This window comes from Telmatherina bonti, assembly GCF_933228915.1.
Source record: "Telmatherina bonti genome assembly, chromosome: 24".
Classification (NCBI taxonomy): Eukaryota; Metazoa; Chordata; class Actinopteri; order Atheriniformes; family Telmatherinidae; genus Telmatherina; species Telmatherina bonti.
Window position 1 is genome coordinate 21269440 of NC_136633.1, and position 139387 is coordinate 21408826.

Here is a 139387-nt window from a genome sequence, read left to right on the forward strand (position 1 = left end):
CTATTGACTATTTTTATCAATAAATTTAATTTTGAATTTTAATTTTTTAAAGAAAATTCCTGATTTCATTGATTTTTTTACTGAATTTATTTTGTTTTTCTAGAATTGTAAGTGAATCATCACCATTAAAAGGTTAAAATGATATTTCCTGTTATTTCACCAGCCTTTATGCTACATTTATGAACTGGGATGTATAATGGTTGGCACACACATAACCAGTCTTACAAGTGAATGGATCTAAAAATGGTTTTGTGCTGTCAATAAAAGACTTGGGGAAAAAAAAAAAAAAAACAGTATCTATGCTATTGTTGGGCCAAAAATGAACAACAACAAAAAGAAACCTCTTAGCCGGTAAAAAGCGAGGTCACTGCCACCACAATATCTTATTCAATGTTGCTGCGTGAGGTTTTCGATCAATAAAATCTCCTTCAGGCAGGTTTGCAGTCATAAATGGCATTCTAAAAGCTCACAGTGTGCGTGCAGCGATGTCTGGAATATCAGTCGTGTGCAGGAGGAAAAACGAAAAAAGGGTCGAGCGTTCCGAGAATCTACAGCCGCAGAAGTGAAACACTTCCTGTGGGCGAAGAAGCGAACGACATTCTGGTTCCTGTTGCTGCTTCCACTGCCTGCCCTGCTGTGGTCATCACGTTGCAAATCCAAGAGTTAGCCTGCCTTCAGCAAAAAACCTGCTCCAGGTGAGGTTTCATCCCTCAGTCCTGATCTGCTGCCACATCACACACTGACCACCTGCTCCACTGAGCTTGTACTGAGCTTTTATGCATTTGATACAGCACACCCTCCTCTCCCTGTGCTTCCCTTCACTGACCTGTCAAATTGCCTGTTGGAGAAAAAAAAGATGGCGGCGCCTGAATCGCAGACAAAAAAAAAGAAAGTGCCCACAGGTTGTCTGCCCATGTCTAAGTGACAGGTGTCCAGTGCTGAGTGGGTGAGAAAGAGTGTGTGTGCCTCGTCCGGTCAGACGACAGATCCTGCTAATCCTGTCCGTCCCAGCGGACAGGCAGTGTGACTGGGTAATTGGCCACTGACTGAGCAAGTCCACTCTGGAGGCACTGCTTATTGAACCACTGTCACAGAGAGAGGAGGTGGAGGCATAACAAGGCTGGAGAGAGGAAAGGAGGAGAAGACGGAAAGACAAAGTGGAGACAAAATCAAGAGAAGCAGGAAAAGGGGGGGGGGGGGGGGGGGGAGGAGCTGGAGCTATGCAGAAAGAAAAAGGGAAAGAAATGACTGCGTCAGGTGGAAGGAAAAATAGATTGACTGGCAGAAGTGAAACTGAAGAATTTTAGTGACCCTGAAGCCACCGTTTCTTCTTCTCTCAGCTGAAATGTGACACTTTCATGATTACACTGGACCTTCTTTTTTAAGGGGCTGGCGGCTTAATCTTAAAAGGATGAGCGGGTGGAGGAGAAAAGGTAAGGAGGTGTGGAGGGAGCGGGGGTCAGAGTAATGGAAGTCTAGGTTAATACTTCCCTCCTCCAGCTGGCCACCTAACAAATTGCCTTGTAAAAGCAGAAGCGATGGATAAATAAAGAATAAAATAAATTTTTTTTAAAAAAAGTATGTCCTCCAGCAAATTGGCTGTCATTGGATTATCCCCTATAAAGCAGGATTTGTGTGTGCATGGGAAGACTTTGGGGTTGGTGTGTGACCACCGTCCTGCATCACATAGATGTGGGTGTATGTGTGCAGAGATGGTTGTATCAGGCGCAGGCAGGAAGGGTAGAGGGAGAGAAAGGATTGGATGAGCGATCATTGCTTCATCAGCTCCATTAAACACACCAGTGGCCTGTAAATCAGGCTGCCACAGCGACACACATCCTACACACACACACTCATACAAGGCCCAGTGACAGGTAATATTATGATATGAGTGGACTAATAAATGTCTCTTACATTTTATAATTATACATCATGCATAGAGAGAAAATCCAACCATAAATTGAGCTTAAGGGGTTTCGAAGCAACAAGAATGCTCTTAAGGTAGAAAATGATATCCAGTAATGAATTACATAAAGCCTGTGTGCTATATAAGATTAAAAACTATAAAGTAAGGCTACCTTATTTAAAAAATTGCTTATATTATCTCTTTCTCATTGCTGCCCTCTGCATAAAGCCATCTTTCTTCCAAATGCAAAGCCTTTTGAAGCCTTTTCTCTTCCATAAGCATCTCAACGATTGCTTGCTGTTATAGAAGCTCTGAAAATACAATAACTCCTCAGGTATCAGCTCCACCCTCCCTCCTTCCCAATACAATCCAGCTTTATTTATAGAGCACTTTTAAGCAGCTGGACCAAACAGAAAATTGAAATAAAGGCAGTCACAAGAGGAGACTCGCGACAAGAAATGACAGTATTGTCAGTAAAATCATAAAATGTTAATAAAACAACTGTATTTCACCAACATATAATCAACTGAAACATCTAAAACTGATTAAAAAAAAAAAAAAGTATAATTGCATAATGTTCAAAACCAAATGGAAAAGATGGTTTCTAGAAATGAAGAAGCCTGTCTACGATGGAGGAGATCGTTCCATAATGCCACAACAGAGGAAACAGAGAGGATCTTTATTTTTTGGTGCGATAGATTCAACAAGGTGTTGGAAACACATTGACATGAAGCATCACACAAGTTGCTGCATATCCACGATGAGAATCTCCCATTCCACCACATCCCAAAGCTGCTCTGTTGGACTGGGATCTGGTGACTGTGGAGGCTGTTGGAGTTTGGCCAACTCATTGAGATGTACAAAAAAGCAGTTCAAGAATGTTTTAAGTTACGTGACTTGTGCATCATCCTAAAGCTTCCATCAGAAAATGCCACACTGTGCTCATAAAGGGATAGACATGGTCAGCAGCGATACTCATGTAGGCTGTAGGTTAAATCCATCATTGTTGCTCCATTAAATCACCAGCAGCCTGAATCACTGATGCAAGACAGGCTGGATCAATGGTTTCATGTTGCTCCCACTAACCTGACTTTATCATCTGAACAATGCCGCTACAATGGAGACACTAGCTGACTTTCCATTAAACCTGAATATCGCAATAAAAAAACCCTACATTTTGACAAAGTCTCAAATATCGCTAAAAAGTTTTTATGATCTCAAGAGGTGGTTTTTCAGACTTTTGATCTAGAAATATATCGCAAAGTGGAATGGAAACACTTTTTTTCACATATACCTGTCCCCAGACGTGGCGTGGGGGGGTCATGACCAGTTTATTGCTGGTAAAGTTGGCGCGTCGTGGAACAAACAAAAGCGAATTTCAGAGTTTTGGAAAATAAAATGAGAGCTTCGAAAAGCTGTCGCAAATTCTCAACATCAAGTAGAAAACCACAAAATAATGCTATTCAGCTATTCTCATCAAATATCATCAGCCAGATGAGATTTTACGAGAACTGAGGCGTTAAACACTGTTTAATGCAAATCGCAATTGTTGTTCGTCAAAACTTAGAAATGTTGCTTTTATTTCGCAAAAAAAAAAGAAAGAAGTAATGGAAACGCAGCTAATGTTTGTCCGTCTTCTACTGTTGTATTTGTGTGAACTGCAGCCTCCCTTTCCTGTTCTAACATGCAAGAAGTGACACCCAGGAGTGGTCTTCTGCTGCTGTAGCCCATCTAGTTTAGGAAAATGTGCATTCGGGGATCATTTCAAAGCTTGATTGTAACCAGTAGTTATTTGACTTCCTGCAGCCTTTCCATCTTCTCCAACCAGTCTGCCCACTCTCCTCTGACCTCAGACATAAACAAGGCATTTCCATCCAAACAACAGACCCCCAGACTCCAACATATGGTGGGAATGCACCAGCAAGCCTAAAGAATAGCTCCTCACATTTCTTTAGCGATTAGAGTTAAAAGTGAGTCCAATGGAATAGTTGGTGTCACGTTTACTTCATTGGTACTGGGAGGAGACCAGCTGCCCTCCAGCTGATCTGAGATTAAGCATGTTGCTGATGCCAAGGGCTGAATCAGCACTTTTATTTCTTCTCTGATATCTCCTCAGTCGAGTCCTCAGAGAGAGCAGCGCACCAAATATCAAAGCCCTGCCATGTTTCAGAGAAAAGGTAAAGTTGAAACCGAGCGAGAGGGAAAAAAAATGGAAAGGGTCAATTAAACCATAAAAGATAAGAAAAAGATGTGCAAGGTTGTCGAGCGGGCAGAGGAGGAGCTGCTTGTCCAAGCCCAAAAGAATCAATAAGTGCTTGAGAGTCAACAGTGCGTGGGTGGGTAATGGCATGATTCAAGCTCATTAGCACAACTTTTGACTTCAGGGTTTGACCTGATACCCGAGCATCCTACACTCACAGTTTGCTGTGTGGAAGAACTTTTGACAGATAATGAACCATGCAGATATTTAGTTGGGCAAAGTCACCTGTTAATTAAGGCAGATTGGAAACCTTCAGCTGCAGCAGAGCAAATCAGACCCGACGAGACTTGAAAGAAAACAGGAAAACAAGCCCTATAGCCATTACGTTACAGTTATTGAACCAAAATTGAACCTCACTCATTACTTGGATTTATTCCGTGTAGCTTTAGGGGGAAATTTCACATTGTCTTTCTGTGGCTCCTTTCCAATATTCTTGTGTGGAAAAAATAAGGAAAGAAATACTCTGCCAAAGTGAGAAATGTCCCATCAGATCTACATCCTTCCTTACAGTCATTTAAAATTAAATTAAAATGACTGATAACACCAAATCAATGGTTGTAATTTCAGCAAATTAGTGCTGCACTGTTGCAAACTGTAGTATAAGTATTGATTTAGCTGCAGCCTGCAGTAAGTCATTTATCTTCCATTAAAAACAATCTCTTCTAATTGCCATAAACTGGTTTTTAGTATCGTGGAAGCAGAAATTATCCAGAGCTACTGGGTGCAACAAATTACATGTCATTAAAATAAAACATATTAATGTATGCACTCATCATGAGTTCCTGGAGGTTTTGAATAAAGTGCAGTAATGTATGCGCACATTTTGAATTCCCTGAGGTTGCTCTTGATCATGACAATCATAAAGATGAGCTCTTACAGTTGGACTGCAGTGTTTCCTTATTCACGCCTAGCACTTACACCAAAATGCATTACTACTCTTGAGAAAAAAAAAGAAAAAAAACCTGAAAAATTTACTCTTTATTTTAGCTCCAGAAGATCCGACTTTGTGCCTGTATTTTCTGCTCCAAAAGATTTATATTCCGGCCTATGGGTTGGAAAATATAAAAAAAATCTCCCTGTTTTGCAAGCTTGTGCATTCACCTACTTATCTGTAAACAAACTTTTATGAAGCAAAACTAAAAAAAAACTCATAAGGTAAGTAGCTCTAAATGTGACAGTATGGTTTGTCTGCATTTACAGACTGATATATCTTGGCAAGTTTTGGATTTACTGTCAGAAAATGTGGGAACAAATTGAAGCACTTCTTTCAAAACACAGTTTTCAGCTTATTGGTAAAAACTTTCAGCTTTGAAGAAATACAGAAACTGACCATTAATACTCCTTGTGGTTATATAACCAGGAAATGCAATAATGCAATAATGTTAATACTGGCATGGCTATCATTAGCAATTTTTCTCTTTTAACCATCAGTTTGCTTCATCAGTAACTCCCAAACCTAATAACATGAGTAGGAATGGTAATTTGGGGAAGGGGGGCTTTACAGTTTCATTGCCTATACCAACTCTTAATGGTAGCTCATTAAGCTTACCAGTATGGAAACCAATCTTATCTTTTTTTTTTTTTTATTTGCAATTTGATTTTATATTATCAGTTTTTAATCTTTATGTTTTAATGGTTTTACTCTCTTTAGCATTTGGGTTGCACTTATGCAGATGATAAAATGCTTTATAAATGAAGTTGAGTTGTCATGAATTCATTTCACTTTGCTGAATTAATATCAAAAGTTTTAAGCAAGTTAAAGATGTATTTGCTTAACAGAGCCAAAGTTATATGATTGGCTAGCTTGTGTGGGAAATATGCACAAACCAGGTGTGGGATGGTGAAGATTGAGGGTTTGGTTGGTAACTGAAGCCCTACTTCAGACGGTAGATTCCAGCATCGACAGGAACTGCTGCACTTGTATTGCTTTATAGTTCACCATCCTTTATGTTTTATTTTGCAAAGTAGTATTTAAAGCCTTTCTTTTCTCTGCAGGATAAAACTACTTTATGTCTGTCATACCAATTAGGTCCTTTTCAAAGTTCATTAATAAAAACCTTTATATAAATGAAGGTTTTTTTTCTTCTTTTTTTCTTTTTACAAATAAACAAGCTCAAGTTTGTTATTCAATGGTGAAGCATCCCTGTATTTCACACACTGACTCTAAGTTAGTTGGTTAACGATTTAGGTGGGAATTAGTGAAACCTATTTGTGAGTTTATTGGTAAGGGTATGAATTAACACATTGTTGGCTTAACTTTCTGTTCTTGATTATGTTAGCTAAATGCTGTTGTAGTGACAGAACAGTCTTTATCGTGAAGTTGCTCTTTGGTGTTTTCACATCTCTTATAGGCTTAGTCTATATATTCCAGCAGTATTGTCATGACTTTGTAATGGACTCATATTAAATGTTTTGTTTTGAGTCAGCCCGTCCCTGTTAAAACTAATGTTTACTCAACTAGCATTCAATGTCAGCTAAACATTCAGAGGTTTCTTAAGAACTAAATTTAAAAATACCCTCTATAAGATAACACATTTTTTCTTAAGGGAGAGAGCCACTAAACACCAATCAACTTTAGTTTCAGAGCTCCGGTCTTCTGACACAAAAGTAAAATCCAGGCAATGCTAGCTGCAAAGTGGACACTGTATTAACTTAGTAATGTTAGCTTGAGATTAGCTAGCATGTTGTTTTAAGCTAACATATAAAAACTTCTTTTTAATAATCAGGGAATAAATTTAGGATGATCGTTTGTCTCAGAGTTCATATTACAAGATCTGATTTGCTAAATGAAAACTATTAAAAGTTTTATGACAAATGGAAACCTGTGAATATGTGTGTTTTTGTTTTGTTTCATATTTGTGTTCTCTTGTTAAGCGTGAAATCCTAATTCTTTGTTCTTCCTTTTTAAAAACTTTGTTCTCTTTTATTTTGTTAAAAAAATAAACTTAATTAGCTAAACTAAATATAACTATTTGTTGATGTAACCTGTCTCATTGTTGAAAGCAAAAATCCAGCTTGTAAATAAAGAAATTCATGTGTTTGGTTCCATCTTTCATCTAACTGTTTGCAAACTTAATATTTGAATGTAATCAGGATTGCAGAGAAATTGTCATTTCTAGCTGTCAAACTCAACACTTTATAACTCATTTAGCTCGTTTAACTTTTTAAAGTCACAATATTCTTTTAGTTTGCTTTAAAGGACACTGAAATTCGTAATCAATGTGCGTACCGAGCTCTGAAGCCAAAGCAAGCACACATGGGGGATAATTGCACAACAAGTGTCATTATATCAATATGATGAGCTTATATAAGTAGGCTACAGAACTTTTTTTCCACGTCAGTAATGAGTTCTGTCTTGTTAAAAAAATCACATGACCTTTAGATGGATTAACCTGTGCAGATAAGAGCTATTACCATTTTCTCAAAGGCTTTAGTTCGTTGTTCCTGTCTCGCGGCAACAATGCCACCACTGTTGCATCCCAGTATCGACTGGATATCATCAGCTTTATGTCACTTACGCTTAAGGGTGGATTTTTGCTTTGATGCAGAAATCACAGACACCAAGAAGGCCACCAACAATGCCCTTAGCTATGTGAGGTAGCTGGTGACATTTATTTATTTATTTTTTTATATTATTTTGACAAGGTTAACAGATGATCAGTAAAGAGTGGCTCTCCCACAGCTCAGCTTCTTGCTTCCTTCCCCCTCGGTATCAATCAATACTGGTTAACAAAAGCTCTGCAGGGCTCCTCTCCACTCGCTGCGCTCTTATTCATATTTCAGGATGTTATTAGAGTGCACAGCTAAATGTCAAGATCTTTACAAGGTAAATATCTCTCCGAATGTCACAGGGAGAGTCGAGGGGGTGAAACTACTTTTCCTCTCAGCTCTGTTTTTCACTGTCAGTACAGTGAGCCGCCGACATTAGTGCAAGAGTGATTTCTCTGCCAGCGGCTATTTCACAAAGTCGTTTGTTACTGCCGTGTTTTCAATGATCATATTGACGTGGGTGTTTGCATTTTAATGGCTGGCTGCAGAAGGAGAGCTGCTATTCCTTTTAAAAAGCCAAAGGAACCTTTAAGATATATGCAACAAATATCAGAGCAGTACTGGTTTCCATCAGGGGGGAAAGAACTGTGGCTGAGATGCTTTTGTATGTATCTATAACTGCCTGAAGCAACAGCAACACAAATGTGCAAACAATAAGACAAAGCAATAAGGATGCATCTTTCTTCAGGTTTCACTTCCCTGTGGAGGATAAACCTGATGGATGACAGTCATATCTGGAAAGCTATATATCTGATCAAAGGATTGTGATAAACATGGACAGGATGCACTCGGAAAGAGTTCACAGCAGTTTTGAGCTCATTTTTTAAGTCATGTGAGGTGTAATCAGCTACACCACGAGCAGAGAAGAACAAGTATACCAAGGGATCATGTCTATTTCTGAGTTACTTGTTTTTCCTCTCCAACATCTGTACGATGCCTGTGAACGACAGTGTCTCCTGTCTGATCAGACAAGGACAAGGAGGATTTCATTCATGGTCATCTTCGGGGATTGTTGGCGATGGGGCTCTCACAGGAAAAGCAGGCGCCTCCGTTGCAGAGTCGCAAAGAACCAGAACAACAATTAAAGATTCATTTGAGAGGAAGCAAAGAAACAAAAGAAGTGCGTGTGTTGCTTATCTAAAATGTCTCTTCTTCCTGTCTTCTTAGTGACAACATGAGTGACAACAGCTCCTGGGTGACCTCATTCACTGCTGTCTCTGCAAGGAAAGATGTCTCCTGTCTGCATCCGACAATCTCTTGTTTTTGCTGCTTCTCGCTTTTTGGCCATCTGGATAATTAAGAAGTACATCTGACAAAGCTCCCCTTTCTCTCATTATTTACTCCTCAGCTTGTTGACAGCGCAGACAAGGTCTGTATGTGAACCTGCAGAACAATCCTAAGCTTTTATCACGTACCCTTCACAGATGATTTTCTCTTATTTTCATGCATAATCACTCTCCATAATGTAGCGGCTCACATTTCAATTCAAGCACCTGCAGAGCCAAAGGATGCAATTGTCAATGGTAATTGTTAGAACCTCTTGAGAAGTTGTCAGACTGACTGATCTTTTTTGGCATCTGCACAGCCTTCATTTGCAAGGCTGATGTTTATAATAAACCTTCTCACTCAGGATGACGAGCTCTGAGCTTGGATAAGAAGGAGCTAAACTTTAAAAGTCTGTACAACACTTTGCTTGCTTACCATCTTGAGGCTTGTTTCCTCCCCAAGCTGCTGCAGGCTCAAACAGGTGCTGCATAATGAACTTTTGGTCCCACAGTGCCACCTATTGATGAAAACATATTCAACAAATTACAGTAATATGTGCATTGTGCATAGATGTGGTCATTTTAATCCACCATTGTCCTTTTCAAGCTTGTGATGGCCAAATTTGTGAGGCTTCTCTTTAATACGAAGCAAATTTTTGCACAATTTCCTGTTCAGGAAAAAGCATTAAAGCACAAAACAATAATAAAAATAAAAGAAAAACAAGAAAGCCAGTGAATCTGTCTTAATACCCTAGAAAATGATAGAATTAAGTTATTTTACACAGAAAATCAGTCGATTTTTCTGTGGTAAAATTGTTCAAATGCTGGTCAGGGCACCTGAGGGGGGACTTAAACCGGAGAAAAGGGAGCAAAACAGAACAATACTATTAAATCTTTCACAATTTCCAGTTCCTTTATAACCTTGTTGCACTGGCAGAACTGAGGTCTAGACACTATGCAAAAGCAACAGTCATCCATCATGTCTAATAATACTGTTTAGATGTAATTGCAAAGCCTTAAGGATTGCTTTTCCATCCTTATCCCTGCTCAAATAGACACACAAGCTAAAATGGACATGCGCACAGATCACACAAAGAGCACACAAACACACACCTGCAGGGAGGAAAAGAAAGGGTAGAATATCATGGTTGGATCTGCAGACGGAGAGACAGGGAGCAGGCAGCACCTCCATACACATTTCAGAGACAATCAAATTAGAGTTGGCGTTCGATACATCACTGACAAATTGTTTATTAAACAAAAAGCTTGAATTACAGCATAACAGAGAAAGATTCATGAGGGAAAAAGAGAACTGGGGGCTCAGAGAATTTTATTTGCTTGTGACTTCATGCACATTATATACCCATGTAAGGAAGGCAGCTTTTATGAGACTTCTGTTCCTGCAAACTAACCTTTTATGTCCATTTCTACAAAAGAAGATCAGGACAGGACAATCTCTGGAGACATTCTGTAGGGGTATAAAAAAAAAACACTGGAATAAAAGAATGTCAATGAGGTCATGTGTGAAGCTCACTCCTTACACTATTAACACTGTTAGTGTTTGATTCCCAGTGGGGCCACCCACGGTCTTGTGGCACTTTGCTTAAAAGCGTCCGCCATATGTTATGTTAATGCGTAGGTATCATTTGTTTCCTGTCATCTTGTGTATTTAAAAGTCAGAAACCAGCAGCGCACGTGTTGGCATTATTCATATATGTTATTTTAAAGCAGGATCAAGATGCTTTACGGCATTAATGCAGTTTCTGTACCATTTCTGACAAGACTTTACTGCGAGGTAGGCGTCAAACTGCATGAATGCATATTTAATACGGATTCTAGCAGGTATTTTTAGTGCAGCTTTAGAGCTGCAAGGAAGAATAGCTAAGTTACAACCACCTCTCACTGCAGTGGTCTCCTGTTACACACAGGATCATCAGCAGAACTCAACACATCTGCAGAAATGAATGCAAATTACCCGATTCTGCATATATTTTGGCAAAAGGTTCATATTATTAAATGCTTTATTTTGCTAAAAGGTAAAAAATATATGCAAAATAAGGAACATAACAGTAAAACATTGTGGAAGTTGTATCATGCTAAGGTTCTGGTTTGCTAGCTTTGCTACTTGATGCACTGAATCTTGGGTCGTTGTTGACTAACTAGAACCTAAAATGAGCATCCAACAGGACAAAATATATTTTAAAATGTAAATGTAAAAGTAAATAAGAATCAAATCATTTGTTTTCAAATGTCTTCCAAATAAAAGACCAAATTTCTCTGAACATATCTTTTATTTCACTATATTACTTCTGAGTTTATACTTTACTCACTTACATTTACTTATGAGGATAATGTAAATACTTCACAGGATCTGGTAACACTGAATGGGCCTGGGACTGTGAAGCTCTACTCAAAGAGGTGATTCATTGGTGAAACAGTGACAACTTGGCAGCGATGTGTGAGTGGTTTGGAAGTTACAGTGGATATGTTTTGATATGTTTTGACACTTGTATTTCCCATGACTCTGCATCTGCCGATCCGCATGCTTAGAGAAGACATGCTGCTTGAAACTGCAAGCTGCGAGTAATCAATCTGATTTAAAAGTCCCCCAAAATAATAAATGACCCACTTCTCTTGGAAGTTTCTGTTGTTGGCTGTGGTAAATCACAACGCTGGTGGTCTGTAAAATGTTTACTGTATTCTGACAAGTGCAGTCACGCACACAAGAAATATTAAGGAACAGTGCAACAAACATCCATCAGTGGATGAACATTCAACTGTCTTCTAGTGTCAAACTTTGCACATAATTACAAGCTGTGAAGGACTGATAAGGGGAAAAAATGTAAGCAGTATTCCACTTGAGTGTTTATAATTCTATAAAAAGTACTCAGTATTCTGTACTGTGAGATAAATTCCCAAATTCACATAGATAGATAGATAGATAGATAGATAGATAGTGCTGTCTATCTATTTATCTAGCTATCTATCTAGCTAGCTAGCTAGCTAATAGTTATTAGCCATTAACTAGGAAAACTACTAGCTAATAGCTAATAGTTTTCCAGCTAAGCTAGCCAAATCAACATTAGCTCAATTAGCATACAGGCTACTTTTAACAACAGATATAACTTATTTTCTGAAAGATTTTGAAGAATGTTAAAATATTTAAACATTATTTGAGGCACTTAACCTCTTTAAAAAATCCAAAGAGTTGTATCACTACTGAAAATGAATATTTTGAAAACAGTATTTAGCAAGCTCTTGTTTACTTTAGTAGCATTTAGTAGCAGGAAATGCTAATGCTACTCAACTGAATGTGATAATGAACAGCCTGTGTATATTTCAGATTTCCCTTTAAAATGAATGTTTCTGCTCTCTAGAGTTCAGAAAACTTTACTTAATATGGCTAAATACTCTGTGTCGTCCACAGGGAAATACTGGAAGACAGGCATGTTTAATTTAAGAGGGACTTTTAGGTATGCAACTTTTGTACTACTGCATCCATGCTATAAACTTGTTGAAGACTAAAACAAATCTAAATACCAGAATATTTTTTTTCTTTTTTAAATACATTTGTCATAGGATTCCTTTGGATGCCAAAGCCATAGTTTTAAACCACAGCTGTTTGTAATGTGAGTGATTACATTATTAACAGTGGTCCTGAAATGAGTAAAGCTTTGGCTGAACACAAACATCAAAATGCCATCAGATTGGATCTTTTAAAGCACAGAAAAGATGAAAAATGAAGTGCCTCCCCTGAGACTAACTTTTGAATCCACGGTGTAGGTGCACAGAGGAGGCTAAAAGGTCAGCTCTTCATTCTCCTGCTGCTGCATTGTCCCTCAGCATGGGGTGATGACATCTGTCAATCAACCTGTACTGAGGACCTTTTTAGTGTGACAAAGGCCATTCAAAGGCTATTTCCCATGACATCAATCTCTTCATAAGAAATGTCATGGATGTTGTGATAAAAAAAATATATATATATATAGGTCAGTCTGGTGTGAAGTATGGGCAGCATAAAACCTTTTTTTTTGTCTGACATTGGAGTTAGCTCTGTCTGTGTCTGCAGCCTCTTGCTAAATGACATTCAGCTAATGGTGTAGTGCTGGGAAATCATTATTTCACCTGTGTATATGTGATGTGCAGATGTGCATGTGGCTTTGTGTGTGGTCAGTAGGTGATGAGATGTGATGCGTATCTTTAGTAACAGTCCATTAGCTCCCTGCTTGTGTTTCGTCTGTATTTCTATATTTGAATGGTGTCATTGAGAGAGGGGGGGGGGGGGGGGGGGGGGGCATCAGCGCAACTTTCCAGGCTTGTGAAAACAATATGTTGGAGATGGCCACCAATGGTCCGCAAATCAAAGCCCAGCATGCTGTTATTTCATGTCGCTCCCATCAGGATGGGCCAAACACCTCTGTCTGTTATTCCTCACCACTAGGTTCACTGACCCCAACCATATTTTTCTTCTTTTCTTTCCTTTCCCCCCCCCCCCCCCCTTTTCACTTCTTGCTCCCTTCCCCCACATACTGTGACTTCACTTTCTCCTCTTCCTCTCACACTTATCTCCATTTCATCAGTAGATGCCACCTTCTTGATGGATCTATGCCTCTTGAAAATTGACAATATAACACGTTACTTTTAAGCAGTGCTGCCCTTACTTGTGTCGGTGTCTAAAAACACATGTCAGTACATGTTGGAGAGCAAAAGTTTCCTTTGAACTATCTCCCTACCCCACACAAATCTATTCGCCGCCACAAGCGCTGACAAAATGCATGGAAATCCACCAATATTGGACGCCACTTGCCCACCACGACAGCAGGCTATAACTAATCCATCTCCCACTACATGTTTTTAATGAGCCTCTATAACCATAATCCGTATGGTGCAGCGCAGCTTGGGCCCACTCGAGCTGCTTCCATGACTCTGTGCTGTCAGCAAAATGTGACCGTGTGTGTGTTACTGTCACTGAGCATCTGTGTTGTCAGTGTGCCATCACGGCTGACGATTTCCCATCTGGTAGAACTGGGAAATGTGCGCTTTAGAATGTGTGTGTTTATTGTATAAACACAACTTTGGCCTATTTACCTGCATCAGCCTAAAAATGCATGAGGATTATTGGGCGTAGAAGCTGATGGGACTGGTGGCTGCGTGTGTATGTGTGTTCATGTGTGTGTTGAGAGGTAGAGACTGCCAGGCCCTTTTTCAGGAAGCCCCAAGGGGAACCACATTAGGGCCCTCTGGGGGCCAAATTAGAGACAGCTAATCAAGTTAGAGGGGGCTCTGACTGGCAGGAGTGGACTGATTTTACTCCAGCCCCCTGAACTACCATTAGTACACACATACACACACCTTTCTTTGTTTTGCCGCTGATCAGCAGAAGATAAAAGCCAGTTCCTGACAATAGCAGCCTCTCTGTTGTGGAGTCTACAGGGAGATCCTGACAGAGAGCACAGGCTCTAATGTATTCCTGTTGGTCGGACTGGATTAGTGCGTCTGCATCAAGGAGAGGAGATTTAAACTCATTTAGCCCTTAAAATAGAAGTTCATTTCCATGAAATCTTATTATGATTTTTGGCAATACATAACAGTCTTACAGGAAAGGTTCCTTAAATGAGGCTATAAAAAGAATTAAATGTATCTATAAGGAGAAATGCTCCAACTCTGTTTTATTTCATGTATATTTAAAAAAAAATAAATAAATAAATAAAAAAAAAAAAGAGTTTAAGCATTCATTTTCATGTATAACATTCAGAACTCAGTCAACTTTGTCAGGCCTTAGAGGTGCTATAAGACAAATGAACCATCTTCTGTTTCCATACCTGTAGTTGTGATGTTGTGGTGGTCCTCGGTGTCAAATATCTGCCTGTAAAATGATTTTCTCATGCTCTAGCATGGCAGATTTTGAGGCCGTTGCTCTAGGCAGGTCTTTACTGAACGGTAATTTCAGGAGTTTACAGATCATTGTAAAAAATAACATTAATATAACCAACATTTATCAAACAACTTTTTTGGGGGCTATCAAAATTAGCATGTCTTTGCAATATCAATGTATGGGCCTCTTGGCGAAAAACGATGCTGCACTTTATATGACTTCATATAAAGAAAAGGTGCTTAAAGGTTCAGCATGTAACAAAACCAAAGGGTGACAGAAACAGAAAGTTTTTACACTGTTATTATGAGACATTTATGTCAACTTGCTGTGGGCCTACGAACATAGATGCCATATTTGTTCCACAGTTTTGTTTTTTTTTCCTATGGTGTCCCTGAATGGACAAAAAAACTCTTAATTATTGTTTTTTATCTACTTTGTTCAAATAGGTTCACGGGGGGAGCTGGAGCCCATCCCAGCAATCTGGGCAAGCAAATGTGTGTAAAAATGAAAATATTGTGTCCTTTAAACTGACTTTGTTTTATAGATGCTAGAGCAGCGTTTGGGACACAATAGTTTCCTGAACTGAAGTCATTGCTGCACATGAGGCCACTGGATCCACTCACAGATAAAAAAAAAAAAAAAAAACTTTAAGTTTGCAGGAATTTTGGCCTCTGACAGTTGTGCTTATCATTTAAAGTAATTTATTCACCTTGTTTTATTGTAATTATTACACATGGTACCTTTAACCTGATGGGATTGAGAAAAACTGGCCAGTGCAGTAAGATAATGACACTTGGTGGGATTTTTTTTTACATAAAAGAAAACATTTTTAGGCTGTAGACAAGTAAGAAATATCTTAAGAAGTACTGAAACACTTATCAAATCCTTAACTAAGTAAAGAAATTGTCTAAAGCAGCCTGTAAGGTTTTTTTTTTATTATTAAAAGTGAGACAAAGCATGTAAACTCAACTAGTAATGGATGAATTTCTCCCTGAGGATGAATAAAGTATCTATCTATCAATTAGATTTATATGGAATTAGTTTTTCACAACTTATTTTAAGATATTTCTCACTTGATTAAAGCCTTGAGTATTTTGTCTTATTTCAGGAAGTCCTACTAAGTGTAATAATCTTATTTTACTTGATCATAGTTGGAATTTAGTCAAGTTCAGTGTTGTTTTTCTCTTATATTAAGCTATTGCAGCTGTTGAAACATGTTTTTATAGCTAAAATTGTGTCTGAGAGATGCTTTGTGCTCTCAAACAAAGCCAGGATTATTTGGTTTACCCATATATGTGTGTAGAATATCAAATGTAAGGATTTAGTAACTCATGAAGGTTTAATTTCTTAAAAACTAGATCAGAAAGACAATTTGGCTGGATTTAAGACTGCTGGACTTGGTTAAATAGCTCATTTTTGCCATTCGATCACCTGGAGAGCAGAAAGACTGATATCGCCAGCTGCAGTTTGGTGGTGGGATGAAAGATTCTTTGGAGAAACAGCTGACGGACATCCGTGACCGCTACATGGGTGGGCTAACTGGTTAGCGGCTTCTGAACTATAAACAAGCACCTTTATTTGACTTACAAAGGCTTGCAGAGAAGGTCAAAAAGCAACACAGTCCTACAGACCTTAATTTTATCTAGTAGTTTCCTGATTTCTTTCACAAACATAAGAAGAAAAACAACGGAATCCACTCCAGTAATTCCTGCAGAGACGTAACATTTAGCACCTAAATGCTCCAGCACTTCAACCTTTCAAGCACTTAAAGGCAAACTAATTTATGCAGAGCAGGAAGGCTTTAAAAAGATATCAGAAGGTTTTCGGCTTGCAGTTTTAACTGTGGTTAAGCAGCATTATTGAAGTCAAAACTAGTTCTAAAACACCCCATAATCTGCGCTGCACTTTCTGTTAAAGCTTCAGTATAAACAAAGCCTTCATGACAGCAAAGGAGCTGCAGGTTCAGTGGATACAAGAGGTGACGGTTTCAGGGTGCGATGCTGGAGTACAAACAAGGTTTTAGTGGAAAATCTCACCTGCAAACTCATCAGAAAAGTCTTCGCCGTGTTAAACAACATCTGGCTCCGCTAGATGTTGTGTTTGAGCTGTGAACAAATGTAATTCTCTGGCTACAGGACAAAAAAAGAGATTTTATCTTAAAAGAACATGGTGTGGAAATGTTTAGCTTAGGAGCTGCAAGTTGGGCGATAAGGAAACACTTCACATGTCTATAAATCAGTAATGTTTAGCATATTTTAGTACTTCTATTTCTTTTTTTCTGTCATGTTTTTCTATATTATAATGGATGATGAATGCATATATATTAGATAAATCCCAAATATAAGAACCTTTGGATAATTATTCATAAGATTACACCCACATTTATAGATTAGGCTGATTCAGGTGATGAAGAGATTTAATTAACTGACATTTATATACTCGGTCTATGAGATTTAAATGGTTTTAGTGGGATTTTTGGTCTCAAAGGTTTGAAAAACAACAAAAACCTGCAGCTGAAGTGAGCACATATCGAAGTTGTTTGCAACTTTAAGCTCCACAGGCTGCAGAAGGGAAATACAAAATGCACAGATGGGGTTGGATATAAAAGGAAAGGAAACATTTTGAGTCATTCATTTTCTATAGTGGCTTCATCCTGCTCAGCACCGAAGGGAGCTGGAGCCAATCCCAGCTGTCAGAGGGCGACTGGCAGAGTATGACTGGAAAGATCAGTGGCCCGTCGCAGGGCTAAACACAGAGACAAATAAACTTACATTCACAGTCAATTTGGAAGCTCCAATTAAGCGAACATGCTTTTGAGACTGTGGGAGGGAGCAGGAGTTCATGGAGAAAATCCACACAGGCACAAGGAGATCAAGCATACTTCACACAAGGAAAAACTGCAGCTGCCATTTAAAGTGGTGCTATTATGGTATTTGGAGTTTTCTGAGCTTTCTACAGTGTTACAGTGTTGAATCCTCATCAGACATGTGAACGGCACTGTTTTTTATCACCTAAACGCATGTTTGAGTTTGAGTTCCAGCACTCTCTGCGTTCGGTTTCCATGGCGACGAAAAACGCGTCGTTTTAGAGAGTTTTTTCTACTTCGAAATCCTTGTGACGTCCCGGGGGATAAGGTTCGGTGATTAGTTACCTTCTACTGGTTAACAAGGGCATGTACAAATACATCAGGCGGGTGGAAAACGTTGGATAAAGTTATTTCCAACGATGGCTGGTGAGTTTACCAAAGAGAGACATCCTGCTGCATTCGTTGCTGTGGGTTGCTGTTTTCCACTTCGTTTTCAGGGTCTGATTCAGGTTCCAACATGTAGGGCTGTATACTATGTGTTGACATGGTATTTTGTTTTTTTATTGAGTTCATATTAGCCTAATCCTTCTGTTTATGAGATGTTACAATGACGGCGAAAGCAGATGCGGTGCGCGCTCCCGATGTAGTGCAGTGGCGGGAGGCGGGGCTTAATGCGGAAGAGTCTCAGTCCACTCGTTTTGCCCGCAGGCTGATCTGACAGCCTACGGAGAGGGTCGGTCTGAAGTAAATAAAGCGATTTGTGACAATAACTCCATCAATCCCAGCCCTTCTGATCTCAGAAATAAAATTAAATTAGCCCGAAATGCACATAATAGTTCCACTTTAAACTCCAGCATGAGGGGGCAGTGGCTTGTAGATCTGAAGCTTGGTGGTTCAAGTCCTGTCCTGTTCTGGTCTAATAAGTACAACCATGTGAACGGGGCTTCTGTACTGGCTTAGTAGTTGGAAACCAGTTATTTATTGTGGTGACACCTTTAGAAAAGAAAACAACAACTTAGTTTTGATCAAACTAAAGAAAATTTATGTTTTATCCATTGTGTGTGTGATTTTTTGTCTTTTTTTTTCCTTATCTTTAATTGGTTTTGTATTATACATCGTTGAGCCTGATTGGACGCAGTGTCTGTATAACATCTGCCTTCAACTGGACTTGCAGCAGTCTGACCAGCACCTTGTTTGGTTTCTTGCTTGTGTTGTTCTCACTCTCGGATGAAAGTCACTTTGGATAAAAGCATCTCCTAAATGCCTGTAGAATAGAATAGAATAGAATAGAATAGAATAGAATAGAATAGAATAGAATGATCAGACTTTTGTAGGGTGAAGAAAACAGCTAAACACAGTCAGCATTGTTGGTATTTTGGCACATTTTTTGAGGGTTTTAGCATTAAACAGACTCACATTCGGTGCAAGTTTCACCTCGTTGTGAAGGTGACTGATGAGACTTTCCAGCTATGTGTAAAACCACACCAAAGGCTATAAGTAAAGCAGAGAAATAGTCAACTGAAGGGACATTTTTATTACTTTTTGTGCTGAATTTATTACCTTATTTGTAATCACATAAAGCTTTCATTGTTAATTCCCTGATTCCAGAAATAGAAAGTAAAATATCTCACAACATTTGTTAGAACTAAACTTGCTAAATTAATAAACTGAAAGAAAAAAAATGTAAATCTAACTCTATCTTTGTAAAAACTGATAAATAATTGCAGCCTAATGACTCCATTTCCTATTTCTATATTAGATTTAGCTTTCACAAGAGAAAAGGGTTAAATTAACATGCAATGGACCAGCATTCCTGTTGTTGCTTATTTTTAATGTCTGAATGTCTAAAATGTACATATATATAAGTATAGATCAGTAAAAACAAATACTGAGTTGATGTTATTTCCTTCAGATTTACTAAAAACAATGAAAAATCTGCGCTACACAGCTTTAAACGAGAGTTTATGTCATGTTCATCTCCAGACCGTTTGCTAGTTAGAAGGTTGGAAGAGCTTATATAAATATTGCTTCATTCAAATGAGAGCAGGCTTAAAATATCACCATGGCAACATGGTACAGGGATGTTAAAAACAAAGAAACTTCGACAGACTCCAAATGATGCATTTTGAAATATTTTCCTGTCACATGATTGATAACAGGCAGAAAAGAAAACAGGATACAATAACTCTGTATGTGTGTGTGATTGACGCGTCAGCTGGCACAGGTTCAACACACGTCCTCTGCTTCCTGCTACATGGCACGCACACACCGCCGACCACCGCACACACACACATATATACACGTGGTGGTGGTGACATTTGCGAAGTCTCACAGAGGATGATCATAAATCTGCTTTATGAGCGACTCCTGCTGAACCCAGCAGACTGCTGACCGCATCGCCTTGACATTCAACACTTCACAACCCGGGGTTCAAAATCCCCGAGAGCTCTGATTGATTCGGCTCGTGAGGGCAGTGAAAGCCGCTCTCTGCTGAGGGTCAGGCTTGTTTCTGTTTATGCACGTCTTTGCTCATTACCATCATGGCAAGAAGAGATTAGGCAGATTTCAGTGTTTGTACAAATAACACTTTCCCCTTTTCCACACCAGAAAACACTTCATCACAGTGAGGTTTAAGGCTGAGCAAACATGCAAGCAGCTAAACAGCCATTAATGAATGTGGAAATGTGTTTAGTGGAAAGGAAACTGAAGACAGGAAAGCTTCAGACTTTGAGTCGTCAAGGCTGGAATTCAATCAAGTCATTAGAAGTAGGAGGAGCCAGGGTAAGGTTCTCATATCTAACTTTTGGTTGTGAGACGAAGGCAACAGTGCTCTCTGAAAACACCAAAAAACTCAGGGTTTTGGGTGAAAAGGTGTAATGGGGTTCAGAGTGGCTGTTTTCTTCGGGTTTGTGCTTCTCCTCTCAGGTGGAAATCTTTGCTCTGCAGCTGAAAAAAACTCGGCCTCCAGCGCCAATGAGGTCCTCTACCAGTTTCCCCAAAACCAGGTGACGGCAAGCTCAGAGCACACAGCAGGTCCTCAGTCAAATCACACGGCGCAGAAGTACCGAGTCCAGGCTCCTGTAACCTTCCGGCTCAGGTCCCACCAGCTCAAGAAACCAGCCGGCAAACAGGAAATACCCCAACCTGTTGAGGAGCAACCTCTACAAAACATGCCAAGAGCGCAGAAGCCGCTGGAGCAAACCGAGGCCGCCAAGTCGCCGGCCCAAGATCCAGATCTGAACCTGCCTGTCAAGAAGGAATCCAAGGTAGCTTGTGCTTCCTTTTTTCATCTTTTTGTGACCCTCTGATCCACACAGCACATGTTCTGAGTAAATCAATTTAATGTTCTAGGGACTGGTGAGGTTTGAGCAGCAGATGCCTGTGCCGGCTGCGAGCGTGTCGGCACGCTGCGGGGAGAGAAAGGTCACCATAGCAGTCAAACAGAACTTCTTTGGTAATGTCTGCCTGTTTTTTTTTTTTTTTTTTTAGGTGCTTGAATTGATCCATTGCATGCAGCACTCTTCGTCACAGATTCATTTACAACACCTTCTACTCTGGCTGGAGAACACAGGGTGGGGTTAAGGCTTAAATTGGAAAATTGAATGGGCGAGTGATGGGACACAGTGCCGATTACTGCAAATGGGACAAAATGTGGACATGGCGATCAATAACATGTTTCCTCTTATTCCTTCACTCTGAGAAGGTGCATTCAGCTTGGATGCTCGAATGCTGACTTAAGGGAAACCTTTATTTGTCCCGCAGCTTGCTCTGAGTGCTATTGACTGAGGGAGAAATGGCTTCAGGTAATGGTCTTCTCTTTTGATTTGCCTTTTTCCTCTTTGTTCTTCTTAGGAAATGGCCAGTTGATCTGCCCAAACGATCTGACTTTAGGAGGGTGCGCGGCAGTGGACGCAGTTGACCATATTCTGCTGTTCCAGACAGAGTTGCACAACTGCGGCAGCACAGTTACGGTGAGTGGTGCTCTGGCTCGCGTGTTAACCATCTGCAGTCGTACTAACTATTCTGTTGTCTTCAGATGACCGAGGAAGCCCTCATCTACGCATTTCCTCTGACGTATGCACCAACGCCCATTGGTGACACTTCCATTGTAAAGACAAACCCTGCTGAAGTGACAGTCCAGTGTCAGTATCAGAGGTAAATCCGTGTGCTAAATGGCAGGTATCTGTTGGTTTTTCTAATGTCTTAGCCCTTATTCCCACCAAACCTGAGGTCTTCTATAACTGTGCAGCAGATGACTGCAAGGTTTCTAAGTTTTAGTTTGGTTTTTTTTTTTTGTTTGGTTTTTTTAAGTGCTACAATTGTCGTCAAATTGTTTCAATAAAAATCGCCTTTGTAGGAACGTTCCTGAATGAGATGATCGCTAAGTACCTGAGTAAAGTAGCCATGAAAGGAGCTTCAGTTCTGCTTTTTAGCATGGGGAGACACTGAAGTATGCTTTATGGCTAAAAAGAAAAAAATCTGTTCTTGCTGAAAAGTGATATTTTACAATTCATGTAGACAAATAGGAAGACGCTGGGGTGGATGTGGATTGCCTGTTTACTTATTATGCACCTTTTTCTTTAAATTTTCTATCTTATCTTAACATGTAGTTAAATTTATATAGGTCACAAGATCGATGTGACCCAATCTTTATTCAGTCATTTAAAGCTGCTGTAAGTTAATTTTTTTGGAGGCTGTTGGTGCAATGACTTGTCCTGCCATTGTGTTCTACCTCCTTATCAGGTGATTCTTCCTGGCCTTATAATTAGGTTTAACATGGTATTAAGGAGCAGATTCACTGTTATCCATTGTTCTGTTTTTGTTTTTTCTTGGCTTTCCAGCAGTTATCAGTGAGATCTTTGGTTTGCCAGTCCGCTATCAACTCCATCAGGTCAAACAACAATGTTTTACCTTCATAGATCAAAATCTAAAAGATCTGAAATCCAGTACTTGGTCTCCATGCAATTTGATGAGATTGTATTAGATCAGGGATCCTCAGTCCTGGTCCTTGAGGGTCAGTGTCCTGCAGGCTTTGGAGCTTCAAGTTGGGCAAATCAATGTGTATTTAACAGACGTGCAGAGCTTGTCTGAGTCAGGCATGTTGCAGCAGGGACACTTGGAAAAACTCAGGACACCGGCCCTCAAGAACCTGGATTGAGGATCCCTGTTTTAGATCATGCATCTAAAGCACTTTTTGTAGAATATTTCTTGATTATATTGCAGTTTCAGTTCTGCAGACCCTCTGATTTTCTCTACCTTTTCTTAAACCCATTATGTTTTCAGATGGAAAAATAGGGGAGGGGGGATTCAAGATGGCTGCTATATTTAAGGTGGAGAAAATGATCTGAAAGGAAGTATAAATATTTGAATTTTCCAAAACCATATCAGACATCTTGGTTCTGCACAAAACACGCAAAATGTAAAACGCTTTAAACAAGCTAACTCCCTTAGTGGCTAAAGTTTTAGCTACATCCTGCTGAAAAGTTAAAGGTGAGTCAAACTGTGGACGTTGATGCAGATGTAAAACTTCAGAGAAGAAACGTGCTGTTTAGCTATCTGGATAAACCTACCAGGCAGACTGCAGTTGGAGTTGATCTGTATAATGGTTGCCAGAAATCCCACTAGCTAACTTGATTTGGACAAATGTGATCTTGCATGAGTATCTGGCTGTGCAAGTATATGGATGTTTTCGTGTTTTAAACATCAAAACTGTTCTCTACAACTGAGAATTGCTGCGCTTTAGCTCCTCTTAGGTAATATTATTCTTCCTGGATGAACCTCTATCCATAAATTCTTCTTCTTTTCTCTAATTTGTCCCTGCAGAAGGCAACATGTGAGCAGCAATGCCCTGATGCCTACCTGGAAGACATTCGCCTCCGAAATGCAAGCAGAGCAGAAGTTGCTCTTCTCCCTGCATCTCATGACAGGTGGGAAAATGACAAACTCACGCCTGATGTTGTGGTTTGAGTGGGCTGTCGTAACAATGTTTGATTTGCACGCAGCCGTCTCGCTTATTTCCCCAATGACAACATGCATGATTGCAATCATGAAGTCTTGCTTGCAGAGTTTGCTGTGATTGTTAAAAATGAAACTTTTGATACATGTCGGAGGCTGCAGCTGACCATACAGCTACTTATGCAACAATCAGTGATCTAAAACTGCATGTATTTTTTTAAGAGCATCATAAAAGTTTTTAAACTGCATTTTGCAAGCACAGCCCCTCATAAAGGTTTCTTATCCAGGTTAATGATGCTGTTTCATTTGTAATTCATTTATTGCCTTATTCTCTCAATGTTACAGTATCTATCTCCCATGTTCTGCTGCAGCCCTGCGCGGCTACCTCCCTTGGGCATCATTTAAGTTTGATCTAATAAGACTGATGACCCCAGCATTATTATTCCACTTGCATCTTTTTCTTGTGTATTTGATTAGAGGACTGGCAGTCACAGAGGCCTTCCAATGTCTACTTCCTGAGTGACGTGATGCACATCGAGGCGTCTGTTCTCCAGGGTCACCACGTTCCTCTGAGGGTCTTTGTGGACAGCTGCGTGGCTACTGTGAACCCAGATCCCAGTTCTCAACCCAGATACCCCTTCATCAGCAACTATGGGTGAGAAACTATGATTTGGATAAAGAAATATTTAGGTTCAAAGGATATTTTAGTATAATGGAAAGCCTTTATTGTTACTTTTAAGGTGTTTAACGGATGCGAAGATGACTGGAGCCAAGTCGTACTTCATGCAGAGGAACCAGGAGAACAAACTCCACCTGCAGTTGAAAGCGTTTAGGTTCTACCAAGACGACAGGAATTCAGTAAGTGGTGACATACATAGTCGGAGAAACTCAACATATTGTTTGTTTTTTTTTATTTCAGTAACTTTATTTTTTTGTAATATGATCAAATAGACGATGAAGCGTTTCTAATTTTTTTGGGCCAAAAAGTTGTAAACTTAAAGATTATTGGCTAGAAGGCAACTGAGGTTTTAATGCTGTATTAATGCATTGTTTATCCAGATATTTAAGGCTAATAAAGTAAATCCCTTTCAGACTGTTGTTTCAACACGTTCTCCTTTGTGTTATAGCAACGTTTCCTTATATTCTTGCTTTTAGCTCTGAATGGAAAAGGTAAAACTGCATGAACGTTATTTTCATTTTAAAGTATCAACGTCAATATGTTTGACCTTTTTTAATGGCAGCATATACATTCCTGGAACCGTCGTTGCTCTGCAGAGTCCCGTGGAAAATTTACACCCAGAGCAAAAAGTAGTGCTGCTTTCAGACGATGCTTTTGAATTAGGCAGATTCCTGCACTTTGGCGCCTCTATCAATGGTTAATTCAGCATCCATATTGCTTCAAGTCTCTTCTGAGTTCTCTCCAGCTGTTAGGTCAGCTCTTGTTTCATCTCTTGCTCTGTTCCCTTTCACCTTTTCCTCTCTTCCTCCGATAATGTCCCCTCGGGATTTCATTGCTGAATCAGCCACAGTGCACATCAAAAATAGCCAGTATGTATGTTTCTTTTTTTCTTGCCATAAAGCAAATTGCAGGTGTCGCATAATGCTCCAGGCTGCAACACAAAGATATGAAGTTCAAATTCTCAGCTTTGGAACGCTGCAGGGCGACATCTCACCCTGAAATGTGTATGATGAATAATGTCAGGTGCCATCAAAATGAGTTGAGGTTGAAAAGTGTTCCTTTTTAAAGAAGGAAAAACATTATGGTGGGCATGGAAACAACAATCTGATAAAGACTAATCCTACACAGGTTGGTTATTCCTGAAGACCAAACCATATTAACTACAAGTCGACTGCACTGAGACTACTTTATTTCTTCACGCAAATTAATGAAAATTTGTACATTTAATGCACAGGCTCACTATAAATGTTTTAATTTAATCTCCTCTATAGATTTACATCACGTGCCACCTGAAAGCAACAAAAGTCAATGTTCCTATCGACTCGCAACACAAAGCCTGTTCATTTCTGATGGAAGCCAAAAGGTTGGTGCACATGCAGCTTGTTCTGTTTACACGCACCTGTTTTTGTCTAGCTTCATGTTGTTACAGGGAAAATGTCAGAAAAAGCGCTACTCTACATGTTTAACAAGGCACATTTTCATCTCTGGACAGATGGGTGGCATCAGGTGGAGACAATAAGGTTTGTGACTGCTGTGAGACCAGCTGCAGTGGACAGAGGCAGAGAAGAAGCTCTGCAGCAAATGCTGGTACAGTTTACAGAAGCGATGCTACACGACACTGGGATGGCTCCTGAGCATGTGACACATCCATGGGGTGGATGCTGATATTCAGACTCGTGCCATTATGAGAATCGTCCACAATATTTGTAATTGCCCAAATGAAATGCCAAGAGGAATATTTGGTTTGCTTGGCATCTCTATGGTAGGGTGTTGCATGGCTATTCTAAACTCTGGCTACACCTGAGTGTTTTTGGCAAACATTCTGTTTTTATATGGAAGAGTTGAACCTTTTTTAATAGTCTAAACACTCAGCTAAGAGTTTTTCTCCTCCCCTGTACGACATATTGGACTTGTGCATCTTCCTGCAGAGCTGCAGTGGGAGGGGATGGCCGCTCTGGGCCCCATCCTGCTGGAAGACGACATTCTGCATGAAGAGCTAACTGAGGTGTCTGAGCTTCTGCCAGAACCAGCTCCTCAGCAACAGACACAAGAAGAGAACCATGCTGGTAAAATGCATTCATATTCACCTCTGCCAGACTTGGCTTTCTGCTTGTGCTATAATTAATGTTCCAGTAATGTTTCTTTTTCTTTTCACCCCCTCTCTCTCTCTCAGCCTCGCATTTCACAGCCATGCTGTGTGGCGCAGGTGCAGCACTGGCTGTGGTGGTGGTTTTCATGAGCGCTGTAATTTGCGAAAGACTTCGCAAACCCATTGGGTATTCTGTTTGTACCTGATACCAGATAATAAAACATTTATAACAAAGCTTTTTTTTCTTTTTTTTTTTGATCATCAGTAGAGAACTAAAGCTTTGCTTCCCTCAAGGTGATTACACTGAAATCTAACAGCAACAAATCGCAGGAAACAATTCTAAATGCAGATGCAGTTAATCTCCCTAGGGTCAAAAGGAGGTAAAACTAATACAATAGGGATGTTGCATATGTTGGCATTAAGAATCATTATTTTTCTCTAACAAAATGCATAAATGCAGATTTGTTTTGCACATTTAATGCATCACTTGTGTTTAATTCACTTGCTGAAACTTAAAACAAATATTTGCAATTCTGGAAAATTGTCATTTAGCAGCCATAATCATGTAATGAAAGCTGGGTATTGTGACTGTCCTTGCAACCAAAGAGGCCCGAGATTGCATTCAGTAAAGTCCCTCCATGCAATTGCTTGCAAAACCCACCTGGAAAAGGGAGAAATGTGGTCTCTAAGGCCATTTGTTTGCAGTATTGCACACATTTTGATTATTTTGTGGTGGTGTAGACTTGGAGCAGCAACATGGAGATGCAGTGTTGGCAGAACTAAATGTGTAGTGTCTATTAACTGGCATCAGTAAAAAGGGTGAGGCTGGAAGTGTGATCATGGTGGCACTTGCCACCTATTGAAGTCTTCAGATCACTGCCTCGGGTGATCTGACAGGTTATTGGAGGTGGGCAGATGTCCTTCCAGATGCTAAACTAGTTTGAAACTAAATTTTTAAAGCAGTTTCCTAATTATAACTTAAGAGTTTACATTTAGCAGCACATTTCTGAAAGCAGTTACCATGCAAGAACATTTATGTGGCTATTAAGCTGATAGCATGAAACTATGTATAGCAGTTGTGCAAGTTGTATGGTGGCAATTCATTAGTTTTAAAGTATTGTGGGGAAACAGTGATATTTCATTTACAATGAGTGTCGTAAGAGACAAAAGAAACTTAATGTTTTCACATTGGAGCTGAAAATAAAGAAAATACTTTGAGTAACTCGGCATCCCAAGTTTCTTATCACGAACTAAGCTAGCGTTAATCAGTTCCATTTAAACAGGAAACTAGCAAGGCTGCTAGTTTTTGCTAGCGCTACATCAAGCACGAGGCTAGCAAGGCTGCTAATTTTGTATTAGCAGCCATGAAAACTGGTAAATGTAGCCTCTAATTAGTCTTTTTTTTTTTTCATATCAGAAAATATATTAGAGAGGGCTGCACGGTGGCGCAGTGGTTAGCACTGTGGCCTCACAGCAAGAAGGTCACTGGTTCAATCCTTGGCTGGTTTGGTCAGTGGCCTTTCTGTGTGGAGTTTGCATGTTCTCCCCGTGTATGCGTGGGTTCTCTCCGGGTACTCCGGCTTCCTCCCACCATCCAAACACATGCATGATAGGTTAATTGGTCACTCTAAATTGCCCCTAGGAATGAGTGTGAGTGTGCGTGGTTGTTCGTCTCTGTGTGGCCCTGCGATGGACTGGCGAGCTGTCCAGGGTGTACCCTGCCTGTCGCCCAAAGCCAGCTGGGATAGGCTCCAGCTTCCCCGCAACCCTGAATTGGAATAAGCGGTTTGGAAAATGAATGAATGAATAATATTGGAGAGACATTTCTGTTGCTAAATTAGACTGTTACTAAATTGAAGAATTCACTGTACGGAGCTTTGCCCTTTTACTTTGGGAGCTTACTAATAGTTTAAATATACTTATATTTGGTTTATCAGTAGTTCAAATCCTGCTAAAGGTTTCTTTTGATGATTACAGTAAGACGTAAAACAAATTTAGTAGTTTCCATTTTCCAGTCATATAAACTAACATGTCTCAAGTTTCTCCTTGATTTTGTTTTACCACCTTGTTTCTGTTATGATTTATTAGCTATTTAGGAATAATTTTACAAAACGACATCCTCTGATAATTTTTTCCGTCAAAGTTTATTGTGTTTTCACCAAAACCTTTTTGGTCGCCATACTGACCTTATATTTGCAACGTTCGCCATAGTTTCGATACATAATATAGCCATAAAATTTATTCGCCATAGTTTCGATACATAATATAGTCATAAAAATACAGATTTTTGTTATGTTGATTGATAATGAAGGTTTTAATTTTGGTAGTGCCATGCAACTTCTCCCAGGTTACTGCTTTACTGTGTTTAGCCCATTAAAGCCTAACCTTTTTTTTTTTTTTTTTTTTTTTAATGGTAAAAGTGCAATTATTTGAATATGAAGTGGGTTTTTTTGTGTGTAAAATTTATCACATTGTGACATGTCAGCAAACTGAGATGCCTTTAGCATAAATTCTGGAAACTCAAATACTTCAATTTAATTGTGCTTGGTCACCCAAACAAACAGTAAAAGCAACTTATTAGTCTGCTAAAATAAGGGTTTTGTTTCTGGATTTCTTTTTAAGGAGCAGGTTCAGGGGCAAAAGCTACATTACCCAGACTAAATAGCTCAGATCCAAACACAGCAGCATCCATCAAGCCGATGACTACATTTTTTTCCTTTAAGTTTGATTTTAAAGCAAAACATCTAATAAAATAGCTTATCAAAATACATTTATGACTCATACTTATCTGTTTCTCATTTTTGTCTTCCATTGTTAAAACTGATGTGTTCTTATGATGAAAATGATGGGAAAAAGTGTGACAGTTATTGAGTGATGTATTGTTGAGTGCAGATTGGCTACATTTGGGAGCATTGCTGTTAATCCATCATCCTTTAATACTAGGCATGGTTTCATAATGTTTTTGAAGCTGGCGGACAAGAAATTAATGCTAAACTGTACGTAAGATCTTCATAATGTGCATGGATGTGTGTAGGACATCTTTAATGATGGGTCACATTTGTAAATGCATAATTTCCCCACACAAATGTGAGCAGTAAAGTGCTCCTGTTATGAAATGACCTGAAGTACCAGGCTTTATGGGGAATACACGCATGGATGATTTGTACAGTTAATCTTTTTTGGGAACCTGCAGCAGTCCTTTCCACTGCTCTGATGGCTGGGAGATAATTCAATACACATCATTACCACTGTGCTGTCGTGCAGTTCGCTTGAGCCACATGAGATTTTTCCATCTTTAGAATATAAAACAAAGACAGCCCTCAGAAACTGAAATGAAAAAGCAAGACCTCTGGCTCCACACTGTGAGATACACCATAAAGTACCACCGTTGTAACAATGTTCATATTTCAGATTCAGGCCATTTTCAGCATCTCCCTCTAATTCACCCCCTCCAGCTTTCTGCCTGTAGAGGAGTATTCATGAAATGGGGCTCATCATGAACTGTTGCTCACAAGCCCGGGAAGACGAATAGACATAATTAAAAAGCCCATAAAGGAGAGAGCAGGGGCTTTTATTACTGTAATATGTGAAGGCCCTGGTTTAATGGGGTGTTTGTTCCTGTGTGCAGGGCTGATGGCTGCATTGTTTTACTGCCAGAGAGATGCTGACCCCCTCCTATCCCTGCCACACCAGAGGCTAATAAAAAGCCATATCTAATGATGGACCAGCATGCCTCGTGTGGCAGTGACAGGCATGCAGAGATGGACACAAATCAACCAGCCTCCAAAAAAGAAGGGTATGGGGAAGAGATGTGGTTTCCAGATAAAGAAGAATGGTAGGATGCTGTCATCTCTTTAACTGTTGTTTTGTGAAGGCCCTTGCCTTCTCTTTGTTCATTCATAGGTGAACATCAGTGGATGGTTTTGGTCATTTGAGGGCAGTGAAACAAGTGTCAATTCACACACATGGATCATCATCATTGAAATTAAAATTACCTTTAGCATTAGACGGGGCAAATGTCTCACTTGGACTATACCAGCTATGGAATTTTATGCCATTAGCTCCCTTGTATTATGTGATGTGAAATAACGATGGTCACAAAACTGTTTAATTCCAGAAATGTTGAGATTAGGGAATAAATTCTAACAGTAAAAACTTTAGCTTAAATGTTAAAATAGTCAAAAGACAGTTTAGTGTTTTCAGACAGATTGAATACAAGCTAACTTAAATCCCAGTATCATGTGTGAAGGGTTCTTTTGGGAATTTTTTGGAAATCTACCAAAATTATTTTTTTCACTTTAATAGTTAATATGGTTTGCATGTTAAGAAACCTCTATCTATCTAGCTAGCTAGCTAGCATGGATAGAGAAATTAGCCTTCATTTTAATTCTGCTTTTGACTCTGTTTTAGTCTCCTCCAAGTTATTGAAAACCATTAGCATCTATATTTGTGTAGTTGGTTGTCAGCTGCTTGGAATATTTAAAGGATTTTTTACAATTATCCATGTCTATTTGTATTTTTCTAATAGTTTAGTTTAAAAAAAAAAAAAGGCTAACTGTAACTGCTAATGTGCTAGCAGTTTTCAGCTACAGTTGCTGCAGTGCTACCAGATAGCAGCTAATTGTGTAGGTGATTTCTCGTACAGGTGCTCGCAAGTTTTAACTCTTATCTCCTACAGTGCTAGCGGTTGCTAACTGCTACAGTGCTTGCGGTAGCATTATTGGTAAACTGATAAGGTGCTAACAGCTGGAGTTTTTTACTTGCTATCTGCTACATGCTAGCAGATAGTTGCAGGAGAGTGTTCATTTCAGGACAAAAGCTTTTTCCTACAGAAATGCAATTTCCCTGGTTTTTTTATGGTTTTAATGGAGAAAGGGGTGTTTGGAGGAGTTAGTCTGCTGATTGCTATGCTAAGTAGATAAATTTGAGACATCACTTACTTAGTCCCCCCTACTGTCCTTTTACTGTTTAATTTTTATTTAAGGTTCCTTTACTTTTCCAGTTTGCTCAAGTTTATGATAAGACAGGGGAAATACATTGTTTGACTTATTCTTCATCTTCTTCCCATCATCTAGCAAGGACACTGCCAAACTTAAACCAGAATATGGTCTGTAGAACTGATGGATCTGTGGTAATTGTAACCCCTCTGACCATTTTACAGTTATCTGACCCATTGTTTTGATTAAAAAAATATTGATTGTTGCAGCCCTAAAGCACAGATGCTAATACCAAGAAGAGAAACAGCAGGGAATTCTGTCAGTAGGATATAAAGTGGAGCAATAAACATGAATCTGCAGCTATTTCAATAATGTACACAGAAGATAATGCTTTATTTCCTTTTGGGAAATGCTTCATATCTTCTTATTTTGCAGCCATAAATTGATTTTTTTTTCCATAGGACCATCAAGAAGAATGTTTATTTTCCATTATTTAAAAAAAAAGTAAAAAGAGAACAAAGCCTGCAGCATTAAGAGAAATCAGCAGAGTGTAAATGGTGTTAATGTCGTGTTCTAGCCGCAGAGGATCATCATCATGATCATTCTGGAGATAGTCGCCTGGCTACAGATGTCCAACAGTTATGGCAGCATGAGCCCAAGTTGACAAGCGAGTCCTGAATCAGCCATTTTCACAGCCAGGATGGGTGACCCCCGAGGGTACGAGCAAACACACATGCAAGCACTGACTGTACACGCACTTTCATTCTCGTGTACACGCTTAGACCATCAAAAGTAATGGTGTGTGTCCAGCAGAAAGTGGAGGGAGTACTCTCGTGTCTGGCAGATATCATGGTGAGGAATATTGTTCCGCACCATTTGTATTCTGCAGACATTATTGTTGCACTGCACACTGGTGGTGATGACAGAATAGTATTAACGCCAGACCTGTTGGCTGATGCTTTTGACAAGAAAGTACAGCATGCGGATTACTTCTTGAGACAAGAAAACTGCTGTCATTTTCAGCTGAAGTGGTTTTCTGTGGATTTTTTTTTTGTTGTTGTTGCTGTTGTTTTTATTTCTAACAAAGACAGACATAGGGGGCCATTATCAAAGAGAGTTTTCTGAGTTATTACCCAGAGTTTTTATGTGTCAAGACAGACAGCTGCATTTACCAGAAAGGTAACTTAAAATAGTCCTTTTTCTTTCACTGTCAATAGATATCAAAGGCTGGTTAATTTAAGCCATGAATGCACACTGGGTTATTATATGCCTCTCATACGAATTGCACCAGTACATCAGACTCTGGTCTGCAGAATGTACACAAACATGCACATTTCCCTGTCCAGACCCATAATTAACCCTCTTAATTAATGGAGAAAAAAAGTTACTAAGTAAGGAAATGGATTTAATTAGCCTGATCCTAGCCCAGGAATACGTGCACGCCATAAAACCCGCACACACGTGTACCCACAAGCACACACAAAACAATTAAGCCTCTTTTATCCTGGCTAATGGCTTCAGTGACTCAGAGCCTTTCTCATTAAGACTATCAATATTATGCTGATTACATGCATCCACTGGTCTCCTTTATCAGGGCACAATGGGACGAGAGTGTGTCTCTGAGGTTTTAAGGATGGGGCACTCGGCTTTGTGTGACCTTATCAGTGAAAATAGACGTTCAGATTGTTTGGTTGGAGAGATTTACAGAAGCTTCACTTTGCTGTGTCTTTATTTTTCTTTGGTTTATCTTATCAAAGAGGCTGTGCATGTCTTTCACAGCGAGGAAACGCCTATGATGTTGCGCTACTGAAGGCTTTATAGACATGAGGAGGGATGGTAGCTAAAGGGTTGTACATTTGTCTACTTGTCTGTATTTGTCCCACCTTACCCTCATTGTCTTCAACCAAATGAGTTCCCGCTTGACTTTGGAGTTTGTTCTATTGTTTGTTCAGAATGTTTGGTCATGTTTAGAGTTCCAGTGTGTAACATCTGTAGACAAGTCTACTGTAGATGGTACAGGAGGCAAACTAAAAACTATCTATAAACAGGCCTTTATTTTGCTTAAGCTTTTTTTTTCCTTCACTTGTTTTTTAAGGATAAACATTTGGTCACAATTAGCAGTTTCACCCACTAGTATCATTAGTTAAATTAACAAGATATACACTGTTTTCATCAAAGGTTTTTGGGGGTTTTTTTTTATCAGATCAACACAACCGTCCAGCTTATTCTAGTCTTGTCTTAAATAATGTGCAACGAGTTGAGACAAGACTAATAAAATCCAATAAAAATATATTAAAATCACATAACACTTCCATTGTTTCTGCAAAAGTAAAACTTTATAAACAGTAAATTTAGGAGAAGAAAATTCACATGCGCCCCTAGACTGTACATAAAAAGATGGACGGAGCCTCCGTGACGTCACCCATAGGTTTCTGAAGAGCTGAATTGAAGCTTGGTGGGCAGTTCCTAAAATACAAATATGGGCAAGGAGGTGGAGCTGAGAGAGGGGCTGTGAGTCATGGTGGATGATTGACATCGAGCGAACTCCAAGCTGCCTGTAGCTAAGAGCTAACCAAACTAACCCGGAGATAACAGGAGCTAATCAGCTAACGGAGATTAGCGGGCCAAAGCTAAGTCACGTTGTTAACCGGCTAAAAATCGTGATTGTGCTACATTCTTCTTACTTGAAGCGGGAGATCGGGTACCTGTCAATCAAAAGGACGCACCCCTAAATATGCAGAATTTTGAGATTAAATTACTTTTAAACGGGCGAGTTAGAAAAAATTCACTCCTCTCACAGCTGTCATGAAGGTAAACCTGACCTATTAAACCAAAAATGGATTTTTGAACCAGGATGTAAACATGTTTATTTCTGCTGTGAAGTTGGTCTTTTTAACATGAGAGTCTATGGGGATTTCCTCTGTTTTGCAGCCCCTAGTGGATGAAGGAGGAACTGCAGTTTTATGCACCTCCGCATGGGCTTCACTTTTAACTTCCGGAGGCTCCGTCCATCTTTCATATACGGTGTATGGGTGAGCCTTGCGATGGACTGGTGAGCTGTCCAGGGTGTACACTGCCTTTTGCTCAAAGACTGCTGGGATAGGCTCCAGCTTCTCCATGACCCTTCATTGGATTAAACAGTTAGGATAATGAATGAATGAATGAAATCAAAATGTATTTACAATCCCGGTGAATTAGATCCTCCATGTACTAATCTAGCTCACTGACCACTGAGTCACATACATCTGAACATGGGTCACTGACACACCCAATCCATTGGTTTGGCAATATTTATCCCCTCCCTTATAACAACTGCAGCTTTGCTTGTTTTCAGTGAAAATATGTTTGTGTTATTCACACAGCTATGTCAGCAGTGTTTCACTGTTCAAGAGAAGAACAGCACTCTGGTTTCATCCATGTCTTCTGCTTTTTGTTCATCCATTCATTTGGGCTTGTTAGATATCAAGTGAGACCATGCAAGTTTGTCTTGAATTAGTCTGTATTAATTCATCCTGATCTGGAATAACTTGAGGATTACATGGACGATAGTGCTGATTTGAGTCTGATTTTTCAGGTAAGTTACTTTCATGGAATACCTGCCAGGAAAAGCAGCCATGTTGTCTCATGTTTCTGTTGTCGCTGTTAGTTTTCTATACTTTGCATCTTTGCCTTCTTGTTTTCCTCACTTTGTCCTTCTTCTTTTCCTGCCTGGTGGCGGTGAAGATGTGGACCCAAATGCAGAGCCGAAAGTCAGGAATGCAGAAGTATGCGGTTTTAATCCAGAAAGAAATTTAAGTCAGAATAGACATGGGGAAGCTAAACAGACACAGGGACGAGAAACTAGCACAGGCAACTAAACTAACACAATGATCCAGCAACTGAGAACACAAACCAAGGGGTATAAATACACAGAAGAAGTAACTAGACACAGGTGAAATGAATCAGAAAATCAAACCAGGTGAACTAATGAACAGGAACCTAGACATGATAGAACTAAACAAGGAAAACTACAAACCAAAACAGGAAACCAGAACTAAAGAGAAACACAAAATATAGTATCATAACATTTCCCCTCTTTTGTTCCTCTAGACAGGTACAGAATTAATCTTTAATTCATCCATAACCAAATTACATAAATAAGGAACACTCAAGTATCGAAGGGAAGCTTCATTTCCACAAAGCTTAAGAGTCTCCCAGTAAAGCAAATTTGTTCTGCTCAACACAGGAGCCGGAGCATAATTCTACTTGCTGGAAAGCTGGACAGGACAAAGGGGAAAAAAGAATAATAAAGCTTTGCATAATGAAGCCATTGCTGCTTCTGCTGATGATTCAGTTTATGGAAAAAAAGCCTAATATATCAACATTTATTTGTTTATTTCTAACTCACTTTAAAGCTGGATCCTGTTGAAATCTTAGGCCATGTTCAGACCAACGCTACAGGAAGCAGTCTGGCCAGATGTAATAACAATGATGCTTCTCTGTATCTCTGGAAAGACATCCTCTTAGCATGAGACAGCCTCTTAATGACCGATCAAGGATGGATGTTTGTCATTCAAACTCTTTTTTATGTCTTGCAGTGATTTTATTCATCTTCAAAAGTTGGGGGATTTAATAACAAATATATAAAAACTGAATGGATGTATTTACAGCTTATCTATTATATATTGCATGGTAATCGTAACATTCAGTATTTAATCCACTACATTATGCATATAATGACATAAATGCATTAAAATGATGCAGGTGGAGGGATTTTCAGACATACTGTGATGAGCAGAACCTAAAGTATAAACTCATTAGACACATTTTTACTTTTCACACAGAAATATACTTTAGAAAAATATTACATGAGGATGAAAATAATTCTCACAGTGTAGGAAGAACTGCAGTCATGCCAAATAAGAAATTTTATTCTAAATGCAAGCTCATGCAGCTGAACTACAACATGACACATTGCACGGCATTTGACAAATAATTAGCATAAATCCCACAGAGTGTGGAAAAAGCTGCTATTTGTAAAGTGTTGCTGTTTTTTCGGGTTCTTGTGGAGAAATCTTTGCCAACTTTTCTGCATCGGTCTCTGCTGCGGACTTTGGGGAGTTCTGTCCTGTTGTTCTTCATCACCACGTAAGGATTTATGATGATGCGTCCGATTGTAATGGCCAAAAATTTGGTTGTTCATCAACTGTTTTTGTCTTTCTTCTTTTGAGCAGAGGAGTTTGGGACAAGCTCCCTTGTAATTGTAGGATACTTTGGTAAATAACCCAACAACTGCAAGGTGGCTCAAAAATAAACCCAAATCATTAGTCTTCCACCACCGTGCTCAACAGTTGGCATGAGTTGTTTATAATTCTATGTTGTGTTTGGTTTTTTACAGCTGTACTGCTGCCCATTATGACTAAACATCTCCATTTTAGTCTCATCCGTCAGCAGGACATAGTTTTAGAAGTCTTGTTGGGTTTGATGAGTGTAACTTTGCAAATCTAAGGTATGCAGCTGTAATATTTTTTGGAAAGAAAAGACTTCTTCTTTGCTGCTGATCCAAACAAGCTCCACTTGTTCAGTCTGTTTCCGATCATTCTGTCATGACCTCTAACATCTTATGTGCGATTATGATTCTTAGTCTGTCATGGCATGTAAATGTGTTGTCATGGCATCTATATTTTATGAGTGAATGTGAAAAATTTCTGGCCTTCCATAAATATTCAGTTCATTTCTGAACTTTAGTTAGAGCAGCAACCTTGTGAAGATTGTCCATGGAGGTGTTCTCACTGTAATGATCATGTTTGAAAAGGACCTAGAAGCTCTTGTCAGGCTGAGGTCAGGTGAGGAAGAGGGCCACATCATTATCTATTTGAGGGTTTTGCTGGCTAATCAAGATAGCCTGGCAGGCCAGACTGTCTGCGGTGAGTCTGGGGACTCACTCGCATCAACGGATTTCTAGGGCGGGACAAACAAGCACGAAGTGAAGGCAGACGTGATGTCAGTAAAGTGCCAGCCTACAATATTCGGAAGTGTTCAGTGGCGCGAATGCAACAGAAGAAAATAAACATGCCGTGCAGTACAGAAGACGTAAATGACCTGTCGTTTTTGCTGTAAAAACTTGAGGCTACATGGCGTCATTGGCAACTCGTGTTGCTTTTTTAACCTAATTGTCAAAATGAAACAAACTCCTGCTGCATCCATGTGCTATCTTGAATGTTTTAAAGAATATGCAGTGACGCAAGGCAAGAGGCAAGAGTCTCCTCAGATCAACCAATCAGAGTGGCTGATTTGTTTAAGATCGATGCAAATCTCTGTGAAGGGGAGGGACTTCAGGCTTAGTCACTCGGTATTGAATATATAGAGCACTCCAGTCTGTCGCGCCCATAGACTGTATATAAAGAGATGGACGGAGCCTCTGTGACGTCACCCATTGGTTTCTGAAGAGCTGAATTGAAGCTCAGTGGGCGGTTCCTACCATCGCCATCATGGCAGAGGCATGCGTGTCGTCTCGCTCGGAAAATACAAATATGGACAAAGAGGTGGAGCTGAGAGGACAGCCGTGAGCGTCATGGCGGATGATAGACATCGAGCGAACTCTGAGCTTTCTGTAGCTAAAAGCTAACCGAGCTAACCCCGAGATAACGGGAGCTAACCAGCTAACGGAGGTCAGCGGGCTAAAGCTAAGTCACATTGTTAATCAGCAAAAAACCGTGGTTGTTCTACGTTCTTCTTACTTGAAGCTGGATATCGGTACCTGTCAATCAAAAGGACATGCCCCTAAATTTGTCGAACTTCGAGATTAAATTACTTTAAAACGGGCAAGTTAGAAAAAAATTCACTCCCCCCACAGTTGTCACGAAGGTAAACCTGACCTATAAACCGAAAATGGATTTTTGAACCAGGCTGTAAACATGTTTATTTCTGCTGTGAAGTTGGTCTTTTTAACATGGGAGTCTATGGGGATTTCCTCTGTTTTGCAGCCCCTAGTGGATGAAGGGGGAACTGCAATTTTATGCACTTCCGCATAGGCTTCACTTTAAGGTTGCCGCTTGGTCGCGCCAGGCTGTGTAATACATGGATACATCAGTCATCTTATTCTTCTTTGTTTTTAAATGTCTTGTTTGTTTGCATCCTTATGACTTGGTTTCATCTTGCAAAGCACTTTGTGTTGCCCGTGGCATGAAAAGTGCTCAGGAAATAAAGTTTGATTTGATGATCTACATATTTTCTCAGACCAGTAAAATAACAGTATAATAACATATAAATCACCAAAAAAATACAAAATTTTCCTTGTTTTAGTGCAAAAAAGTTCATTATGAAGACTCTTAAAGTAATTAGAAAATGTACTATGATCATCCTGAAGTGCAGTTTTACCAATGTTTTGCCTAATCCATGTGTGTAATTTAGATAGTAAATTACCTCCTTATAATCGCATAAATGTTCATTTTCCTTTATGTACACATCACCGTGCCATCCCCTCAGCATGGAGGGTGAGAAAGGTGAGTCTGACAAAGAGACAGAAAAGTGAGATAAACTGGCATCTGTCACACAGGCAGGAAGACAATAGGCCTGTGCTTTGACCTTCAGTCTCTTCCTGTTGTAACAGACACGGAAGTCCGTCCCAGAGGAGGAGAGAGGAAAGCAGTGGCCTGACCTGTGCAGCCACACCTTCACCCCCTCACCATAAAGCATCTCCAAACATCCCTCACGGGGGCTGCCACTTTCTCTCTGATCTCCTCTGTCTATTGTGAGATTTGTTTTTCATCTGAGTTCTGAGGGTCTCTTGTGGCCTCCTATGGAGCTGGCGGACAGACCTTTGGGTGGTTCCCAGCCTCGGTTTCTTTCCAAACTCCCAATAAGACAATCGAGCTCAGCTGAAGTGTGACTTAAGATGAATTGAATGAACTGCAGGCCAAATTATTTCACTCCAGAGCCACTGTTGAAACAGGACGAATCCGGTTTAGTGTTGTCTTGCTGAGGAAGCAAAGCTTTCCTTTAATAGAGATATCACCTAGCTAGCATGTTACCCCCAAAACGGCTATAAATCACTTACCATTAAGTTATTTTCACAGATGTGTATCTCATCCATGCTATGTGCTGGAGTGCACCGAGTCCCAGATGCTGGATTTTGAATTCTCTACTTGTGCAAGCCAAATGGTCCTTTTCCTCTCTGGTCTGAAGGTCACAACTTGGATGGTTTTAAAATGAAATATTCATAAATCACTCATTGATTTTTGTCTTGGCTGAGTAACTTTTTTATTTTCCCTGGATGCGAAAACAAACTTTATTCACTGATGTCTGTTGTCAGCTCTTTTAAAAATGAATTTCTAAATTGTTGAACTATTGACCAACACAGTCCCAGATGTGTTAACACATCTACATTTTTTTCTTCTTGGAACACTCAGAGCTTTTATTTGCTGCACAATGTGATCTCAGACCAGTAAAATAACAGTATAATAACATATAAATCACAAAAAAATACAAAAATTTCCCTTGTCTTAGTGCAAAGAAGCTCATGACACAGTTCAAAACAAAAGGTTATGGAGCCTTTGCAGCAGTGGCCCCTGTTTTATGGAACTCCCTTCCTCTCAGCCTGAGGTCGGCTGAGTCTGTGATCTCTTTTAATAAGCAATACATTTTTTTAATCTTGCTTTTACTTAGTTTTTTTAATTTTATGTTTTTTCTTGATATTTTTTATGTTGTTTTAATGTTTTTGTGTTTTTTTGTAAAGTGCTTTGTGATTTTTATTTTAAAGGCTGCTATATAAATAAACCTTTACTTACTTACGTATTATGAAGAGTCTTAAAGTTAATAGAAAATGTACTATAACCATCCTGAAGTGGAGTTTTAACAATGTTTTGCCTCAGTTTTTCCATTTATGCATCACAGCTTTTAAATAATTATCATTACAAAATCACAAATTATGAATCACCGGTGTCTGTGAACATAAAAGTTACGTTTTTCAGATTTGGATGACAGTAACTTGTCAAGACATAAGTTATCTTAAATGTTTAAATGTGCCATATAGTGATCCTGATGGAAAATTTATCACAAATGTTTTATATTTCAACAGTTTTTTAAAAAAAAAAAGTAATCTAAACACAGATTTGGGAATTGAAGTTACTTTTATAGAAAATTGCAGCAAATGACTTCTGGGTCATTTTAACGTTTACATCACTGATCCCTATAGGGGCCAGATCGGACCCTCTGGCAGGCTGGTTTTGGCCCCTTGGATGTAGGTTTTTCACCGCTGCTCTATTTATACTACATAAATATTTTAAAATTTTGTATAACGAGAGAAAGCCCGCCTCCTGATCTGGACCTCTATTCGCTTCTTACCTTTTCCCCAAATGTTAAATTCCATCCGCTGATAAAGATGATGAAATACAGTCAAAAAATGTTGCTGAATAACCAAATCTAACCAATGTCAGACTTGCAAAACAAATCACAGGAAAGATGATTTTACTGAAACTTCATCTTGAACTTTTGGTTAGCCATTAACAGCATGCAGAAATGTGGTTCATTTCTTCACCGCAACAGCTCTCCAAATCAAAATGAGGTGTTTCCTGGAGGCAAATGATCCCTTCAGCCGTGCCAACAACACCGTGCGGGACCTCTCTGACCCAAACGCCCACCATCTGAGGCAATAAGGGCCTGCTGGGAAGCATCTGCACCAGGGAAGTTATAAGCAGATGTCTTTTCGAACTGAAATAACATCAGATCTTTCCAATAATGAACCTAACACCTTCCTTTTAACCACCAGGAGGATAACCACAACAAAAGGCTCCCTTTCCGTTTATTCCCACTTCAGATGTGGGGTTTTTTTTTTTGTTTGTTTTGTTTTTTTTAAGCAGACAATGGCTGAAAATATTCTTGCTTTTGTGTTTGATGTAGGCTTACTTCTGCTGTGCTTTAATGGGAATGTGCTTTAGCTGTGTTTGATCGCAGCGCTCAGGTGCACAAAACAGGAACAAGGCCGCAGACAAAAGAGATGAGAAGAAAAGCAGAAACTGGCATATCTCAGTTATGGATTCTAATATACGCACATTTGTCCTGCAGACCGTGACCTTTAATCCTGATTGGCACGCTGAAAGTGGAGGAAAAACACAGCACCCAAACATTTGTTTATCATTCAAAGTGCGCGAGGAGCTATCAACCTGAATAAATAAATCCCCCCACTTATCTCATAACGCTCCTGGATAAGCGCTCCCACCGGGTCTGGATGGAGGAAGCTGTCAGCACCTCTATTTTGGTTTGCCTTCGCCTCATACAGAGACTGAATCCTGTTTTTCTTCTCCGATTCATCCTCCTGGTTTTTGCTCCCTGGAGAGTCATTTCCCTCCATGTGCGTGAGACATGCGTGTCCCGCATCACCATCCATATGTGATCCCGCTTTCCTGCTTATCCTCTGCTCTGCTTCTATAGCTTTCAGCAATGCTGCAGAATTTCTCAGGTTAGGAAGAAAGAATAAAAGGCTTTTCCAGTTTGTCTGGGAGATATAGCTGCCATTACTCAACACTGACCTTCCTATATAGCACCAATATCGCTCCTTTTTGTTTTGACACCTGTAGCTGCCATAAATAGGAGGTGCTCCTGTGTTGTTGGTTTTTTTTTTTTTTTTTTTTTTTACTAATATCAATGTAGAGTTTGCCTTTAAAATTTTTTATCAGTAAATCACATGAAAAGTGTGAACATTTTAAACATGATGCAAATGAGCAGTTCATGCATCATCATACACATCTCTGCAGAATTTTATCATGCTAAAAAAATCTGTAATCTGCACAAGGCAGAACCAGTTTGTCAAGAAGAATCAGACTTATCTTTGATGACGTAGAGTTACTGTTCAGTTTTTATTTCCATTCATTGAAAGAACAAAGGAAGTCAATGAGAAGCTCAGAGAAGGGAAGCTGTCTTGCAGAGCAACATTGCCACCTGCAGCCAAAGGGGGAAAAAAACAACATCAAACACATTAAGTCATTTTGAGAAAAAATTCAACCTTTTTAAGAAAAGTTGAATCATGTCTTTCGTATATTTATTGTTTTACAACTGAGCTGTACTGTAGCAGGATTTAGCTGTAATAAAATGGTTTTATAACACGCCACATACCTAGCTCTACATTATAATTCATCTGCTGTTTTGGTTCATTTCTCATAAATAATCAATGCAAATGAGAGTGATTGTGTTTGTTTTTAATTATCAAAGTTTTATTAGGTTATATAATACTGGATTTTATTGAATAAAACTGCTGATGACTAAATATATTTTTAGTAGTCGCTTCAAATCCAGTGTTACAAAGTTTTCTTTGGTTCTCTCCGGGTTCTCTGGCTTCTTACCGTCGATGAAAACATGCATGTTAGGGTTAATTAGTTACTCTGAATCAGGGCTGCCCAACTACGGACCTCAAGGGACACAATCCTGCAGGTTTTCCATGCATCCCGGCTCCAACACACCTGACTCAAACAAATCACTCATTGTGCAGAACTTCATTGGCTGTTGGATCCATTTAATGGAACAGGGATACATGGAAAACCTGCAGGAAAGCAGGACTGACTTTCTGCTCTAAATTGTCCCTATGAGTGGGAGGGAGTGTCATGGTTTGGAGTTTCTGTGTTGTCTTTTCTTCCCGTTTCCTGTTTTATTTGGTCTCTTTAGCTCCTCTTTTTTTTTTCCTGTTTTGCTTCCAGTTCATTTGCTCACCTGGTTTGATTGTTATATTTCCTTCATCTATTAGTCCCTCTGTGTATTTATGCACCTTGATTTTCTGTTTCCTTTGTCAGATCATCCTGTTGTGTTCCTCTTTCCAGTCTCTTTCAGTCTCTGTACGGCGATAGATATTCAGGATTAAACTTTGTTCCTGCGTTTCTTCACCGTCCTGCTACTGCATCCTCAAATTCTGCAGACCCTGACTGTAAGTGTGAATGGTTGTTTGTCTGTCTGTGTTGTCCCTGCAATGGATTGGTGCACCGCCACTCTCGCCCGACGATTGCTGGGATAGGCTCCAGCTTTCCCTGAATTGGACTAACTGGAAAATAAATGAATATTTGCATGGCACAAAAAAAACTTTAAAAGGTTTTAAGTAAGAGCTGAGGAATTTGAAATAAACTAACCGTGCCTGTTTTCCAAATATAAAAACTGTCTCTAAAGGTCTCTTGTTATTTATTCTTTTCCTATTATTGTTTTTCTCTTATACAATGTGTAACATGTAATTTATTTGGCAAAGACTGCATCTCCTGTCAGCCTTGATGACAGCAACAGCATAAGGAACAACCGTATGGGAAGCTGCTACACCCTAACATGTGGATGTAGTACCAGTAGTTCTACGTTCATGCCAAGTTCCTGCTGCAGAGCAGGCAAAACAACAATCATCCGGTGTGTTAAAACAGCTTTTTTCAACCCCTGTGCCATGAGAGATTAAAATGGTCCAGTTCTAACTAACTGGTCTAAAAAGCAGCTCTGTTTTAATCCAAACAGGCCCACTCACACTGAGTGGAGTGAAAGATCATGAAATAAAATTTTTGTGTGTTTATATGATTTCTATAACAAGATGGACTTTATATTATTGATATAGACTTCAGTTGTTGTTTTTTGTTTGTTTGTTTTTAAGCATTTTCAGTTTGAGGTGTGCCTTGTGAATGTTTATCCTGTGGAAAGTTGTAACAAAGTTGTAATAAGGTTTGGCTTTAATAAGTGTTTCACTTCAGCCAAAATCCTTTTCAGTCATTGTTTTTATGTTTGTATTTATGTCTAAGTTATGATATTGACTGATGACTAACTGAAATAAATAAACTCAATTCGACTAAAAAAAAACAAAAAAAACCCAAACGTATCACAGCTCAAAAAAAGGCTGAAAAACACTGTTAAAAAAACGGGGGAAAAAAAAGATTTTGTGCCTATATTTAAATGGATATGATCAAATATCTTGCTCTTGATCATCTTTAGGTTTATTGAATTATTCCAAGTGCTGCAAACATAAATTCTTCCAGTTAACCCAGGTTTCTAAAACATCATTTTACATGCAGAGTTGCACATATTGTATTTTTTCTTTCATAAATCCAACCTGTTATATTTTACAGTGCATTAAATATGCATGAAATATAAAAGAATCTAATTTAAAGATAGATTTATGCATTTTAGTTCAGGTTTTTATCTCTAAATTCTGAAATAAGAAATGTTTTCCTTTCACCCTCCATCCCCACCCCTGTTTTCACCCCTCCTCAGGATTACTGAGGTTTTCCTAGGCTGAATGTGCAACATGTAACCAGGATCTACATGCATTTTCCAGTTGTTTCTTATTCAAACAAGTGAAATAAAACAAAATCTTTAATGGAAAAAATAATAAAAAAATTGTGACAGTTGTATTGGACACTGTAACCCTTTGAAAATATACAGTCTTACCCCAGAGGTGACTTATTAGCTGCTCACACAGTAATAAATCTTGCTGAACGCTTCGCTTTTAGTCTCACATTCTGTTGCTTGTCCAGAGGCTTTGGCAACTAATCTGAAACATTATTTTTCCAAGCCTCATGTAGAGGTCAGAAGCTCTAGATAAGACTTTTACAGACGTAGCAGAACTTTTTTTTTTCATCTATTTACTTTCTTTCCAATCTAAAGATGCACATTCATCATCTGTAACGGAGGCAATGAGGTTTTCAGCCCTTCGTCTCAGTATCTTTCCATCACAGTAAGCTACAGTATGTCCACTAGATGGAGCAGTCAAGCCATTTTTGGGGTTAAATAAGACAACCTGAGACATCTTTTGTGTTTATTTCTGAGGAAGGCTTTTTAAATATCTCTGTGTTTGTCTGTATATGAACATTTTTATTAATTTATTGGCAGACAACCAACTTAACCTTTACTTCTTAATCAACCATTTGGAAACAGCAGCTGTATTATTGGTTCCTGGTATATTTAGTAGCGAGTGTGGGCTGGATATGAAGAACTGCTACTTTTGCTTCCCAGGATTAAAGTTGCACAGAGCTGTGCCTACAGCCTAGAGGTCAGGGCAAGGGTGTGTTGGCAAGGTATTTAACTGATTTTGCCTCTGGCGCACGACTTGTGCACGCACATCCACAGACACACTGTACCTCCGCCCACTCTCATCCATAAATACATTTCCGCAGCATATCACACAGCAAATAAATCACCATGGTTACAGTAATGTAATAATTGCAGTACTTGAAGGAGGCTTTGACTGATGCTGTTTGCAGGGCCACTTAGGATTCAGTGATTACAGAGGAAGTAATGCAATACCCAACTCATTTAGCAGCAGAAATGACATCGTAATGCTTGTTTGAGCCACTGACCAGAATGTGATTGTGTATTTTCTTATTGTGAGGACTTACTTTGTTGTCGCTTCATGTCGTTATTGGACTTTCCAAGACAAAATTTGCTGAAAAGTAGAGTGAAAACCAAATATTTTATTAATTTTCAATTATTCATTATTGTATTTGACATTAAACTTGCCTTTACAATATAATAAACAAATAAAAACACTTTATTAAAGTAAGATAGATGCTCAACTATTGTGAGAACCAGGTTTTTCATTGCATTTAAAACATGTTTTATATTTCTTTCTTATGTTTTGATATGCAAATGAAGATTTAGCTTCCTAAATATGTTGTAGTTTAATTCAATTTTGGTTAAAAATTCTGCTTTAGTTGTGTGTAGTTGTACAAAATAAAATGACAATGCCTCAATATTACAGACTGTGTTGTGAAAAATGTGCTCTTCAACAAAATGCTGTGTTCTCTTTTATTTTTTCAGAAACAATCTTCCAAGAACAGTTTATTTCAGGTGCTGAAACAATTTTTCTCTTATAGAAGTTTTATTTTTAAGTTTTCAAGGTTTTTTTCTTTCATTTTTTTTTAAAGTTTAGATGGAAAAAGTCACACTTCTACAGAAAGACAGCCTTGATTTTTTTGGGGGGGTAAGTCATGATAAATTTAAAAAAAAATGTTTAATATAAATGACTACTGAAGGGAAGAAAAGAAGTTTTGCATCACCATGAACACACACATAATCTTGAGAAGAGCATACACTCGGCTTCTTCACACAAATGGCTAATCGGCCAATCATAAGGCTGCTACTTCATCTAATCATGTAGACATGGTCAAGAAGATGTGCTAAAGTTCTAACTGAGCATCCAGATGGGACAGAAACGTGATTTAAGAGACTTTGAGTGTGACATGGCCGTTGGTCTGAAAAAGAAAAGTCCTGTGAGGATAAGTTGTCAGAGGAGAATCAGTAGACTGGTTGGAGATGGCAGGAAGACAACTGCAACTCAAATAATCCCCAGTTACCAACGAGACATGCAGAATAACATCTCTACATGCACAACATGTCCAACCTTGAAGCAGATGGTCTACAACAGCAGAAGACCACACCGGATTCCAGCTAAGAACAGACAACTGAGACTGCAGACTCACCAAAACCCACCAGATCTGATGGGTCTCCGTTCCAGCTGAAACATTCAGATTGTTGGATCAGAATCCAGTGGAAACTTAGTAAAATCCTGTCTTGTATCAAAGGTTCAGACTGGTGGTGATTAGGTGTTGGAGGGAGGGTATTTTCTTGGCGCACACTGCGATGGACTGGTGACCTGTCCAGGTCGTACCTTGCCTTACTCCAATCTTAATTGCTGGGATGGGCTCCAGTTTCATCATAACCCTAAACTGGACTTAGTGTTGTAGAAAATGAATCAATGAATGCCCGACTTTGGGACCAAATGAGTATTGTTGCTGACCATGTCCATCTCTGCATGACCACAGTGTAGCATCTTTTCATGCTCACCTCCAGCAGGGATTTTGCCCCATAAAGCTCAAATCATCTCCAACTGGTGTCTTCAACATGATGAGTTCACTGTACTCCAAAGGCCTCCAGAATCACCAGATCTCAATCCAACAGAGTGGCTCTGGGGTGTGGTGGAACAGGAGATTCTCATCATGGATGTGCAGCAACTCTGTGATGTTGTCATGGTAATGTCAATGGGGAACGTTTCCAATGCCTTTGTTAAAGTATTTCCAAAGGAAAGAGGGGCTTCAACACGGACATGCAAGGTGTAGCTCAGGGGGGTCAATTCCAGTCCTTAAGGGCTGATATCCGGCAGGTTTTTGTTGTTTCCCTCTACCAACGCAGCTGATTCGAATCAAATGCATCCAGCAGCTTCTTGTCAACCTGCTTTTTAGTTTTGGTCAGGTGTGTTGGAGCATGGAGACAACAAAAACCTTCAGGATACCGGCCATCGAGGACTGGAGTTCGACACCTGTGGTGTAGCTAATACAGTAACCAATACGTGTACAGAAACATTATATGTCTGGTGCTCGATAACGCCTTTGCATTGTTGATTTGAACCTATTGCTGTTATGAAAATGACCTAAAAAGTGTTTTTAAAAATCCAAAGCTTTCTCCTGTGTGTGGGGAGGAGGAATTGATCTGCAGATCTGCTAAAGAATGGGATTTTCTACGCTTCTTTGGCACATTAAAGTGGTCAAGTAACCTGCTGCAGCAGCGTTGCAGCCGAAGCGTGAACATTTCAACCTGATGGGATGCGTTGACATGAGTTACCGAATCTTACACATGATGAAACATACAAACATTTCTGTTCTCGCGCTTTCATCAGCCAGACAAAATAACCAATTACAAGCAGAAATCAAAACTCCATCCCCTCTCTCATTCACAAAAATCCCAACACCATTACAGCTTGTAAGAGAGCAAAATACCTAATTACTCCCTCTGACTCGTCTGTGTTTATGAGGCTTTTTCAGATAGGAGAGACTGTGTGTGTGTGTGTGTGTGTGAGAGAGAGAGAGAACATAATTAGCTGACTTCTCTCTGATCTTTAATGCATTATTGAATATTTCAAAGGAGTTTCAATCCTTTGGGCTAAGTGACTGCCAAGTGAGGATGACAGGGCCAGTTTGGCTGTGATGAAGGGCGGTTCAGTCATTAAGGAGTCTGGGCTGACTTGATGGCCTTGTGTGAACCTGAAGCTCATGAATAATATAAATCCCTCCACTGTATTTGGAAGCACTTTGGATTGTTGTGGGGAAAAGCTCATTGATTTTTGGCCGAGCGATTTCAGGGAACGGGTCAATTAGATTTTTTTAATAAAGAACCTCGCATGCAAAAAAAAAAAAAAAAATATTTATTGTAACTGTTCCTGATGGAGAAGGAGAGTCAGGGTTTCGCTTTGTTTAACACTCCACGCATTGCAACCTTGACAAGACAAAAGCTGTGTTGTCATGGTAATGTGCCCCGTCTCCTGACATTTCCAAGATCTTCATGTCTCACGATTACTGCCAGTATGTTTTCTTCTCTGTAATACCTTCACCCATTAGTGGATTTACTCTGCTGCGGGATGACATCCTGTCATGGTCTGTGTTTTGTTTTGCTTGCAAATGGTCTGATCTGGTACATTTTACTCAACTTTATCGTTGTTTCTTTTGTTCTTTTACCCTTTTGTAACTCAGTAGCTGTGTTCCAGTCATTCCTGATTCCCATGAAATGGACCAAACAGATATTAAGCCATGTTAGGTGAAAACAAACAAGACAAAGACAGAGAGGTAAATAGTTTTAAAGGAGAATGTGAACATCCGATCACTTGGCACTTTAGTAGGCGCACCTGTTTCAGAGCAGCTTTGGGATGGGGTGGAATCTGACATTCTCACTATGGATGTAAAGCTAACACATCTGCAGCAGCTGTGTGATGGTATCATGTCTATATGGATCATAATGTCCGAGGAATGTTTCCAACACTTTGTAGAATCTAATCCATGGAGGATTTAGGTAGTTATGAAGGCAAAAGGGGGTCCAGCCAAGTACTAGCAAAGTCTAATAAAGGGACTGATGGGTGTATATAAAGCCAAGATAAGGAACGCTCTCCCTTTTGGTTAAAAATAATTGTTGTCAGTTTGGATTTTTTTTTTTATTGTTTGGCTAAAAATGACCAAAATTAGTGGAGAAGTAAAGAGAAGAAGACAGAAAAGAGATGATAGACATCTTGGAGGAACTGAAGCAGGAATGCAGTATGGTGTCTAAACAAACTTGTAATTGATATTTTCATCACACATCTCATTTTACAGGTTAAGTCAAAACAACAATTATGAAGACTGTAAACAGCAGCATCCTGTGTAAAAATGAACATGTAAACTGGGTCCTGTGTTCCCACTGTTACCAGGTCAAAACCCACATCTACCAACAATTTATTCTCAATTAAAGCATCTTATTGCACTCAACCCTTACAGAAAAAACACACAGGAAAAGTGACTTCATGTGGTTTTGCACAAGGCCAACGTGAGTTTTGAACATTTTCATGACTATCACATGTTAAACTCATGTGGTTTTGGATGGTCACATGTCATGTTATAATGGATTAAGCAGTTTAGAAAATGAATGAATGAATGAATGAATGAATGTCATGTTATTTTGAATTAGAAATAGTCTGCTCCTTGTCTAGATGTTTCCTTTCTCAGCTGGTTATCAGTGGCTTCTAAATAAATTTTAGAAACTCCTGTGAAACTAAAGACATTGTAAGTACCACTTCAGTATAGCAGAACCATGATAAAGTGGCAGGATATGGCCTGATAACTCAAGGATGGGAGTATATAAGTTCCTACTTTAAAAGGCAGAAACAATCACCTTTTAAAAAGGTACTTTGGATTAAATGTACAATAATAGTTCATTTCCCACACATTTCCCACACATTTCCCACATTTTTCAAGGCATGGCGACCATTTCTGAAATGCACGGAAACACTTAAGTTGGGCACCATATCATAACCTGAAACCAAATTCCATACTGTACTACCATAATCGGCTGTAAAGTGATCTGGTTTATGTATTGAATTTTATTATTATGTTGTTGTTGTTGTTTTTTTGTTTTTTTTGCACTATGTCTGTTTTCCTAAAGTTTTGTTTTTGTGTGTATATAATATAATATAATATAATATAATATAATATAATATAATATAATATAATATAATATAATATAATATAATATAATATGATATGATATGATATGATATGATATGATATAATATAATATAATATAATATAATATAATATAATATAATATAATATGTTGTGTGAATTATATACTGTTTAAAAAGAATAAAATAAAATTGTTTTGGGAAACAAAAAGTTACTTTTCCTAGAAAAACAGCGATAACTCAAATGCGTCAGTGTTCAATGTGTCACAGCCATCCCCGACAGCAGCTCTACAGGGTGCATCTAATATACCTAAAGCTGCACTAATCATCTATCCATTAACCGCGCACAGTTTATTCTGTATAGAGGGTCAACACCATGCTCCCTGCACTAATCACTATCCTACTTTTCATTCAACAACTCAATTTGTTTTAGCTCAGTGGAGCATTTTAGCCCCATTTGAACACCTACGGGAGATTTTAAGGGGATATCTTTCGGATTAATTGTGCCCATCCCTCCAGAAGAGCTTTGCAAACTTGTAATATCAGCGACAAAGAACTCTGAAGTGTAGCTCAAGGTGGTCCATCAGCTAACAGTTTGCATATGTTTAACCCTTTGTCACATGACTTTATATCAATGTTGTGTAAGGATGGTGCGATCACTGGTATAACATATACCAACTGCAGAGTAATAAGGATATTAGTCTGAGTTATAGTCACTGTATATTGTACAGCATTAGCCTAGATGCTGATATTAGTCCTGGAGGACTTATGAAGCGATGCGAACAAACAGCTGCAGCAGAAGATTTATGATGATGCATAACTAGTCTATTCTTATGTGAGGAAAACTGTTCCTCTCAGCATTTTAGACAGTCCGACTGCTGCAGCAGGAAAACATTTGGGGATAATTTCATTTAATGATGCTGGGACCACCTTCAATCTGTCTATTACTCAGGCTTTGTGATTAGTAAAATGCCCATCAAATTCATAGTTGGACTAAAAGGTCCAGGTGATCTCTCTACAATCAATCAAATTGACTGAGGCACAATGAAAGGTTCATACATGCACACACACACACACACACACACACATACAGAATCCCTTTTCTACTGAGCTTTGTTTCAGCCATAAGCTCTCTCCATTAAGGCTGCGCTGCATTAAGCATTTGGGTTAAAAGCTTTCATAATCAGGTGTGTTCGGATTGGGAGTGTAGAGATTTCCAAGATCAATACAGTCCTTGACTAGAGAGCTTCGACCACTTTGACCAGGTGTGTGTTTGTGTTTTGCTGTGCATGTGTGTGTGTGTGTGTGTGTGTGTGTGAACAAAAAGACCTCAGAGTCAAAGATTTGGCCCTCCTGAATGTGTTTGTGTGTCTTGCATTTGCACCGTCTGGGTGGCTGTTTACCGTTTTCTGTCTGCAGGGGCAAACCGCTTCCAACTGTGTTCTCTTTCTTCTCTGTTTGAGAGAAACCAACATCGGTGTCCTGCAGATACTGCAGTTGTTATTCTGCCTGACGCCTCCTCACTTGATCCCGAGGTCCACTCCACACACTGCTACTGCAACAAACGTAGAGGAAAAAAAACCCGTTAATGAGCACAACACACATAAACGTCTGCTTTGGTTTTTCTTTGTACAAAGGGATGCGTTTGAAATGCATTTTGTGCTTGGATGTGTGAGTATATCCGTGCTACCCAGTGATAAGCCTTGTATTCAGTTTCCTTCCTTGCAACTGAGATGAAACTATTTATTTCAACTGAGGCACGGCCGCCTTTGCAACTCATTAATTCAAAAAGGATTTATCTGCTTTGTGTGGAAATTTTTCAAATATTCTATCCAAAAAATAAAGCAAATGCAAGCTGTTTTTCTTGTTTTCAATAAAACTTCATTTCAGAGAAATACAATCAAGAAAACGTCTTGTCAAATGGATATTCCTGCAGCTTCCACTGTATGCTTACGAGTGTATTTATACACATGTGCCCAGTGTGCTGTGCATTTGTTTGCAAGTGAGTAGGTGTTCAGGGACTTTTAGAAAAGTATGCCAGCAGCAGCATTTTTACAAATGCCTCCTCTGCATGAAGATCAATATGTTAGGCCTTGGGGGGGAGGGGGGGTTAAGCTTGACCTATGTGAGCAGTTTCTCATAATCATTGGTGTCTTGAAAATGCTGTTTTTTCCATCGTGGCGCTATGAGATGTTGCTTTTTCACTCCTGCAAATCACAACTGATTTTAAATGAGAGATTAATAAGTTGCTGATCAATGGAAAAAAAACACTAATTGAGAAGATACATTTGACTGAATGCAGACAATACAAGCACGATGCCTTTATTGTTGGACTCCCTGAAGTTATGTTTAGTCAATAACCAGTGTGATGGGTCATGCCATGGTTAAATCCTTTAATTTAAATGATGCCGTAGGTTTGCATCCTAGCAAACTATGATGCCTTTATTCCCAACAGCATTCCACTGAAGCAGGCCTTGGCCCTGACAGAGCAGTCTGCCATGGCTATGTTCATTGTTCTTGCACTCAATAGGCAGCACATGGCGTGGGCAGCAGTCAGTAGGGCTAAATTTGTGCCTCTCTGCTCATTCCGGGGATATTTGTGACTTGCTCCTTGTTGACTCGTCGCGCTCCTTGCTGACAACGGGTCTCTGTGTGTCACACGCTGCTAAAGCCCAGCCACCTGTATTCCATTAGGCTGCAAAATGACAGGGATGTGCATGCTTCTCTGCAAAGCATCAACTGGTGATGATGGACTGATTTGGAGTCCATGGCTAATTGAAAGCTTTTTCTCTTGATGCTCTTGTGAGATTAATTTAGGCACACTTGGAAATTATAATAAATAAATGTATCAGTCTGATGCTCATTTTTGTGTGCAACGTTAAAGACATAAAAAATCCCTCTTGCAACAGTGCCACTATATTAAGTTTTTTTTTTATTTTCTTCACTGGATTTCTCTTACTGACATGAAAAATAACATGTCAGAGATGTGAAAGAAACTCCAAATTAAGTGTCTGAAAGGAATATTGCAACATGTTTAATCAGATGTCACTGGTTCATTAATCGCTGGCCACATCTTTTCCCCCTTGGGAGATTCACTGTTGTTTCCTAGGTAACAGTCGTGCCCCCCTTGAAAAAACAAAGAAAAAGAAAAAAGGAAAAGCATGCACAGAAGCAAACGCATATATTTTTTTTCTAATAATTATTATTTATTTATTTATTTATTTATTTATTTTAGCACACATAAATACACGCCATCCGTACCCTTCTCTGGTCTCCGGACTGTACCACATTAACTGTAGGAAGGAACGATGTTGTAAATAGCATAAAATTGGATTCCCACGTTAAACCCAACAGCAAATCTAATTAAAATATAACTATTTATACTTTTCCTATTACATACAATTATAACTGGATTCAAATGTTGTGGTTAATGCGCTATTAATCTTCAGACCACAGTAATAATCCCCCCGCCAGAGGAACACAGTCAACTTTCCCTCGAACTGTCAAAATCGCTTGTTGCTTCCTACCCTAGCCTTAAAAGTAGTTAGCGAGCTAGCGTGTAGCGACATATGGCGCTCCAGCAAAACCTATTTAGCGAGTGAAAAAGTTTGGTGCTGAAGGGGAAAATAGTGAAAAGCGTGATCGTGTCCGCCGTGCTGTGTCGGGTTGTGGGTCCTTTCCCGAATCAGACAGCGCTGTGGAGACGCGTTGGAGGCGGCTGAAGTGCAGCTGGATGTGACAGGTTCGTCATCAGGTAAGCTGCAGGTACTTAGCTTAGCAGGTAACATTAGCATCCCTTTTGTTCACGCTTGTAATGGCGTTATTATAAATGCAACAACTCCAATGAGAGCAGGGATGTCTGAAAACGCTCCCAGTAACACGTCTTCAGTGTCTTGAAACGTAAATTGGGATTGGCTGGTTTGCTACGCCAGCTCCAGTCTGTGTCCAGACAGCTAATGGGAAGAAGTGGGAGCTGTTTGATTCGAGCAGGATGGATGCTGTGTTATCCATGTAGCTCTACATCCTTTTCAGTTGTGGTATCTGGGACATGAAGCATGCAAATAGGTGACTTGTGACCAGGGCCGGATTAAAAGTGCAGAGGCCCCCTGGGCCCAGGGTGTTCCAGGGGGCCCCTCTCCCCACCACAACATTTTGAAATTTGTGAATGATACACTGTGAATCAACATTTCTAACATCTCTCAGCCAATGCTACCAATAGCAAGACACTAGACACTGTGGTGAAACTATCTGGCTTTTATGTACATTTTGTTTCATGCCCTCCACATGGGCTCCAAGTGGGCGTGGGACCCTGGGCGTGTGCCCATAATGCCCATTAAATAATCTGGCCTTGCTTATGACATGAAAAAATGTAGGATAGGTTTGATATTTAATCCCTAATACAGAATTTCATTTATCAATCAACCATTTTTGCCCTAAACCTTTGGCAAAAATGGTCCTTTTCAAGGAACAAATAGTTGTTTAAAACATTCAATAAAGATGTTAATGAACAAATGAGTTATCATAATGGGGGGAAAAAACAAAGCAGTGTATTTTTATATAGGTATTACTAGTATACAGGGTTGCTACTGTTGTATTGCTATGGGTTAATATTGTTGTTATTGATATTGTATTGCTCATCACTGGGGTGGGATTACATATAAGATTATGCTTCTACCCACTCCTTTTGAACGCTTTGTCATTATTTATTTCTATGTTTTTGTTTTTAGATTTCATTATCTTCAAATAAACTTTTTCAATCAATCAATCAAGCAGCTTTAATAAGAAACAGAAAGAGAGACCTTTTAATCTGCTACTGCTTGCTCTTGTGATAGGTTAATAAGTTTTTATTTGGCTTTATGCTTGGGTCATGTGCAATAATTATTCTCAAATGCAAATACTGCTCTAAACAGAATTAAATCAATGAAAGTGAAATGAAACAAGAAGCAGGCCTTATTTCTAAAGGACTATCACCATGACAAATGCCAGGTAAACTGTGCTTAAGCATGAAATATAGTATTTATTGAAGCTATCACGGCCACAACACAAACAAGGGTCCTGTCTTTGTTAGAAAATGAGGATTTGTTTCACCAGAAATGTAGGATTTTTGTCAGATATAATTAAATTAGCATGATATCTAACTCTTCCAACTAAAGCTCAAGGCGGTATTTACCTGTGCATCCACTGAGAAATTATTTAAGCTCCATTATGTGGCTGACTTACGGATGACAGACTAGAATTGGCTTCAAGCTGAAGGAAGCACAACTCTTTTGGTGCTTGATATTTGATTACAGCTAATAATAGAAAAAGACAGCTGCCGTTTCATTGATCTGTCTTCAGTGCCCTATTTCTGAGCCCTGTTGTTTGTTTTTTTTTCTCCTTTTTTCCCTACCCTGTCATGTGGAACTATCCGGCACCTGGTCGTTCATGTTATGTAGATTTTTCAAAGCGTTTAATACCATCATTATTTGCTTTACTTAGCCATTGTCTCAGTATTTGTAGTTTATGTTTGATTATGAAGCCGCTTTGGGCCACAGGATCCTAAATCTAGCCGCTCGGGGTCAAAAAGGACAGGGATAATAAGAGGGGAGTGATACCATGTGGGTAAGAAGTAGCTTGGCTTGTTTGTTTGCCAAGCTTATGTTTGTTTTCCTGTCGGACAAATCTATTTAAAAGGTCGGATATAAGAGGTTTTCCAGGGAAAATTAGCACAAGAGGATTGTTATAAAGTTTCTTTCTTCAACACGGGCATTGAGAAGTTAATTACAGCCAAATGACAGCTTTATAAGCTTGATTTTTATGCTGTTTTCACAGTATTTCTTCCAATTCAATCTCATATCCGTGCACATGATATGGTGAAGCTGTGAGACCACTTTTTCTGTTGCTGTAAGGTGACACCTTAGCTTTCGACAAAAGCTGATATTCCCCGCCTCCCTCTTCATGCCTCATGCAATCGCAGAGTGCTTGTTATTTCGCCACTCGTGCCCTGATGCTTAAAATGACGTCACTGTTACTTGCCCAGTTGGACACTGTCCCACGCGCGAGAGATTGTTTAGCGGACGCTTACTAAGTGCGGTATTCGACGATGTATAGCCATCTAAGCATATTTAGACGGTAAATACGTTTGTTTACCATCAAACTGCAAAGCGTGTTTATCCTCATTGATGTCAACGAAACACCCAGGCTGCCGCGTCATTCACAACCTTTGTGTGATGCAGAGACAGACGGACAGAGAGAGAGAGAGAGAGAGAGAGAGAGAGGGACAGACAGACGGACAGTACAGCTGTTCTATTGAATCTGGATCGAAAAGTCATGAAGCTGGATCTCTGACTCATCAGTTCTGTGACGCTCCTGTTTCACGGCTCATGTGATGCCAACCGGCATGTCATCAGCCAGGTGGAGGGGAGAGGACGAGCGACGAAAGAGGAGGACTGACCGAGACCTCCCAACCCCCAGCTTTTATTACACCCCCCCCCCCCCCCCCCCCCCAATCAAATTCTGATGCAGTGGCAGTGAAAAAAAAAATGTCCATCACTGTGTAGTGTTCCAGTCTAGAGAGCTCACGGACACGTAGAATACACACAAGCGAGGGATGACGGAGAGGACAAGAGAAAGGTGCTTAAGAGAGGTGAAGGAGAGGAGTGTCTGGCTGGTGGGTGGATGAGTTTAGAGGACGGATGCTGAGAGGGATGTAGAGGAGAACCAGGAGGGGGGGAGGATGTGTAGTGCTCCTGTTTCCTGGGGGGATGGTGTTAAATGATGACAGAACATAGACAAGGACACTGCTGATCTTCAATCTGCAGCTGCTGCAACACTTTTATTACTGCTTCCCACTATTTTCTCAGTATACCTCCTCTTGATTAGAAATTCGACATAATCGTGTTCACTGGGAGCAGAATGCATTCAGATTACTAATGTGATAGCGAGTGGAGCAGGGCAGGAAAGTGGGGAAATACCTTTAAAGATCAGTATTCAGGGGCTGTTACTGTAAGCGCAGTATTTGCCCCATCAGTCGTCTACTCTCTTCCAATGGAGAGACACGGAAAGCTGGGATTCAAAGTAGCTGCTTCTTCATTGGCTGGAGCTGTTAAGGGGCAGGTCTTTGCCATGGGCTGGTGGGCAGGAAGGGGTTGGCTTTAGGGGTGTGTGCATGACTGGAAGTGTTTCAGCCAAATAGTTTGAGTAGACACTCTTCTGCTTCCTGCCTGCCTGCCTCGCTCGCTTGCTCTGTGGCTGAGGGAGAGAGACATTGAGAGAAAATCCCTGTCTAGGCAAGGACCTCTGGCTGCAGCACTCGGCAGCTCGCGAGGAATGACAACATTTCACATGGTCATTAACTCCACTCGCTGAGGCTGAAGGGAGAGCCGCACTGTAGCTCAGTGGCACAGAAGCACCGGTTGCCTCCTGTGTTTGGGACAAGATAGAGGCACAGCATAGCTCCTGGACCCAGTGATACGAGGTGGGAAAGAACTGTCGTTTTGCCGTGTTTTTTTCTTCCTTTTTTTATAGATTTTTTTTTTTTTTTTGGAGTTTTGCTGCAGTGTGCTGCATACCAGTCTGGTTGGGGAGGGACTTAAGGGAATGTTTTATCTGTATGAGAGAAAGAGTGTGAGGCAGAAAACAAGAAGAGAAAAATATGGAGTGAATCTGTAGAGGTGGATAAATGCACCGGAGCCCATTGAAGTAACTTTCTTCAGTCCCATTTGCCGTCCTGTAATGGACTTTCTCTTTCCACTGCTGTGGGAAAGGCTTTAACGCAGCAGTTGACTGTTCCCGAGCTGCTTTTTTTTTTTTTTTTTGCCACATGAGCTACATATTTTTCATTGTATTGTGAAAAGCCTGCAGTGTCATGTGGCATCTCTCCTTGTGTGCCTTTGTACAGAGTTTTTCCTCACAACTCTGGTGCAGAGGGCTAGCTACAAGCAAAAGTTGTTTGTCCAGAGCGGGATCTGATGTTCTGGCATTTGTATGTGGACACAAATAGCTGACGGCCTGAACGAACTGGAACTTCGTGGTTCTAATAAGGCTCTCATCGTAATTAACCTTTTGAGTCAGATGGGGTGTAGTTGACATGTCCCTCGCCTTCCTCTGTCTGTCTAGATTTAGCTTGGCGTTCCACTCTGGGCCTGGTGCAGTCAAGCAGTGGACATCGTTGCCTGCATGGAAAAGGCCAGAGTGGTGTCATACGTCTGGCTTTAGATCAAAAGGAAGTGGGTGTTTTCTAAAATGGAACATCAGTCCAGCCCTTCCTGTTGAGAGCAAAATGGGCTGAATCACAGACAAGCACACGGCCCATGCTCAGGACTTTAACCTGAAATCCTGTAACTTTTTAAATGGCTCTCAGGTAAATTATACCGGCTGCTATTAAAAGACTAGATGAAACAGATGTTCTGGGCCTGAAATAAGTTGTCTTATTGTTTGGGAGTTTGCTGCGTCATTCAGCTTCCATTTTTCTCCCCAATTATTTGATAGGATATAAGTTGTCTAGTTTTTGGATTTCAGTTGCATTTGCATCAGTTCAGCATGTCACAACAGCCAAAATAGGATGCAATGGAGTTATATTCATTTGACACTTATCATATTATCACAGTCATGCTCATCTTTGGCAAACATTGGCCCTATAATAGGTGGTGAGTTGCCTAAGTCTCTATGGCTAATCAAGAAGTAAACAGAAAACAAATGAATTTTCCTATTTTATATAAATCAAATATGCTAAAAATTAATGTTGCAACACTGTGTCTCCTCTCATGAGGAGAGGAAAGCCCAGTCTCATATCATCAGCTGGGCTATTCGGGTCAGTGGGGTTTAGCTAAGGCTATTATGATATGGGGCACACCTACCTGCTGACTCTGTGAAATGCTTCTTGTGCTGCCTCCCAACAGTAGCTTAGTCCTGGTATAGTCTCTGCTGAGCTCACTCACCCATCCTTATCGCTAATGGTACTTGATAATATTGAACATAAGGATCTGTAGCTTATGCCAAAGACAATTTCATAAGCATCACAGCTTCCATAGTATTAGATACGAATTAGGCTACAGGTTCTGATCCTCTCTGCAAGGCACAAAGGAAAATTTATGAAGCGATCAAGCTGGTGATGTCGTTCAGGAAGCTATGTTAGCTATATTTGATAAGGATTTAACTGTAAGGTTTGCTCATTTTCCATTACCTACTGGAAACTCAACATTTTCCTTTTTCCCCTCTACAGTGAGGCCTCTCTCTCCACAGCCGTGTAAAAACATTGACCACTTGTTCCTCTTGGCCATGCAAATGACTGTACCACCGTAGTTTGCCAGCATAAAATGGTAATAAATGGAAATTCAGCCACTCAGGGACCCTGTCCAGGTGCTTGTGTCTCATAGTCGGCCGTATTTTTACCTCATTCTGTTCGAAATACCTGGCTGATGCCACCGTAAACGTTGTCACAAGCATATGGCTGATAGAAACCAGGTAGCTTATCGTCCCTGCTGAGCAAATACAAGCAGCTAAGATAAACTGCGCTGCGCAGCCAGAGTGCACAGATACCAGACTAATGGGTTACATATGTGGTTATTCAGAGGTCAAGCCAATGACTTTCACTCGAGACACCCCAGTCCCGCTGACTCTCATTCAATTAAGCAGACTGACCAAGATAATGCCCCTGCCAGCTGGTCTTTGTAAGCGTCAGTAATCCATGAAGTCTAGTACTGTGGTGCTTTTCTTCACATCTCTATCCTACTTCATCAGGTCACCCTGTCTGTCCACTTTTAAACAAAACCGAGTGGACAAAGTCCCATTATGTAACATGCAGGATTTGGCTTCTTGGGTGTTTTTTAAAATGTGGTTTTGTTTAGTTGTTACAGAGCAGGCGAAACTATCAGGATAACACATTTTATGGCCAAAACAATTGAATAAATAATTTTAAAACACATTGTTTGCCAAGTGTTGTGCAATATAGTTGTATTTAATCACAGAAACATTTAAATGACAGTAAGCACTGATGGTCTGAACATCATTTCATATATCGTCATGCATTTCGGTGCTGCAGAAGCTAACCTAGGCTTATTCAAGCCAAAGCATCGCTAATATTGTCAAATCAACCTAAATTAAAACTGCATACACCGCCTCTTACTTCATCCAGTTTTTCAAGGTATTCATTATTGCAAAAGCAATTTTCTTCCACTGTGTGTTTGAGTTTCTCATACATCACGGGGAGCAGTGTTATTATATGGCAGAGGTAGTAGTTTTCTCCCCAGGATGACAGTTTGCTTTCCAGCAGGAGCTTTGCTGAGTTTCAAGAATGAACCGGGCCCAGTTGTAGAGTAGATGATAAAGAGCCAGCATGCCGTAGCATCTTCATTTTGCTATGAGCCATCCATCTCATAATAAACCAGCGAAGCTTGAGAAATTTGCTTTTGCAGCAGATACATTTCCTTTGTATACTGCACAGACATACAGTAGTTGTAATCAGTGTGGGAACAGATGTGTGTACTTGTTCTTACACGTTTTTATCTTCCTACCACCCACATAGGGGCCCTTTTCACCTTCAGTCCTTAGCATTTGTTTTGAATGTCTTTTGTGAGAAATTTGCTTCGTTGTTCCTCACGTTGAGCTGCTCATCTGACCCTAACCAGCCCCTACCCAGGCTGCTGCTTTCTCCATATACCTGTAATATATAGGAGCGTCTGATGGCCAAGTTCCCCCATCGTTTTAGCCGCATTGCTCCATCATTTCAGGCTAGTCGCTTAACAGAACTGGCGCCATCGTCCCTTCACACATTGGCAAAGTAGGTTAGCTTGATCACAGACTTCTTATGGCTTCTAAAAATAAGAAGGGATTAATTGTTAAAGGTCAGATCTGACATGATTCTTACCTGACTGTCTCTTCTGCAGCGATTGGCTCCCTCCCAGGGGAGATGATGTGAAATTAAATCCTGCCTCAGAGAGTGGAGCCTGGGCGTCAGTACCATCGGGCGAGGAAGCTTCTGATCTCATTTCACATGATCAGCACTAAAGTGGGACAATATGATTAGCAAGACAATGGTTTGAATTTATAGGCTTGGAGTGGCACCAGGTTAGTGATGATCTCAAAGGGAAGCGTCTCTCATCTGCTGGTTGTCTGTGGCAAATTGGCCTGGATGTGTGACCACAACAACCAACAAATAAGATCAGAATAGCCCATCCATTTGTTGGTAACAGCTTATATGTTTAGGATGTTTAGTACTTGCCGGAATAATTCACAACTGTTCCAGCAGTGATGCAGAACCAGAGTCAGATTTCCCCTTTCTCAGGCACAAAACTTCTCTTTTAAACAAAAAAAACGTGATATTTTTGTCTCAAAATGTTTTTCCAGCAGTCTTTTGCCATGACCGCATGATCTTTAGTAAACTGCAGGCAGGCACTAGTGTTGTTTTTGGCAGTTTTTGCAGAAGTTTTTTCCTCGCAGCCCAAACCTTTTCCACACACAGATTTTGCAGCCATTTATTACCATACATATTACCATGTCATGAAGCAACCCTTCAGGATAAATCTGTCTGTTTAATCAGGTTTTCTTATCTAATGTTGTAGGTTATATTTATGCCGAAATATTCAAGTCGTAGTGAGATCACAAACTTTAAGGGGTTTTCCTAAAGGCCATGTCATGCATTTGCTCCTGGTCTTCTCTATTTTCCATAGCTACGTTTAACTATATAAAATAGAACAAGGATAATATTTTAACCAGAGCTGTAGGTTTTTACAACCCTTCTTTTTCTCCTCCCTCAGTCTGGTGTCCTCAGCCCTTTCTCCCGCCCCGAGTTACTAGCAAAGCATTTCCAGATGTGCCAAGGAAAGAGCTCCCTGCGCAGTAGCTTAGTAATGGATTTCATACTCTCAAGCTAAAGGTCATTTCCTCAGATTGTTGCTTTAACAATTGTCTCCCATCTCTCTCTAGACAACAATCAGACACATGAACCAGTGGCTGTACAGGACAAGGCAGGAAGCGCATGCAAACATTCTCCACATGATTGCAAATTGAAGGCTGCTGTCAATGAGCCGGTACCTAATTGGGGTGGTGTGAGACTAGCGAATATTGCAGGACAGTGGGCAGCGTCATAATCGCATCTGGCACTGGCATATGCATCTGTCTCGTCCCTCTCTGGCGGCTGGATGGCTGCCCAGAATAGTGCTGCGCTGCGCGGTTTTCTATTGGTTGCACCATTTCTCGGTGCACGACTCAACAGGGTAGACTGGACCCTAGGGCGTTTTTTTTTTTTTGGTTGTCAAAGTCCACGTACATGTCTAGTGTCTCACTACACAAAGACTTGCCATTCATTGCTTTGCATGCAACATGTTAGAAAGCCACTGGGCTTGTAGTCGTCCCATGCAAAAAGCACACAGCGGTGAAGGGGGTATTTAGACTCAAGTAGCTTCTGTATAACATCACAACTGCATTTTCTCTGGATTATTAGCCATGTACCCTTTAAATTCAGATTGTCATGCATAAACAGACACTGTTAACCTCTTAAGGCCTGAATTTATCTACAAAAAAAAACCAGACAAAAAAATGGGAAAAAAGGAAGAAATAAATTGATAACAGTAAATCAGGTATATAAAATAAGCCCTTTATTATTGGTCAGTAAAAATAAAAAGGCCAAAGGGAGTTTGTAGCAAGTTTGAGACAATGGACATCAAGATTAAAGCCTTTGATTCATGTTAAATACATTTTTCATTGCAATATTTAGCTAACCTAATTGTTGATTTCTTGTCTTTCTTTTTCCTATCCTTCGTCTCTCTTTTTTTTTTAGGTCACTGACAGAAAGTGCCTTGTGAGAAAACATCCCTACTTGAAGATCAGCGAGTGTTTCTGGAGAGCTCCAGATTTTTCCATCTGGAGTCGTGACAGGACACAGCTCAGCTGCAAGCTCCCCTGACTGCTGGTTTGTCCTTACCTGTGATCCGCTGGAAGAAGCTTTAGAGTTAAAAGGCGACGCTGCTGCACTGCTGGCCAAGGTGCCAAAATTTAAAGAGAGTACGTACTGAAGACTCTATGCTCTCATGTTGTCCTAAACTGTGCCATTGTCCCTCAAAGTAGAATCTATTTTGCTCCCTAACTTCCATCCCTGCAAAGACATCCGCACTCATAAAGAGGACGTTTTGAGGGCGTTTGTACGATCAGTACAGACTGTCCCCATGCATGCCCCCCTCTGCATTGTCAGGGGTCTGCACCTGAGACTTATTGACTGATGAACAAGCTGTTTGACTGACAAACTCCACAACAGCGCAGTTTGCGTATTTCCATGCTCAGGTCACAGAGACTTTCCCAGTCCATTACCTCGACTTCTCTGTTCTGCAAGGACGGCCCTCGTCCACTGACCTGAAGCAGACTATTTATAGCTCCATGTTCCAGCAGTTTTAGCTGTTGCGTGTTTTATTTTATTTTATTTGCCATTTCATTTCCTGCAAGGTTCTGAAAGACCTCAGAGGATAGCCTCCTCCTTAAAGCAAGCGCCCCCGCCCCTCTCTTCCCTAGCTCTTCAGCCATTGCTCTTGACATGGCTCTAAACATAGCGTCGATACGGGACACAAAATGGCTGACCCTGGAAGTGTGCCGGCAGTTTCAGAGAGGGACTTGTTCACGCAGTGATGAAGAATGCAAATTCGCCCACCCACCCAAAAGCTGCCAAGTGGAAAATGGGAGGGTGATCGCCTGCTTTGACTCGTTAAAGGTAAGGACTTGTGTAAATGTGGATTTAATTCTTGACGATTATTGAAATAACTTTAGTTTAATGGTATGAATGCCTCGCTTATGGAACTCTACGTCTTTTCCACAAGATCATAGGACTGACGAAGGATGTAAAACATCCATAAAAATCTGAATTATACCTCTGCAGCGCCACTATAACATCTGATGTAAAATGTTACAGTTTTATGATTCCCAATGGTCGGTGGGTGTAGGTTATCTGCTCAAATTAGCATGTGTGTCAGGTCTCTGTGCTGCGCTGCAGTTAGCAGACCAGCCTGACCTATGAAGCTAAAGGCCAGAGAGGGCCGTTGTCATGTTCACAGCCACCACAGATGTGTGTGTATATGTGTGTGAGAGTTTATACGGTAAGTTCTTATGTTACCATGCCTTGTCCATCGTCAGTACTTCCAGGCGAACATCTGATCGCCTTAAGTCGTTCCAAGGCTTCTATTCTCGGATGCATGTCAGGTGTTGCGCATACAGTCAGCAAACATACAGTCTGAACCTGTTTTGCAACAGACTGAAGAAGAGGTGTACGTTGCAAGATATAAATCTGATTTTTGACAACTTGCACACCCACCCTTTACCAGATCTTATCTGTGCTTTACACAGGAAAAATGTCTTAAATCATCTTAATAACAGACATTTAAAGTCTCCAACTTTATAACAGGGTCAGATCACAAGAACCCCCACATGCTGCATATGAGAGCAACCTATTATTTTTCAAACTGCGTTTGAGTCAGGGGGGAAAAAAACAACAAAAAAACAAAAAAGCAGATGTGACAATGATAAATAGCCAAAGAAACTGGAGCAGAACACCAAAAAAAATGAAGACTTTGTCTTTAGTAACAATAAGCTGTAGCAGCATTTTACATATATAGCAGTGCATTACAGGGATGCAGTGCTGAAGGACTGGATTTAGACGGTTTTTACCCTTAAGACTCTGTTGATTGCTGATGCCCCTGAGCGCTGTCACTTATCTTGTCAACAGAGTGTGTAACTCTGTAGTGAATTGTGATCAATAGTTTACCCTTTAGGCATTCTACCAATGTTATCCATTTCTTTTATATCCTGACCAGAAAGTTTCTAATCCAGATGCTAAATATGGTAAATCCACAGTAGGTGATCCATAACAAAATGATTGTCACATTTTTGTAATACAAATTGATTTCCATTATTTGATATTGTAATATTGCAAACTTTTCACAAGTTAAATTAAATTGGCAGAAATTTCCAGTCAAGATCAATCAAAGATCAGCAAGTGTAATATATATGTAATATGTAAATAGTTTTTGTTGTGTGTTTGTTTCAGTGCCAGTTTCTCTTTTTTGAAAGCCAAAGCTTGAGAGACTGATATGAAAACAAGAAAACAATTGGTCACTGATGTGTGTGTTATTTCTACAAAGGACTGTTAGTAACTAATTATGTTAAAAAAGTGGCTGTATGTTGATTTTTGGTTAAAAGGGTTGGGCTTCCATATGCACTTTTACATTAAGCAACAAAGGAAACCAGAAATAGTGATGAGTGGCTTGGAGTTTTAACTCTTAATGTGGACGGTATTGAACCGTAGAAGTCAGTTCCTGTAAGACGCAGCAAAGCGTGCCGTACAGAAACTGTTACAAGCTGCTCATGTTCAGTTATTTATTTGACACTGTAAATACAAACTGCTTTTTACGTCGCTACCAGCTGCCTTCTTGGCTAAGACTTCATCATAGTGAGGCCCACTCAAGTTATTGCTTGCAGTCCGCCTTGAGTGGCATCCTATCTTAGCTGCCAGAGTTTGTGAGCTGTTATACCGTTATAGTTTAATGAGCAAACAGCTGACCCTAATCAGGACTGATTTGTTGTTGCAACAAGCAGGACAAGACCTTACATGGAGCCGCTGCAAACACCAGAATGACTCCAACAGTCGAGAACTTTTTCGTTTAGACTTTTCTCACTTAAACTTCCTGTTCAGAAACTGTCTTGAGGCAATCCCCCGACAACTCATACATCATCTTTACCTTCATATGTAGAATAAAGGAGAAACCTTTGCATAAAATGTTCCCTAAAGATATCTGTCAGAGGATTCTGACATTTCATAGAAGATCTCCAGTTTATTTAACCTTTAACCCTTGTTCTCTGTCACCATAAAGGAGGGATCCTACCTTGAGAGATTCTCCCTCATGATTCCACGTAAACCTTCATATTCTTTCTTCTGTCATCGGTGACAGTCATGATGATTACGCATCGTGCATTCTTTAAACCATTTCTCCCCAAAAGCTACTTAACCAGAGCATCCAGAAAGTTGTTTTTTTTTTTTTTTTGCTTTGACGCTAGTTTGAAGAATCACTTTGTGTCAACCTGACATCTTTGTCAGCAACAACGAAATGGCGTCATCCTAAAGTTAGCCATAGACGCCTCAATCAGGTCTTTATTTGATTGGCTGGATGTTTGGCCTGGTTAGTGTGAAGAACATGCTTTATAGGAATATTTTGTCTTTGCTGCAGTAGACGAAGTCGGAGTGCTCCTACTTTGGAGAATGTGGAATTTTTTCTTGTGGGTGAAAGCTAAAGAGCTACTCAAGAGTATTACAAACACCCCCACTAAAATGAAACATCCCTTCAAGGTGAAACCAGCACTGTGTTCAGACAAGTCAGGCGAAGATGTCGTAACATGAAATACACGCTTCTATTACAGATCGCTGGCCTAAGTCCAACTGGATGTTCAGCCTAAATTTCACCTCCCCACAATCTGTGTTCTGCATCATCAGTAGTTATCGGAGACACCTCCAGTTACGTGACTGCACATGAAGCTGGTTCTAAGAAAAACCGTGGGAGATTTGCCTGTATCAATACATTTTTTATTCCTCATTCAAGGTAAAGGGCACAAAGCTATTTCTTTTTCTTCCATCTTAAATAAGAAGCCCATGAACTCTTCCTCTTGATGTCACATGGTTCCATTAAGCCTGAAAATGCACACTGCATGTAAAGGATTCAGAACGAGTCTGCTCAAGTGGATGCAGAAACCTTGAATTGTGCTTTGTGTGTCGTAGATACCTCTAAATGCCTCCTCCTAGATCTCTTCATGAGATTTCACGTTTACATGGACTGAAGGATTGACATAGGGAGATTAACACAGTTTATGGGTAAAACTGATCAGATTTAATTAACACGAAACCTGTCATGGTGTCAGTTGTTGTATGGCAGCCAATATAGCACACATTCATATCAGCCTTTTTAGTTTGAATCCGAGTCCGTTTCCTCGGAAAGTTCGCTTTGTTTCGGTAAATGTAAATGCACCAAACCAATTCTGATTCAGATCAAAGAAGCGGACTAGGTCAGCCTACTAACGCCTGTTTCAGGCAGACCAAATACAGGAAGTGGGCTACAAAATTAAGTCACTCAGTGCATTTGGTGTAGTATTACATAACGATGGCGTTAAGGGTCCTCTGCCTCGTCTCTTGTTCATACTGCGCCCATTTTTGCAGTGTATTTCAAAATAAAAACCCTAAACAGTGATAGTTTCCTGCTCCATGTTGAGTTTTCTTCTTCCTCTCTTTTGCTAAATACTAGTGCAGCGCCACCTTTGGTGGGAATGGAGATATATTATTCTAATGATCTTGGTCTATATGGAGACACCCCCTAAAACTGTTGTGTCTTTGAGGTTTCTGCATCGATCTATTTGGATCAGGACTAAATTTAGCAGAAGAGATTAATATGTCATGAAAAGATTACATAGGTTTTTAAAATTGTTATTACTTCCACCCTTTTTTCTCAGATTTTTTTGGGGATTTTGCTACAAAACTATTGACTGTCATATTTGTGAGTTTTGCTAAATCTAACTGGTTTATGATATTATTATTTGAAGTCCTTTAAAGTTGCCTGGGGATACCCATGATCCACAACCCTAACTTATTTGATGTTTAGAAAGACAAAGGCTGTCTACTTTGTTCAGTATACTCTCTCGTCCTCCAAGAAGTATACAGGATTCTCTGTACTTTTATCTCCAACTCACCCCCTCACCCACAAAGTCTTTCCTCGTGACAGCTAAGAGAATGAACGCCTTATTATGCATTAGGAAATGTGTTTCACTCCACGGCAGGCTTATTTTCACCCCATTACACCGTATCATCTTCCTGGGTCTTCTCGTCCTATTGGGTTATCACACTGAGGTTGTCTGCCACCAGGTTTAACTTGGCCAATGATCATAGGGGCCCTTTTAATAAACTTTTGAAACCTAATACTGAAGAGGAAGAGGACTGCAAGGTGTAGTTGTTTGCAAGCCATCATGGGGATATTTTGACTGCTTGGGTTGTTTTCTTCAGGCTCTCCAGCCTTTTTCCAATGTAATCATAAATACTCTCATATTGCTTTATCTCAAACTCAACCTTCATTCATTCATTCATTCATTCATTATCCCAACTGCTTAGTCCGATAAAGGGTTGCGAGGAAGCTGGAGTCTATCCCAGCAGTCTTTGGGCAAAAGGCAGGGTACATTCTGAACAGCTCGCTAGTTTATCACAGGGCCAAAATCAGCATTGGATCATCAAATAATTACCTCACAGCAAGGTTCATTTTGAAAGTATGCAGCCCAGATAAGCTGCATAACCCATAACATAATATTATGTAAATGATTGATATTTTTCCACTTTGCATTTGTCTTTTTCAATGCAGCTTTCAAGCAGCGTAATTACTTTTAAAGCACAGTGGAGTGGGACGACTCAGAAAAGCTGCTTTTGTTGCTACTGGCAAGATGATATAAATTACTTCTATATTTTTTTCTGGGTATGAATTATATTTTAGAGAATGAATCAATTATTGCTCATGTGTAGACATCCATATTTACCCATAAGTCCTGGAGGACAGCCCAGCCTAATCTAAGTCTCAAGCAGACAGTGAAGTCATGAGATCACAGGCTGAGACAGTTGGATCTCGGGGATAATGAGAGGTGTTGTCGGCTTTGAAGCAGCCAAGTTTTAGTCTGGAGCAGAGGAAGATGGTTTTGCATTTTCTGTTACTGTGTTTTGCATGGCCCAAATGATTTCGAGGAACCATCTCTGCTCAATTTCCTCCTTCATAAAGCTCACACTGTCCTGACACTCTCAGCATTTCTTCTGTGTAATGTCCTGGGGTTTATTTTTGTCCCCGACTATACAGTTTGGGGCTTTAGAAATAGTCACCCTATGCTACATTTGCCATTTCTGTAAATAGAACAAGCTGCTTCTTTACTATTCAGCTAATGCTTGATTCATATTTAGTTGCTTTGCCATGACTTTGCCATACGTTTGAGCCTTTCGAAATCGGAATATGACATGCAAATCTAAACGCTTTTAGACAGATATGCTGCCCGCCGCACATAAAATGGCATTCAAATGTCTCATAAAAATGTAAATTTTGTTAGTAAGCATTAGAAGACTTCAATATGTATTGGCTGTAGTTAATCAAACAAAAAGCCGTAAGGTTGTTTTAAGGCAGCCTTTTCCTTTTAGCTCTATGATACTTGTTGCAGCGTGACCATGGAAACCATGACAAAGTGGTAGCTGTGGGTAGATTGGAGGTGGGGGCTGCAGGAAATGAACGAGAATGCCTACCTTAATGGAGTAAATGCAATCACACCGGTCATGTGATGATGTCACATTGGCTGAGCTGCAGACATAAGCCCTTTGTTGATGGTTATCTGTCTTCTTTTCTAGTTCATTCTCTTTCCAGCCAGCTCTGACTATGATGACAGGGTAATGTTTTTCTCTTTTTAATGTCCACATCTTATTTTTTACTGTGTGTAATACACATATTTGATACATAGAAAAGGACAAAGGAGCTTCTTCTTTGTATAATTAACTCCTTAACACCTAAATTCATGTATAGTATTGTATAATTACATAAAAATATAGTTATAGATTTAAAGCAGTAAAAACATATTGTATAAATAATTTTTTTTAAAAAACTAAAATGCAGAAAAAGGTAAGAAAAAAACTAGAATAGAAAACAATTAAATAAATTAAATAAAAATTAACAATTAAAAACAATTAAAAGCTAAAAAAAAAAAAAAAGTGAAAATGTATAGAAAAATAAAAAAAATTATTTTAAGCAAATAAATAAAATTAATTAATTAGATAAAAAGGAAAAAAAGTTGCTTGTGGCAGATCTTTGACAACCTCTTTTAAGGTTTACAGGAGCTTTCCAAAACATCCCTCACACAGCGGATCCGACACCTGATAACACACCCTCTGTTTAGATTTTCAGTCCCTGCTTTTCTTCCACTGGCCACATTTTACCAGGTGACTCCCACGCCTGACTGGGCTTCCATACTCTACAGGGTGGGGATGGGGGGATAGTCTGCTGCACCTTAGCATGGTCATGTTTCGTCTAGTTGTCGGCTGTCAAAAGGAAAGTGGTGGAGCAGGAGAAACAATAGAAGGTACTTTCAGGTGTGTGGAGTGTTTTCTCATTTGTATCACAAGCATAGTGTGGTCCCCTTGGGGGCGAAGCGCCCTGGTTTCCCCAACATGGTAAGAGCATCTTAATCCGAACTCGGCTTAAAAAAGAGCATATTGTAAGTGCTCTTATGAGGTATGGGGCAGCTAAAGGGAGTAAATAAAGACACTAGGGAGCTTGGAAACAAGGGGAGATGTTAATAAGTGTATTAAGCACCGGAGGGAAAGAAACAAATGTGCTAAAAGGAGTTTAAACTTGTGATAGTTTTGGCCAAGCATGGATGCAGGTTTTTATCTGCATCATATTAAAGATGGTTATTAAGGTTTAAAAGGAACAAGTTAGTCCAGATAGAAACCAGCCCAGGAAATTTAACACTGAGAGCTTTTTTTTTTTTTTTTTTTAAAGTTTCATGATTCATCTGACTTGACTGTAATTGTCCCGCTCTAAACTTATTGCATTTGCATTTTTTGTGGAGGGGGGTGGGGGTAAAGGGGGGGTGTCTTTGGGATGCTCCAGTGAACATGAACTTTATGCCGACGGCCTCGGCTCTCTTCTCCTCTCTTGTTTTAAAAGATGGGCTTGGCTACATTCCTCAGTGTAATCCTCTCGAACTGGGACACACCCTGGGTAGAGCAAACATTTGGGGGGGGGTGTATGCAGTACAGCGGTAGCTGGTGTCGCCCCCCCTCTCTCACATACACACACACACAAGGATCCACTGACTTGAGCCTAATGTGAGGCTGCAGTGGATGTGGCATGCTTTGATGAGCCCCTCGGAGACCCCAACTGCAGCCGTTCCTTAAACAGTCTACATGCATGCACACTCCTGTTTCTTGCCTGTGCAAACCATGCCAGATTTCATTTGATCCCCATGATTTCACCCCGTAGAAGAGTTTTGAAAACAGGAAAAGACGGAAGCCGTATCAGACCTACACACAGGACAGACTAAATGTTTTATGCCAAAAGAAGAAAGAAAAAATATCACTTCCTCTTGTGGAAACAAAGGCCTTTTACCTTCTATTATTAGACCAACATGACAAGATGATTTGTAAAAGATGCACTTGAGTAATGTAGAAAAGGTGCTTCACAGCTTATATTTTCTCCTGTTAGGCTTCATGTGCTGATAATACGTTTATCTGTTTAGTTTCCTTTATTTTAACCTACAGTAAAAACTGCCAGTAAATCCAGTGGGGCCCACCTTTTGACTGTAATTGTATTTTTTTTATCAATTTTTGTCTTGATTGGAAACATATTTCTCATGTTTAGCTCCATCACTGACTAGTTTAATTTAATTGTACTCCCACTAATCATCAGTTAGACTCCTAAAGGCTCCTCAATGAAGAACAAGATGTGTGAAATTACATCAGTTTTTTATCTTTTTGCTCAAACTTTATTTATGAAGCACTTCACATACAAATGCAGCTCAAAGTTCTTTACATAATGAACAGAAATTATGAATATATACACAACCAGTCAAAAGTTTGGACTCACTTTTCTGTTAAACCTAATTGGAAAGTGTCTCCAAACCTTTGACTGGTAGTATTTATAACTTTACTATTAAACCCAATGGGAAAGTATACCCAAACTTTTGACTGGTAGTATATATAACTTTCCTATGAAACCCAATGTGAAAGTATGTCCAAACTTTTGACTAGTAGTATATATAACTTTCCTATTAAACCCAATGGGAAAGTGTGTCCAAACATTTGACTGGTAGTATATATAACTTTCCTATTAAACCCAATGGGAAAGTGTGTCCAAACATTTGACTGGTAGTATATATAACTTTCCTATTAAACCCAATGGGAAAGTGTGTCCAAACATTTGACTGGTAGTATATATAACTTTCCTATTAAACCCAATGGGAAAGTATACCCAAACTTTTGACTGGTAGTATATATAACTTTCCTATGAAACCCAATGTGAAAGTATGTCCAAACTTTTGACTAGTAGTATATATAACTTTCCTATTAAACCCAATGGGAAAGTGTGTCCAAACATTTGACTGGTAGTATATATAACTTTCCTATTAAACCCAATGGGAAAATATGTCCAAACCTTTGACTAGTAGTGTATATAAAACCATCACACACTCATTGTTTAAGGAGCTAAGTCAAAACAAAGCTACTGAGATTGCTTGACCCAGGAGTAGTTTTGACACGTCGCTTCACTGTACAACGTTTGATTTCCACTCGGATTACTTCATTGATTCAGATTTAATCAACTTCATTCTTTCATACATAATCTTGAGGCAAACAAACAACTTTAACTCGCGCCCTGCGGTCAAAAACCCTTCGCCCTTCCGGGTCAAACATCTGCCCGATGAGTGAAACATTCCCCCTATATACTTCACCTACCCAGGTAACAACAGCGCCCCCTAACGGCAACAAGTTGGAAAACAGTTAAACAAATTGACTCCTATACTCATATTAAAAACAGTTGCTGATCATACACAACTTTTCACACACACACATTCTCTCTCACATACCAACATAGTACACATATACCCATCCCCAGTCTGTGAAGAAATAAAAAAGCTGAAACAAAACTGCAGGAGAGCAGAAAGACGATGGAGAAAAACTAAACTTGTAGTGCACTATGAAATCCTGCGTGATCACCTAAGAATCTATAATAACACAATAAAACAGGCAAGAACTGATCACTTCTCAAAACTCATAACTGTCAACAAAAGTAATCCAAAGTTCCTTTTTAAAACCATTGATATTTTAATAAACACTGGTTTTAATAAGTCCTCCATGCAACCATCACAAACAGCATGTGAGGACTTTGCAGACCACTTCAGAAGTAAGATCAATGCTATCAGATCCGGTCTTTTATCTAAATGCAGTGTTGATTTTAACAGATCTGAAGCATTGTTTTTACCCGAGGAGAAGCTGGAGAGTTTTGTCCTGGTTGATACAAAGATGCTTGGTCGAGTTTTCTCCCAGCTGAACCCAACAACCTGCCTTTTAGACCCTATTCCCACATCACTGTTCAAGAAATTTTATGGCTTCTTTGAGTCTGAGTTTTTACTTATCATAAATTCCTCTCTTCAGACGGGTGTCTTCCCCACCGCCTTTAAAACAGCGGTGGTGAAGCCCCTTCTGAAGAAGAGTAATCTGGATCCCAACATTCTTGATAACTACAGACCTGTATCCAACTTGCCGTTTCTTAGTAAAATGATAGAAAAAGTTGTTTTTATTCAGCTAAATGAGTTTTTAAACAGGAATAATATCTTAGAAAAATGTCAGTCTGGTTTTAGGACAAACCACAGTACTGAGACGGCCCTTTTAAAGATTGTGAACGATCTAAGAGGCAATCTGGATGCACAAAAACTTTCTGTCCTGGTGCTGCTGGATCTCAGTGCCGCTTTCGATACAGTAGACCACCAGATTTTATTAAAACAGACTCAGATGTCTGGTGGGCCTCTCAGGTACTGTTTTAAAATGGTTTTACTCCTATCTCACAGATCGACAGTTTTTTATAAGTATGGATACATGCTCCTCAAAGACCCATAAAATAAAATGTGGGGTTCCCCAAGGATCAATTTTAGGCCCACTACTTTTTAACCTGTATATGTTGCCACTTGGGGACATCATCAGGAGACACGGCATTGATTTCCACAGCTATGCTGATGATACACAGCTTTACATCGCCGTGTCTCCTGATGACCTGGAGCCAGTTAACACCCTTTTAAACTGTATTTTAGATATAAAGTCATGGATGGCAGAGAACTTCTTACAGCTCAACCAGGACAAGACTGAAGTTTTAATCATCGGTCCTGAAGACAAGAGAGAGATCATTTCATGCAAACTGCAGAGTTTTAAATCCTCCCAGTGTGTACGAAATCTGGGTGTTATTTTTGACTCTGAGCTGAATTTTATTCAACATATCAGAAATGTTACAAAGACAGGATTTTATCATCTCAAAAACATCGCCAGAGTCCGCCCATTTCTCTCTCTTGCCAGCACGGAGGTACTAATGCATGCTTTTATTTCTAGTAGACTAGACTACTGTAATGCCCTGCTCTCTGGTCTTCCCAAAAAGAGTATTTCTAGTTTACAACTACTGCAGAACTCGGCGGCACGAGTTCTGACAAGGACCAGGGGGCGGGAACACATTACACCTGTTTTAAAGTCGCTGCACTGGCTCCCCGTGCAATTCAGGATTGATTTTAAGGTTCTTTTAGTGGTTTATAAATGTCTTAATGGTCTTGGGCCTTCTTATTTATCTGATCTGTTTTTAAGGTATGAACCCTCGCGGACCCTGAGGTCCTCAGGTACCGGCCTTTTAGTTCTTCCTAAAGTTCGTACCAAAACATATGGCGAGGCCACATTTCAGTATTACGGGCCTCGCCTATGGAACAGCCTGCCTGAGGGCCTCAGGGCTGCAGAGACTGTTGATGTTTTTAAAAAAAAGCTCAAGACCTACCTTTTTAGTTTAGCTTATAACTAAGTTTTAACATTCTTATATTAACCCATATTTATCTTTCTTTTTAGTTAATTTTATTTATTTATTTATATATTTTATATATTGATTTACATAGTATAGATTTTATTATTTTATTTTAATGGATTTTATTTTTGTTTAGTTATCACTCCAGCTCTCTCCTCATCGGGGTCCTCTTCGCCGAGGGCTGCCCCTGCTCTGACTGCATGGGTGTTGCTGTGGGGGCTGTCCCTGTCTGGTGGGTCGGGATCCAGCGCTGCAGCTTTACGGTTGTGGCGTGGGTCCTGTCTGCCCGGACCCGGGTGGCCCCCATGGTGATTGCCTGGGTGGTCTTGGTTGGGGGGAGCCCTTTGTGTAGAGGCTCCCTGAGAATACCGTTTCCTTATCTGGTGCACATCTGGTGCAAATGCACCTGGCCATTCATTCATCTTCTTTTAACTGTTACAGGGCAAATAGGGCATGGGTGAGGGTGGTTGTGGGTGGGTGAAAGGGGATGTGTATGTGTGTTAGTGTTTTATCTATTTTGATGTAAATTGTTTTATAATGTAAAGCACTTTGTATTGTTTTTAAGCACGAAAAGTGCTATACAAATAAAGTTTGATTTGATTTGATTTGATTTGTGTCTCTTCAAGCTAAACATCCGTCTAAAAACGTAAAAGATGGTATACATGCGAGGAATAACATCTGGCTTGACAATAGAAGTTTCTTCTCCTTGGTTGTCGTCGAGTAGATGAAACGTGGTGAAGCGTTTTGCTTTTTTCTATGTAGGCAGCCAAGCTAAAAATAAAGCATAAAGCCTCGCAATAGTTGGTTACATTTAATGGTGACTGCAGTTTTGCTTCTGAAACAAAATAAGAAGAGCAAGTTAGCGCTATTAACCCTGTAATGCCTAATAAAATTACCATTACATAAAAAACTAAACTACAGGAAAATTAAGAAAACAGAATGTAATGAAATGAAATAGAATTAAATAGTAAATGACATGAAGAAAAGATAAATAAGATGAGATAGATCCATACAAATAGATGTATAAGTTAATATCAATAAATAGGCCAGTAGTGGTTTGTCACAAATTTGTGTCTATAGGTGTCAAGGGGCTAAATTTTATTAATGAATTTATATGTTAAATTGTACTTTGAAGTCATTTGTTTTCATTGAGGGTTTAATTCGTGTCTCGGACTCTGCAGCGGTCCTGTACCACAGTCTGCCTCCTCTCCATACCACTCTGCTCATGTGCAGCTTTTGTTATACCATATAATGGAGTTTTCTTATTCAAACTCCCATTATTTTTTTCTTTCTGAAACATAAATGTATGGCACTACTGTTGTTCGGTGTCAAACATGAACAGTAGGTGTTTTTCAACCTATGAGCTGCCTGCAGCATGATGGAGCGACCAAGCACTGAAAAGCTGCCCATCTGCTGTACCAGTGTCTCACCTGGTCTAAGTCCACCCACTACCTCTGAGTCATCCTCCGTTTCCATCGCTCTCCGCTGCCCACAGTGCTGATAAAGTACTCCACTCTGCATGTTTTTCTTCCTTGTTCTTTTTCTCTCTCTGTATAAAACAGCAGCTAAGATCAGTGCTGCAGAATCAATGCCATTCTCACATTTGAGGATTTTAAAGCCAGCTGGACTCAAACTCCCTTACCGCTGCAGTAGTAGCTGCTGTTGTGAGCACCTCTGCGGTAAAGCTGAAGGCAGATCTATGGCAAAATCGGGCAGGAGGCTTGCTGTGCTTTGACCTTTAGCGTTGGTCTCATTAATTATTGATGCGTAGTTTGATCATCAGTCAGAGACAGACTCGGGCTGTCTGAGGGAAGCATTTATTTGCCTGCTTCGTTCGGTAAGATCTCACATTACTTTGTTTAAAAATGTTCGGGAAATCTGGAGCTGCAACCAGCCAGCTGCTAGCCACAGTATGTTCTGTGCATCGCTAGCATGTTGAAGCATATGGTGTTTGGCATGGTGCACTTTAAACATTCAAATAAATCTTTATCAGGATCACATTGACGCTTTCCTTTAGGCTTCTTTGATTCTCTAATTGTTAGAAAGTGGACAAACCCATAAAGACAAAGCTACCCAGCTACCTAGACATATATAGCTACACACTTGAACACACCTGGGGAGCTACAAACAGTTAAACAGACAGGCCCAGCTGTCTCCCATGGGCCAGCCTTTATAATAAGACAGAGATCTTCCTAATTGGCTTCATCTAATGAGGCAACAAAAATACAATCTTCAGGGGCCCTACAGTAGAATAGCTTTCCTGTGCTTTCTTTGTTTGGATGGCTGTTGGTCTGTGACACACAGACAGCTGTAAAACCAGGCCTACCATGACATCCCAGTCCCCAGTGAGGAAATGTCATTGGTTAGGTTGACACAATGTATTTGTCCCTGTTATAAATTTCCCCATTTATACATTAAGACCTGTTAAAGCAGGAGTGTCCAAAGTCAGTCTTCGAGGGCTGCTGCCTTGCAGGTTTTCGATGTATCCCTGTTCCAACACACCTAGCGTACATTAAAGTTGAGGTAGCTAATGTTGGGGAGCTTACAAGATTTGAAAGTGGCGCCCTGTATTGGCTCCTCCCCCTTTTGTTTTGCGCCTTTTGTGTTTCAAGTCTTTTTTTTATAAGAAATGAACAACTCCATTTCGGTCTGAACGTTTGTATTGGTCATAGTTTTTACAGATTTACTGTAAACTAAGAGCTATATTTCTTATTGTTCACGATTACAAAATGTATAGACTACTATCAGGATGAGGAACCACTTCACCCATAGCCTACCCCAGCTTCAAATGGATCCCATAACCTATAAAGTTATGCACAGTGACTGATTTATTTGAGTCAGCTGTGTTGGAGTGAGGATACATGGAAAACCTGCAGGATTGTAGTCCTCAAGGACTGGAGCTGGTCGCCTCTGTGTTAAAGGGAATAAATGTACCTCTTACCAGGGTTGGACTGACCCTTAGGACTTAAATTTAATTTCCTTTTGCATGAATTTTCCCTCTAAAAAGCAAAGTGACAGAGTTTGGCCAGGTTGAACTTCTCCTTCCTGAAATTGGTGTAACAAGCAGCTCAGGCTTACTACAGAGTTACATGTCGACACACAGCGGTTCATTTCTGACACCTGGGAAGGCGCTAGCGTCAATTTTGGATACTATTTGATGCCGAAAAACATTTACAGCACTGGATACTGTTGCCCCGTCCAAGTTAGAGGTATTATTTGTGGCACACCATTCCCCTTTACCCCCACCTCAGGGGGTGACCATAATTTAAAGGTCAACTTTAGGCCATTACAACATGATCCGTGATGGGGAAGGGGAGCATGCAAAGTTCATGGACGAAAGTGAGATGGCCAATTTCGCACCCAGCAGATGCCTGCACTAGTGACCTACTGTGACAGGTGGGAGACACTAATTGGCAGTGGGCACCATCACAGAGTGTGCTGAACTCACGGTGAGTAGGGAAATGAAGGCATAAAGGGATGGGCAGAGATTGGTGCCACAATCACTGTACCGTTTATAAAGTTTACAGTTGTTGCTTTAACCCAGTAGTGCCCAAACTGAGGTGCCCAGAGTTATCACAGGGGGGGGGGCGCAGCAAGGCTAAATAAAACTTGGGAGTTTTTACACTGGATAAATTTGTAAAAGTACTCATAGGAAATGATGATAAATCAACAAGAGAGACTTCAAGTAATTAAAAAGAGGACAAACTATGATGGAGCATATCTTTCCCTGCTTGACCAGTAATAGTAATAACCAATGGTGGGTAATAATAAGACCATAGTCTTTTGCGTGTACCAACATAATATCATCTAATATAATGAAGTATGAAGCCAAACAAGTTACAACACCACTTGGGGACTTTTCATCCTGAATACAAAGAAAAGCCTGCAGGTTACTTTAGAAATAAACTATCCAACTATCATATACAGCAAAGTTGTTTTACTAAACAGTCTCATAGAAAACTCCACCCACCTAAAGTAGTTTGCAGAGATTCCTAGTTTAAAATGTTTCACACTAAAACAGAAGAATGGATAATAGTACTGACACGGTTTTAATTATAGTTACCTACAATACAGCTACAAAAACTAAAGAGTTATTTCTTAGTATGCTTCTTTGGTTAATGTGACGGGAGGGAGGACTCGACATTACTGTCGTCGATGAAAAGGGGGCCCTGCAGAAAAAGTTTAGAAACCACTGCTTTAGCCTGTTCTGTTTACATTCCTCGATTGATTCTGCTTCTTGCTTTCTTTTTAGTTAAAGAACTAAAAGATTACCTCGGAGCAAACAAAAAAAAATAAGAGTGGCGATGATGTGGGTGAACAACACGATCGATATGTTTACCTGCATCTGACAATTTAAAGGTAAAAGCCCTCCACGCAGCTCAAACACTGCGTCATTGCACTTCAGTTTATGGATCTCAGCTCTTTGACTAAAGGGCGCCTTCTACTTTAACCATGGATAAGCACTCATTCAGCTCCCTGCTCCTTGATCATATGAGAACTGTTTTCATCATCTCATCATCATGTGGGATTTGACGCGATTCAGCCCACAGGAGTTTGCAGAGGCCTCGGAGGCCTCATCACCATACCGTACAAACAACACTCTGATCCACGCGCTGCTGGATTTTATTCCCCTTTGGTGGGACACATCAAACTGAAATTACTAAACCATTTATGCAATTATGGGTTCCAGTCTCTTCTCCTATTTGGTTTAGTTTATCAAATATTGATGATTTGCCTTTTGATTGGACCTTTAGCCATGTTTACATGTTGCAGTTTAACCTTATTTTCAGTTTACTTTTGTATACCTCAAGTCATTATTTGACAAAAAAAAAAAAAGCCCTCTCCAGAAAACTAGTATAAAACAAGACAGAACTTTTGTTTGTTTTCACTTTTTCCCCTTTAAATTACTCAGACAACTACCCAATATTTTAATTATTTAATTGTTTTAATCCTTTAAAGTCTGACTACATTATGTTGCTGTTGTTATAGATAAAAAAAAATCCACATAATAGACTTAACATGATTGGGGATTGTATTTAATCTTCAAACTTGGTAAAATAAGATATAATTAAATAAATAAAACAGTAACAGTATTTATGTCCAGTGCCAGATTTATCATTTACTTTTTAGTCATTAGTTGACAAAAAAGTCTTCTCCGAAAAACAGAAGTTTTTTGTTTTTTTTTAACTTTTTTTTTTACTTAATTTTTCAGGCAACTGACAAATATATAATTAATAAAATTATTTTAGCCCTTGAAATGCCTGTCTGATTTTATAATAAATCACAATTTTTACTTTGCACAAAGACTTGTTTGGGGACTGGAGATTTTTTTAAATTCATTTTAAATGAATTTAATAAAATTGCAATAAAGTTTATTTTGATCTTTAAATCAAAACCTCATCCTCCAACCATTTAACATAAGAAATAGCTAATTTTATTCCATTTTTTAGGTACAGTCATGTGTTCAAATGGCCATTTTAAGGGTTAAAAATAATTTGAATAAACATATATTTGGTATTTGTGACTAGAAGTTAAGTTGTTTGATTGTTTTGAGCAAAAAAAGTAGAAAAGAAAATTAAGCTGTGATGTTTTCATCAAAGTTTCTGTTCTCCATAAGGGGTAATGTGAGCAGATTAGAAAATTACATTAAAGAATAAAAAAGTATGACATGAGAAGGGTTAACTACAAAACCAATTATCTCTACACAGGAATCCTGACTTGAGCCTTAACCTGGTTATAAGTTCTGACTGTACGTACTGGACTCTATAGCCTCTGCAGTATGAATAACTTCTTTTTATTTTGCCAGCAACCAAAGCTTTAATCTCAAAACTGGAGAGTAAGCAGCCATGCAACACTTCTGCCCCTATCTGCTGAGTGTGTTAGAAAGAGGCTTTGATGAATAGATCTGCTCTCTCCCTTCCATCTCATTATCCTCTTTTATCTGTTGTATGGATTTACACAACTCCTCATCACGCTCTGACATGCTGTCAATAGTGTCAGCAGGGAGTGCAGTTTTAACCCAGCCTTCTTAGATTTGACTTATTTATTCATTTCTTGCATTGTTTACCCAATATCTGTCATTAGTATGGCTATTAGCTTTGTGGATCAGTTTCCGTTCTGATCGCTTCGAAGTGATTGAAATCTGTGAACAAATATAAAATTAGGAAATGAGAATGAGGCCTTTCTGATGTTTCCTCTTGAGGCTGTGACACAGTTCTTTCCAAACTGGGCCATCAACATCATGTAACCTATTTCTGTGAAATCTTTCAGTGCTTTGGCTAGTTGAAGTCGCCGATTAGCTGTAGGACACCTGTTTCATCGGTGCAGCGCTGACAAGACCCATCATCTCAGCATTTTGAAATGCTAGCTTGTTGAAAGCGGGTTAATGCTTCAGTTTGTTAGCTGTGACTCACCCCTAAGCTGACTGAGAGATAGGAATGTCATTGCCGATCCTTTCTCTGGTTTAGTTGTAGTTGTGCCTGCTGCTTCTCTTCAAGCACGTTTGCTTTTTATACCTGTACGGTACCTGTCGGCTTCAACCTGGTGTTCCTGAACGTGTTGAGTTGATACCTGTGTGTGCGCACAGATTAAATGAGCTCTGGAGGGTGGGTTTCATGTCTCAGCAGGTCACAGATGATCAGATTAACTGGAGCAGGGCTCCAGCCTCAAGCAGGATTAGCAGCAGGGGCCAAGGCTTTGCAGGCGCCTCACAATGGTGTCGTTACAGCCACGCTCTGAACATTGCCTCCTCAAAAGACAATTAAGACAATCACACCCATATCCAACAGGGGTAGTTCCCTCAACCATCACCTGAATGTTTTTGACTTTCACTTTCTGCATTTTTATTTATTCATTTAACTGAAAGTACATTATGCACATTTAATGAACAGAAGTTAGCTACAGAGTTAGCCTAGCAGCTAATTTACATCTATTGTCCCTTGCTATGTGGCACCAAAGCTACAACACATGCCACAACAAGGTGCAGATGATGAGTAAAGTGAAAACCAGTTGTAGTAATGCTTGTGGTTCTTCCTGTGAGCAATTTATGGAAAAAAAAGATAAAAACTAAGGGTGGGACTCAATTAAAAAAAATTAACTAGAGGAATTGTACTTAATCTTGATTTATCACATTTTAATTGCATAACAATATTTGCCCCTTAAAGCAACATTTTTTAATTTAAATAAATTTTATTGGACAACTGAATCAAATAATAGACAGATATTAATATTCTAAACTCAAACTCTACCAATGTCCAGTAAATGCATGCAAAGTGCCATTTGTTTCAAAACATAAACACAGAACGTCAGCAGTGTTTGAAGTTCTGCTAACTTGACTGAGTTTTTTTTTTTTTACGTAATTGTGTTTTTTAAATTCTTTTATACATAGTGGACACCCATTTGAAGGCTGTTTTAAGTGTATGCCTGATGTATACACTTTAAACATGTTTGCATATTAACCACTTAATTGAATGTTGGCAAGTAATCCCATTCATCGCCACTCACTGAAGGAAAAAAAAAAAAAAAGTGTCACTGTTTTTTAACAATTCATGCATAACAGGGTTAATGTAAGGGAAGAGTCCAGAAGGACACCAAAGTATTTAGATACTCCGACCAATTTCAGCTCTTCACTTTTTAAAAATGCATTTGAATGACATTTTTATGGGTTTTTTCCCCAGACATTATGCATTCTTTTTGTAGTGTTTAGACATGATTTCCTGAGCTGGATGTGAATGTTGGACATCACTAATATGAGAAAGTCATATTAGTTCTTCACAGGTGAAAAAGTTACAGCATCATCTCAGTTAGCATTCATTTGATAAGTCATACATCGAAAATAAAATTGGTCCTAGTTAGGGCTGGGCGATATGACCAAAATCTCTTATACCAGATATAGCTCATTTTATATCACCATAACGATATACATAACGATATAAAATTGTTTATGTAATTTTGTGTCAGTCATCAGTTATATGTCAGATGTGCTTGGCAACGGCAGCAGTGATCTACTTCCATCTGCGGGAATTATAGTCGTATAGCCTTTTCATGGGTAAAAGCCTGTTGCAGTGTTTGCGTGTGGCGCTTATTATGAGCATTTTTACCACCACTGGATGCTGCTTTTGCGACTTTTGCTTGTTAACTCTCTGTATTATTTGTCCTGATTCCTGCGCAGGTGATAAATTTAGCTGTGCCGGAGTCAGTTGTTATGACTGTGAGCTAGTCTGTTATCGGTTCCACTTGGGTCTTTTCATATCCAAACTGCATCCATGCAACAGAAATTGCCTCTTTTAGGAACAAGCTCATCAGTTTGGGTTGGCTGGTCATCTTTTAGTGAATTATCCTGCTTTGAAACACATCTGCTATGCTATGTATTGCAACGTGCATGCCGTAAAGTGCATTTTGACGTGAAATACTGCAGAAACGCACCTCATACATATCTTCATATCGTCCAACCCTAGTCCTAGTATGTAACTTTGCAGGACTCCCACTGGATATTTCACGCAATTTGACATTGCTAATCTCAACACCCTGTTAAGAAAGATTTTAATCCATTTTGTGGCTATATCAAAAAAGTTCATATTTGTTTTAGTCAACAACACCCATTTTAAATCTAAAAACACAGCATCAGTGTAACAGTAATGTTTTAAAGAAATTATTTGTTTTGTTGCCTGAAACCCATCTAATACTTGATCCGGTGAACACAGAAAGCAAACTGAGCATGATATAAGGGGGTGCTACCTTGATTCAGATGTTCAGTCATGAGTTTATTAACCCACTATGTAATTATTTTAGACTAGTAGGAGGTTAATCAGCCTGTAGGAGTTTGTCTGTTTTTCCTTTTTAATTTATAAAAGCTCCTTTGTACAAAAGCTTTTAGTTAATGTGCCAAATGAGCTGAAGTTGCTTCACAATTTGGACAGTTCTCAGTGATTTTTTTTTCTGTAGCTTGCAGACATTTTGCATAAACTAGTCCTTAAGTTCTTATATACTGCTTTTTGTTTCTCATGCAGTCAGCTGTGTAATATTGTGGCCTCTGTATACTGTCAAAAACAAATTTAACATTTCCTAGAACTGCCTGACCTGCCGTTTGAGTTAGCTGATCACAAGCTCTGAGTGCCAGTGCTGCCTGATGATAACAAGAGCATGTGATTTTTCAGCTGATGGTACCATTCTGGGATGTTGCCACACAGACATGCAGAGAAACAATGTGATCAAAGCCAGATGAAACATTAAAACGGGGTGTGAGGAAAACAAGATAAATGGACGCATTCTGTTGCTCAAGACACTTGATCAGCAGCCATTATTATACGCCTCAGATGGAGGTTGGAGTGTTTGCTTTTGAGCCCTGTGGGTGAAAGATTCATGATTTCCAGGCATCCCAGGACAAACAAGCTCGAACAGAACTACATACTTTATTACACTTCAAGCCTGCTCTGCTTTCCCTGTGTGTACATCTTCCAAGTCTTCTCCTCTCCTTTCTATCCGTGGGTAATCTCAGGCGTGTCAGCAGCAGTACCACTCCTTCATCTGTGAGATTACAGCTTCTGAAACAAAAGCACTTAATTACTGCTGAGGCAACACAGTCTTATGTGTGTCTGCTGCGTGTGGGTTTTCTGTCTTACAGATTTAAAAAAGAAAGAAAGAAAGCAGAAATTTCCCAACTTGTTTGTTTTTATTCACTTCTATTATTTTTAATTGTCATGTAGTTTAATAGGTAGGCAGATGTACCTGTTTACAATATAATTAGTGCCGAAAATGGAGTGTAGCGCCAGGCTTTTACTACAATTTTACATTTAAATGACCCACTGTTCAACACTGATCCTTGATCTCCATTACCAGCATAAATGTAACCAAAAAGCTTTTGGCTATCATTTCAAAATAGATTTTCAGTGTTTCCTGCGGTCCTGAAGCCTCATCGCTTCAAACAGATCCATTAGCTCAAACTGATCCATTAGAGACCAAAAAACAAAACAGGATCCTTAAGAGCAAGCATTCTCTGTCTGTAAGGATAAAGAAAACCCCTGTCCATGTGCATCCAACGCCTCACTACTTAACCAGGAGCTGGGATCACTGGGTCTGCTTCTTTTCGGTCTTCTGAGCACTGGAGTGCTGTTATTTCATAGCTGGGGGTTTTCTTCAAAGTGACTTCCTCGTGAACCGTTAGAGGTCGAACCATAACCAGCTGTTTGCATCCTAGACAAAAGGCTCTTGGAGTAAACTGAGATCGGAGAGGAAGAGGAAAAACAACTCTCTCTTTTTAATGATGGTCAAGAAAGGTCTAATGTGAAAAGCACTTAGGGTGTAAATTTAGACTAGTAGCACTTTTTTTTAAAAAAAAGAAAAGAAAATTTAAATGATTATTTGTCTTGTAAACCTGGTAGTGTTGGTACTGGCCACTAATGGGCTCGTTTGGATATTTATAGCCACAAATAATGATGATAATAGTAATTGAAATGCAAACATCTCTAAACAGAACAGTTTAAAGGAACAGCATGGATCCTTTCTGTCGCTTTGTTGTGCAGATACACTGTAAAAAAAACTGGCAGCTGGTGCACCAGAAAAATACTTTGTAAAATAGGAGGAAAAAAATGTACAATTAAAGTGAAATTTGATGATAAAAATACAAATATTACTTTGACATTTAGATTTTATTTCGACATCCTGTGATGGACTTGACTATGGTGCACCCTGCCTGTCGCCCAGTGATTCCTGGGATAGGCTCCTGCTTCCCTGCAACCCTCAAATGGACTTAACGGTTAGGAAAATGAACGAATGAATGAATTTTATTTAGGCCTTTTCATTTTTAAATAAACATATTGGCATTTATAATAACAATGAAATAAAACGGTTAAGGAGCCATTTTTAATGACCTGCCATGGTTTACTTTTGTTACCTGTCTGGAGACATAAACCTGGGTCATCAAGGCAACCTCTGTAACCTTTAGAACATGGCTATTTAACTCAGTCCCCAAGTCAACCCAGTCCTGTAGGTTTTCAGCGTTACCCTGCTCCAACACACCTGACTCCGGATGTGGGGCACAGAGTTGAGTAGCCCTTAGCCTATATTGCTAGTGGTCATCACGCTTAATTTGATGCCTAAGTGTCATTTCAATGCTGAGCACATTAACATTAAAATTGGACCATTGAGCTGGATAAGACGATGGCCTAGTCTATAACTTTTCAAATGAGTCCTGCTCCAACATACCTGACTTAATTAATGTGTCATTAAGCAACACACGACAAACTATATGTATATATGACTTCTGAATGACAGTATAAATGAATTTACAGTTCAACCTAAGTAGTTTAACAAATTTTTCAGTTTAATTTTAGTGAAATTTATGCAATCACAGTTTTTTTTTTTCATGTTATTCAAACCAATTAGTCCGTTTAAGGGTCGCGAGGAAGCTGGAGCCTATCTCAGCAGTGTTTTGGGCGAGAGGCGGGGTATACCCTGGACAGGCTGCCAGTCCATTGCAGGGCCACATAACATTAGAAATAAATTTGAAGTTTATGTCTGTAATCTAATATGAATTTCCTCATATTACAAAAATACTGAAAAATATGTGAAGTAATGGAGAAAAAAATTGTAATACCACAGAATTTTTTGTGTTTTACTTTACAATTTTATCACCAACAAGAGTAAAGAGCCAATAATATCCACCCACCAAAGTTATAAAGTATTGTTAGATATTATAATACATAATTCCAGTAGTAAGTACTGAGGATTTGGTGTTTGTTTCATACACTGTTGTCCTACATGTAAGTGAAGCAGAAGCTAAGCTAGGCTTACTCCAGCCAGAGTGTAATTGAAATTTTAAATTAGAGCTGCATGGACTGATTTTTCAGGCAGTTTTGTAGATAAATATAAAATAATGTGTAAAACTACAGATTTTTTTTTACAGTGTAACATTAACAGTATTCCCAGTTGGATGAATGTACTGCAGATAAGCCACTTTACTTGAATGAAAAGAGATATGCGAGGATATGACGAGGGAGAAGAAGAAATCGTGTCCGCCTCTCCACCTCCTTTACGCACTGGTCAGTCCACTTACAAGAGGCTCTTTGGCTATGCTGTAAGTGGATTACACATATCACAGGTTTCATGTCAGAAAAATTTGTGTCAGTTTCTCACAGAGGCCTTTCTTTTTCACGCTGTGCAGCAAAAGCGGATAAACTGCAAGCCATCCTAAAACCAGATACTTCTAGACAAATTTAAGCTCTAGAAAGAAAGTCTACAAGAAATGCTTGTGTTTTTTAAACTGTCTCTTTTAGGGAATAATAAGCATGTTGTCTTCTCTGTGTATCTATTGCTTACCAAAATCAGTGTGATATGTGTTAAATTTGACTCGCCACGCTATTAGTCACATTCTCATCTCTCTGAGCCAAAGATGCTGCCGCCGCTGCTGCTGCTTGGTCTTGGTGTTGCAATCACGCATCACTTAGCCACGGCCTGCTTTTTGCTGACCCTTCTCCATTATCCTCCTCTGTGATTGTTCTTTCCGGATCGCGGCCTGCCAATACTGCCGGTCACACTCCAATCGATCACGCCGTTGAGCGCTGAACTAGCTGGAGAAGGACACCACGAGGGCTAAGATATGTAAATCCTGCCCAGCTTTACAAGAGAAAATGGGAGCTTAATGTAGAATTGCTTGGCACACACACGCATATCTGACCACCAGCCCGTGCATCAATATTGTTTCTCAGACTGAAGTGATGATGAGAGAAAGGAAAGCAATAGCTCATTTCGGATCAGCACTGGGACGCTAGTCTTCCTATTGAGGGCAACTGGAGGCTTAGCAGTGTAGTATAACTGTGTTTTCCAGGACATTTACAGCCTATAGGCAGCCACTTTCTGTCTCCAGCAGACCTTAAGATAGAGCGCCCATTGAGGGCAAAATGCAAATGTTACAGTGGTGAACGGAGGGGCCCACAACTGAAGCGCTATTCTTTGGAGTGGGTGGAAGACTAGCCCTCTGTCTGTGCCACCCACAGACACACAGCAGTCATCACTCTGACCATTCAGCTAGGCTGATGAAGGAGGGGGGTCATGGAAAGGGCTTCAAACTACGGCTGAAGATTTAGGGTGAACGCCTGGTTAGGGATAAGACATTTGGACCAGTGCTTCCTTTATGATGGAGCTCTCTACTGTCAGCTTGTGCAGTTTGATCGCCTCGTGTTTCATGAGATGCAGCTGTGTAGTTTTGTCTGTAATCTTACTGAGAAACAGGCAGACGGAGAAACAAACAGCTCCCTGCTTTGGTGAAGCAATTAATCTAATATTGGCAGTTATTCAGGATCTCTCAGGGCACAAGTGACTCATAAGGTAGCTGTTTTCTGTCTGTACCTGCCGATCATTAGGAAAATATTCTTCCTTGAAATTACATCTGTTGATTGTTGAAATACGTGCAAAGCTGAGGCTGAATGTATCACTGGCACTGGGAGGTCACTGACAGTTCAGAGTGGTGTGTTTTTTTTTTTACTGTGATGTTGTGAAGGTTATGTCGTGTTCAGGCAAGAAACGTATTTTAGTCTTTTCAGAAAAATCTGTCAGTATTTGCTTTGTTTGGTGAATATTTTTTTTCTCCATCTTTCTCTTTGCTGACAGTTCATCAACTGATCACACACTTGATTTGGTGTGTGATCAGAGATGCATAATATCTTACTTTTCAATGGTATGAATGACATCAGTTTGCGATGTTTAATAAATCTGATTATACTTTTTTTTTTTATCAAACTAGTTGAGGTTTAGACACAGTGTCAGAGTGAGCTTTGAGATGGTGTACACAAACGTAGGAACAATATAGTAGGGACGTTTTGAATTAGTCTCAATTGGGTAGTGTGATTTTACTTTTGTTTTTGTTTTTTATGTTTAAATGCAAGTAAGCCCAGTCAACGTAGACATATTTTTTTCAGGACAGCCTCAGTTGTCAGAATATTATGGAAAATGATGTAAAATTAATAAATACAGCATCATAAAGGCCAATGAAAACAACAAAACAGAATTTATTACTAACAGTCCTTTGTATAAATACCACGCAGCTCAGCAGTGACAAAGCTTTTGCTTTTCCTCATATAAAAATCTCAAGTCTTGGCTTTGAGGAGAAAAAACATTGGCATTGAAACAAACACAGAACAGAAGCTATTTATTGTTTACACTTCTTCTCTACACGTTTTTAGCTATTTAACTCAGCTCAACTTTATTTATATAGCACTTTCGTACAACGCCAGCTGCAACAAAGTGCTGAACATTAAAGACATGCAGTGAGATTATAATAATAGAAGATAAAGGAATAAAAGATAAAACAATAAAAGCAATCAAAAGTAAAAGAAATGAAAACATTAAAACAAGAACAATCAAGCAGTACATAAGAGAGAATAAAAAGGTTATTTATTCTACTATTTAGCTACTAACTTCATAAAACTAACTCAGCTCATTTTTACCATCAGTTACTACTTTTACATGGGAGCTTTATTCTTGTTTAATTCTGAATAAGTTAATTCCCCTTTAAAGTGATGAAAAACAACCATGTAAACACGTAATTCCTAACACAAATTTCTATTCAAAATTAAACTTAATTCCGATGGAAGTGGCCGATTTATTAGTATTTTAATTCCCATCTATTTAATTCCTCTGTCATGTAAACCTTTATTCCGCTCTAAGTTAACTCCGGTCGTTCTGAGCATGCTCGTTACCTTGTCCTGTCCCGATGACGCGCATTGTTTTACCTCCCGTGTTCGGTGGTCTATCTTTCTTCTCCTTCTCAGTTGCTGCAAAAAGTGTAGTATGCTCATGTTGAGCTGCTACTTCACATTTATAATAAAAAATAGCGGCAAAACTGGTATTTATTATGTAGTTTTTACAAGTTACGACTGAAAAGACGAGAAGCAGGGAGCCAACTTTGTTTATTTCTGGTATACATCATACGTCACATGCTCCCTCTGTCCAATCAGAACAATTCCCAACCCGCCGCTCTAAAGAGGAATTAAGTGAGGACCTCTTTCATGTAAACCTGTATTTGGAATTATTATTTTTATGTAAACTCGTAGGAGAAAATGTTAATTCCGAATTATTTCATTCCAAATTAAAAAAACATCATGTAACCGGACCTATTGTGCACCAAAAACATCTGCTTGGCTTTATTCCAGTCATATTTACCATTATTTTGTTCTTTTCAGAAAGACAGAACTATCTTGTCACTTGTTGATCTTTGCTGCTTCTGATTGGACGTTACTGTCAATTTAAGCTTGAGACAGGCAGTGGTTTCATCATCATTCCCAGGTCTATCAGCAAAATAGTGTTGCTTTTTTTTTAATTAACAAAAATGTAATAAATAATGGTGTTGCCATGGATCATTCATTGTGGATCTACCATACAGACTAAATACCACTATATGTTGGAGCTGGGCGAGCTATAAATGCCTAGAATATGTATGTAGATCCCCTAGAGGGTAAGCTATCGATCACAGCACAGTAACATAAGCAATCTAGCAGAGCTTTAGGGGTTAATTGAGATGTTTCCTGCGAGAACAGTTTTCCAGAAATAATTAAGGAAGCATCATTACAAGAAATAAACAACTGAAGGAGCCCTGATAGCTGAAGAGAGTTCAATCCTAATCTGTTTATGTAATTAATTGATAAATTGATTTTACAATTAACCGAATTAACAAACAAATTTGTTACTTTTTGGTGGTTTTGAGGAATGTGCCTGGAGTGTTTTAATCAGAGCTTCAGCATGGGCTGCACATCAGAAGCTAACAGATAGCATATCTTTGATCTTTCCCTCATTGAAGTATGTTTTCTCTGCAGTACAAGGATGTGATTATCCAGTCACGGCAGCTCTGAATGTATTCCAAAGCACAGATCATACAATAAGAAACGACCATGTGAGCCCCCCCCCCGGTGAAAGGTGTAATTTCTCTGTAGCTATGCGAAGGCGACCGACACGTGAACCACAGAGGTGCCACAGGGTTTTCAAAGATCCTTTTCAGAGACAGCTGCTCGAAGGGACGGCACGCCATGAATGGATTTCTGCTCTGCTCCGAGTGGGTGGCTTAGACACAAGGCACGGCGCGCTTGCTCTGCGTGTGTCCTTCTGCGTGGTCGTTTGTGTATTTGTGTCTGCCACCCTCACAAAGAATGATGGTTCAAAACTAGACGATGGCACCGCGTTGTCATCAGTCGTGTATGCTGCTTTTGAGCGCCGTCATCACTGTGACGGAGAATCATGAGCCATAAGCGTTGCACTTATTCCGTGTGTTGCGCTGCTGCCTTTCCACGACGTTTACCTCATCTGAAGTGAAGTGCAGCTCAGACCGTTCAATCACAATCAAATTAGCTCCTTCTAGTTGTATTGCAGCTCCTTTTCCATTGTTCTCGCTTTACTTTACCTTGCTTTGAACACGATATGAGATGAGAGATACTGCATCCATTTGTACTGAATATACGGATACGTACATATTTACTCTGTGTGAATGCCTGGAAGTGCTTTCCAAAGATATCCTTGGATTGCCTCACCCTACACATTGGGTCTGGATGGAGCTGCTAAATCAGTTTGCTTAACCAAACCCCTGAAGTATTTGCTTTTGTTGTATTTGTTCCAGTAGATCTCATTTTAAGTTCTGAACTTTGTGGAAATAAGATAATTAGGTTTGTAAATAAATAAAATTAAATAAAAATGGTAAGAACAGGAAAAAAAGGCAATGCTTTTTTTTTTTTTAACCATATTATTCTCAAGGCTGTGATTAAACAAACAAATTCTTGGTGGTCAATCAAACTAATCCTAGTATCTTTACCTTTAGAGCCTGGATGTATGTTGCTTTATTTAATAATACATCTCTTTATTCTAAGATTTTACCCACACATTCTTATAAAATCTGCTCCTACCGTGTTGATAAAGTGTTGTCACTAATTTAAAACTTGTTACCAACTATTAAACTAATTCGGTGAATCCCATTCTCCAATTGATCTTACAATAAATGTGTTTAAAGTCCTACATAAGGACAAAGTATATAAGTACAAAAGGAGTACAGAGTTACGAAATTTGAGTGCTCACGTTTGATTTTTAAAATAGCTTTTAGTTGTTTTTTTTTAAATAAATAATAATCAATAATAAATTTGATTTAAATGTGTCCTTCAGGTGATCTAAAGACCCTGTACAGTTAAAGAAAAACAGTCAGAGAATAAAACAAAACAGCAAGGAATAATAAAATATGGGCATAAAACAGGTGGGACAGTGTTATTAAAGAGAGTATGTTACCTTCAACAGGTGAGTTTTCAGTGTGGATTTGAACAGAGATGGAGGGAGTCGATGTTACAGATGTCTGGTGGGAGTGAATTCCAGAGATGAGGAGCAGAGCGGCCGAATGCTCTCCTCCCCGTGGTGCTGAGACAGCTGGAGGGAACAGAGGTGGATGGAGGAGGATGACCTGAGGGAGCGGGAGGAGGTGGCAATGTGCTGAAGATCTGACAGATGAGGGGAAGGGCGAGGTTGTGGATGGCCCTGAATGTGTGCAGGAAGATATTGCATATCAAGTCCGAGCATTATAATTTCCCTAAGGGGAAAATAAAACTATTTTCATTTATTTGATTCATACAAGAACAAGTTGCATTCAGGATTTGTAGCGTAACTACCACCATCAGCGCAACAGACGGCGCACACACCAGATCTCTTCCTTCCACTGTTAAATTATAAAAGTCCAAGTCACCTGCGTCACTTTCTAGATATTCTGGTCTTTAATAATTAAAATGAAATGCAACAGTGTTTTTTTTATTATTATTGGAAATATTCCTTTACAATCAAGTCCAAATATTTTATCTGAGAAATTTGCTTGTTAGTATTTTTAATGGAATCAGTAGCTGCATTTCCATTTCATTTTTTCGCAAAATAGAATCGATTCACCTCTGAATTATTTGTTATTTCATGTTGCTTATTGGCATCAGCCCCAGTGTGTAAAGACCTTTAGTTTTATCTTGATTGAGTTTATGCCCTGATCACCTGGTTAATTAATAATGCCGTCGACCGACCTTCAGACTGCAAATTTGGTTTCCTCAGATCCACCACCAGCTCCAGTCGGCAGACCACGTCTTAAAAGGACACTTGATGTGTTTGGACACAGCAGGTGGTGATTTGCTTTACAAACTGCAGAAGAAACAGAATGTAAACAGAGATGAAAATATATTCTGCATTGCAACACTTTGTTCTTCAGCCACTAAATCAGGAGGTTGTGCATCCTGATCTGTCCATGGGACCAGACTGCAGGCTGCTGTCCAAGTTCAGGAGTAATTAATTACCTGTTTGTACATAAACCAGCTTTTATATGATTACAGTCTCACCTTGGGATAATTTATAACCCCTTGCATCTCTTTAAAAACAAGGACAAACAGGTTTTAGTGCACATCGTTATTATTGTTTATTTATTCTTTAATCATTCTTTAGTCTCTTTCTCACCTGTCTGCCAAAATTCTGATGACGTCCATTTAACCTGGAGAGATTTTATTCACTCATCTAAAAAGAAGTATACAAACAGTGTTGTGGTTTATAAACACATTAGTGAATCTGAAGGAGGGTTTTCCTGGAAAAACTCTCAAGTATGATTTAAGGACAAATTTAACATGCTGATGAATTGTGTTGCAGTTGCATTTTAACCCTTTAAGACCCCCGTCCCAATGGAAAAATGGTAAGAAAAGTCCAGTTTGTTTTTATTTGAGGTCTTTATTTGGACTTTTAACAAAATGTAACAAAATAATGTTATTTCTTTGGGGAGATATTAACCATTTATTACTAGGCATGCACCGATACCAATATCAGTATCGGCTCAATACCAAGCGTGTGCATTCGTACTTTGTATTAATAAAAGTGTACCGATACCCGATACCACACTAGTCAAGCTAGCGCAGATGGGTTTGATGACATGCTTCAGACATGTTTTAAAAGAAATAAATGCCTTGAATGTTAAAATGTGACATTTTTTGTTACAGTAAAAGCTCGATCTTGGTTTCAAAACCACACATTTATAGTTGTATTTAGGTAAAATGTGCCAAATCAAAAATAAAACTAGTCTAAATTGTTAGATCTGTAGTGTTATTATATTTGTATTGGCGATGTAACTTCAGAAAGGTTGTAACAGCAATAATAACCATAATGCCAATAATGTTCACATGAACAGATTTGGTATAGGAAAATATCGGTATCTGTAGATATTCATATTTCAGATTTTGGTATCGGATCAGAATTCCTAAAAAGTGGATCGGTGCATTCCTATTGATTACCAATATGTCAGAACTATTATAGTGTAATCTTCTGTTTCCTGGTATTTATTAGGGAGCAGAAGACAAGTATCAGATTGTGTCCAACAGGATTTTGAGCAAAGTTTTTACCATAAAATGACACAAAATGTCTCAGAAACTGTGTATCAAAAATAAGTTTGGCTTTATAGGATTAAAAATGGGTTATTTTAGATATTTATAAAGCAAATCAAAACAATCTGGTTGGTTATTGGAGGATAAAAATGGAATGTATCCAAATCTTTGTTGTAACTTCCAAACAACTACAGATAATGAATATTTATATGATGAAAAAATGCTTTGTAGTCTTTTGCTTTTTTCATCAGTGCTGGAATTTCCATCGCCATGGCAGCCCATCTGAGTGCTTTTTTTTTTTTTTTTTTTACTACTTTTTCCACCAAAGGAGAAAATGAATACAAGCAGTTTATGAAAAGCACTGAGCCCGGTGCTGTGACAGATCATGAAAAGATAAGTAAGAACAGACTCAAACAAAATTTGACAGGATGGAAGTGGGGTTTTTTTTTTTTTGTTTTTTTGTTTTTTTTTTATTTAGTCAGATAGAACAAGTGTTTTTAACCAATTTCCCCAAGCAGTTTTACCATTTACCTCATTGCTTCAAAAGGGAAATAATGATGAGCAATTACATGAAGCATTTCTACTTCTTGGCTATAAATGAACAGAACATTGGGTAAAGAGACTCATAATGGCTTCACTCTTCAGCCCACTTTACTGACAAAGTGCGAAGTGAGGGTCTGTATTTGTGTTTGTCTGTGTCTGTGATCTCTGTATGGCACAATGGTGATGCTGTGCTTCCCCACAGACTCGGTCTGGGATGCTGTCCAGAGCTCAGCTTCAGCACCAGCTCCCTCTCTCTCACACCCACCCACATGGTTTCTCCTGCACAGTTACATCTGCCTACGCATTCTTTGTCATGGCCACAGATACACAAAACACACACAATACAGACCCACATATCTTTTTTGCTACTTTTGATGGTAGCGATGCAACGACTCCAATTATTTTGAAGGCATTTGGTGACAGGATTCTTCAGCAGAGAGTATAGGTTTCTGGGCAACACTGCATATATCTATACACATATATGGCTCTGCCTTGGGGAGATGTTTGTTGTTTTGGAGTGATTTAGTATGCATATGTGTGGGTAGGTGTGATTATGTGCGTGTGAACCAATAAGGAGAAGTGAGGAGGTATTGGTAGCTTGCTGCAGCTTTCACACCAGGTTGCGGAGGTCACTCCTTTCCAGCTTGTGACTCTCGTCATTACCGAGCTGCACCAGGGTCCCTCTTGAACTTGTTATTTGAAGCCATATGTTCCTCATGTGGAAAATTCCTGTTTAGATGTCAGCAGAAATATTTTTAAAAATGTAAAAAGCCTCTGTTTACAGACACAATCCTGTTTGAAGTTGAAAGATAATCGTTTGAACGCTAACAATGTGTTTGATGCTCTGTAGCGTGTCAGGACCCAAACGATAGCCAGGTTTTATTAGTTTTCCCTTTGGTGACACTTAAAGAACATTGTTTGTTTACACTCCAAGCCTAGCTTATACCTTGATCTGAGCTTGATTAAAATTTATTTTTTGTTCGCCTGAACAAAGCTCAGTGTTGCTCTGTAGACTTAAACAGTTTTACGCATCAATGTCAAATGCCTGTTGCAACAGTCTGAGCTTTCAAGCCTTTGTGCTAACAGAAATAATCCATACTATTCTTTTGTTCATTTGTATCACAGCCCATGGGAAGTGTTCCAGTTATGTGTTACTAATAAGAGTAAGTGAAAAAAAATTATATATTTTAATTTGCTGCCACTAAATCTCGGGATCAGCCGTAACTAACAAATACAAAATGTCACTGTATTATTAGCCATTCATAATGTGATACTACTGTGCATTCAAGACCTTTTAGCACACAAACTGTGATTTAGGAGAGATTATTGATGAAGTAGCACACCAGAACAGACTAAGCACAGTTAAACGGAGCAGAAAGTCAAATAAAGCAGCTTTTGCTGCTATTTAATTTGCCTCAGAAGCAGAGATGTTTGCATGTCATTTTTGTCAAATCCAAGTTATCTGTCATGCAATACTGGCTCTCTGGTCTGCCTAGAACACTGCAGTATGGCATCCAAGGAATCTATAATCTATGATCCATGATTTGATTGGAATCATAGTCTGTTTGCTCGGAAAGTCTGCTTCGTTTGGGGAAATGTCAATGCTCCAAAGGAATTTTGACTCGGTCCGCCTACAAGGTCTCAGTCCATTTCAAGTGGACCAAATACGGGAAGCGGACTACAAAAAAAAGTCACTTTCTGCATTTGGTGTAGTATTGCATTGTGGGTGATTACATATTGATTACGTTAAGGATCCTCTGCCTTATCGGTTGTTCATATTGCATCCATTGTTGCAGTGTATTTCTGCAGTATACTTGTATAAGACAAAAAAAAAAAAAAAAAACCAGCAATAGTTTTGTGTTCCATGTTGAGTTTTCGTCTTCACGCAGGTCTTGTCCTTTTTTTTTTGCTAAATACCAGTGCAGCGCCACCGTTGGTGAGAATGAGGATAGATTATTCTCATGATTTGGCACGATTGACCAAATTGCAGCGTGAATACAATTTTAGTTCCCATGGATACTAAACTTCTAAGCTCCCTATGATGCTGCTTTTTAATTACAAACGTCCCTACACATGTTGCTGCATCGCCCAGCAGCTCAGCTAAGGTTACCGATGCTACACTGGTGCAGGTAGTCATCAGCTGCATTAACTTTTGCCTGAACATAGACATAATAAAGATATATGTACATAAGTCTATGAGCCTGTCTCTCACCAGCTCTACATGCCAGTATCGGTTTTGTGATTTCATAACTCTTCCTCCCTGAAAGCGGAGAGCAGAAATTATGTGACAATGAGCAAATATACTGATGGATTTTTGGAGTGAACTAAATAAAGTAGTCTTAAATGTCACTTTTTATGAAATAATATTTTTACTGGGCTATTTTTTTTTTTTTTTGTTTTGTTTTGTTTTTTTACAAGGGCGAAAAATTTAGAGTATACCCACTTCTCAAGGGACCACTACACCACTGACAAAAGCATATCGTCACCTTGCCCTACTGTATATGCTACGTAAGTGCGACTCCATTCCCAGACTTAAGTCCCCATTTCTAAACTGAAGTAGAAGTCGGAAGTGACTTCTAGCTCATCAGGCTAGTTATTATTATCAACAACATAAGCTTTAACATCATTGCAGCAGAGTTACCTTAATGGACTGGACATCATCACAGTATGGAAGTGACTGATATGAGATACACACTGACAGATGTGCTAATATAAAGTTAATTTAAGTGTTGGATTTTGAAGCTGAAGATAAAAAAAATAATAATTTTTTTCAGCCGAGAACTAAAAAGTTCAAACATCCAAGTCAGAAAGCAACACGTTGGTGTTTGCCCTGGATTCTGACTAAAGATACCACCAGCTAATTGTCTCGATCTCGATGAATATATATTGATATATCTGTCACTCTACTTTAGGTTGGCTGTTTTGGTTCAATACCACTTTCACAAATCATTGCATCACTCAGCTGGAATTCCTGTCGATATAATCCAAACCAGTGCAGTGCAAACCACAGCACATAAGAAGCATCCTGTGCATGGTCTGTTGTCATTTTTTCTGATTTACTCTGGGCGTGAATTAATGTTTGTGTGCCTCACTTGAGTAATTAAGCTCAGTCATTACACAGCCATGTGTGGACACAAGGCAGAACTGTCATGTAAGAGGAAATGAGGGGGATCATGATGGGAATGATATTGCTAATCAGGACACTGCACTGAGGCTTGTCTGTGTCGTGCAGTGAAGGCATATTTAGACAAAGCAGCAGACCTCCTCACATGAGACTGATCCTAATTTATTTTCAGCCACTTCCACCCTCCCTCACATTAACCAAGACCTGCTGTGTCATGCCAGCCATGACATTTTCTCTTCTTCTGTCGTATTGGCCTTCCTTGGTTATCGCTCTGCTTTTATCTATACTAATTCATATTGGTCCACTCTGCTTGTGTGTTTTATTTAATTTCATTTCATTTTTATTTATTTCATTCAAAACAACATAAAAATAAATACAAAATAGGACTGCCAATTAAATATGGCTTGAATTAAAAAGGAGCAGAAAGAAGAGCAATCTTATGATATCTGCCCCTTAATTTCATGATCATCCATTCAACAATATTCACATACAACATCCAGTTGTTCCAAAATTTGCATTTAATACCATTACATTCCTTTCTTTTAATAGTTTTGAAAGCATTTACAGATAATCAAAATGTAACACCATCATAATTACTCAAAGTAATTCACATTATGCCTCTAACTCTTTATAAGTCTTTAATATTGTTCTTGTTATGCTCTTCCTAAACACATTGATTGTTCCTAATTCTTTAACTTCTTTTTGAAGCTCATTCCATAAATTTATTTTACTCTTTATATTCTCCTTCTACCTTTTGCCACAATTCTACCTTTCTATTTGCTGCTCCCTCCTCTCCTCCACCTGCTCTCAGTGCAGAAAGCACCTCATAGACAATCCATATTGAATCACTGTGTTTGCCATTAGCCTCTGGTTTGACAGTGTAATTGCCTTCGTCCACTGGGGTTTCTGTAATCCTGACCCTGCCGGCCCCTGCATTTGCATTTCCTCTGAGAATATAAGATGATCTGTCCATCAGAAAGCTGCTGAGATTTAGTCATGATGGCTATATAGGTTAGAACAAGAGGCTTAACCTTTGTTTATCAATGCTTTTCTCGTTTTCTTGTCTGATGACTGGCCATGACTAAGATCTAGCACTTCTACACACAACCTCATTTTATAATATATTTCTCACACTCAATATGAATATGCATGCTGCCTTCCAGTACTTGATGTTTTGCCGTCTGTTAGAAATCATCGCCCACTTATCTGCGACATCCACGCATCCCTCGAACAAACACACAACTTGTTCACAGGCAGTTTTATCACCAATCTGCTTCTCAGATCCTTCAGGTTTTACGACACGATTGATAAGGACCTGGCTTGTGTGTCCTGCTCTCTCACCCACATCAACTTTCTTTGTCCCGCTTAGGGCCGCTGCACGAGAGAGAATTGCAAATACCTCCACCCGCCTGCTCACCTGAAGACCCAGCTGGAGATCAATGGGAGAAACAACCTGATCCAGCAGAAGACAGCGGCCGCCATGTTGGCTCAGCAGATGCAGTTCATGATCCCTGGCACCACCATGCAGCCCGTGGTTAGTGTTTAACCCAGAAAAACTTGCTTTAGGTGATCTACGGAAGTTGTCCAGGCATTTGTTTCCATTCTAAGGTGATTTACAGTCATTTATAGTAAATCTACAATCGTCCTCTGTGGCTGGAAAGAGCACCTGGAGGGAAAAGTGGAAATAGTTTCTGGTGTGTGTGTTTTAATGCCATTAAAGCCAAGACTTGAGAGAACGATATGAAGATGAGAAAGGCCTTGCTCACTGTTGAGCTGTGTGTTATTTCTACGAAGTATTGTTAGTAATTAATCATTTTTTGTTGTTTTGGTTTGATTTTGGTTTCATTTTACATCATTTTCGCCTCATAATCTGAGAAAAATAATGTCTATTTGTTGACTTGCATTTAAAAAAGACAGGGTGGATGTAACAAATTGACCGTATATGAAAGATGGACGGAGCCTTCTGCGGTTAAAAGTGATATACATGCCACAACATGCACATGGCAATAAAATATTGTTTTACCAACGAATAAAACAAACAAGTTTTGCCAATGTTTTGGGCTCCTTTGGAAAGAATGGTTTAAAACGTAGCTGTCCTGATGTCTGTAATGTAAACAAGCGACAACCTGCAGGGGTCAAAAGTGAAGCCTATGCGGAAGTTCATAAACCTACAGTTCCCCCTTCATCCACTAGGGGCTGCAAACAGAGCGAATCCCCATAGACTCTCATGTTAAAAAGACCAACTTCACAGCAGAAATAAACATGTTTACAGCCTGGTTAAAAAATCCAGTTTTGGTTTAATAGATCAGGTTTACCTTCATGACGACTGTGGGGGGAGTGAATTTTTTTTTTTCTAACTCGCCTGTTTAAAAGTAATTTAATCTCAAAATTTGGCATATTTAAGGGCGTGTCCTTTTGTACCTGATTTCCTGCTTCAAGTCAGAAGAGCGTAGAACAACCACGGTTTTTAGCCGGTTAACAACATGACTTAGCTTTAGCCCGCTTACATCCGTTAGCTGGTTAGCTCCTGTTATCTCCGGGTTAGCTCAGTTAGCTCTTAGCTACAGGCAGCTTGGAGCTCGCTCGATGTCAATCATCCACCATGACGCTCACAGCCCCCCTCTCAGCTCCACCTCCTTGCACATATTTGTATTTCACGGGCGAGACAACACGCATGCCTCTGCCATGATGGCGATGCTAGGAACCGCCCACCAAGCTTCAATTCAGCTCTTCAGAAACCTCTTGGTGACATCATGGAGGCTCCGTCCATATCTTTATATGCAGTCTATGATCTAAAGTAGCAGAAAATGGCTTGAAGTTAAATGACTTAACAGTCTTTGGGTTAATTTACCCTGAAGACATGAGCTATAGAGATTATTTCCATGTTGAATCATGTCATGTTAGACCAACTCTGTCACAGTTCATCAGATTAACTTTTATCTAACTGCTGTTATTAATCTGTTTTTTAGATTTCATCTCAGACTAGAAAGATCATGGTTTGCTCCTACTGTTTTTACTGTTGTAATGCTTAACTTCCCAGCTGCTCCCAGAAGTTACACTGCAGTCAGTTGTGGAACATGGTTGCACTGGACCGCTGCCAGATGTGTGTGTGTGTGTGTGTGTGTGTGTGTGTGTGTGTGTGTGTGTGTGTGTGTGTGTGTGTGTGTGTGTTTAACTGCATCAATGAAAGGCTTGATGTAACTAAAAAAAACATGCATGCTCAGCAAAGTCTTTCTGGGATGCATAGAGGTTTGAAAAAAAAATCCCACTTTTCTATCTCTGCACTTATTCCTCTCTGTTCGCCCAGCTGTCCCCACCCTCCCCGCCTCTCCTCTCATCTGTCTCTGCACAGCTGTGCTCTTTGTTCATTTGTCTCCGGTGCTTCTTTTCTAACTTGTCTACTTCTTTTCCCTCATGAAAACTTTTTTTCCCAGTCTTCCTACCTGAATTTATCATTTCATTGTCACTTTTTATCTTAAAAAAGAGCCAAAACAGCAAAATATAATTACGCTGCATGTTTTTAAAGCGCAGAAGTGGTGATGAACTTCCTCCTTTCCTTTCCAACTGCAGCAAACATTTCCAGTCAGCCAGGGTCTGGGTTCCAGCGCAGGATTGAGTTATACTCCATACCTGACTCCGATGTCACACAGCATGGGCCTGGTTCCCACAGACATCCTGCCCAGCACCCCCGTCATCGTCCCTGGCAGCCCGCCCATCTCAGTGACCGCCGGCTCGTCCTCCAACCAGAAACTTCTGCGCACCGACAAGCTGGAGGTGACACACCCCAATCCGTCCTCACACTGTTCTGAAATGATCCTTAAAGACATTTAAAAAGAAGACAAATCAGTTTAAAGTCCAGCTTGAGGTCATGGTAACTATTACTGTAATTCATGGTGGAAAACATGGAGGGAATTTAACAATAAAACTGAAATCAGTTGTAAAATCTGGAACATAGTGGGATTTGCTCTAATATGGGTGGGATCTGATATCCCCAGCAGTGAAGAATTTTCCCATTGCCTGAGTCAGATGAACAGGAAGAGTTCGGTGTCAAAGCTCCTCTATTGGTCCGGCAGTGGCTAAAAGGCTGGTAGAAACATCTAAATTGGATTTTTTAAAAAAAATTAAATAGTAAAATAAATAAATAAATAATAATAATCATTAAAAAAAAAAAAAAGAAAGAAAAGAAACGTCTTTCTGTTTGTGATGTAGTTTTGAACTGGCTGGCTGGCAAACAAGGAGAAGTGTCACCATAAAATAGGCGTAAGCTCCATTAAACACATCCCTGCGTGTTTGAGTTGCATCAGAAGTCTGTCCTGATCAGGATCTGTGGAGAAAAAGTCAATTCTTTTTCTCCACAGATCCTGATCAGTCAAGTCAATGCTTAAAACCAGAAACTGATGCATTAAAAAAGAAAAAGAAAAGAAATTCCAATCATCTACGATTCAGCCTTAAAAATCAATTTACTTATAATTGTCAATCAATTTCCTTATATAATTTACTTATAAAAATAGTATTTACTATTTTAAAATTAATTTCAATCAGAAGCCGGTTGAAAAATGTGCACCATGATAGTCATTAACAAAGCACACATATATAACGTAATTCTCAAAGTGTCACTTTCACACAAAATAAATGCAAATGACGACATGAATATTAAAGATTTGGAAAAATCCAAATGAGTGATTCTGTCTCCCACACAGATTTCCACAGAAGGCCAATGTGGCATCAAAAGGACTAAACTTCACATCCAGTTTCTTTAACCCTTAACCAGCGGGGCCCGCCCTGCGACGTTGATGATGACAATCTTGTGCAAAAAAAGGGTTTTTTTTGGCTTTTTTGTATATGTGTTTGTTTTAAAGTCCCAGATGAAGGGTTTCTCACAGCCCTTGTGGACGATAAACAAATACAGTTAATATTTATTTATTATATCAGAAAGGCATTGATACTATATTTCAATACTATTGATTTTTATTTTAAAATATACATAAAAACAGCCTGGGGGCGAGCCCCCACTGGTTAAGGATTTATCTAAAAAAAACAAAAAGAAAAACCACTATTAATCTATGTCCTTTCTGGAACAGCTTTGATATAAATAAACATAGACACAGTCTGCCTCCTTACCCTAATTCTTTACATAATTATCCTTCAGCAGAAGTCGACACACGATTTTGTCTCACACTAAAACAACTGAGTCTTGTGACGTGAAAAACTGAGATATTTTGATTTAAAGTGATTTTGACTGAATTTTTTTAAAGCGACAGTAAAACTGAGACAAATAAACAACTTAAACAGTCTCCATCTGCCCTCCCAGCAAACAACTCTGATTGTAAAAGAGTGCATGAGGAGTTTTTTCTTTCTTTCTTCACTATATTTATCAAGATAAACAATAATCTCTAAGACCTGGAGGTGATGCGTAGGCGTGTGCCTGTTTGTGTTTTTCTGCAGGAGTGCTATCACTTAGCAACTGCACGAAGCGGGCTCTAATTAAACACTATCCCTCTGAGACACATACACACTCCTACACAAAGCCATCATGTATGTGCACGCGTGTGTGCCCACAAGTTTTTTAGTAAACGTGTCAGTGGGCTTCATTATGAATCTGTACGTATGTGTGAGCACTGCTGTGTCCCAGAGTGCACCCCCCCCCCCCCCCCCCCCCCCCCCCCCCTCCGCGTCCCTCCCCATGACTACACTGGCCTGAACATTGACTGGTCTGGTGTTTCAGCAATCTTTAGGTTTCATTGTCTTCTCTTTTTTTTTTTTTTTTTTTTTTTTAAATCATAAATTAGTTATTTTCCTGACGTGATTTGCTGCAAAGTTTATCCAAATTTTTTCATTATTTTTTGTCGTAGTTTTGCTCTTTTTTTATGTTTCATTTTTTTACTTCTTTTAAGGAATAAATATCCCAAAAATGCCAGATTTATCTTTTAACCCTTGAATTAATTTACAATTAATTTTTTATCATAAATTAGTTATTTTCCTGATGTGATTTGCTGCAAAGTGTATCAGAATTTTTTTTAATTTTTGTTGTAGTTTTGCTTTTTTTATTTTTCATTTTTTACTTCTTTTAAGCAATAAATATCCCAAAAATACCAGATTTATCTTTTAACCCTTGAATTAATTTACAATCATATAAAAACAAAATAAATACATAAAACTAAAGAAAAACAGGAATAAAATAATCTACAAATATAAGTTAAAATAAAATAAATAATTGAAGAATAAATACAGATATAATAGAAAAATAAATTTCTAAGAAATTATTTAAATCAATGCAACAGGAAAAATAAAAAAAAGCACACTAAGCAGTTTGCCTCAGATGTGAGGCAATAGGTATGTGAAGGGGTTAAAGCAGATGTCTTTATGGCTGCTTTTCACTGTACATCTTATCTTTTATCTTTATTTACTTTTATTATGCTCTCTCTCAAGTGCTGAGATAATCAGCTCCATGATAGCTTCAGATAAAGCCGGCTCTGCAGTTCAAGCACGTTGTTTCACCTTGTTATTGTATATTTTTTTATAACATTGTAGAAAAACTGGGAAAAACTTCCAAACATGTAATAAGACAGTCACATATATTAGTAGTGACGTTCGATATTGTCTTTTTACCGATACCTGATGTACCCGATATCATTTCTGAGACTGATATCAACCGATACTGATATTATTGGAGCAAATTGTGCAAAAACAAACAAATATATCTAGAAAAATATACATAACATCTCTTAGATTTTTAGTGAGAGGTAACTTGGGTGAAGAGTTTGATATGTAAAATGTTCATTTTGTGCAGAAGTTATGTCATAAAAAAGGTGATAACCAATACAGATAATGTCCAATATCGTATTTTAATGTCAATATTGTCTGATAATATTGGACATCTCTGTAAATATGGCTGATTTTGCAAAAATATCAGCAACACAGGCAAACGTGACATCTGAGTCTGACTAAAAAAGCTGAAGGATTGAAGTAACGTTGATGTTTATGCAGTGAAAGCTACGACATTCACAGTTTGTGTGTCTTCTTCTGTGCATGCATGCATCTGTGTGTCTGTCCGCATCTGCCCGTCTTTGTCCGTCCGCCTTGCCCACCCGCTCCCAGGTTTGCCGCGAGTTCCAGCGAGGCAACTGCGCCCGCGGCGAGACCGACTGCCGCTTCGCCCACCCCAGCGACAGCCCCATGATCGACACCAGCGACAACACGGTCACCGTCTGCATGGACTACATCAAGAGCCGCTGCTCCCGCGAGAAGTGCAAGTACTTCCACCCGCCGGCCCACCTGCAGGCCAAAATTAAGGTCGCCCAACACCAGGCCAACCAGACAGCTGTGGCTGCACAAGCTGCCGCCACAGCTGCAGCCATGGTGAGAGCACAACACCACAGAGCCACTACTGTATCTAGTGTCTGCATAGCAGTAGAGGAGGAAACACACTTCTCATTCTTCTAATGTTAGCATTTAAACAGATTTCACAAGGTGTCTGCTTGTTTAAAGTGCTTTTAAGGTCTGGCTGGAACAAAAAGGCTCATTTCGAAGCTCTTTTTTTTTTAACTTTTCTATTTTCTCTTTTATATTATTTGTGTCAGATGAATATGTGTGTATTAGAGATTCTAATTAAACCCATTATAAACATTGATAGTTGCACAGAGAATAAAACCTTTAGGAAAAGGGCTTCTAGTACGAAACTGATGTGCTTTTCTCTGAGCAAATCGGCCACGTATGACTTTATTACCCGACTGGCACTGCTGTGTGTGTGAAGACGTTTCTGACAATGACACATCCAGCAACATAAAATGTGGAGCACTGCTTTATTACCACACAAAACATCCCCACCTCTTCTGGTTTATTCTAGTGGACTCCAGGGTGCAATTCACCAACAATAGTTATCCCAAAGAGAGGCAGTTTGTGTGGAACAATCAGGGCTTTTAGTGACACCTAAACACACCAGTGTCGGGCCACAAGAACAAACAAACTGTCTTCTTTTATTCTCCAACGTCCTTGGTTCACACAGTGGCAATGTGCCGGCACACTCCCCTGCAGCCCACTTCCACTGCTCTCAGTGATAAACGCAGTTCTCTACAGATCAGTACAAATTGAATCGAGGATGGATGAGGGTTTAGTGTCGTGGATGGAGGCGGTTTACCCCCTCGTGCCTTCACCTGTAAAGCCCACTCAAAGGAGAAACGTAGAACTTGGCAACTGCGACGTTAGCCATGTTTACAGTAATCTGGTGACAGTTCTGATCAGATTGAACTGTTTTGCGTTTACATGCATCATACTTTAAAATCATTTTGACACGTGTGGAAGTGTTCTGCTGTATGACTCTCTGGAAACAGCTGAGGAAGAATCATCTGTTTCCGATGCGTTCCCATATTTATCACCACTTTCCCACTCAATAGATTTAAATTCTTTTAAAATCTCAAGCGATGTGTTTGTATCACAAACTGACCAGTTGTGTTTTAATCCCGTCCTGTCGTCCTAATTTCATGGGTTTTTTTTGTCTTATTTACATAAACAAAGCGAAAAGTGGAATATAAGTCATAACATAAAGTGCCATAATTTCTACCGGACATTAAGACCCACCCTGATCGGAACAGCAATCACCTCTCCATCAGAACAAATTTCTAATCCAGATGATATTCAGACTAAAACCCTGATTGGGATAAAAAAAGCTTCACTTAAACACACTTGTTGGAAGATTCTGATCCGGTCACACTCAGTCAGATCAAAATTTCACCATGAAAATGTAATTTTCCCTTTTAATCCGAATGTCAGCTAGAAATGATTCATACTGCGCATGCCGGTCACATCAACCCTGCACTGGCGTGACATTGCAACATTGTTTTTAAATACAGTATTTTACCTCTACAGATAAATGTAACTTTTTTGTTTATTAGTGATATTTACTTTTAAATTGTATTTATACCCTTTAATGTATTCTATAAAATAATATATAATCATAATTATATTATGTAAATCTTGTATAATATGTAGTTGCATAATTTCCTTTTCCTATTTATTGCAAAGGCAAACTTGCATAATTACATTACGTTCAATTATATCATATTTATTTATTCTCCAGTGAGTGGAAACGTATTGGATGACTCACTAACATCCACTGAAGTGGTTTGTTTACAAAAATACCCTCCTCATTCATGAATATGCAAGAAAAGAAGCTTGTAAATAGGTTTCCACTGTATGCCCACTATGCATCAAAGGGTTTAAGGTTGTTTTCTAGTATATTAAAAAGCGAGCATGGTAGATTTGCAAGTTTGTCACCTCAGTGGACTCTAGGAGAGTCGCCCAATAGACTGCCACTCACTGATGAATCAACACTAAAGTATAAAATTACATTTATACACTTACATATACTAACCAACTTTACCTCAATTTATAAACAAGACAAGAAAATACTAGTGAATTTTTATATAAACATGACTATATATTATTTTATGAATATTTCTATAGAATAAATCAAATTAATAAACTCAATAAAGAGTCAAATAATATTAAAAACATGCACTGGACTATTAAAAGGACTGAAATTTATATAACTGCATTAAACACACACAAACAACCGCATTTGTTTGCATCAGAAGTTTCTTCTTCTACTGTTTCTAGAAAGTCAGAAAATTCTCCGCATGTTAAAATGTTTCATTTCCTTTTAACATTTGATGCATGTAAACACACTTATAAACCAAAATGACCAGAAAATCTGATCAGAAATGTAACTCAGTTGAAGAAATTCTTGCGTATAAACATGACTAGCATGATCAGATGGAAATCTTGTACAGTTGTGCTCATATTTCTTCATACCCTTTCATTAAAGAAGGAAAAAAACAGCTGCTTGTAAAATAAGATGAAATTGACAAAAGTAATAATAAATAAAAATTTTATGAAAATCATTACATTATTTTCTAATTTTGGTTCAATATAAATATTTTTTTTAAAAGCAAACAAATAATATAATTTGTTACATATTACATGACTCATAAACTAATATTTAGTTGAACAATCCTTTAATGTTTCCGCTCCAGTCAGGTGTTTTCTGTTCCTCTCAGTCAGACTTCTGCGCCTGTTGACAGGTATTTTGTCCCACTGTTCAACAGAAAAGTGCTCTAATTTGTCCAGGACACATTTGTCTGTTTGTTTGTTTTTTCTTTCTTCAACTCAATTAAATGAAAAATCAGTGTCTTATTTTACTAAATTATATTTTTACAAATTTTTAGACTTTTTTTTTTTTAAGTCTCCAGTTATTTGAGTGACTGTTGTGAAAGGGGATGAATACATATGAGCACAACTAAATGTTTACATGAATCAGTTTTATTCTGATCAGGATTTTATTCCGTATCCTTGTATCCATGTAAACAAGGCTAATGAGAGGAATTTTTGCCTTCGCCCCCCCCTCCCTTGCATACACCTTTCCCCAGGCAGCTGAGTGGCTTCTTTTGAATGGTGCTCTGGCTGCTGCACTTGCTGACTGACTGCTTCCCTCCATGGCATGGGCATGCTTTACGCCTTGCACACAGGTCTCATCGGCTGGCTACATCGCTGCTTGCTCTCCTCTCTCCTTCCTGTATGAGTCCACAATGTGGATGATAAAGCTAACGTGAGCGCAGATTAGTCGTACCTGTGCACATCGGTCAGTTTGACAGTGCTGTGACCTTAGCGCAACACCTTCCCCATCAGAAATCAACGCTTCATCAGTAAAATAAGATTTAAAATTTACTGCCAGCGTTTGCTCCTCACAACCCCACGCTTCATACTCCTCCTCTCTACCTTGTGTACTCAGCTTTATGACCCAATTCCAAAATTACCTTCAGCAGATACAATCTGTGCCAGAGGTGAAGAGGGTTAACCTTAGGACAATAAGTTGTTTAGTCAGCACCTTTAATCCAATTTTCTTATAGCCCTTGGCCTAAGCTGAAAGACTTTTATTAAAGCACAGATCCAAAAAGCCTCTACTGATGCACTGCTGCAAATAGATAATGTCATTACCCATAATTCATTGCTTTTTTTTTTTTAAGAAAAAAAAACAATAAAAAGCTTACACATTAACTGATGCAGTTACAGTTAGAGGATTGACTGTTGTTTTCTTGTGCCACATTATGTGTTGCTTCCCACGCTGTGATCTTCTTCCTTTTTGCAAGTCAAATGCAATCGTCTTTGCTTTCCATGTCACTTTATTCGACCATCTTCAACCCTAACTAACCGCAGCGTCAAAGTCTGTTAACTCCACAGTGCATCAGCAATGCATTGTTGTTCTTTAACAGAACAGAAACGGTTCCATACTGTAAGAAAAGCCACATACATGAAGCAAGGGGGCTTGTGCATGGACCGCTTCAGCGCAGTGTTCACCACAACCATCTCATCTTTTTATTTTTCCTCCCCTCCCAGCAGTGACATCTCATATAAAGACGTCTTTTCTGTAATAAATACTAAAGAAAAGCTAATTATTTGGCTAATATGTGTTATTTTTACTTGTTAGGTTAGCTCTCAATGAATATGACCTTACTGCTTGTAGAGTTTAACCCCTTGATGCCTGGTGTTGCAAATGTGCGACAAGCCTTTTTTTTTTTTTTTTTTTTTTTTCTGTATTTATTTCGATCAAATTATTTTCATTTATTTATTTTATATCAATTTATACGTTATAGTTTATTTTATTCTAATCTTTTCTTATTTTTCCACTATTTTTATTAAAAAATTTTTCATAAATTCAGGCATTAAAGGGTTTAAATATGTACCAATAAACAGAGCTCCACATTCTCCTATTAAATTCATTAAGTTCATCGATCACACTAACAAGCGACGTGCTCGTTGGGAATTGACCGCACATCAGAGAAGGATGTGACTGCTAAGCTACTTTTTAGCATTAATTGTTGCAGCTGCCACGGCGGAGACAGCCTCGCTTGTAATTGTGCTAATCTCTGCTTTAAAATCTGCCCACACAAACGCGCCCGTGTCGTTCAGCCAGTTGTGAGGGCAGAGTTGAAGAATTTGGCTTTGACCTGACCTCACTCACGTCCCCATCTGCTGGGCACGCTTTACACTTTTTCTAAGGCCCCAAAAAAACCAAAACAAATCACCTCACGCCATCAGATGAAGTAATCTAGGAGCAGAGGTGTAGTAGTACTCTGCAACCTGAGAGGACAGATGACATGTGTTTAGTATCAGCTCAGTGTTTCTACCTTCCTGCTTTTTTTTCTTGCTTAGATATTCTCAAAGTGGACTTGTTCAGATGTAGCTGACATTACTACTTAATGCTTTCCCAGTAGTTTTGAAGTACATCATAGAAACTTGCTTTTTTAAGGTTAATATAGATGCTTTTTTTCTTCTTTTTTTTTTTTTTTTTTGCTTTGATACTAATTCAAAAAGTAGCAATGTTTCTTTGAAGTAAACAAAACAAAATTTTTGTTTATGTGCATGCCTATTGTTTTGTATGTGGTATACTTGCATTCAGATTATTTTTGTTTTTGTTTTTTTCCTTCTCACCTATCCACAATGCAATGCTGTCCCCCATGATGCACCTCTGCTTGCTGTTACCTGTATGTTAATACGCTTGAATCCCATTGGCCCACTGCCATCATGTGCTCGCTGCCTGCTAATTAAAGACTCAGTCGACTGCCAAAGCAATGAAGCGACCCCTCGAGGCAACTGTAGACCTGGTACTTTGACCTTTCACCTTTTGCTTTGCATGTAGCTTCTTTAATTGTACTTGTAGCCACTCACAGAATTTAATTTGGCTCTTTTTTGCTTTTGTGAAACCCTGTAAGACACTTAAATGTGTAGATATTAATCATTTGTGATCACCAGTGGAAATAGATTGTATTTTACGTTAATGAGCAACTAGAAAGTAATCTTAAATACTTCCAGCTAGCACTTTCTTTAACGTGTTGTTGCTATGTTGTAGTTTCTCATTGTCCTTGTGGTAGTTAAAGCAAGTTTCCATTTCTGCCTTGTTGTGCTGAGCATAGACAAATGAGACATGTAGAAACTATTAGCACTGGTTTGCGTGATAATATGGTTAAAATCAGTTGTTTCTGTTGTGTGTTTGCGTGCGTGTGTGTGTGTGTGTGTGTTTTCCGGTGGCAAGGCGTTCCCCCACAGTGTCCTCCAGCCCCTACCAAAGAGACCAGCACTTGAGAAGAGCAACGGAGCAAGCTCCCTGTTCAACCCCAGTGTTTTGCACTACCAGCAGGCGCTGGCCAACGCACAGCTCCAGCAGCCCGCTTTCTTTCCCACAGGTAAGAGCTCCCACTCTCCAATCACACACACACACACACAGCTGCAGATAGATGCGCTCACAAATACATCTTAGCCGTCCTCCAGCTGATCAGGATCTTATCTTTCTGACGTTTTTAGCTACAGTTCAGTCTTGTATTTAATTTAGAAACGCCTTCATGAGAGTGGCACGCATGTATCGGTCTACTCTGATGGCATGTGCTAATGTTTTAACCGTTAACCACGCCATACCTAAACCCTGATTTACCGCCTGCTCATAAAAGCATCTAATAGCTGCCAGGTGGAAAGGCAGAGTCGGCTTTGATCAGGGCAACAAAACGTATGATATATTACCTCCTCAGTATGATACACCTGCCAGTCTTAACGCCAAAGCAAATAAAAAGGGGAGAAAAAGCCTTGGGACTGCATTTAGGCTCCACCTTGAAGGTCAGAAAGAAGCATTTTCTGTGTATGAACTCATATTTAAATGTTTCCCAGAGAAATCAAGGTTTTCCTCTTTGTTACTTTCAAGTTTTTTTTTCCTCACATAACTCAAAAGCCTTCAGGTTAGAATTAACTGCAGCAAATTTGGTAGCCTGTAGCAACGCGTGTGAATGATGAAGATAAGACTCCTGTTCCTCACTCTGCTTGTTTATGGTGTGAGATCCATAACGGCCATTTCTCTATGTTTCTGTTAATGTTATTTATTTATTTTTAAGTCATCTGTAAAGTTTCTGGCGGGTTGGATTTGTCCACCATGTAGAGAAAAAAGAGTTTCAGTCGAGCAGTAAACCTCATGCGGTGATTGATTTGGTTGCTATGGGAGGCTGTGCACATCGTCGTTCTGACGCTACATGATGCTGCTGTTTGCTGCAGAACCTCAGTCGTTTTCTCTCCCTCTTTAAGCTAAAACTTAACTTTGTGGGGGGTTTTTTTTTAATTATAATTATATGAACACTTGTGGATCTGGTGAAAAGTTTTCCCAGAGGCAACACAAACGTTGTCCATACAAGTCGAATTTTATTAATACATTTGTAGCTGTGAGTTCAAGCTTTCTACAGTGTTATAGTGTTAAATACTCATCAGACAAATGAGCGCTGCCGGGTTTTTTTTGGTTTTTTTTATCACCTGAACACATGTTTGAGCTTTCCAGCACTCTGTTTCCATGGCGACGGAAACGATTGGTTTTAGAGAGGTTTTTTTTCTACTTTGAAATTTTAGTGACGTCCCGCAGGGAAGGACTCAGTGATTGGTCATCTTCTCTAGATTGTGCACGTTCATGAGAAGAAAGCCACGCCCACTTTCACTGCTCAGTATAACTACTCCTAGCAGCTGACCAATCAGACGCAGCCCACAGGACATGGGGCGGAGCTTTCTCTGTTAGCTTGTTTCTGGCAGAGGCTGATCGGAGAGGATCAATACAACATGAATGAAGGAGTTTGTGAAAAATGCTTGATTATTTCTTGGCCTTCTAGACTTGCATATTAAAATAAATTAGACTGAAACATGCAGAATAAGGACACTTTAACTTTATCATTCTCCTCCACGGTGTGATAGAGAAACATTTTCAGTAATAAGAGAAACAACCTAATAACATGCAGCTTTGCAACATGCTAAACGTGGCTACAGTTGCAGAAAGATTATTTTTTAAGTTTGCTTCATGTTTGCTGCACATAAACTGTATTTTCCTGCTTGCTTTTGTATACGGCCGTAACGGTAGCATCTGAGCAAAGCTTCTTTTTTTTTTTTTTTTGTCCTGTCTAACCTTGTTGTTGTTCTCCCCCCTCAATTAACCCATTTCTTTCTTCCTCTCTCTCCCCTCTGTCTCCCTTCTCTCTGTCTTTCTCTGCATGAACACAACAGGGTCAGTCTTGTGCATGACTCCTGCTAGCAGTCTTGGTAGGTCCTGACCTTCCCATTGCTCTCTCTCACACACTTTTGTCTTATTTGGGGGTGGGGGGGGGTGTGCCTGCACCCTCTTGCAGGTGAGACAAAATGTCATCGCTTTGCTGCACCACCCTATTAAAGTGATGAAACATTTGTTTTATTCTCAATCTGCACATTTCTTTATGCTAAGATGTGAAACACACGTGAAATGTATGTTTTGTATCACCTGAAGGAGTTATGATATGGAGTTGTTGTTTCCCTACTGACTGACTCTCTTGCTAATGACTGTTTATGATTAAAGTTTCAGTAGGATCTGATCTGTTCTTAAGCTCTAGGATAGCTTCTGTTTGCTGTGCTGTGTTGATCAGGAAATTTAAATCAGTTTCCCAGAGAAGGTATACAAAAAATGAGGGCTTTTTCTCTTGGCCAAATGGGATAGGACTTGTGCAAATTCTCAGGCATTTTATCAGTAAAGTAAACAGCGCTATAAAACTTCATCAAAATCGCTGCCTGGGATCTAGTTCCTGGATAAAAACTCAACCCTAACGTGACCGTCCCTGCTGCCAGAAACTGAAATGTCACGTGCTAAACTTCTCTGGGAAAAACAGCAAACTGATTTTCTGTATAAATTTCCTTATTTGTGATTGTAATCAGCTTCTCTCCTTTTTGTTTCTTTGTTTGTGTTTTTTTTTGTTTTGTTTTCTCCCTCGCTTTCTCCTTCTTTTCTGTTTTTCTGTCCTTCCTTGCTTTGCATTGTGAATGGTTGCATGCCATCTGCCGGTGTAACCCTAACGATGGCTTGCTGGCTCTCTTGTCACATCCGCCACCATCAACAACAACAACAACAACAACAACAACAACAAACGTTACCCTCAACACACACGCTGCAACTGTTACTATGGTTACCATAATGCTCCACCTACATGTCCATTGCTACCACCTCCTCCCACCCTTTCCCCCGTTCCTCCCTCCTCTTCCCTCTCCCCTTTCCTACCCTCAAAAACAAAGTCCCAATGATGTACAGTGCTACGCCTGCTACTGTCTCTGCAGCAACAACTCCTGCCACAAGTGTCCCCTACGCAGCAACAGCACCAGCCAATCAGGTTTGCTCCTTTTAAAGCTTTCTTTCATCAGTCCCCGGAGCTCTGAATAAGTACTGCCTTCTAATAATGGGCTGCAATAACCTGCAGCTGAGCCCACATCATCCGTGTTTCGTCAACGCCTGTAAGTGGGTGTTTTCCAGAACACGTACCGCTGTGGGGGCAACCCAAGCCAGGACACATCCGATCTCTTACAAAAAGCCTTCGGCATCCATGCAAAGCACTTCTTCAGAGCTCCCACATTTGCAATTAGGAGTTGTGTTATGTTGCACCACTTCCTGGTTTTGTTTTTGCATGTTCTGTTCTAAGTTTTACTTTCTACTTTTTCTTGTTGTCAAATAAGCCTCTTCATCTGCAGTAGGGACATCATCTGTTCTGCTTGTGTGCTTTTGCAAAAAAATAAAAACATTCAAGCAAATACACACAGGCAGTCCATTCTTACACTGTAAAACTTCCCTGTTGTAATATAAGAAAAAAACCACACTAAATTACTGATGACATTTTAAGAGTATATGTTTTTTACTATTTATCTTCTTAATAAATCTTAGAATTAGATCTTCTACACACATTTTGAGATCAAGCTGTATTTTTCACATCCAATTTTAACTTTATACGCTGCAAAACATACAAGTACAGTGAAATATTCAGCCGGGACATTAAACTAACTAAACTTGGTAAGATTTCCTGAAATAAGGAAAAGATTTTAGGAATTTGACAAATGAGAAATATCTTAAAACAACTTCAAAACAAGCTGGTCAGTGTTTCTTTCAACCTTGATTCTTAATTTAAGAGACAATTTCTTTGATTAAAAAAGAGAAATTAAATAAAATGATTCTTCTTAATTCAAGAGTTAACATGGACAGTTTTTTCCTAAGCATTTACACTAAATATAATTGAATAAATAATACATTTTTAACCTCTTATTTTAAGTTTAAAGTGAGGAACAACACTGAAAGAAACACTGACAGGCCAGTTTAGGGGTATTTTAATTTATTAAAGGACTTGAAATGAGTGTTTCACCACTTGCTTTAAAAGTTTTCACACTTGTTTGTTTAACATTCAAAAAATCTTGCCAAGTAATATTGAAATAAAATGAAAATGAAAAATATTTTATTAATCCCCAAAGGGAAATTCAATATTGTAGTATATAATAATTAATTTGAGGAGGTCTTGTTCCGGAGGCTGATGGCTGCTGGCAGGAATGATCTTCTGTATCTTTCAGTCTTACATCAGACCTGAAGAAGCCTCTCACTGAACATCTTACTTACTTACTTACTGTCTTGCTTGTTTATTTAACCTGACTGTAGTCTAAATTGGATATGTTTTGCAGTGTATTTAAAATTGTACTTAGGTGTCTTAAAACAGGTTTTTATTGCTAAAATCGGGTGTTAAAAATACAATGTGATCTCAAAAACTATGTAGAATAACCAGTTTTAGGATTTAGTGACAAAGTAAGAAAAAAGACATGATCTCCTCTCGTGTATCACTCTCCAAACAAGATCAGAAAGACGTCTTGGCAGGATATAAGGTTGTAACAGGTGGTTGTAGTTTTTGCAGTGCAACGGCAGCCATGTTGGGTCTGTTTACACTCCCAGTTTCACTTTTTTCTTTAACCTTTCGCTGGATGAAAGATAAAAGAGAGAATAAATCAGCTGAGGAAACAGTTCCAGGTTACGTGTGTCAGGGTGAGATAGACAGGGAAAATGATCAGAGAAGCTGTCTATAAATGGCCTCTGAAGGTGGCTCTCCTGTTGCTACGTGTCAGCAAGATCCGAGGAAGCTGGGCCAGGTTTGAATACCGGCATGACGCACGCGTGGCCCATTTTAAACCTGGAAATTTCTGCACAATGCTGGCACTCTGGCCTCACGCAAGCAGCTGGTAATCATTTACCACTAAACCTGCACAGAGGTAGTCTGAGGACACGCAGATGGACAGATGATACGTGCTCCACATGCTGAAATGAAACTGCCAGACAATCCTCAGTTTTAAGGAGCATAAAAACCTCCATAACTGGGCTGGAAAAATCTCCCTGCTTTCATACCCTGTATTTAAACCAACTTAAATTATGAAGCGATAATCAGGTGTTTTTGTATTAAACAGTGCATATAGCCTATCTGAAATGAAAAATGAGAAGGAAGCAAATGAATCGGTTCCCTCCTCCTGTTGTCAATCACTGTCCCAGCACTCAGCTCCTCATAGGCCGGCAGTGCACACACTTCCTGTGAGTCACCGTCTCTTCCTGTAATTGGCATGCAGCAGCAGTAGCAGCAGGAAGCAGAGCCGTTCTTTAAAGACGCATGTGGGACAAGGAGCCGGAGAAACACTGACGTCACCCTTAGCTGTCTGTCTCCGTGTGTCCCCTGCTCCCTCCTCCACGCCCTGCAGCTCGGACGCAGCTGAACCATCTCATCATCAGCCGTGCTGCGGTTTTTTCTTTATCAAACACACATCCAGGCTCTTGTTATTTATTTATTTTATTAAGGACACATGCAGCTGAGGTTGCTGTTTTCAGTCAGAGCATCACTCGGCATCTCTTTAATTACCAGAATGTCTCTTTCAGCTGGACACTTGTGATGTGAGAAAAGATATTTTTAGCTTCTGTGGAAAGAATCTAAAATGAGATAACTAACATGACCGTATGGGGTCAGCACGTTGCAGACACCCAGACAGGTTCAGAGTCTGGTCAGCGCGTGACCCTCTGAACCGTTTATGTGACATGACAAGCAGGAACCAATCACATCGTTCCATGTCTGAGCATACATTAACCATGTGCTCTGCCAACGTCACCGTTTTACAGGCAACGCTGTCATGGTGCCATCTACTGTTAGAATGCTGCATTACAGACTTGCACATTATATCGCGAAGCTCCATGATTAACACAGATTTACCCATATTATCATCATCCTCCTTACCTGCCATCTAACTTACTTGTCTGGGCTGAGACGTGCATTTTGTTTAACACACCCATATGCAGCCATATGGTATGTGGTGTGACCAGTACCGTGCGGCTTTGTTCTGCATTGGCAGCCACACGATGGCAGCCAGCAGCTCCTCCACCTGCCCTCTTTCTCTCTCTTTCTCTTCTTCTGTCTGCTTCTCTATGTTATGCCTCATTAGTCTTTGTTTCCTAAAGAGAGGATGCGTATAGGAAAGGGAGTAGTTGGAGCTTTTACGCTCATCTGTATGGCCCAGGCAGGTGGCTTCACCACAACTCAACAACAACAAAGGCAGAAAAGTGATATTATACTGACTGTTTTTTTTTTTTTTTTAGCTGTCTTGGATGTTGTTATTGTGGTAAACCTCTCCTCCCTGCTGCTTAAAGGTTTCAGTATGCCTCCAATAAATAAAGCTATTGGTTATTAGCCTCTTATTGGAGTGATTTGGCTGCAAGACGAGGGCTGATCACTCCTTTGCTGAATCATTTTAGTTGTGCAGGCATTATTCCAGTATTTTGAAATGATAGGAAAGGATGATCTGACAAGGACTTTGTTTGAAACATGCTTTAACTTCCATCCGCACAAAATCAAAAGGAGTTGGACAAGAAAACACCAGCTGTTTTGTATGGAGGTAGAAAAGTGTCACAATTATATACATAAATACAGCAGTAAATAATTCTTTAAATGTCAACACTGGAATTGGAAGTAAACACATTGACTAAATAAATGTATCAATAACTACTTAAATGTCATTAATATTGGAATAAATGTATACATTATGAATCAAATATAATAATGACTTAAATATGAGTACAAAAAAACTGGAAATGCACTGACAGTTTTAAAAATTCAGTTAAATGTGTTTTTAAGCAGTTTAAACTAAATAAATTGATATTATTGACTTACTGTTTACTTATTTCACAGTTCCTTCAATTAATATCAACTGCAATTCATCAGCAGATTGTGGTAATTGATTGGTTGCTTATCAATACAAATCGGTCTCACATAAAAGATCCCTGCAGAGCCAGTCAAAATAGGTCCATTAGCGATGGGCGTATTGATACTCTAGAGTCAATACTTCTTTATCCTCCAGTCAAATTATTAGGTTTGATTTTTTTTTTCTAAATTTTGATATATTGCTGTGCTTATACAAACAAATAGCCCTTTGCGTTTTATTTCCATCAGATCTAGGCAATAAAATGACATGCCACAGCATGTTACTTCCCAGGCTTCTGCATGTCAGATGTCATCATGATACTGCCACTGTTAGTGGTGATGATGTTGTTTTAATACTCCACTGGTTTATTACAGGTTATTAAGCACTGTTTTTATTATAGTGGTTATTTATCATATTTTATTGCATTCAGTTTAAGAAATTTAAATAATCCTAAATGAATTTGTAGTTTGTTTGTTTTGTTGTTTTTTTTAAAAGTCTTATTAATTTTATCTCATTATATTTACTCAGTTAGTTTGTTATAATTTTATCAGCATTTTTTAAGTATTTCTATTTAAGAGTTTTATTTATATTTCATGTTGCTCTTGAAATGAAAATATTTTATAAAACTGTGATTTTCCTTTAAGGGCAAAAAGTATCGTTATTGTTACTGATATTGATGAAAAATCATTTCAACAGGAACATTTTGGTATTGCTTATCCCTATGGGCTTAATTTTTCATATGTTTGATTAATTTACCTATTTAAAAAAATATATAAAAACAAGAATAATACAATTTTCACAGTTGCTCTAACTTTAGACAAAAGTAATCAAAACACGACTAAAACTCTCAATTTTAACCCCGCCCACCCAGTTTTCATCAATAAGGCTGACAGATCAAATTAAACCATGATGCACTGAAGCATGGAATAAAATATATATATATATATATATATATATATATATATATATATATATATATATATATATATATATATATATATATATATATATCTTTACATAAACCGTATTATAGCAACTTTAATAATATTAATTTGTTAATGTATTTATTTCCAATTTAATAAATGAAGAACACATATTTAATTATTCAAGGCTGTATTTATGTATTTCATTGTGGCAGTTTTCTACCTCCATACTATGGTGGTTTAAATGACTCAAAATCCATGAAATTACAATTGCACTGTTGATTTTTTGTACATTTATTCTTCTAAATAAGCTTGTAAATAAATAGATGAAGTGTCTCTGTTATGGGCAAACTAAGAGCTTTTCTCTTCTTCTTTTTGTGTCTTTCTCCATCCTGCAGATTATCCTGAAGTAAGCATCAGGAAGGGAACGGAGTGTCATGAAGCTGCACTAGGAAACCCAAAACAGCCCCTTTGTAAATACTACCTTGCCTCTCCTATTGAGGTCCAACAACCTGCATGCTAAGAGTGTAACACTTCAATTTAACCATAAGAACTGCAGTGCCGGTGTAACACACACACACACACACACACAGAAAACAAAAAGATATATTCTGTATGTATTGCTAGAAAAGAAACAATTAACATGAAAAAGTCTGAAATATTCTTATGTATAGCGCATACATAGCAGAGACATTATAGAGGTCATTTTAACACCGTGGATTCCCTCCTCTTGCATATTTGTTCTAAAAACCTCTGCACAACGTTGATCCCTTTTCATTATTAAAGCCAGGTGTTTGGTTTGCGCCGTATGCTGCATAACGTCGGAGCAGAAAAGAGGAAGAGTCACAGAAAACCCATGCACAACCACACCTTCGCACTGCGCTTTCAGGAGGGGTTGTTTTCTTGTTGAATGTCCTCAGGGCGGACAGGCTCATGTTTTCTTAACGTGGGCTCGTCGCTGACCCTCACCGGCCCCCAAATGCTGTTGAGATGCCATGATAAAGCTCATCCTCCCCTCCAACGTTTCATCAAACATCTTGCCAAAAATGCAGCTTGGAAGAGGTTGGCTGAATCAAACCTGCCAGAAAGCAGAGCCACGTTTTAACACCCTCCTAAATTATCTCGATTATTTTTGCCATTTTTGCCACAACACGCTCGCCATTTGTTTGTTGTGATGCTGGGAGGAGCTGGGGGATCACACACGCAGTCCAAACAGGAGGAGATGCTCAGCGCTGACGTAAGATAGTCATGGCCATTACTAAAAAAGCCTGTAGGCTCGTGTCTGTGCCAAGGGCTCAAATAAAGCTGGAGGGGTTTGTTCCAGACATACCAAGCCTTGTGTGTGCGTGCGCGCGCGTGTGTGTGTGCATGTGTGTTCCTATCTGGATGGTCTGCCGGCAGACTGCGACTTGAAGCGAGAACCAGCAGGTGATGGCAACACCAGGCCTGGCGGGAGAGTTTTTGGTTTTTTTTCTCTTTTTTTTCTTTTTTTTTTAGTTTTTGATGGCGGGTTGAGGGATTAAAGTGCTAATCCTAAATTTAAAAAAAAAAAAAATCTTAAAAAAAAAAAAAAAAACAAGAGTAAAAAAAAAAAAAAAAAAGCAGTTTGACGACACTCGTCAAGCAAAAAGATGACTTGAACTTCAACTGGAGGGCTATCTGTGACCGTCGGTTGCCCCGTTCAACCCTACTATCGCCGATAATCCTGTTCCATTTTAGAAAACTGTAAAAGTGCCTAAAAAATACTCATCCACAACGACAACAACAACAACAACACACACATGCGCAGTGGATCACCAAGAGTCCCAAACGTAACACACTGGCTGTCAGAAACTACGTGGACTTCTCTGCGAAGACCTCACACTTTCCGTTACTGGAAGCGGTTTCCCAGCAACCGTTGCAAGTAATATCACAAGTGACTTTATCAAAACGAGAGAAACAAAAGAAACGACAAATCAGAAAAATAGCTTTGTAGAATGTTTGGTGACTTTGACGGTGTACCATCGTTTCTTACATCGATTTGAGTAGTTTACACGAGGAACATGAGAAAACCATGTGTTGTAAACTGTGTAACGTATGTAAAGTGTCTTTTTGTTTAAAAATTTTTTATTCATGGCTCTAGAAATGTATTCAGACTTATTTAAAATTTGTGTTGTCTACTATCGAGGTGTGTTCGAACCCCCCCCCCCCCCCCCCACCACCACCACCTCCACCTCTCAAAAACAATCAGCCAAGATCATAAAAAGTTATTCACCACTAATATCCTCTGATCTATTTCCCCTTTTTCATGATGCTAAACTCATTTATTATATTTTATTTGTCTAAATTCTGATGTGAATTTGTGGTGCTTGATGAACATTGACAATCCATACGTTTCCGGTATCATTCACACACACACACACACACACACACTTGTGGAAGGTGGTGAAAAGTCCTTATTTTGTTGTAATTTAGCTCTTGGTCAAATTTTAGTCAAAGAAAAAAAGTGTTGTAAAATATTCTGTTTTGAAATGAATGTAATTTATTGAGGTCTGCTACATTCTGCACGGTTGATCGTTGGGAAGATGTAACCCATCAGAAACGAGAAGTCACACACAACGTTGAGGGCTGGCGGCTTTAAAAGCTACCGGATCTTTCTTGCCTTCTTATCAGATTTAAAAAAGATCCCGGCGTTGCAGGAATGAGCATAGTCATAGAATTGCTTGTGTTGTTGGGGAAAAAAAAAAAAAAGAAAGAAAAAGTTTATTGTATAGATGACATTTTACCAAAAAAAAAAAAAAAAAAAAAAAAAAAAAAAAAAAAAAAATGAAAGAAAACTTTAAAAAAGATGTAATTTTCACTCTAGTATGATAGTATTTCATAACAATATTAAGTTGTTGCTGTGGCAACCAAATGTTGCAATTACTAAAGTTCGGTATTTTTGTAAATGACATTGTTGAGTTGATTTTTTGTTTTGTTTTTGTTCTTTTTTTTTTTTTTTTTTTTTTTTTTTTTTTGCTAGAACAAGTGTACAACTTGTTGTACACCTTGTGTACAACAAGGTAGATTGTAAAGAAGATATGAACATTTCTTATTCTTCACTGAGATTATGACAACGACCTGATATTTTCATTAGCAAATTAACAGCCTCTATAGTGCTGTGACTGTAACACTTTTAGATTTCAAGTCATCAATGTTATATAGATTACACTTGAATATAAATCTATATATAAATGTAAGAACTAAATATTATATAAATGAATAAGTTTGGATGTACAACTCCTCCCCTGACAAAGGACCTTTAAGTTCCACACTGAGACATTTTATTAGACTTTTAGTATTGCACTTTGTTTTATTTTATTTCATTTTCTGGATGTTTTTAGAGGTTTCAGCGCTCTGTTCGTACGGTCATCAGTCAACAGCGGTAATGAACTTTAATTCAACGTGATGTTGCATGGGGAGGGGGGTTTCTTTTACTAAATAACATGCTGAATGTTTCCAGTGAGGGGAGGAAAAAAAGGACAAAAATGTCCTCATGTGGTGACCAACAACACCCTTGTCATTTTGAGATGTTTCTCAAAATGTGTTTGCAACGATTGACTGATGGTAAATTTTAAAAAAAAGACAAATGTAAGCACTTTCTGTGCAGTTGGTCAACTGAGCAGACTCAGCTTATCCAAACACTTTGCCTTATCTTGAGTCCATCGTGCTTAGGGTTTTATGTTTTTAAGAGCTCTTACGAAATGTATTAAAGAGACTTGAACAGCTCTCTCCTCTCAAATCCCTTCTGAGTTTAATTTCAAACATGAATATCTGATTTTTTTTTGTTTGTTTTATTTTCTTTTAGGGTTTAATGTGTGCACCACAAAGCCAAAAGGGAGGGTGGGTTGTAACAGAACCGTCACTGGTCTTTGCTTCTGATCTCCTGGATCTGTAGGGGCATCTTTTGTCCCATTGCCTCACAATGGAACAACAATGGAGCGTGAAATTCACAGCTTAAGCCAGCAGAGGTCACTAAACTAGAGTCTGGAGGTTATGAAGCAACTGGCTTTGTCATGGTTGTTGCAGTCCACCTTACCAACAAAGACATGAAGGTAAACTGACAAGAAGACCCTCAACGGATTTATAGTTTCAGTGTAATCCTTTTAAATGTATTCTTTTTGCATATATTTTGTGCTATTTTATGTTGATATAGTCAAATGTTTTTTTGGTTTTTTTTTTGGTTCCAGCAAGATAGTGTAAAATCTATTGAAAGAAAGAAATAAAGAAAATTAAATAACTATTTCGTCTAGATCCTTTATTTGTAGCAGAAAAGACCACTCAGCTGTGGTTCCTGAAGCCACAAATAGATGAGTTATTGACAGGTTAGATTAAGATGAAAAGGCTAAATTCTCCATTCTCCGTTAAACATTTTCTATCCCAATTCCTGTTACCACAAAGGAGCAGGGTTTGGAAAAATAAGGAAAAATAAATAAATAAATAATGTATGAGGGGTTATTAATGCCCCTATCTTACACATCCCCAATGCACAAAACGTAAGATGTTGCCCTTGATTATTCAGGGTTTTCATTTAAACCAGGAGTTGCAGTGAATGGATACATAATTAGTGATTAACTTAAATCTTCATCAGGATTCTGTAAGTTTTTAATGTTTTATTTTTACTCTTCTGAGCTTTGTGACCTGTAGCTTACTACCAAGCAGTACCGTTTTTAGGTTGCAATTGCTGTTTTATTCTCCACTGCAGTCTGTAAAGTGATATTTATGCATTGGGTGTAAAGTGTTTAAAAAGTAAAGGAAAAAGAGATATTTTAAGTCACATCAAGACCTTTTTAGGTATTCACCACCCTTTACGATGCCAATTTGCTTACAAAACCATATAATTGATTAAATGAGGTCCACTTGTGAAGATATGTTGCATGGTCTTAATATATGTAGGGTGCATCTGTTTTAAAAGGGCTCCAGAGTGTGTAACACCACTGATGAAGAGAAACCAACAGGCTGAGAGGCACTTCAGACAGATCAGAGACAAAGTCAAGTGAGATTTTTCTCCACATTGCTTCAAGGTTGGACGTGCTATGCGTTCAGTGATGGTATTCTGCATACCTTGGTTGGACCCAATGGTTATATTTAACCCTTTAAAGCCAGATGTGTGAAAAAATGGTGAGAAAAAAGTCAAACTTTTGGAATATGAGGTCTTTAGTTGAGGGTACTGGTTCTGTACTGATTGGGTCGGGAGTGAGGTCCTGCCTCAAGTGGAGGAGTTTAAATATCTCGGGGTCTTGTTCACGAGTGAGGGAAGGATGGAGCGTGAGATCGACAGACGGATCAGTGCGGCGTCTGCAGTAATGCGGGCTCTGCGCCGGTCTGTAGTGGTGAAGAAGGAGCTGAGCCAGAAGGCGAAGCTCTTGATTTACCAGTCGATCTACGTTCCTACCCTCACCTATGGTCATGAGCTGTGGGTCGTGACCGAAAGAACGAGATCTCGTATACAGGCGGCTGAAATGGGTTTCCTCCGCAGGGTGGCCGGGCTCTCCCTTAGAGATAGGGTGAGGAGCTCGGTCATCCGGGAGGGGCTCAGAGTAGAGCCGCTGCTCCTCCTCATCGAGAGGAACCATTTGAGGTGGCTCGTGCATCTGGTCAAGATGCCTCCTGGACCTCCCTGGTGAGGTGTTCCAGGCACGTCCCTCTGGGAGGAGACCCCGGGGAAGACCCAGGACACACTGGAGGGATTACATCTCTCGGCTGGCCTGGGAACGCCTCGGGATCCCCCCCGCAGAGTTGGCAAATGTGGCTGGGGAGAGGGAAGTCTGGGCTTCCCTGCTTAGGCTGCTGCTCCCGCGACCCGACCCCGGATAATCGGCAGAAGAAGAAGGTCTTTACTTGGCCTTTTAACAAAATATAACTACAAACTCAACCATTTCTGGGGGGAACATTTCCTATTTATTACTATGTAATATGTGAATATTACTTCCGTGTAATCTACTGCTTTCCGGTATCAATTAGGAACATAGACTGTATATAAAGAGATGGACGTAGCCTCCGCGACGTCACCCGTAGATTTCTGAAGAGCGGAATTGATGCTCGGTGGGCGGTTCCTACCATCGCCATCTTGGCAGGGGCATGCGTGTCATCTCACCCAGAAAATACAAATATGGGCAAAGAGGCGGATCTGAGAGGGGGGCTGTGAGCGTCATGGTGGATGATTGACATCAAGCGAACTCCAAACTGCCTGTAGCTAAGAGCTAACCAAGCTAACCTGGAGATAACAGGAGCTAACCAGCTAAAGGAGGTAAGCGGGCTAAAGCTAAGTCACGTTGTTAACTGACTAAAAACCGCGGTTGTTCTACGTTCTTCTTACTTGAAGTGGGAGATGGAGTACCTGTCAATCAAAAGGACACGCCCATAAATATGCTGAATTTCGAGATTAAATTACTTTAAAACTTCCGCATTAGCTTCACCTTTAACTGCCGGATGTTGCCGCTTGATAAGGAAGCAGAAAACAAGTATCAGATTGTGTTCAATAGTATTTTGAGCAAAGTTTTTACCATAAAGTGATGCAAAATGTCTCAGAAACTTAGGAATCACAACAAATTTTTGTTTGGCTTCATGGGGTTAAATATCTTTTGCCTTTTCATCATCTCCAACCAGTCTCCACATTTTCTAAACCTCTGTATATGTAGAGATGAATTACATCTTTGAGCCATTTGGTAATGCATGTACTCAGGCTCTCTGTATACATTGAATAATTTAGTTGGGAAATTTAAGTGATTGGATGTGAAGGAAGAAGCTCTTACAGAGAAAACTTTACCGCTTATGTAAAAGACTGAGAAATTCACATGTGCAGATCTTTGAGTAAGCTCATGTAAACTTACACAGTACTCCATCAACTATAGAGTAACCACACATGGCACCTTTTGCTTTTAAAGGAACGAGAATAAGAGCTGGGTTATTTAGACACTGAAAGAGAGAGCACTGTGCAACATATTCACTGAACATGTGGAGCAATTTGATGATTTCCTGTACAGAATTGTTTACTTTTTTATGTCTCAAGGCTATAACTTGACTACATACAGGCACTATATTACTTTATGTCAACACATTAATAACGCCGGATAATTCCTGGTCCTTCTAAAAATAAGGAATCTGTTGACATGGAGTTTTAACCAACATAATTCATGAAAATTACATATTTAATGAGTTCTATGTACATGCATTATCCATAAAAGCTTATGCTTTGAAAGGTGGGTTTCTGAGCTTCATTGGAAAATGCTTTTGGCTTTTTTCCCCTTTGTTCCTTCCAGCCTATAAAATTTTATTTACTTCTACCGGATATGTTTTGTCACAGTCCAGAACGAGTCACACTGTCAGCACTTCTTATAGACTGATTGCTCTGAGAAAATCCTTTTGGAACAAGAAGAATCAAAAGATCCTCATGTTTAAGATACGTTCATTCCCATTGAAGCTCGTTCCCGACACATTTTCTGCTGCTTATCCGGGGTTGGGTTGTGGGAGCAGCTGCCTAAGCAGGGAAGCCCAGACTTCCACTGTCTCCAGACACATTCGCCAGCTTGTCCGGAGGTATCCTGAGGCGTTCCCAGTCCAGCTCAGGGGTTTAATCCCTCCAGTGTGTCCTGGGTCTTCCAGGGGTCTCCTCCCACCCGTTGTACCACCACATTGGGGAGGCATCCTCACCAGATGCTCGAGCCACCTCATCTAGTTCATGTGGAGGAGCAGCAGCTCTGCACAGAGACCCTACAGGATGACCAAGCATCTCATCGGCCACGCTGTGGGGGAAACTCGTTTCGCCCACTTGTATTCAGATTCTCGTTCTTTCGGTCACTACGCACAGCTTGGGTCTATAGTAGGCACACGGGTCGAGCGGTTTATTGAGAGCTTTGGTTTTTGGCTCAGCTCCTTCCTCACCACAACAGATTTTACGCTACTGCAGATACCCCACCGATCCACCTGTTGATCTCACACTTCATCCTTCTGAACAAGACCCTGAGAAACTGGAACTGCTCCACAGGGGGAAGGATCTCATTCCAAAGCCGGAGAGGACAGTCCACCCTTTTCCGGCTAAAGACCAACGTCTCGGATTATGAGATGCTTTTTATCTCATAATATTGACAAAGTATAGAGATAAAACAATTATTTAATGAAAAGATGTGTGAGATTTAGTCATAATTGTGAGGTATAAAAGTCATAATTCTAATAAGCGTCTGCTAAATGACTGTAGAATAGAATAGAATAGAATAGAATAGAATAGAATAGAATAATTCTGGGATAAAAAAAAAGATTGATCATGGGAGGTAAAGTCATAATTACAGAAAAGATCATTACTTTGAAATAAAAAGTAATATGTATCTGATTTAAAGTAAAAATTATGACATAAAAAATAATAATCATGAGATGAAAATTTCTATAAAATGCTATAATGATGAAGTATCTATCTATCTATCTATCTATCTAACTATCTATCTGATATTGATATATTTAATGCAAGTGCAATATTACATATTAATAAAACTTAACATAAGTACAAGAAAAAATGTTTATAAAATTGCTATAAGATTATTTTAAGATGAGTTGAGTCATTTGAATAGATTAATATTGATCTTATTTTAAGTTATAACAATAATTAGATTGCAAATATCTATAGCTCATATAGAACCTTTCTCAATTAGTGCTCAAGAACTTGGATTAAACCAGTTAAATAATCAGTTAAATATTAAAACACAAGATCATCTCTAACACAGCATCATCATGACATCATCAAATCAAATTTTATTGATAAGGTACTTTTAATCCAAGAAGTTGCATAAAAAACATTTTTACCCAAATATAACCCTAACAACTTTAAGAACATACCTGATCATAATCTTGCTCTTAATAAAACAAAGTAACCGGGTAAAACAGCACAATAAAAAAGACACCAACATAGTTAGGTGGTTTTAAAAATTGATGGAAAAGTATCATAAAATAAATTTAATAAGTGTATTAAATGATGACAAATAAAATAAAATAAATTAAAAAGTCCATTTGGACATTTATAAACAACTAAAAGAACCTTGGAGTCATCGCTGAAATGCACAAGGAACTAGTGGACCATCTTAAAAATAGTGTAATATGTTCTCGCCCTCAGGGTTCTTGTCTACACATGTTGCTGAGTTCTCAAGTATTTGTTGTTTAGAAATACTCACAACATCTGATAGGGTCCTAAAATCGTGTGCCATGGAAGAAATACGCTGGGCCTGTTTATTGTATGCAATTTTATTACCTACAACAAATAGCATATGTTAGGATTAAACAATAAGGAGCCATGCATTAGACGGAGTCTCGAACACCATGACGCGCAGAGCAGTACCATATGGTAACATGGTCCCCAACAGTAAACATTTTATAAAAAAAATGTGTATTTCTTTTTTTTACAACAATTGTTAAATATGCTAAAGTAGTATTTCATATTGGCCTTGATGTGCCAAACAACTGCTGTCAAGCCACCGTGCGTTTCTCGCAATCTGTGCGTTTAAATGGGAGTTTTAATTCCGAATCAAAGTTAATTTCGATTTAAACTGATGAAAAATTACCATGTAAACACTTAATTCCTAACACAAATTTCTATTTGGAGTTAAACTTAATTCCGATGTAAGGGGTTTCAATTCCTCTTTTATTCCATATAAAAATTAATTTAGCCTCCAACAGATGAAAAATGACAATGTAAACATCTAATTCTTAATGCAAAAGTAAATATAATAATAATTCATAAGTAAATGGTTTATTCACATTTTAAATCTGAGCTGATTTAATTCCTCTGTCATGTAAACCTACATTCCACTCAAAGTTATTTCCTATTGTTCCGCGCATGATCATTACCTTGTCCTGTCCCGATGACGCACGTTGTTTTGCCTCCTGTCTTTGGTCGTCTGTCTTCCTTCTCCTTCTCAGATGCTGAAAAAAGTGAAGTAGTATGCTCGTGTTGAGCTGGTACTTCAGAATTATAATCAAAATAGCAGCAAAACTGGTACTTATTATGTAGTTTTTACAAGTTATGACCGAAAAGACAAGATGCACGAAACAAACTTTGTATATATCCAGTATACGTCATACATCACGTGCATCTGTCCAATCAGAACCCTTCCCAACCCGCTGCTCTGAAGAGGAATTAAGTGAGGATTGTTTCATGTAAACCTTCATTCAGAATTATTATTTTTATATAAACTCGTAGGAGAATACGGTAATTCAGAATTATTAATTCCAAATTTAAAAAATACCTTTTAACCGTAGCCATTCATCTGTTAAAAGTCAGCTGATCTGAACCAGCTGATTAACGTGTTGCTATGGTGACGCCCCGTGACGGAGTGGTGCTCACCACTCCTCCTCTTCCCATTCATCAAATTTTTTATTTTGACCAAATATATTGAAATTCACCTCAAAAATATTTTGAAAAGCAATGAACCAGATAATCTGACTGGCAGATACTACGTATAGATTTGAATACTGATATATGTATCCCTCCTTTAGATCAGTTTTTCATGAATGGTAACCCAGCTAGTAACTTCTTTACGCCTTTCTTTGCCTTCTAATCTCCCAAACTTACCCTTCTTTTTTATATTTCTTTACTGAGGTACTATAATAACTGATTTTTGGGTTGTTTTTAACCCATTTTGTTATTATGTTTTGTTTTAAAAGGGGTTCACTGACAAATTGTAATGTTTTTCCCCCATTACCTCCTTTTAGCCTCCCTGTTTCCAAGTGGCACTAATCACCCCCCATACCTTCCAGGAAGTCGTAGCATCCAGTGGATGCGCCGACTCCAGAGGCGTGGATTCCCAGCAGTGCTGTCTCCTTTAAGGTTAAACCGACTCTTTAACTGTTCTGTGCCCCACTGTGCAGGGAAATGTAGCGTTAGTCATCTGTTTTGTCTGCGCATAAAAAAGATGTGCCGTCTGCAAGTTTCTAATAATAGCAAAGCTTATTTTTACCACACCACCGCCTTATTGCATTATGGATGCCTCTGGAATGGTGTCCCTTCAAGATAGCGTGGGAATGTTTCAGTAAAGGCTGTGTCTGTGCATCTCAGGGCTAAATGCTCCAGCATCTGTTCGGCCGTGTGCAACTGTGAGAGCGGCGCGTTTCACCGGAGGCTGGCTGCAGTCTGAGTCCGGGCTCCTGCGCGTTGGGGATGCGTTTCTTCCATCCGCAGAGGAAGACTTTCTTCTCTGCATGCCGGATTTAACTCCACAGGAGCGCTAGGCTATGCGGGAATATAAGGTGGTGGTGCTCGGGAGTGGCGGGGTGGGGAAGTCCGCGCTGACGGTCCAGTTTGTCACCGGGACCTTTATAGAGAAGTACGATCCGACTATAGAAGATTTTTACAGGAAGGAGATCGAAGTGGACTCCAGTCCCTCGGTGCTGGAGATCCTGGACACGGCTGGGACCGAGCAGTTCGCCTCCATGAGGGACCTCTACATTAGAAACGGCCAAGGCTTCATCCTGGTCTACAGTCTGGTCAACCAGCAAAGTTTTCAGGACATCAAGCCGATGAGAGATCAGATCATCAGGGTGAAGAGGTGAGACTGTTTATTTTCTAATATTTCTATTAGAGAAAAGCACATTTGTGCCCCTTTTAGGTCCCACATCTTCAATTAAACCTAAAGTGTTTGGAGTGCTCCCTGGCACCGCACAAGGGCCCCTAAAAGTCATAAAAATCCCACTTAGAAACCACTAAAAATGTACAATTTTTGTTTCTTTTTTTTTTCCTAAACTAGGCCCAGGAATCACCATCCTAAACCATCAACTTCCCGACTCCCTCGTTTCCTCTCTACATTTCCTCTCCCTGAATGCTTCGTGAGAAGCTGCAACCCGCTCACATGTTCTTCATAAGTTCCCAGCTGTGGCTCACCTGTCACAAATCAACCTGCTGAACTCTTTTCTCTTCTCTTACACATGACTTGTAACTCTGGACAGCTTTGATCTTTTCAGCCCATGACTCAGTCAATCCACTGAGCTCATCTTAGAGCTGGAAAAGATAGAGTGGAAGAAAATCTATGATCTGTTTTTGGTATTTTTGGCTGGGCGCCTCCTTTAATTCTCACAGGACTGCGATGCGGTGACTGCATTAGATCATATCTGGGAATTTTGGTGCCGTCTCATGACATAAACAGGAAAAAGTGACGTAATCCACGAAGATAGAAGTCGCTTTAGTCATTTGTTGAAACAAAATATGAAGATTTAATTGTCTTATCATGCAGGTTTGTCCATCTAATTGGATGTTTTGTTATAAAAATGATCACTTGGCTGGTGTGGTTCCACTGCAGCATCGTCCAGCTCCATTCTTGGAGTGAACCGAATGACCCAAGCAGAAGCAGGCGAGCGTCAGAGCTGATGATGCGCAGAAGGAGCGAATGCATGAGGGAACTCTTTTGAAATGAATAATAAAATGACAGAGAAAACAGCACACTGTAGCCTCCAGTCAGCCGCCACCCAAATCAGCTGCCCCTTCCTGCACCGAGCCGCTGCTGTCCTCAAGTGTATCCCTATTAATATTTCATCCTTTCGTTTCACACTGCTTTGGTTTCGAGGGGGATTGTTGCTGTCGTGTAAAGCTGCAGATAAGAAAGGAGATGGCAGAGCAGCACAATTAGCTCCTGGTCTCCATTAGCTATCTTCCCTCCTCCCCAACTTGTTGCTGAGCCAGCAGCAGTAACAACAAGCACCACACAGAGATGTAGCATGTGCCCACTTACTGGAGCTTAATGGGATTGTGCTGGGTTGGAAGCCAAGAAGACATCAGGCCTCCATTAGGGATTCACATAAACCGAAATGCTTATGCAGGGTTCTCGGTGTTGTGAAGCCTCTGCTTTGCACAAGTTTACCATCCCATAAACCAGGGGTGTCCAAAATCAGTCCTGGAGGGCCGCTGTCCTGCAGGATTTGGACGTATCCCCGCTCCAACACATCTGGCTTCCATTAAATAGATCCAGCAGCCAATGAAGCTTAATTTACATCAGATGTATTGGAGCAGGGATACATGGAAAACCTGCAGGATTGTAGCCCTTGGTGATGGTAAGACGCTATCTGTGAAAACATCTGGGTGTAGCTTTTTTACGCTATCTAATCGTCTCATGCATGTTCGTTGTCCAGCTGGAATGTGGACGTTCAAAGTAATTGAGCTGCTTTTTCACGCTGCACTGATGCTGTGTCTAATAGCAGGAGGTGAGCGCCACGCGCTGCTGAGTGGGAATTGGGTGGCGAGACCAAAACTACGTTTCCCAGGGGAGACTTTGGTGTAGGTACAAAGCAACTTCTCCACCCGAGGCTTTTAGTGTTTGCCGTCAGGAAGGAAGGAGTTGTCGAAAACCGCCAGTAAAGTACCCGATGCTGCTGCGAGCAAAGTGCTTGGACTTAACATATTTACTCCACTGTGTTTGCTTAAGTGTTTTCACCAGACACCATCATTTATCACATTCAGATTGACTTGGAGCTGTCGAGCAGCTCTCGTATTTCTGCAAATACTTTTATGGAGGATAAATGTGTAAAATGTAAATAAAAACACAACGCAGTGGCTTGCAAATCACGTAAAACCACATTTTTATTTCCAATAGAACACCAAACAAAAGGAACAAACAACTGGAGGAGAATTTGGTAATTAATTAAATTATTTGTTAACATGACTGTAAGTATAATGGGAGCACTTCAGAGAGGCAGAGTCTCAGACGTGAACTTCATTTCAAAACTATATCTGACAAGTGTTCATCCATGTAGGAACATGCAGACTTTGAAGGTCCACATTGTATAAAATCATTAAGGGGATGAAAACTATAGGAACTAAAACTTTTAGGTGCCTGGACAGACAGTTCATAAACCAGCTGCTATTGGGCCTCGAAGGCAGATGCATGAACAGGGACTTCAATCAGGCTGGACGGCAGCAGCTTTAGAGGCAGGCGGGGTGCTTCTCTGCCTTTTTTTGCATTAAGAATGGAGGTGGAGGTCTGTCATATCCACTGGTTTTGTCTTTGGCTTTGTACTTTATCTGTTTAGAAAATGTAAAGATTTATGAGTGAAAATAGTTTAAAGATGAGCAAATTCTTAGATTCCTTGCATTAGGGCTGGGCGATATGACCTTTTAGTAATATCCCGATATTTTTATGGCATGTCACGATATACGATATATATCTTGATATTTACCTTAGCCTTGAATTAATGCTTTGGTGCATACAATCACATCAGTAAGATGATTTTGTGTCTACATTAAAATATAATTGTTCATACTGCATTAAGATATGCTGATTTTAAACATTCAAGCCAAAAGGATGAAATTGTAATGAAGCAAATTGATTAAAACCGTATTTATTGAACAGTTAAAGCAGTGGTAGAAACATGTCATTTTAAATTTGTGGTAATACGACCTTTTGTGGCGACACTTTTGCGACATACTTTGCATACGACAGTTTTATGTACATAACTAGGTGCGCTTGTTTTAACTCTCTGTGCAAAGCGGTGTAGCGAGTCGAGGAGGAGTGAGGAAACCCCGCCCACAGCTAAAAACCACTGCGTGACAACAGGCTTCTCGAATATGACAAATATAGACATTTTCTATATCCCACAGGGGACTAGCCACGATATCTCGAGTATATTCGATATATCGCCCAGGACTACCTTGCATGCAGGTATAAAAGATTCAGAGAAAAACTGGATGCTTATGATCAATATTTCTCACTAGGTGTGTTTACATTACACCTAGAAATGCGCCAAAACTAATTATTGCAATAAAAACACGCTAATGGAAACACATTTAGAAAAAAGTCTCAAATATCTCTAAAAGGTTTTTATGCTCTCATGAGGGTTTTTTTTTCCAACGTTTTGATATATAAATATATTGCAAAAGTGTAATGGAAACACTTTTTTCGCATTTACGTGTGCCTGAACGTGACGTTGGTGGTTGTGACCAGTTCATTACCAGTAAAGATGGCGCGGCGTGGAACAAAGAAAATAAAAAGTTTTAGAAAAGAAAATGAAATTGAAAAGCTTCAAAAAGCCGTAGCAAATTCTCTGCAGCAAGTAGAAAAACCCCAAAATAACGTCACGTGGCTACCTAAAATCTCACAAGAGCAACAAGACTTTACGATACTTGAGGCTAATGCGCTAAACGCTGTTCAATGGAAACACCTGCAAATCGCAGCTGTTTGTCAAAGCTTACAAATATCGCTTTCATTTAGCAAAAAATGTAGTGAAAACATAGCTATTATGTAGCAGCTCCTCTTTTTCTCAACAACATGCGTGTGAACTTCTGGGACGTGAAGAGACCAGCTGCTGGAAGCTTGAGAAGAGGAACGTTTTCCCATTCCGGTCTCATGCAGGATTCTAGCTGCTCAACAGTCCTGGAAATCTGTTGCCATGTTTTTCATTTCATGATCCAGATATTTTGTATTGGTGAAAGCTCCGGACAGTCCAGCACCTGCAGCCAGGATGTGGTTCAGCAACGTCTTGCTGAAATCTGCAAGATAAGAGCAGATTTACTCGATTAAATACCTTGAAATTAGAAATTTTATTCTAAAATGATCCTACTGGTATGCACTAAGACCTCCACTCTGTTGTTACTTTAACAACAAAAGAAAAGTTTCATGCTGAATATGAAAGAAAACAAAGTGATCAAAAATAGTCACTTGCCCCATAAAGGGTTAAACCTCCATGTACTTTTCAGGGGTGGAAGCTGCCCACACCACAGGCGCTAATGCAGCTCCATAAGATCAGAGATGCAGGCTTTGCAGCTGTCCACTGATAACAAGCTGGATGCTTCATCTCGTCTTTAGTTTGCATGATTTCATCCAAAATGAGTTTTAAATTCGGTTAATCTGACCACAGATGTTTCCCATTTTGTCTCAGAGCATTTGAAAGGAGCTGTGTCCAGAGGAGATGACAGTGTTTAGGGTCAGGGTCAAGTATGTCTTCTTTGCATGACAGAACTTTAACGTGCTTTTGTGAATTTCGGAGTTCGCAGACGGTGATTTCTGGAAGTCTTCCTGAACCCATGCAGGGATTTCCACTAGAGAATCGCGTCTGTTTTACATGTAGCGGGGCCTTAGGGCATGATGAGCATCCAGCTCTGACCTTCGACCTTGTCCCGTGCGTACAGAGATTCCTCTCATTTCTCTGAATCTTTTGATTTACAAAGTCTTTTGCCATTTTAAGTTGAGGAATATTTTTCAGAAACTTTTCCACTATTTTTGATGCAGTTTAGAGCAGATTAATGAACCTCTTTCCATCTCTACATCTAAGAGGCTCTGCCTCTCTGAAATGCTCTCCAGTTGGTTTTGGTTTGCGCCATTTTTACAGCCTTTTCTCGCTCCTGTTTCACCTTTTTTGAGATGTTTTGCTCTCATTTTACATGTAATGGTAAAATGTAACATGTTGTTTATGTTCTCTTGGGCTTTTCAGCTCATTGCATCCTGTTTTTAATTACATTTTACACAACATCCCAACTTTTTTTCAAACTGAACTTGTAGTTACCATAAACCCATAAAGCAAGCACGGCTTAATTGCTTCCTTTTGTCATTTGCAAGCAGCTCAAACGTGACAGATGTGCTTTTCCCAGACTTCTTTAGAGGCCAGATGAGCCTGATGAAAATTAAAACATGGAGTTTCTAGCTTGTTAATTATCTTGCAACCTCTCCATCTTATCTTGTAACCCCCGAGGGCTACAGAAATACTTTGATGTTTATCAGGAATTTCCCACATTCAGATGATTATCGCCTCTTAGCTGCCGCTGCGGAACTGAAAAGCTGAGATGGGGATCTCAGATCCCATGTGGGTTTTTGGAGGGTACAGAAAGGTTAGAAATAAGGTGCTTTTTGATCAGTTTGTTGCCTGGTTTCAGACTGATTTGTAGTTTTTTGTTGAATCCATGCCATGACTGGGCTGGAGCCCAACCCTGCTGTCACGCTGGACTGGTCCATCACATGAACAACGCAGACATGTTGTTGTATTTATTAGCTGAGCTTCCGTCCAATTTGTGAAGTGAATTTGAAACATTTTCTCCTTTTTTTTTTGTGTCACAGACCTCAATCCATCCATTTTGTCCAGTTAAGGATTCTGGGGAAACTGGAGCCTATCCCAGCAGTCACTGGGCGAAAGGCAGAATACACCCTGGACAGGTCGCCAGTCCATCACAAGGCTGACACAGAGAGACAAACAACCATTCACTCCTGAGTAGGGCTGGGCGATTAATCAGATTTTAATCACAGTACGATCTGGGTTTTCAATGATCATAAAAATAAAAGGGTGCGATTATTTTTCTCTTTGCAGTTTCCTCTCCTGCTGTCTTCAGCTGCTAATCGAGCGTCTCTGGCGTTGCAGCGCTGTAATGTAAACTCCTCCCACAGCCGCTTTGCTTTCATTCAGACACTGTTGCCAACTTGGCGACTTTCTCGCTAAATCTGGAGACTTTTTTTGTTAAAAGCGACAAATTTAACAACTTTTAATGGAGTTATTAGAGACCTTTCTGGTGTTTTGGCGACTGACTTGAAGGCACATATTGTTCTGCAGTTACTGTAAGGAAGGAGCAGCGGGAGCCTCTCCCGTCCTAAAGCACTCCCAGGCGGCCAGTCTCAGTCGGCTCCGGCTGCAGGTCAATGTAGAATAACTGCAGTAGGTTGTGGAAGTTCACCTAAACATAGTTTATACCATTGTCAGTGAGAATTGGCTGCATTATTTTCATATACATAGTTTGGCGAGTTAAACACTGTAATATCTCTCCGTTACGGGGCGTTACCATAGCAACGTGTTAATCAGCTGGTTCAGATCAGCTGTCTTTTAACAGGTGAATGAGAGAAACGCGCTGCAGCCTGACAGCGGTTGTTTGGTATAAAACGTACATCCAGGCCAACGTAAAATAGTTCCTATATAAGCAGTAAAAGCAGATTAAACAACTCGGAACCGTGCATTAGACGGTTATAATGCACGACACAGAGTCAAGAACACCACGACGCGTAGCGTTGTTTAAAAATACTGGATAATCGTGTTAAATAATCGAGATCTCAATTTCAGTCAAAATACTCGTGATTATCATTTTTGTCATAATCGAGCAGCTCTAAAAACACGCTGTAGTCTGACTGCGGTTGTTTAGCATAAAACGTACATCGAGGCCAACGTAAAAGCAGATTAAACAACTCGTAACCGTGTGTTAGATGGTTATAATGCACGAAACGGAGTCTAGAACACCACGACACGCAGCGTTGTTTAATCCTTACTTATATTTATCTATTCAGTTTACATCGGTATTTGCTCTTTTGTCAGGACAAAGTTTCATGTTATTTGTTTGTTTTCTAAAGTATGTGGAATCCTAAAGACATTTTATAAAAGTCACAGTTTACTGTTTTAAAAAAAATCATGTTGTTAAAGATAAAAAGATAATCATGTTAAATAATCAAGATCTCAATTTCAGTCAAATAATCGTGATTATAATTTTTGCCATAATCGAGCAGCCCTAGTCCTACGGATAATTTAGATTAACCAGTTAACCTAAAACCCTGCGATGGACTTGCAACCTGTCCAGGGTGCACCCCACTTCTAACCCAAAGACTGCTGGATAGGCTCCAGCTCCCCGCGATCTTTAATCGGACTAAACGGTACGAATTATTGACCTAGTATTCATGTCTTTGGACGGAGGAAGGAAGCCGGAGTACCTGGCGAGAACATGCAAACTCCACACAGGAAGGCCACTGTCCGAACCCCCGTAATGAATTTTTGTCCCTGTCATCATTAAACAGAACAGTTCAGAGCAAAACGTGAGATAATACGAAGAACTGAAGAAGGCTTTTGTGTTAGATGTGAAACTCTTTCAAGAACCAAGAAGTGGAGTCCAGCTAGCTTCTACTTTCCGTAAGCGAACCCCCTCGTTCTTCTTTTAACTGTCTTACATAAAGAAAATGAGATTATCTTGTGGTTTTATTATAAAAGGCACTTTATAGGCCTCTTCCATCTGCTGTTCAGACCCTCTGTGATTCTCCCAGGAATGTTCAGCCTGTTATTTTCTTCACTTAGTAGTCGGGATGCTGTGCTACGGGTGCGACGGTGGCTTTGGAGGTTTCGTTCTCAACACGATGTGAGACCATGTGGGAGTTTATATATGCTGTTATTCTTCTGTCAGGATCTACAAGCAGATACATGGCTGCTCACACGCTTTGCTCACTCCAGCTATTAATTAACAGCAGATGCAGAGAGCTAAGAGGCAGCTGCAGGGTTGGAGGGCTTCGCGCTGGAGCAGGAATGTGCATGTTTGTTTGCCAGTGTTTGTGAAAATGGCCGAGTGAAGTCAGAGCGATTTAGCGCTGCAGGTAGCCTCTTAAATGTGTTGCACCCCGGAGCTACATGGAAAATGTGAAGGCCAATCCGTTCTGTGACTTTTAAACACTGATTTGTGCAGGGAGGGGTGTGTGTTTGCATCTTTTCCCACAGTTGAAATAACACCCCGCAGAGGTAAACGATGTTAAGTCGTTTTTGTGGGACTTGTTGTAAGTTGTTCCAGATTTCACGTGCATTGCAACCCGGCTGCAGCGAGTTGCACCCTGCAGTTCGAGAGTCTGCTATTTTACTGCAATATCTTAGAAATTAGGACATATTTCTGTGGGATTTATCATTCTGTTGGCGTTTTGCTGTTGCCAACTCTATCAGTCCAAATGGTTCTATTTCCCAACAAAACAAAAAGTTTTTATTCATAAAGCTTGCAATTTCAGCCAACCAATCACAGCACATTTCATCTGATAATCTACATAAAAGATGGCTTTCAACTCTTCAGTCGTTCCAGGAACAAACAAGCGTTGTTGGATGTTTTTTCTTGCTTTGTGTTTAAACAGTTTATGCAGTAAAAACACTACAAGCGGGTCATAAAATGGAAATAAAAATACTTTAAGAACCGACAATCGGAAACAGGCTTGAGGATGATTCTTATAATTCTATTATGGTTTCTCACTGATACTTTAATTTTGCATAAACTGAAAGAAATGAAGAAGTTAGGCACATAATTATACATAATGAGACTAAAGAAAAATCTAAATAAAATGATTACTTATACAGAAAATTATCTGTACATTTCATGTTATGATTAATAGTTGTGAAAACAGTATTTTTATATGACAGCTGCTGTAAGTGGAGTAGATTTAATTGGCTTGAATTATAGTTGACATTTTAATCCATAAGAGGGCATTACATTTTATGAGCTCATTTTGCTTGCAAAAAGAGTGAAGTAAGGACCAGAATAGTCTTAATTTTCTGAGAGTTTTGGAGCAGAGTGTGGGTTTTTAGTGATAAATAAAGCATTTGAAGTATTTATGATATTAAAGATTATAAAGATTTTTTTATCTAGAAAAGACCAGTTTGTGTAATCAGTGTTGTCCATTTGTTTTAGTTATACTTTTATCATGAGATGGCAACATTTAACTTTGCTTGTTCTTTGTAAAAGGAAGTTTTAGGTGACTTGATTAATTTGTTAGGTTAACTAACACTAATAGCAAAGTAGAAGCTGAAAGCGTCACAGTCCATAGACATTCATTCTTTCAATTTCCTGACCACTTAATCCAATTGAGGGTCG

General features: G+C 39.4%; 3 protein-coding genes across 8 annotated transcripts in view; all 3 read left to right on the plus strand.

Annotated features, from left to right (window-relative positions):
* Positions 1 to 20537: 20537 nt before the first annotated feature.
* On the plus strand, positions 20538 to 31985 carry LOC306774143 (zona pellucida sperm-binding protein 3-like; the record flags this gene model as incomplete). Its single annotated transcript, XM_079264125.1, has 12 exons — positions 20538 to 20927; positions 21013 to 21115; positions 21514 to 21632; positions 21698 to 21816; positions 23485 to 23588; positions 24094 to 24271; positions 24357 to 24474; positions 25567 to 25658; positions 25788 to 25882; positions 26224 to 26361; positions 26469 to 26578; positions 31899 to 31985. 12 exons carry the CDS (start codon positions 20538 to 20540, stop codon positions 31983 to 31985), a joined length of 1653 nt encoding a protein of 550 aa, XP_079120251.1.
* A 21816-nt stretch (positions 31986 to 53801) lies between these two features.
* LOC306773795 (muscleblind-like protein 2a) lies at positions 53802 to 121657 on the plus strand. Of its 6 annotated transcripts, none has more exons than XM_079263701.1 (9): positions 53802 to 53985; positions 62989 to 63909; positions 99192 to 99356; positions 101393 to 101596; positions 104921 to 105181; positions 110910 to 111060; positions 112901 to 112936; positions 113933 to 114027; positions 119220 to 121657. In XM_079263701.1, the coding sequence occupies exons 2-9, from the start codon at positions 63736 to 63738 to the stop codon at positions 119232 to 119234; spliced, it is 1101 nt and encodes a 366-aa protein (XP_079119827.1). In that variant the 5' UTR covers positions 53802 to 53985; positions 62989 to 63735; the 3' UTR covers positions 119235 to 121657. The 6 variants fall into 6 exon arrangements, with proteins under 6 accessions (XP_079119827.1, XP_079119826.1, XP_079119830.1 ...); XM_079263700.1 differs by lacking the exon at positions 53802 to 53985 and adding an exon at positions 57437 to 57687; XM_079263702.1 differs by lacking the exon at positions 53802 to 53985 and adding an exon at positions 62009 to 62085.
* Positions 121658 to 130056: 8399 nt separating this feature from the next.
* The window catches only part of LOC306773716 (ras-related protein Rap-2a-like), a gene marked incomplete at both ends in the record, with an annotated part of 16420 nt that continues 7089 nt past the window's right edge, over positions 130057 to 139387 (plus strand). The window contains one exon of the mRNA XM_079263613.1: positions 130057 to 130370. Coding sequence (XP_079119739.1) covers positions 130057 to 130370 — 314 coding nt within the window. The remainder of the gene's footprint in view (positions 130371 to 139387) is intronic.

Bases quoted from the DNA above. Each gene is read 5' to 3' on its own strand.
- LOC306773795 (XM_079263701.1), top strand. From the start codon at position 63,736: ATGGCTCTAAACATAGCGTCGATACGGGACACAAAATGGCTGACCCTG. The intron at 63,910-99,191 runs GTAAGGACTTGT...TGTCCCGCTTAG, and splicing joins CCTGCTTTGACTCGTTAAAG to GGCCGCTGCACGAGAGAGAA. The intron at 111,061-112,900 runs GTAAGAGCTCCC...TGAACACAACAG, and splicing joins GCCCGCTTTCTTTCCCACAG to GGTCAGTCTTGTGCATGACT.